This window comes from Arvicanthis niloticus, chromosome 7 (genome assembly GCF_011762505.2).
Source record: "Arvicanthis niloticus isolate mArvNil1 chromosome 7, mArvNil1.pat.X, whole genome shotgun sequence".
NCBI lineage: Eukaryota > Metazoa > Chordata > Mammalia > Rodentia > Muridae > Arvicanthis > Arvicanthis niloticus.
Genome location: NC_047664.1, coordinates 87,854,196 through 87,965,692, shown reverse-complemented (window position 1 = coordinate 87,965,692; position 111,497 = coordinate 87,854,196). Strand labels below are relative to the sequence as shown.

The 111,497-nt window shown below is 43.5% G+C and overlaps 2 protein-coding genes and 1 long non-coding RNA gene across 3 annotated transcripts; 2 read left to right on the top strand and 1 right to left on the bottom strand.

The window, feature by feature from the left end:
• Nucleotides 1-9,085: 9,085 nt before the first annotated feature.
• Grsf1 (G-rich RNA sequence binding factor 1) lies at nt 9,086-26,298 on the top strand. The gene is given in 13 exon segments (XM_034508805.2): nt 9,086-9,310; nt 9,312-9,347; nt 9,349-9,510; nt 9,512-9,553; nt 11,446-11,599; nt 12,608-12,763; nt 13,499-13,642; nt 14,581-14,716; nt 18,620-18,804; nt 20,099-20,220; nt 21,007-21,142; nt 21,674-21,749; nt 23,797-26,298. Coding segments are annotated over 12 exon segments (1,533 nt in total). The 5' UTR covers nt 9,086-9,100; the 3' UTR covers nt 21,724-21,749; nt 23,797-26,298.
• A 5,494-nt stretch (nt 26,299-31,792) lies between these two features.
• On the bottom strand, nt 31,793-105,530 carry Rufy3 (RUN and FYVE domain containing 3). The gene is given in 19 exon segments (XM_076938757.1): nt 31,793-33,140; nt 34,185-34,253; nt 35,232-35,259; nt 37,892-37,956; nt 39,417-39,513; nt 40,585-40,704; nt 44,581-44,678; nt 46,884-47,051; nt 49,001-49,084; nt 51,270-51,362; nt 53,063-53,132; nt 55,615-55,680; nt 56,664-56,725; nt 59,695-59,818; nt 62,478-62,569; nt 62,571-62,580; nt 63,335-63,452; nt 64,985-65,158; nt 105,024-105,530. Coding segments are annotated over 19 exon segments (2,010 nt in total). The 5' UTR covers nt 105,352-105,530; the 3' UTR covers nt 31,793-32,996.
• Nucleotides 40,704-47,522, top strand: LOC143443147 (uncharacterized). The gene is made up of 3 exons (XR_013111916.1): nt 40,704-41,839; nt 43,459-43,602; nt 46,764-47,522. It is a non-coding gene; the product is annotated as an uncharacterized LOC143443147 (long non-coding RNA).
• Nucleotides 105,531-111,497: the final 5,967 nt, after the last annotated feature.

Here is a 111,497-nt window from a genome sequence, read left to right as displayed (position 1 = left end):
AATGCCCTTTCTTTGAAGTCCTATGGCGTCCTAAGGAAACTTTATTACAGCAACTAATCACTAATTGCATTCCGCTGCAGCTGACTTCCTATCTGTTTTCCATACTAGACTGTAAGAACCTTGAAAGAAAAGACTGTTCTCATTTACAAATTTCTCTAGTACAGTGAGTGGTTCTCAGCCTTCCTAATGCAGCAACCCTTGAACACAGTTCCTCATGTTATAGCGACTGTTAGCATGACCCCCACCCATAGTTACGTTTGCTGCTACTTCAGAACTGTAATTTTGCTACTGTTATGAACTGCAGTGTAAATGTCTGTGTTTTCCAATGGTCTTCCAGGACCCCTGTGAAAGGCCTGTTCGACCCCCAAAGGGGTGACCGACATGTTGAGAAGAGTTGCTCTAGCACAAGCAGTGTGTGTGTTATCATTTCTAGAAGGAATTACCTCAGAAGAGATAACCTCTGACTCCAGGTCGCTAAAAGAGACCTCATCTGTAAGAGAATTTCAGTGAGAAACAAAACAACCAAACTCCATGTGGGATTGCTGCAAAGGGCCAGGTCACACCAGAGGAGGGGAGACTACTGAAACACACCCAGCACACACATTTAATGCAGAGAGACCGACAATACCAGTCGAAGTCCACGGAGTCTAAGGAGCACCATGGATGGTGACAGCAGTGTAGAATACAGTTAAGGGTCTCGAAATTTTCTGGGGACGGTCCTTATGATGACTGGGGCTTCCAACTATCTTCGTTCACGAGAACAAAACAAACAAAACCCAACCTAGACGGGTATGCTGGTGCACAACTTGAATCCCAGCACTCAGAAGGCAGAGATGGGTGGATCCCTGTGGATCTGTGTAGATCAAGGCCAGCCTGGTCTACATAGAGAGTTTCAAGACCTGCCTGGTCTGCACAGAGCTACTTTCAGGCCAGCCAGGGTTATATAGTTAGACTCTGTCTCACACTAATCCACTAGGCCCCTCCTCCCCCCGTAAAAACGAATAAACAAACGAAGAAACAAAACCTAGAAATCAGGCCTGTGGATGCAGTGGACCCCATGCTTAAATCGAGGTTCAATTGCTGTCAAGATTCGATTGCGGTTATTGTAGTAGGTAGAGGGGCTGTCCTGTCTTGAGTCTCCACAGTAGCACTAGTGGCAGCAGCTCCCCTCTCCCTAAGGCAGGTGGAATAATGAGCCAACTGACTACAAGGAAGCATAGTGGAGTCATACGCCAGCTGATTAATTCATTGTGAAGGGTATCCTACTAAGTAAAGGTGTGGCCTTTGTTTATATGACGGTATAGACTGCTGTAAACACACTTCCTACTGCGTCTAGTGTTTGTTGTGAAAGGAACCTACAAACAGGGTTTAAACTACACTGTGAGATTATTCTGAAACATAGGTGTTTGGGATGAAGAGATGGCTCAGTGGTTAAGCATGCTTCCGCTCTTGAAGGGGACCCAAGCTCAGTTTCTAGCACTCATGTCAAACAGCTCACAGCTAACTGTAACTGCAGCTTCAGGAGACACCATTCTTTCTTCTGACCTCCGAGAACACTGGCGTATGCTCACATAGACACCCATGTGAATGCATGAAAATTTAAAAATGTGTTCTGTTTCTATATTCGTTGAAAAAATGTCCTACCCAGAACCTAATTTACCATTGGCTGTTGGCATTTTTTTTTGACCAGAGATATTACAAATAAACCATCATTCTGCTAACTGTGGTGGCGCCTATCTGTAATGACAGTACTCAGAACACTGAAATGGTCGAGCAAGAGTGAAATTCTGTCTCAAAAAACCAAAACCAAACCAATTCAAACCAAAAACCTGAATTCCCCTATGTCGTACCATCCATATTCCTGACCCATGTGCCGGATTTGCCAGACAGGCCTCTTAAGGTGTAACTTAGACTTGACTGTTCTTTTTCCGCAGAATTTGTTTCAAAGGAAGTTTGTTGTCCTTTATTGGCAGCTGCCTTATGCCCTTTTGGAGTCAAGATAGATTATCAACAAGTAAATATTGAGATGGAATTTGAGGGAAGAAACATTAAACTATGACCATTACTATTTGACAGTGCTAAGAAGGTAATTACCGCAGGTTAGCACGTGAGGCGCCTGGACACTACACTTGGCATTTAGAATTTAGGAAAACAATGTTGAGAGAAAGAGATGACTTCATCAGAGCCACAAAGTTAGATGTAAATACAGCCATACACAAATGTCTGATTTAGACTCTTGTACTTTATTTTTAGGTCTGCTGTAATATTCGTTTATACTTTAGGGTGGCATAAAAGGATTTATAGCAGCTTCTTCCCCAAGGAAAAGAAATTTTCCTTGGAAGCAAATTACAAGGAAAAAGAAAACACCAACCTTAATGCAGTGTTGCTAAGTTCTAGTCTGTATTGTGAAGAGGGAGGATGTTCTTTCAGATGTTCTCATGGATTTACTAAGGTTTTTTTCTTTTCTTTTCTTTCTTTTTTTTTTTTTTTTTTTTATGGATTTCATCTGTATTTTCTCCTCAGTGTCTTCTGTTCCTTCTAACATAACCCTCCCCCCCCTTCTCCTCAGCTCAGGAGCACAGGAGCTTCAGCATGCCGTTTCATAGTTGGCTGCAAAACTACTCAGAATCCTAGGAACAGAGGATTCTCCAAATCTACGCCTGAAGAAACACAGCATGACCATCCTGAAAGGGACACACAAGAAAGTGGGAATGGCTGCATGACACTAGAGAAGCTGAGGGCAGAAGCCAACGGTGCGCACACACACTTGCATGTGTGTAGATGGACTTTGCAGTTTTACTGGGTCTTAAAAAAAAAAAAAAAAAAAAAAAAAAAAACAACCAACCAACCCGGTTTCCATCTATGTATTAGGGATGACTATTGAGAATGGTGTCCATTGAGCACGAGTTCATAGTTCCTCTACACTTTGTACCTGGGGATAGATGGTTATAAACTACTGCTAGCCATTCTAGGAGAAACAGGAGATGTAACCACTCAGATGCAGAACAGCAGACAGCTCTCCCATCTTGACTTCATGAACTTGGCTAGAAGGTGCTATAACCCCTCATTCTGTTTCCCGGGTATCCCCAGACTGCACTGCTCATATTAGTGCTGACTCAGCAGCATTTGCAGGCAAATCCATTTTTTTTTTTTTTTTTTTTTTGTGATTGTAACACAGTAAATCTTAGTCTCAAGAAAATGAAACCCCGGGCAGGCGACATGCCTCTGTAGGAAAGGTATCGGCTGCCAAGTCAGACAGCCTGATTCCTGAGACCCACATGGTGGGGAAAGAGAACTGACTGGCAAGTAGTCCTCTGACCTCCACACGCTGCTGCCCCCAAACCTGCAAAAATAAAGAGGATACAACTGAAAAAATAAACATGAAATATCCATTTACTTTTTATTGAAATTATTGTCTTGTCAGAACATTTTTTATTCAAGTAAGTATTCAACTGCTGTCTTTCCCAGAGGCCTGGGAATTTTAACAAGCAGAGATGTGGCAGTATTTGGAAATGCACTAATTGGATGCCAAACATGTAAGTGCACATTTTATTCCTTCACAGGAGAAATCTGTGTAAGAGACCATCATATGATATATGCATATGTGTTATCTATATCTATATATATATTATATATTAATAGCAAGTATACGCAAACTGACAAAGCTGATGTTAAGACATACACCAAGCAGCAGAGATTGATCTGAGTTTATAACTCTATATTTCCAGGTTTCGCCTAGAGATATTACAAACAAACAATCATTCTGCTAACAATGGTGGTGCCGATCTGTAATGACATCACTGGGGAAGCTGAAGTAGGCAAGAGTGAAATCCTGTCTCAAAAAAACCCAAAACCCATTCTAGAGCAGTGGTTCTTAACCTTCTTAACGCTGCGACTCTTTAATACAGCTCCTCGTGTTGTGGTGACCCCCAACCATGAAATTATTTTCCTTGCTACTTCATAACTGTAGTTTGGCTACTGTTAGGAACTGTGATGTAACTGTGTTTTCCAATGCTTTTAAGCCACCTCTGTGAAAGTATTGCTTCACCCCTAAAGGGGTCAAGACCCACAGGTGGAGAAATGCTGTTTGAGAGGAGGAGGTTTTCGCTCAGATAAAAGGGGAGAGGGTGGTGTTGGTGACAAAGGCATTTCCTTGTCTTGTCCTGGAGATAACTGGTAGCCTCAATTCTTAAGGCTCTCTTGCATCCATCCAACGTAATAAACTTGCTTTAATCTTGGACGTTGGCTAGCACCTCAACCCAAGGTTGCACAGATGGGAACCATTTCTTTACAGCGCTTGACTTCAAGTCTTTTCCTGTTGCCACCCCAGGCTTGTTGCCCTGTGTGGCTCCGGACTTTTAGTTTCTTTCAAATGCAAACAGGGTTGTGTTTGGAGGTTCCTTTGAGATGAACTCAGCTTCATTACACATCAGAGGAAAAGCATGCTCACCTCTCTGGAATGAAAGGGCACAGACAATAAAATGAACTCTTCCTTTACTAGCAACCAGAACAATTATCCCCTTCCACCTCCCCCGCCCCTTATAACAACGTGTTCTGCAGAGCTAGGGATTTTTCCTTATTCTCCCCCAACTAGCGTCTCCATCAGTTTATTCTGGCTTTACTTGCAAAGCAGTTAAGGAAGCAGGGCGGCAACCTGCCTGTGCTACACTTAAAAAACTGCTACAGTAGAGCAGAGACAGTGTTTTATGAGCAGCTTGTAGATAAGATGGCTGTGCTCTCGGTCTAACGATTATCTCTGTGCCTGAGCTTTGATGTCTGCCTCTTTATCTTGCTTGGGACTCTCTGTTCACCAAGCCAGCCTGGCTGCTCCAGGTTACTCAGTCCTCCTCAACTAAGCCCCTCCCACCTTCACTCTAACAGTATCACGTTTAATCCAATCAGAACTCAACTTTGACCTGTACTTCCTGGATTGCCCCACCTTTGGGGGGGCGGGGCTTCCATTTCTATTTCTTCATCTCAGTTTTGTTCTGATCTCTGACATCATACCACAAACAATTATGAGAAAGATGTCCATAGACTGGAGAGATGTGCCAGGGATTAAGAGTGTTCGCTGCGAGTGCGCCCTCTGGACCCCCACCCCCACGGCTGTTTATAGTGGAGGTTTTAAAAATATGTTTTGTTTGTTTGTTTCTTTTTTTGAGACAGTATTGCTCAGCCCCGGTTGGCCCACAACTTGCTATGCAGTCCAGGCTGGCCTTCAACTAAGAGATCTCCTGCTTCTGCCTCCTGAGTGCTGGAATTAAAAGCATGTGCTACAATCATTTTTTTATTAGATATTTTATTTACACTTCAGATGCCATCCCCTTTTCCCATTCCCCCCCCTTAGAAAACCCCTATCCCATGCCCCCTTTCCCTTTTTGCATTTATACATTTTTTTAAAAAAAGTGTTAATCATAGGCTTTATAAGTTTGGTATTGTTCAATCAGAGGTGTAACCCACTACCCAACCTAGATATATCAACTATCTTTGACTGGTGGAGATACATGAACATCTGCCTCCCTGTCTCCCACCTCTTTCTCTCTTTCATCACCTAGCTTCTCCTCTCCTTCTTCTTCTCCTCTTCTTACTCCTTTTCTTCCTCTCAGTACTCCTCCCACCTTAGCTCCTCCTACACATCACCCTTCCTGTTAAAATGAAACTTTTCTCTCAAAATACAATTAGAGCATAATTATGACAATTTGTACCAGTGAGGTACAAGATAGTCCTAATACCCAGTCCATCCTTTTGTTGACTAATATTGTTACTCTCATAGGCATTGTACCAGTATAACACATTTAGGAATACAAAGCTTAGACCCAGTCCTTCTTTAACTTTTTTAAACTGATTTGAGATGGTCAGCCTGTGAGTTAAGGGACTATAGCAAATTCATGACTTGGAGTTTATTATAAGGGTGTTCTCTATGTTTTATTTAGAAATAGCTGAGTGGAGTTAACAGGCAACAGTCCAGATTACCTTACATGGAGAGTTGGTTTTCAAAACATCAGAAATCCTTAGAATTGACATGACAAACATTTCAGTATTAATGTTCATTTTCATTAGAGACCTGTCTGCTCCTGACAGCTTCCTATATTGAATTCTAAGAAGAAATTGAGCATCCTTGGAGTTACTCCAGTTGTGGTGAGACAGCCACTAGGCAAGAATTGCCACTTTCCTTCTACAGACAAATTACTGTCCAGAAAAGGACACACTTGCAGAATAGTCGACTGATTATATCTGCCTAGACAGAGTAATCAGCCCTTAATAATTCTGCAGCACTAAGGTCTGTCAGATGATCCTGGGCCAGAAGGCAGAAGAACAGATGCTACAATCAAATTTTAAAGTCTAGTATTCTGAAACTCTGTTAGTTTCAACTTACAAAACTTGTTATTTTCTGTGTAAATATACTCATAAGCCCATGTCTCTGTATTTCACCCGTGAAAGCTTTGAATAGACAAGGCACACATGCCACTGTATCTGGATGCTTGTTAGAAAAAGAATTCTCCAGCCTCTTTTCTCCTTTATAACCCTCCCAACTTCCTCTAAGCAAAAAGATTTTCTATTTGGATCCTTGGCTTTATTACTGATTAAACACTAAAAGGTAGGCTGGGTGTAGTGGTCCATGCCATAATCCCAGCAATTAGGAGGCAGAGGCAGGAGATACGTTGAGTTGGATACCAGCCTGGTCTACATAGTGAGTTCCAGAACAGCCAAGGGTTTAAAAAAAAAAAAGGGCGGGGTGGGGGGCTACAAGCTGTTTATGTATTTTAGTAATTTGGGGCTTTAATATTTTGATTTATACATTTTTTAATGGTTGCTGCAATTTTTTTAAAAGAGGAGTTGGTTTGGTGGGTCAGTGGGTATAAAGTACTATGTAAAATTGACAACCTGGGTTCAGATCTTTAGCAGCAGGGTAAAAGCCAGGTGCATCAGTATACACCTCTAACCCCAGTGCTGTGGAGGTAGAGAGACTCTGGGGAGTGTCGCTGGACAGTTGAGTCTGTGGAAAGGCTGTGCTCTGGGTTCAGTGAGAGACCCTGTCCAAAAAATAAGGTAGAGAGTGACGAAGAAGACGTGGCGATCTCTAGCCTCCACAAGCACACACACACACAGGAAAGAAGACATGTGGCGATCTCTAGCCTCCACAAGCACACACACACACACACACACACACACACAGGAAAGAAGAAAATAATAGAAGCAGAATCTGCAGCGACTCTCCAGGTGTGTGCTCTGGATGACAGTCTGCAAGGGATAACCCGTTTTCTCTTCTGAAAAAAAAAACATAGTAGGGTCTATTGAGATGACTGAGTGGGTAAAGCACTTGCTGCTAAGCCCGACTATGAGACCCAGCCTGAGACACACGTGGAAGGAAGGAACCGATTCCTGTTATCTTCTGACCACAGAGCACGTGCCACCTGTGGGTCTACCTGACACAAAATAAATACACAGATGTCATACAAAAAAGAAACATTTAAGAGAATCTGGCTGGGAACATATAACTCAGTGGAAGACTTCTTACCTAGGGTTTGGGAGGCATCTCTGGTCCCCAGCCTGACAAATGATGGGGAGGGGGTGGGGGTGGGGACAAAACAATCCAACAACAACAACAACAATATTCCAGGGAAGTGGTTCTCAACCTGTGGGTCGAGACCCCTCCCACAGATGTCTACTCAAGACCATCGAAAAGACAGATATTTACAGTTCATAACAGTAGCAAAATTGCAGTTGTGAAGTAGCAATGAAAATAATTTTATGGTTGGGGGTCACCACCACACGAGGAACTGCCGTAAAGGCTTGCAGCATTAGGAAGGCTGAGAGGCACTGGTCTAGGGTTTCTGTCTCACAGATGAAAAGAACGAGGAAGAGCCTCTTGTCTTCCACATTTCAGGTATAAAGGGGACAAACCGATCAGGTTTTCCATTCTTTCCTTCTCGGGCAGGAACATGTTTTCATCTGTGAAAGTACTTGGCTTCCTTAAATCTAAAAGTAGTCCAGAATAAACAAGCCAAAGTACAAGCACAACAATCTTAAATATCTCAAAGGTAACTTAAGAGAGCGTTACTTTTACAAAGTCTGTACTGGGGATGGAGAGATGGCTTACGGCTCAAGGGCGCTGTCTGCTCTTTCAGAGGACCCAGGTTCAATTCCCAGCACCCACATGATAGCTTACAGCCGTCTCTAACTCCAGTGCCAGGGGATCCAATGCCCTTGTCTGGTCTCCGTGGCTACACCCATACATTAATACATTAAAAAAAAATAAAGTTTGTATTGTTTTAAGACGAATTCCATAGGATGACTGCCATTATACAGTTAACTTTTTAAAAAAGTTGTAGAGCTGGCACTGGGGCAAAAGTGAAACACTGGACAATTCGGGCGATTTCTTTACTGCTGGAAATTGAACAAGAATCGAATTTCGAATATTTGAAAATGTTAAAATTTTCCATTACAGAGAAACTTTCTTTATCTCCTCATCCCACGAGGAGGTCGGGGTGATTTAGGTGATTACCCTGCCACCAAGCTACACTCCTGTCACAGAGATTCCTCCGTACCCCGCCCTCACCACAATCAATCAGCCTCTCCTTCATATTTTTACTCTAAGAACTCCCATTTGTATTTATCTTTTTTTGCCTTTGACAGGTCCTGGCCACAGGAGAAAACGACACAACTACTCATTTATTTTATTTGCAAATCCCCACACCTCCACTTGTGACTATATTGTCTCATTAAGGAAGGCTTTATTTTATACATGATATTACACATAGAATATACAATCAGTGCTTCGGTTCAAAACAAAGTTGGCCTTCTGCACGTATTTCGAGGTTGGTATCGATGCCCCCTCAGCGTCGTCCCAAACTTTTTAGAGCTAGGTATCACATTCCTTCCAGAAACATCTTCCGGCCTCGGTGGAGGAGGCCCGCAGACCTCAAGCTCTAACCTGAGCAGGAAGCCTGGGAAGGGTCACTTTGGAGGGTCTCAGGTCACCCCGTCCACACCCTTACCGGGCTGGGAAGCCCCGCCCCAAAAGGCGGAGCCCGGGCGGAGCCGCTCGCTCTCCTCCGCCCTCTGAGTCTCGCCTCAACCCCGGGTGCGCGCGGCGGGCATGTGCCCGGTGCCCACTCCCCGCCCTGGATTCCACTTCCCCTCCGCATCGCGCCACAGCGGGCAACCTCCAGGCCCCGCGCCGCCTCCGGAGCCGATGGCCGGGACGCGCCTGGGTGCTAGGGGCGTTGCTCCGGGCTGCGGCTGCAACTGCAGCAGCTGCCGGCGGACGGGCGCCGCCTGCCTGCCCTTCTACTCGGCCGCCGGCACCCTTCCCGTCCGGCGTCTCTGGCCGCCGCCGCCTGCTGCTTGCTCCTCGGGGCCGCCGCGGCCGCCGCTTCGCAGACGCGGGGCCTGCAGCTCGGGCCTGCGGCCGCCGGGAGACTGGCGGGTCCCGTCCCTGCCCGACACTCCGCCGCCGCGGCCGCCGCCGGCTCCTACTCCGCCCTGCGCACCCCGCTGCTTCCGCGGGTCGCTGGCGGCCGCCGCGGGCCCGGCGCGGGGTTACAGCCAGGTACGTGGCGCCGCGCGCGGGACCCTCGGCGGCCGCGCGCCCGCGTCCGTCTGTCCGCGAGCGCCTCGCGTGCGCGCCCGGGGATCCGCGGCACGCACCGCACCCCCGCCCTCCCTCCCGCTCCGTCCTCCTATTTGGGCACGGGAACAAGGGACGCTCTCCCGGCGCCGGCTCTTCTTGTTTTTGTTCCCTCCGAGTCTGGCGGTTGGGCAGTGTAAGTGTGGCTGGGGTGAATGTAGAGTCCTTGTTTCCCGCCGGGCCCCATGGTAGGTTTTGGGGGGGCCGCCGACGCCCCCACCCCGCCTGCCCCCTAGCCTTATGCCCGCTGGAGGTGAAGCTGAGAGGCAGGAGCCCGCGGAGGGTAGGGGCCGGCCGCGCGTGCGGTGGGAGCCGTAGGCCGGGCGGCTCGGGCCTCCTCGGCCGGCCACCGACGCGCAGCCCCGCGCTCACGGGCGCGTGGGCTAGCCTGGGGACGGCCCCCGCGCGCCCCTCTCTCGCGTCCGCGGTGGAGGAGCGGGCATCCACCTGACTGAAGGTCACCTCTGCAAGTCCACTCGCCTTGACAGAAGGACCTTTGGTGCAGCGGGGCTCAGCGGACGCGGAGAGCTGTAGGGGAGAGCGTGGGAAAGTGGGAGAGAACGCGTGTGGGGCGGGGGGCTTCCGTGGGTGAGGATTTGGGGACCTCAGTTGTGACTTAAGGATCTTTTTCTTCATCCTTCCCCGTCTTTCCAGAAAGACATGATAAGAATTCATATTGCAAATATTTTGTCTTCTGTGTATGTGAAACATTTCTCTTGCCGCTTGTGTGGCATCCGGGAAGTGTCTGCCCGCTTTGGGCTACCTAACCCCATGTTTATCTTAATTCAGGTTTGCGTCTGCTTGAATTAGTGATATCTGGGTGGTTCATCTGCATGGCTGATGTCTGCCAGTAGCTGAGCTAATTGATTTGAATCCCAGCCCAATACTTTCTGCTGCACTTTTTTTGACGTTTATGGGATTCTGGGGAAACAGAGAAAGTAGCAGTGTCTGAGGCCCTTGCCACTGGTCTCTGCTGTTGCCTTCTCTGTTCCTTCCCTTATTCTCTTGCCCTTACATTAGTCTGTTCAAGACGTTTACCCATGTCCCATTGTCTTCTTAACTTGCGTTGCCCACCAAGTGAAGTGTCCCTTCATAGAGCCCAGCACACACAATAGCCAGCTGCCGTGTGTGCCTTTTGCTGTCGGCTTTTATTTTTACCGTCCGGTTTTGACAAACGTGTATGCTATTTTTCAGATGCTGCTACTTACCCGGGCCTCTTAAATTGGAATGTCCTGTCTTTTCTATCTCCCATCTTTATTCCTTTTTTCCTGTAGTTTTCTTTTTAAATTTCAGGATTTTGTACTTACACTTACGGCATCTTGTTCTTTATCTTGCCTTGTTCCACATGGTCATTGCTTTGAGACAGTGGTCTGATGCTGTGTATGTGTGTATTGTGTGTATGGGGCAGTTTTCGATTAACTGGTGTGATTTGTCTCATTGTATGTCTTTCAACGAAAGCATTCTTACTCTCAGTGCTTGGAAGTCAGTCCTGCCTTTAGTGGGAGTACGGTCACCAGAATATACTTGCATATTGCCCTAGGATCTAAAACAGAAAAGGTAAACCAAAGCCATGTTGGCATAGCCAGCCAGTCGCCAGCATTCAAGAGACTATGGCGGGATGCTAGTGTTTTTGGGGTAGCCTGGGCCACATGGAGAGACACTCTTATAAAGAAACATAACCAGATGGTGGAGAAGTGAGCTTCTCACCTCTGAAATAATCTCGTCTGCATCTGTTTGTAGAGATAAGCGTTTTTCTAAATAGGTTGTCTAAGAAATGTCTTTACAGTTCTTTTTTTTTTTTTTTTTTTTGAAAGGAGTCCAAAACTACCTATCTGGAAGACCTCCCGCCACTACCTGAGTACGACCTGAGCCCATCCAAGCTAGGAGAGGTGGATGATGTCTACCTCATCCGAGCTCAGGGACTGCCTTGGTCCTGCACTGTGGAGGACGTTCTCAACTTTTTCTCAGGTATATCTTAACATGTGTTTTAAATACACAGTTTGGTTGGAGGCAGCCCTGAGGGTAAGGAGTGGTCAGGCCGAGACCTTTTCATACTGTGTGCTGATGTGGGTGCCATATGTAGTACATTACAGATTTTAGACTGAATATAACAAGTAAATAATGCGGAAATTCCAGAGTGTGACATCACTTATCAGCCATGTTTTACTATGTGCGTAACTAAAGGCTGATGTTCATGGGAATTTGTAGAAGAGTAGCCATTCATGTTGTACATTCATACATTGAACTGAGTTCTCTTAATATGTCTGAGAGATTTCCCACTATGTGGTCATTTTTTATTGCTCCTATCTGACTGTGATTTTAAGTCTTCCTCTTAAAACTGAGTGTATCACCTAATTTAAACATGGTGTCATGTGAATCAGACATTCTGAAGCCACTCACTGATTTTGTGTTGGGTTTGCATAGGAAATGGGCAGTTTAAAGTTGTTTTTGTTTTAAGGAAAGGGGGGGAAAGTTAGATTATTTGTAATGGTTACTTTGCAGAAAGTACTTTATGAATATGTTCTAAAGGAAGACAATTAAGAATAAGTATCAGTTGCTGTTGGAAAACTATGAGCTTCTGTGCTTGGCTTGCTTTTCTTTTTTTTATGTGCCCCTTTCCCCCAACACTGTCTTTGGGTAGCGCTGCGTGTCTTGAAGCTCACTATGTAGACCAGGCTGGCCTCAAACTCTGCCTGCCTCTGCTTCCTGAGGGCTGGGATTAAAGGTGTGTGGCACCTATCTTTTCTCCTTGGAACATTTTTAGACTGCCACCTTCATTAGCATTGGCTGGTCTCAGTGCCCGAGTTTATATACAGAAATGGGAGAAGTTGGGGGAGGGGAAATAATATGATAAAATTATATTTGAAGACTGAAGGATGTGGTAAGCGATCTTTGGTTCCTGTGTTGTTGTGATGTGTAAAATTGAGACAAAACTTTGACTTCTATGTTTAATGACTTTAATCGTATATTTTTTAGACTGCAGAATCAGAAACAGTGAGAATGGAATACATTTCCTCCTAAATAGAGATGGGAAACGGAGGGGCGATGCCTTAATTGAGATGGAGTCCGAGCAGGATGTGCAGAAGGCCTTAGAAAAGCACCGGATGTACATGGGGCAGCGCTATGTGGAAGGTGGGTGACCTCGGGTCTGACTTGGGGGTCTTTAGACTTGAAACTTTTCAAGGCAGTGGTGGTATAATCTTTAACAGTGATACAGTAGTTAAATGTTACATTTCTTAAAGATCTTAGCTTACCTTTAGAATTAGGTTTCATTATAGCATTTTTCTAACAAGATTTTAGGTATTATTTTACAGCTTGTGAAAGTGATATGTGTGTGTGTCTAATATGGATACGAGTGCTGGGGCCCTAACAGTGACAGGTGTCAGCTAGAGCGAGCAGGTTGTGAGCTACCTGATCTGATTGCTGGAAACCAAACTTGAATCCTCCTGGAAAAGCCACCTTTTCAGCTCTGCTCTGTTTCTTTTTTTAAAAAACGGTTTTGAGTGTGTGTGTGTGTGTGTGTGTGTGTATTTACGTATGATATGTAGGGTAGGGTCCATATGGGGATACCAGAAGACAACTCTAGGATGTTAACTCTTCCTTCTGGTGTGGGTTCTATCACATTTGGAACGGCTGAGCCATCTCCCTGGCTCAATCTCAGTTTTTAAGTCTATAGAATAAAAGTATTGTGTAAATCTATCTTAAAGTTTTGAGGATTAAATCGTTTATGCCCGGAGCACAGTATATATTCAGTGGGCATTACTTGTTAAATTCTTGACAGAAATGTACAAAGATTAAAACTATAATGTTGAATTCAATAGCAGTGTATTTATCTTTGTGTGTGTGTGTGTGTGTGCTTTTTTGTAGTGTATGAAATAAACAACGAAGATGTGGATGCCTTAATGAAGAGCCTGCAGGTCAAGCCTTCGCCTGCGCTCAGTGATGGTGTGGTCCGTCTGAGAGGACTTCCGTACAGCTGCAATGAAAAGGACATTGTGGACTTCTTTGCAGGTGGGTGGCAGTGATGTCATGTTTGGACTTACAGTTTCTTCCTGTCATTACCTTCCTTTTGTACCTTTGAAGTGTTTTGGTCTTTCAGGCAGATCTTTTGGGATGTCAACTTTCAGAATAGTTTCATAACATTTGTTTTTTTTTTTTTTTTTTTTTTTTTTTTTTAGATTTATTTATGTATTTGAGTACACTGTTGCTGTCTTCTGACATGCCAGAAGATTCAATGCTTGAATCCCATTACAGATGGTTGTGAGCCACCATGTGGTTGCTGGGAATTGAACTCAGGACCTTTGGAAGAGCAGTCAATGCTCTTAACCACTGAGCCATCTCTCCAGCCCCATAACATTTGTTTAACTATGAAGAAACTGTTTTCATAAAATAGTGGTCACATTTCTCCAAGACAGTAATCATTTACATGACTAAAACCATCTGGGCTGGGGCCATAGCTCAGTGGTGGAATGCTTGCTTAGCAGTCACAAAGCCCTGCGTTGGGTCCCAGTACCACATGACTGTCTGGCGGTACACACCTGTAACCTCAGCACCAGGGGGCGATGACGTTAAAGACCTGTCACCACGTAAGGCTTTCATGTGGACACTTCAAAGAAGAGGCATTATCTAACTTCTGGCTATAAAATATGCCTGTCAGTAACATTGCTTGTTTAAAAACTGTCTCCTAAAATATAACCAGTCATCCCCTTGCTCCCCCAAAAAAAACTAAGGAAGATTTTGAGAGAGATAAACTGTATATTTGTAACATTCTCCAGGCTCCTGACAAGCACTGATTTTTTTAGTTACATAATGATTGATTGTCCTTGAACATGTACAGCTTTGAAGTTGGCGAATAATGCCTAGATGTTCAGTGCACGAGTAAACTTGTTAGGTCCAGTGAAGACAGCGCTGGTTGGCAGCACTAATGTGTAGGTTTTTTTGTATCCTAGGACTGAACATAGTGGACATTACTTTTGTGATGGACTATAGAGGGAGAAGAAAAACAGGGGAGGCCTATGTACAGTTTGAAGAACCAGAAATGGCCAACCAAGCGCTCCTGAAGCACAGGGAAGAGATTGGTAACCGGTGAGAGAAGCAGCTGCGGGCAGAGGCGCCAGGTCATTGTGATGAGTGCATTGTACCATCGCTGTCATGTTACCCAGACGTGTCAAACCAGGGATACCACAGTGAGCCACCAAATGCTCAACATTCAAAATAATTGCTCTGATATGTTGAGTTCTAAGTGAAAGGTAGTCCTGTAAAATCCAAGTCTCACTGTGGTTTTTTTTAGTATGTTTTTTAAAGAAATTTTCTTTCATAACCACAGTATTTTCACGTCTAATAAAATTAGCACTATCTTACTGTCTGTTAGCTGCTCATAATCACATCTTTCCATTTGTAACAAAAAATATCTTTATAATTGACCTGTGTGAACAAGAAGAAGTTCCTATAGTACTTTTGATATGTTACTGATTTTAAGTCCCTCTCTGTTTCATATGTGTTTGTGTGTCATGTATTCGTGTGTGTACATGTTGTAGGTGTGCTTGTTCACCCATGTATGCATATGTGGAGGCCGGAGGCCAGATGTTAACATTGCATCTTCCTCAGTCTCTCTCCACCTATTTATTTGAGATGAGCCTCTCTGAACCCAGAGCTTGCAGAGTACCTAGACTGATGGCCATCGAGCCCTGGGGATCTGCTTCCCTCCTCCCTCCTCCCTCCTCCCTCCTCCCTCCTCTCTCCTCCCTCCTCCCTCCTCCCTGCTCCCTGTCACCACATCTGGCTTTTATATGGATCTGGAGATCCAGACTCAGAGCCTGGTCTGAACTTTCTCCCTAGCTCCATCCCTCTCTTTTTTAAATTGTGATTGGCTTTTGAAGAAGTTAGGTCAGTTGTCTTGTACACTGACATGATCATATCATGTTAGAGAGTATGTAATGAGGTAGGAGGCCATGTTTGTATCTGAGCGTATGTAATGAGGTAGATGTGTGTTTTAGTTTCAGTTTTGCAGATCTAGTAAAAATGCGTACTTTTAAATTACTGTTCTGTTCCTTAGGATTCCTTTTAGATGTACTTAAGTTTTGCTCACATGCATCATGTGTGCCTAATATCCAGGACGGTCAAAAGAGGACATCAGATGCCCTGGAACTGGAGTTGGGGTGGTTGAGAGCCACCTGGGTGCTGGGTGCTGGGTGATGAACTAGGGCCTCTGTAGGAACAAGTGCTTCTACCAGCTCAGCCTCCTCCAGTCTAACTGCTGAGTACATCCAGGCTGGTTTGCTGCCTTTTTTTTTTTTTTTTAGCTCCTTTTAAAACTAAATGCAAAAGAAGCCTTTTCAAAGCTAGGGTATTTCAGGATCCTCTTTTTTTTTTTTAGGTTGATTTATTGATGTATTTGATGTGTGTGGGTGCTGTGTCTTCAAGCACATCAGAAGAGAGCACCAGAGCTCATTACTGCGTAGTTGTTGGGTCTTGAACTCAGGACCTCCAGAAGAGCAATCAAGTGTCCTTAACCCCTGAGTCATCTCTCCAGCCCTCAGGATTCTCTTAAAGAATTGATTCAAAGTTCCTTGGATTCTTTTGGGCACAAGTTTTTTTTTTTTTTTTTTTTTTTTTTTTTTTTTTTTAGATTGATTTATTTTAATTTTATGTGTATGAATGGTTTGCTTGCATACATATGCATGTACACCACATGTGTGCTTTTTGTTAGATCTGGAGGAACTGGGGTTATAAATGGTTGTCAGCCATATGCTGAAAATTGAGCTGGGAATTGAACCTGGCTTCTCTGCAAAAGCAAGTGTCCTAAACACTGGCACAAGGGTTTTCTGTATAGACTGGCCTGGACCTTGCTAAATGGGCCAGGCTAGCCTCAAACATGCCATCCTCCTGCCTTTAAATATTATGTGTGTATCACCATTGCTGTCACTCAAAGCAGTGGTGTTCTTAGTTGTCTGTCTTCCCGGGGTTATACAGATGGAATCGAGGGCTTTGAGCATGCTAGGGGAGCTGCTCCCTCAGTGAGATGAACTCAAGCTTATTCACTTACTGTGTAACCCAGGCTGGCCATGAATTTTATTATTTGTGTCTGTGTGTTCATTTGCATACACACGTGCCAGAGCTTGTCTATAGACTCAGGACAGCTAGGACAACATGGAAGAGCTGGTTCTCTTGTTCCATCCCGTGTGTTCTGGAGATCAGAATCACATCAGCAGCCTTGGCAACAAGTGCCATTACCCACTGGGCCATCTCACTGGCCCCTGAACTTGATCTGGAGCCCAGGCTGGCCTGAACCTGTGATCTTTTTGTTTCTACCCCCAACTCCTGGGATTATAGTTATGTGCCAGTGTGCCTGATAGTATTTATGATAATTCTTAGATTTCTCATTATCCACTTAGTTAAGTTCTGGAGAAGTTCTTCATAGCTTTCAGTGTTTCTATAGATTTGACTATATATGCAAAACTGAACTGTAAGCCCTGAGGTTGTTAGTTATGGAAATACAAAACCTGTACTAGTCCACCTGTATTACTATAAGACATAGGGTATGCTAACTTTGTAAAAGAATAGGCTTATTTAGTTCCAAGTTTTAGATGCTTAAAAGTCCAGTGTGGTGAGGTTTTGGAGTCCAGCCCCTCACAACCTTCCCTGGGAATGCTGGCCAAGAGCAAAAAGTTACGCTTTACGTCGTGAGAGACAGCTTGGCAGTTTAAAGTGTTGACTCACTAGCCTGACTACCGGACCGGAGTTTAATCCCCTAAACCCTGTCAAGGAGGAAGGAGAAAACAGATTCCACCAAGTTATTCTCTGACCTCTACACATACAATAATACTTGACACATTCACACAATAATAATAAAGTTAAAAAAATACATCTTGGGAAAGGAAGCTATATAATGACTCAGAGGTCTGGTCAGACTTAGAGCTTTCTGGTGTCCTGATTCTGGAAGACCCTTGTGTTTTCTTCCATGGTCAAGGCCCCAAATGACCAAAAGCTCCCACTGGCCTCTTCTGTTCATGGCTCCACAGTGTCCCTCATTACTCTTGCCATGGTTATCAGTTTCTCAACTAAGAATCTTCTTAGGACAAATAGCAAACAGAGCTTGGGAGATTTTCTTTATTTCTGTTTTGAGACAGGCTATCACTGTAGCTCAAGCTGGCATAGTATTCACTGTGCAGCCTATTCTGGCCTTCAACTTTGGAGTGAGCACCCTTCCAGTGCTGGGGTTACAGTGTGTGCCGCCATGCCTGGCAGTGCCAACTTCCAGATTGCTCTGTGTGTGTGTGTGTGTACACTTTAGTTGTTCTCATGAAGCAAAAGAATACTATTACAAAACATTTATGTCTCTTCACACACATTTTCTTTTATAAGTAGCTGGGATATGATGTTAGTTTATGAGTCATTCCCTTGAAACAGTTTACAGTCATGTAAGTACTGTGAAGATTAAACGTTAATAAGCTCTTTCAAAAAACTCATTTAAAAACTGCATAAATGAAAATACCATATATATAAAACATACATAAGTGATATTTTGGGGGCAAAAGTCTTAACTAAAATTAGCATGTTGTCCTATTCTGCTGAAAGAGCATTCTCATAAAGTAATATGTAGATGGACTTTTTATTCTTACCCTTGTCTTTGAATATCATGTTTTATAAGCTGTGGAAATATACCTGATTACTTTAAAAAATTAGAGCGCGCGCGCGTGTGTGTGTGTGTGTGTGTGTGCGCGCGCGTGCGCATAAATGTATATATGTGTACAGGTGCCCTAAGACTCTAGAAAAGGATGCTGGATTCCCTTGTTCTGGAGCTGTAGGTGATTGTGAGCTGCCCGTGTGGGTGCTGGGAACTGAACAGTGGGTCCTCTGGAGGGGCAGCAAGTGCTCTTAACTGCTGAGCCATCTCTCTACTCACACAGACCTAATTATTTTAAGTTTGCTGTACACATCTTTAAGTTACTTTATATTGTCTATGCCTTTTCATTTTGTTTGTTTTAGATACATAGAGATATTTCCAAGTAGAAGGAATGAAGTTCGAACACACGTTGGATCTCATAAAGGAAAAAAAATGTCGTCTTCTCCTACTGCTAAATATATAACTGAGCCAGAAGTGGTCTTTGAGGAACATGAAGTAAATGAGGGTACTCGGCCTATGACAGCTTTTGAAAGTGATAAAGAGATAGGTAATGTCTCGTCTCTTCTGAAGATTGCCTTGTACCTTTAGGTTTTGTTGAAACTGTTTTCATGGCTAGCTTGTTTGAAACTGTGAGGTTCAGAACAGGGATTGAGCTAAACATTGGATATGAGTGGAGAATGGACTTTATATACACAAAGGTGCAATTATTATGTTTCTAAATACAAAAGTTGTATGTGTTTTGTGTGTGTTAGGTGTGTGAATCCACTGGCCATATGCATGTGTGGGTGTCAGAGGACAACTTGCAGTTGGTTCTCTACAACTGACCCAGGAATAGAACTGAGGTCATCAGTGTTGACAGCGGCTGCCATTACTAACTGAACAATCCTGACTGAAATTATTGTGTTTACATTTTTAATAGATATATGTATGTCTATACAATGTGCTAGTTCTGTGGAGGCCAAATGGCTTCCCTAGAGCTGGAGATACAAGCAATTGGGAACTGGTCCTCTGAGAAGTGCATGCTAGAGCTAGTAGCTCATGCTGAGCTAGAGTAGTACATGCTAACCACCAAGCCATCCCCCCACTTCTCTAATTTATTAGTTTTTATCACTGTTATTTGTGGTGTGTGTGTGTGTATCTGTATTATCTGTATCTGTGTATCATATGGTACCTTCAGAGGCCGGAAGAGTCCATCAGACAGGGAGGTATAAATGGTTGTAAGCCACCATGTAGGTGGGAATGGAACAGCACTCACCTACAAGTGTGCAGTTCCTCCAGCAGGCACCTCTTGCTTCTCTTTGTGGTCATTTTGTAGACTGTCTCAAAGGCTGGGTCGTACAGACGCAACAAACCACAGGAAACTCAGTGCTGAGGCTAAAGTGAGAAACGATTCAGACAGAGAGCAGGTGTATGAACTAAGGAGTTTTGTTTGCTTCTGGACTTTAATTCTTCTTTCAGAATCTTTGGAATTTGAAAGTGCTTACAAATCCAGTGCTCTGGGCTTTCCTGACACTGAATTTGCTACTTTTTTGTTTGTTTGTTTTTTAGAACCTACATCCAAGACAGTTCCTCTTATTTTGCAATTTAATTAATGGCTATTTTATTGTCTAGTCACATGAGATAAATTCTTCATTTGGGAGTGGTTTGAGGTCCTAAGTGCTTCAATGGTTGTTCAGGTGACAGCTGTTACGTAGCAGAAATGTCAGGTTTTGGCCTTTAAAGCCCATGTACTCTGGTTCACCATGAACTGAGGACATTGAATTAAAGGTCATATCTAATTATAATCTGCTAATAGCTCTGGAAGCTTTGTGTCCTTGACAGTGTTTTCTGTTCTTCCTCAGAATTGCCTAAGGAGATGTCAGAAAAACTTCCAGAGGCTGTTGATTTTGGAACTATGCCTTCCCTGCATTTTGTCCACATGAGAGGATTGCCTTTCCAAGCCAATGCCCAAGACATTATAAATGTGTGTGGCACTAAGCTTCATTTCCATAGGTTTGAGCAATCTAAAATGGGACGTGGAGTCATTTGAGGGATGTTGGGAAACTTTCTGCAGTGTCCTTTAGCCAGCATCTCGCTCCTTGCTGACGCTCGCTCCATCCTCTGCAGCTGTGCCGTATGATCTGCGCAGGACCGCTGCGGGAGCCCAGGAGTTTGGGGGCAGCTCGGGCAGCATAGTTAGACCGGCTCACTTCAAAAGTGTGCCTTTGTATTACTATAACTGAAAGAAAAGAAAAAACAAAAATCATCAGGCCAAGCATAAGGTGGAGGTTTAATGATCAGGGCAGGGCAGTTTGACACATGTACTTTTAGCTCAGGCACTGAGACTCGGGCTGCCAGTACAGAGCGACTGTGCCTGTTCCGTGACGTCAGTGTCCTGGTGCTCCTGTCACAAGTTGAAAGTGCACTGCACACAGCTGACCTACTGAACCTGGCTCAGCAGCAGACTCTGGAGCAGTTGTTCTCAAGGTGGCCTGGGAAGTTTGTTATGCTGCCACTTGGCAATATCTTTTAAAAACTATTGTGTGGAAATTTGGAGGAGAGGCGGTAGGAAGAGGGGGTGTACATGGCGTGTGTATGGAGGTTAAATCCAGGTATTGGGGTTTGAGGTGGGTATGTGCCTTTACTTGCTGAGTCATCTCACAGGCCATTTCCCAGCATCGCGACTCAGTAGGCTGTATTACTTACTAGCCAGGGAAAAGAGGGACAAAGCTACAGTCCATAATTGGGCTGTTTGTTTGCCCTCGTTTAGTTCTTTGCTCCACTGAAGCCTGTGAGGATCACCATGGAGTACAGCTCCAGTGGGAAGGCCACTGGAGAAGCTGACGTGCACTTTGATACCCACGAGGATGCTGTTGCAGCCATGCTCAAGGATCGGTCCCATGTTCGTAAGTCTGGCCACTGTTTTCCTGTCATGATGCTTTGTTTATGCATTGGGAATTGGCCTAGAATTTTTTTCCTTTGGAAAAACTGCATTCATTTTAGTACTATTAACTTGAAGACAAATTTGTCTTCTAATTATTTTGCATATTTATATTTCTGTCTAGTTTTTTTGTTTTCTTAATTTTATGTATTTGGTTAGCCTGAGGCTGTCTTACTTTGTAGCCTAGACCAGTGTTAAATCTCTTTCCTCGGGCTCCTGTGCACCAGGAGTATAGGTTAGGCCAGCACACCTAGGTATTGCTATCATTTTTAGATAGATACTGTTGTCTGGGCTGAGCTCAAACTGAAGGAGCACAAGTGATCTCCCACTTCAGCTCCACCTAGCTGGGGATACAGCTGTGTGCCGCCACGCTTAGCTTTGTTTTTATTCAGTTAGAGGAAGGCTAAAGGATCTGTGCTGCTGTTTGAAGTATGATTAAAAAGGGCTTTAATGTTTTCAGACTTTGCAACACTAACTTTTTTTTTTAAATATTCAGAACATAGGTATATTGAGCTGTTCCTAAATTCATGTCCTAAAGGAAAATAAGACTTCAACAGACCCCAGAAAATAAGGTAATTAAGCTACATCTGTGAAAAAAAAACTGCAGTAATTAATAATCAACTCACTGATTGGTAATATGGTAGAAACCATTCTGTGTAACTGGACTTTGGCTACTTTGTGTGTTCTTCCAGTGTCCTCCACCCTTTCAGCCCTCTAACACCAGGTAGGAGAGAAAGACCCCTGAATCTTTTTTGTTTCTTCTTCAACCACAACTAATATCAAACAGCAACCAACTCTCCCAAACAACCAGTGACCAACCACAGTCAACCAGCAGCCCATCTGTGTGGCTCTCGAATTTATACACCCTCTGAAAAGTTCCCAGAGTTCCAAATGTCACACAATTGCAGAAACTATCTGCAGCTGGCAAAATCACGCCCTTGCTAGCAGGAGGCAAAAATCATAGTCGGCTGCTGAGGACAAACTGAAGCAGCCTCATGTCCCACACCTGAGAGTAAAACAAAAGCATGTTCTTATAATAAACCAAGATGCCAAATTTGTCACTACAGTTCTCTTTCCAGTAAAGAACAATATAAACTATTTCTTAGAAGTGTGATTATGTGGTGGCTGTAAGCATCATCCTCACTTCATGCTACATGGCTAAACTAACTGAATACTTGCACTAGCTTTTTACTTTGAATAGCTGTAATCATAACACAGAGAAAACGTATTTTATATTAGCTTTTCATTTCTTTAAAACTTTACATTTCCTCAGTTTTTAAAAAATTTCATTCTTGAGTGCTGTATATTTACATCTTTTCTATCCTTCCTTCTCCTTACAATTCCTCCCATATCCCACCTTCCTCTCACATTAATGGCTACTTCATTGATAATTGTTTTACACGTGCATAAGCACACTTACACACACACACACACACACACACACACACACACACACACTCTCTCTCTCCCTCTCTCCCTTTCCTCCCACTCCCTCTGTCTACTCTGAGTCCTTCTAGTGTTGCCTGTGTGTTTGTTACTGTTGAGCATCTGGGATTGGATATCCTGTCTAAGGTCTCATCCCAAGATAAAACTGATTCTCCTTTTGAGCAGCGATTGATTGCCTGTAGCTCTTGATCTAGGGTGGAGCCTTGTGAAATTTCTCCGTCTACGTTGACATGTCATCTGCTATTGTTATTATATAGGCCTTGCGAAGGCAGCCATTGTGCTGAGACTCATGCAGCCATCCCTCTTGTGTCTGGAAGACACTTGAGCAGGGTGCTGAGCCTCTTGCTCTTGTCCTTTTCTCACCCCTTTCTAAGAGATGCTCCCGAGCTGGAGGTGGGGCTTGTGTTGTGTGGTGCCTGTATCAGTTGGGCCGGTCACCCACACTTGTAGATTGTGGTCGTTGTAATAGCTTGTCTCCGGCAGGAAGTGTCTCTGGTGAGTGGTGAACATTATGCTAACATGTGCTGTCACTGAGACAGAGTTAATTGAGCACTGTTTGATTTTTCTCATGGCCATTTTTTTTTTGGGGGGGGGGTGTGTTTGTTTTGGCTTTTTGAAAAAGAGTTTGTTATCTCACCTGAGCTTTCCTTGAACTTTTAATCCTCTCAACTCAATGTCTTTAGTGCTGGGGTTCTACAGGCATGTACACTGTACCTGGCTGTAAAAAAGCTTCCGTCTTAAGAACATGGTGCAATATTTAGACTAACTTACCTGAAACATTTTGCTAAATTTCTTGATATTTGTTCTCTTATATATAAAAGTGCCTTTTTTCTTTTATGCTGTATTTCAATTTATTGTATCTCAGTCATTTTTCTGAAAGTAGTGATGGATTCTTGAAGGAGCTTAGCTGTTTTGAAAACACAGATAATATAATTTCGGACCTAAGCTCCAATATATTATAGCTGTTAAACACGTAATATTAGCTCAGTTCTCTGCAAAATATATTTTTGTGTTCATTTCTGGACTTATCCCAGGCTGTGTACATACACGCCTAACTAATTTTCTTTACCTAATCTAATTGATTTGTGGGTTAATTTGCCCTAAGTAGGGGAGGAGCTGAATGTTTATTTAAGTGATGTGACTAAACACAACACTTTTGTTTCTTACTTTCAGGATGAAGCAGGAAGCATCTCATTTGCACATCTCTCTGGGACGTGGGATAAAAAGATCCAGTTGATTGGCAACAACTGCTGGAGAAAGGATCTGTGGATCTTAGTGCTTTGTTTATACCGAGAAAGATTCCGTTTGGGATTATGAGATAAGCTACAAACTTAAAACTCTGTTTAAACAGTCCAGCCCAGGGTGTGATTGGGAAAGTCTGGTCTATGTGATTTAGTTTTCTGTCCTGGAGGACATCTTACAGGTGTAAGATGATGTCGCCCTCCATCCAGTGCTGCCCCTCGGATCCTTACTCCCGCCCGCTTGTTGTTGCCTATGATTGAGAGCTCTGATATAAAACTCATGGAATAAATTAATGGTGTATTTTTACCCAACACTCACCAAAGCAACAGAAGGTTTCAGAACTTTAATAAGCCAGTCTGATTTGGTCAAATAGTGTTTCATTTTATCTTTATTTGATTACTTAGGTATAGAAGTTTTAAATACTAGCAAACCACAGGTTAGTGAGTGTAAGTGGTCACTCGGCAGTTACGTCTGGTCTGTAGAAACACTTTGCCTCCCTAAGCCTTGACCTGAAGGCATTTGATGGGGCCTGTCTGTCTGTGGTCTTCACTTTTTTTTTTTTTTTTGACAAATCTTAAGGCTATTAGGTTTGAAATCGTTACATGACATATCAAAGCAGTCCAGACTGGTAAGGACATTAATAGCTTCACTTGGATTGAACCAGCTCTAGATAGGGGAAAAACCTACTCTAAGTCTCCTCATGTGCTTTTCCAGTGGGGTAGCCATCCATCTTTTAGAACAAGTAGGGGTGCCTTGCTTACATAAATAAACTAGCTTTTAATGTAAAATTGTGTGAAGGGTCTATGGATAGAGCTCTATTTCTGTCACATTGTGGCAGTACCTTCTGCTTTAATACTAAATAGCTTGTTATTTAAATACTGGACAAAATGGCTGGCTTCAAAAATAGTCATTAATAAACTTAACTTTATGTATTCCTGTGTAGAAGAATCAAAGTCCTGTATATTTTCTTTATCTTGTTCCTATTCTCAGGGTGACAGCTGCCACCAAGAGATAATAAATCTCACTCTTCAGATTGAATTTTCTGAGCTTCCAGAGGTGGTAACCTGGAAGAGACATGTATTGCTCAGTACACAGCCACCTGTGATTACCAGCTAAGGGGCAAAATTACTGTCCTGTGGACAATAAATGAGGGTTTGTTTCAAGCTGGAGATGACCTGAGAGTGTTTGTTACTAGAATGTACGAGTCAATTATCAAGTCCTGGTGTATTAATATGAGAAGAGATGGTTTCCAGGTATGTTTTTTAAAAAATGAGTAAAAGAGTGGCTTAGGGTTGGGTGTGGAAGCATGTCAGCTTTTAATCCCCACACAGTGGAGGCAGAGGTGGGCAAATCTCTGTGTAAGTTTGAGGCCAGAATGATCCACGTGTTGAGTTTGGGCTAACTAGGGCTATGTAGTGAGACTGTATCTCAAAAACAAAACAAGCCGTGGCTTAACAACACACCACTTAGAGACGTTTTCACAAGGAGTTGACATGAGAGGTGGTGTCTAGAGTTCTGGCTGTATCAGGGTGTGAGCTCTATCGTCCACAGCTGGTCTCTGTTGGCTGTGGGAAAGATCTGTAAGAGTGTTGGCATTAAGTGCTCTGCTCTGGGTAAGCTTGAAGGGATGTATAATGCCTCTCTGGAGGCTGAGTTCTCTGTTCAAAGCAAAGTTGTAACACTGGGAAATTATGAACTGACATTCTGTTTTCAGGATTTCTCATAACTTAGGCCACTGAGTTAGTAATTGCTGATAGGTGTAGTTACTGGAAAAGAAACACATAATTGAATAAAAGTTCATTTATAATTGTAGCACTCAAAAAGGTGAGGCAGGAGGATTACAAATTAGAGTTCAGTGTGAGCTATGTAAGAGAAATCTTGTACCCTAAACTCCTAACTTGAAAAAGAAAAAACACGAAACAGGATTAGGGTGTATGGCAGGTGCCTGTGGTCTTCGGCTCTGCCTGACAGAGGAGCTGCAAGGGAGGAAACCGGAAGCAAGTGATGGAAGAGACTGAAGCCCAGTGCTTGTCCCGCTGTGGCAGAAATGCTGAGGCTTCTGCCACGTGGAAAGGGACATAGTCCTGACAGCTGCACTGTGGGGAGAGGGGAAGGCGTGTAAGCCACCATGTGGGTGACAGGGCCATGACCCTCCCTACTGGTCAGCACAGTGGTCATTCCTGTTAGCATCCTCTGCCCTCAGCAGCGTCGGCAGGGTTCATCTGCAGTCTTTTATTCTACTTGGTATTCTATCCTATAATTTAATACACTATTTAAATTTGTGAGTCTATCATCACACTCACTATTCATCATAGTATGAAGTTCAGGTTCCACAGGCTTTGGCAATAGGACTTCTCTGATGTATAAATACCGATTTTAGATGAGAAAGTATTTTTATAAGCTAGGTAGGGAATAAAGTGACTATAAACTACACTAATCTGTGTGGGCTTGTTTTCAATTTGGTGTGAGTGCTGTGGGGTGTGCTAGCTGGGTTGAAAGCTGTAGATTCTTTTTAAAGAAACCTGGCTGCACTGTTGTGTTCCCAGCTTAATGGATGAGTGTCCAGTTGCTCTGTGTTCTTGGTGGTTGGCAGTTGTTTGGGGTTTTAACTCTTCTAATAGGATGTTTAGTGTGTTTGTTGGAATTCTAGTTTAGTAATGGCATTACATGTCTTTATACTTACTGCCTCTGTATATCATCGTGATGGAAGTTTGTCTAGTTTTTTGCCTAAGTTCAAAATTGATTTTTACTGGGGGTTCGGTGATGGGAAGATATCAATCTAAAGTCTTGATATGAAAATAATGGAGGGTATTTGCTTGTTTTGTTTCAGAAAAGCAGTAAAGGGTATGCACTCATCAGTCTACTACACTAGCTACTTAGTTCTCAGGTTTTCCCATCATCAGCTTCTTTGGCAAACTGATTTTTATTTTATGTATAAGCAAATACTAGACATTATTTCATTTAAAATTTAAATTATAGTTACACAGCACTGACTTAATTTGCATGTATGTGTGTAATGTAGGTATGTGTACTCCATGTACACTGGTGTGTAAAGGTCAGAAGGCAACGTTGAGATGTTGGCTCATCCTGTGGTGGGATAGATAGTGAACTCCAGTTGTGAGTTTTGTGCAGCAAGCACTCAAACCTGTTGCAGGGGCTTTTGTGTGTGTGTGTGTGGGGGGGTGCTGCTTGGGGTTTAATGATGAAGACAGGGAGACATCTGTGTAGTATAAACCTGTTAGCCTTTCTGCTGGGGACAGACTCCTCAGGGAGCCATTTAGACTCCCCAAGAGTGACCTGCGCTCACTGTGTCTTCCTAGCCCCAGCCTCAAGATCCTTCCAGGATAGTAAAACTTCTTAGCTGATCTAGGGGTTGTCTTGAAAGACTCATTGCCTAAGTTTTCTCAACCATACAAAACTTGGTTTGCTAGGCCTGAGGCTCTGAGAATCCTTCAAAAGAATAATCCCATAAAATCTCTGCTAACGATCGATCACTGACAGCGTACTACTTCAGAGATTAGGTGCCATCACTACAATTCATTTCAGACACAACAGTTCCCCCTAAAATCCTGCTACAGAGTCACCTTACCAGCCTGATTATTTTATAGCTGTATTAGAAAATCTCATATTCTCCAAGTTGTATAGTGTAGATGTGTGTAATGTGTCGTGTACTGATGGTCGTGTTTAAATTTCTTCTTGTGTTTTACTGTTAAATTGCTCAAGTGAATTACCTTCTACAAATGTGTCATTTTTATAGACCTAAGTTTCTCTGGGGTAAGTGACTAGGTAGCATGCACCTGTAGTTCACATCTCAAAGTTCTCATGGACCACAGTGGACCTCAAGGCTTTCCCCACAGCCTTGTCCACAGGCTGCAGTCTCTGCAAGCCTGGTGTCCAGAAAATACCGTTTGATTACAGTGTCCCTCCATAGTTAAAAACTTGTATTTTCCTGTGAAGTGTCTTAGTAGCTTTCTCCTATTTTTCTTTCTTTTAAAATAAACTTTCACTATGGAAATCACTCCAGTAGCCATAAGTTACCAGTTTATGGTCAACACTGTCATATACAGTCTTGTCCACTAATTCTTTTTATTTAATTTTTTAAGAGCTAGTGTCTGCCAGGCTTGGTGGCATACGCCTCTAATCACAGCACTCAGGAGGTAGAGGCAGGACCATGAGCTACACAGTGAGACCCTGTCGTCTTGGTACAAACAAAACAAGAAATAGAATCTCTGTTACCCAGGTTGCCTCCAAATCCCCAAGCTAAAGTGATTCTCCTGTGTCAGACTCCTGAGGAGCTGGAACTATTGGTCTATACCGCCTGTTGGCATCTTTTTTCTTTTTCCTCCCCTAGATAACAATTCATTTATGTGTGTTTCAGTAAGCATTTCTTTTAAAGGAAACTTTAAAAGATTACTTCCAAAAAAATGCAATTATCTCAAATGTAAAATTAAAGCTTGGAGCCATGACTAAACAGTCCTCACTATGGTGGGCATTGTGCCTGCTTTGCCCTGAAATGTTTTTGTTTTTCTTCCAAATGAAAATTTAAAGCAGTCTTGGCATCTGAACTGCCAGGATGCTCTGAACTCACACTGGGCTGCTGTAAGTAACACTTTGCTGTATCCTATTATGTTGGCCCAAGCGCCAGTCGTTCTCCAAGTGCGCTGTACCTAATCGATTCTTTAACTTACCAGCATTCATGCTAACTACTTCTCTTGAAGGAGAATTTTCAGGTGGGTGGGGCATGTTAGTGATGCCTTTGGAGAGTTTGGTTATGGTGCTGTCAGTGTTAGGAGAGCTGCACACATCCTTTTTCCTCGTCAGCTGTGGCATGTGCGTGCCAAGTCAAGCACTGAGGTGCATCTGGACGCCTGGCTCATACATTGCTTTTGCTTATTCTAGAACTTAATGCAGCCCACTCTGTGGATCCTGCTGCAGTGTCCCACAGTGTGACGTGCCAGGCTTTCTTTTCACTTGTTCTGTGGGCAGTTGGTGGAATAAAGTTGCTACAAATAAACTGAGGAAGCCACTTGGTGCGACGTCACTTTAATTCCCATTGTGATTACATAGACTGTCTCCAGGTGAAGACTTTCTTGAACTTCAGTAGATGCTGGCATACATTTTTCCAAAGTGTCATCCTGTTTTTCTTGTCTTGTGTGTTTGAGAGCCTGTAGGCCAAAGATCTTTTTCGATACCAACCTTACTTTTTTTGTTTTTTTTAAGACAGGGTTTCTCTATGTAGCTCTGGATGTCCTGGGACTCTCTGTAGACTAGGCTGGCCTCAGACTTGAGATCCACCTTCCTCTGCCTGCTATGTGCTAAAAGCTGAGACGAAAGGCATTTGCCACCACTGCCTGGCTTCCAACCTTTTTGAAAGTTCCTCCCACTGAACCTAGAGGTCCCTGGTTGCTAGACTGGCTGACAAGCTCCCAGGGATGTTCCTGCTGTTTTCCTACTGCTAGAATTAGAGGTGTATACTGGCACTCTTGGTCCAACCTGATTTTTTAAATGGCTGCTGGGGTTCCCCTTGTTTTTTTTGGGGGGGGGGCATGCACTTCATTGGGCTATTTCCCAAACATGTTTACTTACTAATTTTGTTTATTGAAAATGTTTTTCATATAGTACATCCTGACAGTTTGCCCTCTCTCAACTCTCAGATTCTCTCTACTTCACCAGAACAGAAAACACAAAAGACCTAAAGAAAATGCACAAGAAACATACTGAGAACCATATTCACAAACGTAGAAAACCTATCAAAGCAAAATTGGAAACTACTTTATAAGCAAAAGTAAGGGGAAAAAAGGTGAGATTAAAAAGCAAAATGCCAAAACAAAACTTCAAAAACACCACTGAGTTTGTTCAGTGTTGGCCATCTACTGCTGAGTGTGGGTGTGTGGGGGTGGGGCGGGGCTCTTAACTGTGGCAACAGAGTGAGACTATTGGAGAATATTAATGTTTCTCTTACAAGTAGCTGTCAGTTGCAGTTTCTGGGTTAGGGATGAGGCCTTGTATCTATTCCCCATATCAACATTAGGACCCCATCTGGCTTAGACTTGTGTAGGCCGTATGCATGCTGCTACCGTCTCCTTGAATTCATATACCAACAGGTATTTTTGTTGATTTTTCTTTGAAGACAAGTCTAATAGCATCTGTGTACTGTACTGAGTTTTCTGGTTACCCAATTATTTTTTATGTTCACTGGAGTTTGATCTCCACCCACCCCCCCTTTTTTTTTTTTTTTTTTTTTTTTTTTTTTTAAGACAGGGTTTTTCTGGCTGAACAGGCTAGCTGTGAACTCACGAGATCCACCTGCTTTTGCCTCGAGTGCTGGGATTAAAGGCATGCACTACTACTGCCCAGCTGAGTTTGGTCTTTAATAACACCTTATGCTCTATTTGTTCTGTGATAGTCAGCAGAATACGTCTTTGTGGTGATAATACTGTTTTTGAGAAGGATCTTACTGAGCTGGTTTCAGATTTGTTATCCTGCCTTTAGCTTCTGTGTGCTAGAATTTCAGGTGTGTGCCATCGCTACCATGGACAATAACTGAAATCTTCTATTGCTCTCTTTTGTTTCTGTATTTTGTATCATCTTCATTAGGGCATTTTAAAAAAATATTTATTTTATGTGAGTACACTGTTGCTGTCTTCAGAACAGGGCAGAAGAGGGCATCAGATCCCATTACAGATGGTTGTGAGCCACCATGTGGTTGCTGGGAATTGAACTCAGGACCTCTGGAAGACCAGCCAGTGCTCTTAACCCTGAGCCACCTCTCCAGCCCATCATCAGGGCATCTTAATGAAATGATTCCAAAGACACTTGGTGGCAAGGCATGAAGTATGAGCATCGTAACTCTGGGATATGGTTAGAATCAGGGTCTCCAGAGAGACCCTTACAACTGTTACTAGAGAGCAATTCTGCCAAGGACTAATTAGGTCATCTCCACCACAGCAAATAGGGACAGCAATCATAATTTGAAGCCTTCATGCAAGCTTCAAAAAGCTCGTGATCGCAGGGTGTGGTGGTGGTACATCCCTTTAGACAGCCAGGCAGGGCTACATGAAGAAACCCTGGGAGAGGGGTGGAGGAGAGAGGAGGAAGAAGGAAGAGGAAAGAGAAGAGGTGGAGGAGAAGCTGCAGCACCAGCAAGATCTTGGCTACATGGCCATGGAGAGCTTGTTCAACCTTTCTTAGAGCACTCAGGACCACAAGCCCAGGGGTGAGACCATGCACAGTGGGTGGGGCCTCCTGCAGTGTTTTGATGGTGATGTGTTCTACTTATAAATACATGATGTCTTTTAATTTCATGTGACAGATCTGTAGCTTGTACTGGTTAAGTTCTTGCCTCTAGTTAATCTCACTTTCACTTGGTTGATGCTGTTGTTAAATGTTAGGAAGCAGTTTTTAAGGAAGATTCCCTAGGGATAATTACATATTTGCTTTTGAGATAGGGGTATAAGATTACACCCACAAACCTTTGGGGCTGCATACAAAGCAAAGTGACCACACTAGGTATTTAATCTTCCTTGTACTTTGTGCTATGTAGCAGCCACCTAACTTGAAACTTACTAGAACTTTTGTTAATTTTGCTCATATATTGTACCTAAAACTGCTAGCTCCTATAGGTGACCAAAACCAGTATGAACACAGATTAAAACCAGTATGAACATGATTTAAAACGTTTTGCAAAAAGAAAAGGATGGAGGCTCAGAGGTTTAAAGCACTGGCTGCTCCCGCAGGGACTGCGATTTGGTCCCCAGCATCCAGGGGCAGCTCCCAGCTGTCTCTAACTCTGGTTCCAGGGCAGCTCCCGCCCCCCTCTGGTCTGCATGGGCACTGCGTGGACATGGTGCACAACACACTGAGGCAGAACTCATTCATGTAAAAACATTTTTACATTTTTTTCAAAGAGAAAAGACAACCAACATAATAGGTTAGAATTACTAATTTTATTTTCCCTAACTTTACCTCTTCAGCTTCACCAGCAGGTCAGACTTAGGAAATAATAATACTTTTCCAGGTTTTATCCCTTTTCAGGAGCTAGGATTTGTCGCCATTTTTACCCCAGAATTCCAAACCTGCATAGAATCATGTTTTCCCAAGTCTGAATTGGAATCAGACAATCCAGATATACAACTATACAACATAATCATTGTAATTAAACCATTTCTTTCCATCTTTTATTCATGGTACCCCCACTTTTCTGCAAGGGTTTGTTACAAAGAGATGTTTGAATATTGTCCTTTCTAAGAACCCTCCCTGTGGCTTCTGATGTCATCAGATAATGAGTTTAATGAGTGTTGTGCTGTCCTCGGCCACTAACAAACAGAGCTGGTGTGACGTGCACCCGGCTCAGCTTTACTTTGATCTTCACTTGCAAGACCAACCCTGTCTTTGAAATGTCTTACTGTCCCTTATCACTCGGCTTACTCTGTGGGAGGGATTCTGGAACGTGCACATACTTCTGGAGCCATTTGGTGGGAAGCAACCGGTGTTCTTCTTCACGTAAAGAAAACTCTTATAGGTACTACCAAAAAAATCTGGTTCTGAAGTTATAATACATTACAATATTGTTATCAATACATTCAGAATTTATATTACTCTTGATTCCTTTCCCTGAGATTGGGTTCACAGTTTGGTAAAGAGGTAGGTCCTGGGAGCTGAGAGGAAACTATCTAGCAGTACTGGAGCAGCACCTGATATTTTATCTCCCTTACCATTCGGGTTGCCCCTCAGAATGCCTATGTAATGCTGCTTTTTATTTTGGCAGTCCTGCTGTGGTAGAAAGAGGCCTCAGCTGGCTCAGGAGTGCTTCCCCACTCAGCTACAGCCCAGCTTTATCATTTAATGAAAATCAAAGTGCCCAAAGATACACTTCTAAGTTCTCCCAATGGGCTTGTGTAGGTGTTAAAGGGAAAGGCTCAGAACGTTTATTTACACACTCACTGGAGAGGATGAGAGCGAAGGTCAGAGCAGCTCCAAGCCCTGCCTTCCCTGCAGATACCGGCCTGCTTTACAAAGGTCAATCTCCTACCAACTACCATTGGCTCTAAGGACTGGGTTCCATGGTGCCTTGCGTCTGACACGTGCTGCGGCCCAGCATAAACACTCTGGCCTGGTCTTGGCTTCCAGTCTTAGGATGGGCTGGTGGAATACTGCTTTATCAGCTGCTTGTGACAAGGGTTGCACACTCGCTCAGGCTTGATGCTGGAAGGGAGAGGCAATTCATTTGTCGTGCAGGCATCACAGAAGGTTCCTCTGCAGTTTTCACACGTGTGCTGCAGGAGGGCAAGATTAGGAGAGGATCACAAGAACAAGCTTAGGACAGAAAAGGGCAAATAAGGAATTGCTTGGTGCATAATCAAGTATGGAATGGCTGCTGTGTGCTAAGTGGCCCTGACCAGACAGGTCACACGGGAGCATCAGGCCAGCTATCAGGTCGAAATGAAGTAGCATGGGTGTCCCAGAATCAAAACACAACACAGTTCAGTCTCTGGAGTACACTTCATATTTTTGATTCCTACTTTTGGGTAGGGTAATTCTAAATTTTAGCAAGTATCTGAGCGTACTGAGACTCTAAATAAGGCAGAGAGCTAGCAATGCTTAGCCGAGTCTGAAGTATGTTCAATGTCAGCCCGGTTCCCACAGCACCAAGAAGCTTAATGCTTCTCGTTGGTGCACCACAAGCACTTGCGTGTTGCTTTCTGCCTCTGTTTCTAGGGAAGCTAGTCTCCATAAACACTCTGAACCTTTAGCAGCCAAGCAATGTGTTGCTACAGTAGTGCCATCAGGGCACTTGCAACAGGAACCCACAGCAGCTCTGCATAAAAGGCTTCAGAGAATGACTCCCACCAAGTCTCTTCTGTTTTGGAACATTTATGAATTTTCAACCATGTTCACTTGCTACATGATTCTGCTAATCTTCTAGAGCGTACTGTAATTCTGTTAAGATTCAGCATGATGTAATCCAGAATCTGGGAACAGTTTTGTAATTCTTCAAGTCCTTATTTGTAATATTGAACATAACACCTCTGGAGCGTCTCTGGGCATCATATTTAATGCTGAGGGATACTGCTGTTAACAAGTGCCAGTCTCAGCCATCAAGGACATTTGTTCTTTCTGATCTAGTCTGCCACTTTACCTACTCTGACATGAACGGGGTCCTAGTGGGAGATCCCCTCCCCTCCCCTCCCCTCCCTGTGTCTGACAAATGCTCACCCCTGTGGTCTCCCGGCCCCTTCCTTGCACTATGATAAACCAGTCCTGTTGACTCTTGGCATGGAGCTGGAGGTGCAGGCCATCTCTGTGAAGGGACCACTCACCTCTGTAAGGTTGTTATCTTCGTGGCACAGTTGACACACCTGTGGCTTTTCAGAGAGTGAAGGCTGACCCTAAGACACAGTAAGCCAGTTACCTCCTGAGCCAATGGCACAGAAACACTTTGTGACACTTCTGGCTTCTAAAATGAGACTACACACTGACTGGGAAGCAACAATGACCTATCCTGTTACCTTAACTCTGAACTTTATAACAAGAAAACACAAGCATTCCTGGCTTCCTCCATTACCTCAGTAAGCATGAAAACACTGGCTTCCTTTTAAATCTTACAAGGTGAAGAAGTGACCCAGACATGTCTTTCTCATGGGGTTGCCATATTGTATTTTCAAGGTGTTTTACAATTGTTTCTCTAGGTTAAAAGTTTTTAAAAAGTTCAAAAGTGATCAAAAGGGGCTGGAGAGAATGCTCAGCTGTTAGGTGCACTGACCAAGGTTTGATTCCCAGCACCCACATGGCAGTTTACAACTGTCCATAATTCCAGTTCCAGAGATTCTGATACCTTTTGGTCTCTGTGGGCACCAAGCATGCATATGGTTCACAGACACACAGGCAGAACACCCATAACTTTTAAAGTGACCAAAAAAAAAAAAAGAAAAGAAAAAAAACCCCAAACCTTTTCCTCTGTTTTAGTTAAGGGAAAATGAGAGGGGCAGTGAACTGTTTTAGTGCCAGTTCATTAGAGGTGACCTCTCATGAGACATGAGACTCAGTGTGGGCTCGGTCAGTTTCCTAGGCCGAGGGCTCTGAACTCCACCACGAGCCCCCAATCATGTGAAGATTTCCATTTACAAATCTGTTACAGTTTGAATCTCTCTCTTTTATTTTTAACACCCAGAAAATAGTATTTTTGTTTTTCAACATATCAAACAAATGTTTCTCAACACTCAAGAGTGTACGTTAGATTGTTAAGAAGACGCTACACAGAGGGCTGTGCCCTGCCTTCCTCCGACGATGCCTTGCTCTCTGGCTAGCCATGGCTCACTTACTTTGTAGTTGGGTACAAGACATTTTAAAACAGGAGTCTTTCTTACCTGTTCCTCTGCAGAGGGAGTCAGCAGCCTAGAACAGAGAAATAAAAAGGAGAGCATGTATTACATTACTGTATGTCCTTGATACATTTAAACAAGCAATGCCTCTGTCCTTGTACACAGCTAGGAATGGGGTTAGTATTAACTGGCCTCTGAGATTCTAGACATTTTAGTTAAATCTTTTACTAGATAGACTCTATCTGATCCTTGATAGACATTACAGTTCTGATTCACAAATATATATGGAGTTATATTTTATCTTTCCTTTTTACAACCTAGAAAATGCCACTTGTCTTATAATATGTAAAACATTGATGGGTCATTAACCATATTTTTAAAGCTTTATTATGTCTGACGTTATGGGAATCTATTCATTATCATATGCTATGTATGTCTTCTTTCCTCAAATACTCTTAAAATGGAAGCTTTAGGAACCTATTCCAGGAAATAAATGGATCAGATTGTTCTGAGACGCATATAAAACATCCTCTTCAAACAGGTGGCACTCTTTCTTCAGGGGAGCAAAGAGCAAAGTCCTGTCTGTGCAGTAAACACGAAGCCCAGTAGCAACGGGTCATGTAGTCGTCAGCAGAGAGGACTAGACTATGGTGACCAAGGCCCTAAAATTCCATTAACATGCCTGTATTCTGTGCTTACAGTTCTGGCTGAGACAGGTCCCAGAGGCTACCACAATGTCACAGGGATAAAGGAATTGAAAAAATAGAAACCAGGAGCTGGGGGTGGTGCTGTACACCTTTGATTCCACACACAAGAGGCAGAAGCAGGTTATCTCTGTGAGTCCTAAGCTGCAGAGCCCAGGTCAGAACCTGACATTTAATGGGACATCCAGATTCTTTTAGTAAATGGCTGATTTAGCCTCAAAGGCCCCGGAAAGTTAATTTTACAGCCTTTCCTTTCCTGGTGCATCTGCAGATCTGCTGTATTAGATGGACTAGCATTTAGTCCGAGATGAAGCCGTGTTCGCTGGGAGTAAAATTAAAGAGTTTTGGGATGATTCTGACCTTGGAGACAAGGAAGGGGTACTTAAGACTAAGTGCAGTCTGACTTACAATCATCGCTGGGCTGTGTGGCTTACTTTTCTGGAAAGACCAACCATACACTACCAGATCCCTGAAGGATAGATGCCCCAAGCAGACAGCCTGCTGTTCTCTCAAACCATTTCATGGTGCTCTTCCTTAAAAATACTCTTAGGTATTTTTTTAAGGGCAATTTGAAATTCACCGCAAAACTGATGAAAAGCCCAGACTTCCCATACATTCTTGTACCCTGCATACACTCCATGGTGGGATCTATACTACTGATATGCTTGCTGACTCTCCACCACCCACGGTCAGTAAGTTAGAGTCAAGCTGGGTAGTGGTGGAGGTGGCAGCAGCAGCAGAACACGCCTTTAATTCCAGGCAGACAAATCTCTGAGTTTGAGGCCAGCCTGGTCTACACAGTGAGTTGTAGGATAGCCAGGGTGACATAGAGAAACCCTGTCTCAAAAAAACAACCCAACCCAACCGAAGCCCCCAAAAGTCTACTCCAGTTACATGTACTAGCAGTGTTGTAGCACATGTGACAGCGGCATACAGAGTAGTTTCACTGCCCTAAACACTCGCTATGATCCACTTCCTCACCCTCTTCCAACTCCCAGCAAACAGTGATTTTCCTGGTTTTATATTATTTTCTAGAATGCTGTGTAGTTGGAGCTCTGTTTGTTATGTAGTAGCATTATATAATGCTTTTCTCTAACAAGGTGAAGTTACTGTTCACAAGTCCGACCCTATGCTTCTCTCACTATTTTCCCCAAGACAGGGTTTCTTTGTGTATCCCTGGCTGTCCTCTGTAGACCAGGCTGGCTCTACCACCCAACAAACCTATGCTTTTTTTTTTTTTTTTCTACCCACAAGACAGGGTTTTTCTGTGTAGCCCTGGCTGTACTGGAACACTCTCTATAGACCAGGCTGGTCTCAAGCTCACAGAGCTCCACCTGCCTCTGCCTCCCAAGTGCTGTGATTAGAGGCGTGTGCCACCTCGTCCAGCGCCTATGCTTTTCACAGTGAGCAGATCAGATGGAAGTTAGGAAACAGGAACGAAGGCAAGGTAAGACCCTTAAGGGGAAGACATAAGACATAGGGGATGAGGTCATTACTTCAAACTTGGCAGGTGAGTAGAAACAATCACACTAATGTCCATTTACCAACATAAGAATTACAGAGCTGCATGTTCTTTAGATCTCAATTCAATAAAAAATGTATGTGTGTGAGTGCATGTGCGCGCACACACACACACACACACACACACACAATTTGACAGGGTATCAGTATAGCTCATGTTGGCGCTGGAATCATTCCCATTTCCTTCTGCTGGGACTATAGGTGTGAGGTATTACAGTCAACTGATAGAATGCTTTAAGTGCTCATTTAAGTTAAGGGGTTAATCATGGAAGAATCCAAGGACAGGCTGACTGCCCCCTCCCCCGTGATCCAGCTGGCGTGTGTGTGTGTGTGTGTGTGTGTGTGTGTGTGTGTGTGTGTGGTTTCCCTTTAACTGCCTTGTACTTCACAACTCAGTGCCCCTCCATCCCGAGCTCCTTCCCACCACTCTATTAAGTGACGTAATAGCTGAAGAGCCTTCCATGGGCGCATTCCAAACACCTGTGGCCGTCTCCCAGCGGCTGCCCGGGTTTGACGTACTCCTCTTGCAGTCTGTGCTTCCCATCCTGCCAAAAGAAGACAGCTCCTCATTAACTATTCATGAGTAAACTGTGACGGCATCACAAGCTTCCTCCATGTCTCTGGCTTGAGGAGAAAGAGGAGCTTTCCTTGCCTCCTCCTTCTCCCTCCCTCCCTCCCTCCCTCCCTCCCTTCCTCCCTCCCTTTCTGTTTCCTTATACTCTACACCAAGTAGTTACTAAATCACTTTGATACAGTCTAGAAGTAGATATTTCCTGAACATTTTTTTATTTTCTGAAATTCAAATAAAATCCAAAGAAATGGCCTCTTTAGTGGGCTCAAGGTAGGCTGGTTCTTTGGAGAAGTATCTCTGTCCTGGCTTCGCAAGCCCAGCACAGCTTATCCAATGAGTTGCATGATCCTCAGAACACTCAGGTAGCTGCCCCACTGCCAAGGACTCCAGCCTGCACTCAAGTGAGTTTCCTGGTGGAAGAGCAATGGCCCTGGGGTGGTGAGGCAGCTTGGCTAGGTTTAGGTCAACTTCTGTGATATATGTGCCACTGCCTGCTCTGAACTACCACTCACCTACTTTCAGAAGTCCACCAAGTTCTTTCTTAGAGCAGTGAAGTATCAGGGAAGAGAAGTCAGAGCAACATCAAGACTGAGAACCTTACAGCCTGCTTGGGAAAGTCAAGCCAGACAGGCAGACTTCCTTACGCCCTTCAGATTTCCATGCATGCAACTAGGTAGTGAGGAGCACATGGCATGGCGGGGCTGCACGTTTCAACAGTAACGTGGCCTGTGTACTGCTTTGTTCATCATTCCTTTGTACTGCAGCAGACAGCAGCTTGCCCTCTAGAAATCACAAAAGGTCCCCACGTCGCTTTATGTATTAATGCACACAAAGGCACTTGCTCCTCTCACTACAAGTGTCTCATGCTTTTTACCCTGCACCATTTCCAGAGGCTAGTCCTATAGACGATCTTGTAGGATTCTGGCTGCTCACCCCTTCAAGACTGCTGTGTATAAAGTCCCACTCTGTTCTTTAACCATTCTGCACGACAGTCCCTTCTGTAATTCTAGTTTCTTCTCTTTCTCAAATGACCTCCTTGCATATATTCAATTCATACTGCAATCCACATGACATAGAAAGGCCCCAAGAACCAAGTCCAGACCCGAGGAGATCCTGTTGAAAGGACTTGGGCCTAGGAGGGATTGTTATACCATATTATACATGTACTGGGACTCCAAGAAATACATGCTTATTATGATAACAGAATAGTTTTGCTAAACATCGAAGGAAAAGAGTCACTTTTCCAAACTGAGCAAGATCACTTTAGAGGACAACTCAGGATCGTGTCCTCCACTTCAGGCAGCCTGCTCTGCTGTCTGCAGAGTGTAGACCACAGCAGCTAAGCATGTGGGCTGTGAGAGACCTGCTGGACCCATCACACTCGCTCAGAAGATGTGGGTGGAGTAAAGCAAGTGGGCAGAGAACACACATTACCATGCGCAGCTCCGGCTTCTGGGCCCCCTTCCCTGGGCTACCCTTGTTTTGTGACTTCCTCTCCTTTTCTTGTTTCAGTTCTAACTCCAGCTGAGTCCTGGTTTGGTGGGAGAGGAAAAGGATGAAAATTTTGATTTCTGTATTCATACATTCTAAAGAATGCCAAACCTTAGTTCAGCATTTGAGTTTTAATGCCTGAGAAAGTTCCCAGAAACATATGGACAACTGAGCTGTAAGACAGCAGAGCACAGTAAGACTAATGACACCATGAAATGTGAAACTAGCTACCTCCTCCTCTGGCAATTCAGAATGCACGGTAGGAGCTCCCAGGCCCAGTAGGTCAACTCTTCTACATTAACTTCTAATGAAGAGCTGACTACAAGCCAAGAAGAGCATTTCTGAGTTTTTAGTCAGGCATCACAAGAAAGGGGAGACATTACACCTCTTTCATATTACTTGGCCGGTCTCCATAGTAACGTACTCAGTTCCACACAGCCCGTGCACAGGCCCACTTGGAGTCCTTGGCAGCTTCGAGATGCACAGCCATGCGTCTTTACTCGCAGTCAGCCATGACTTGTGAGACGGCCCAAGAGAGCACGTAGGGTTTAGTAAGAGAGACAGGTCTTTAAGGGAGAGTGCAGCCATCTGCTAGCTTAACAGTGTGAGCGGAGACTCACTGAACGCTGCTAAGCTGCCATTCTATCTGAGAGCAGGGGCAGGAACACAACCTACTAACAGCACTGACGTTAGGATGTTAGGAACATCACTGTGTGAAGTGCTCTAAGAAGCACACAACCCACTGTAGGAATGTACAAGACATTAGCCATTATCATTCACATCGGATTAGACATTAGTTATGAATTTGGGAAGTTGGTCTCTAATTCTCTTTTTAATTCAGTTTTTAAAGATGAGAGGCTTCGGGCTCCTCCTTGTCTCAGCTGACATTTTAAGCCTGTATCACCAGGTCCAGTGGTCAGTTCCTAATGAATCGTGGGATGCTGAGTGGATTTTGGAACTGTTCAGATCTGTGACGCTTTCTGAGTTCCTACTGTTCATAAAGGACACTGGCAAGGCCAAGCCAAGATGGCTCAAGACCTGAGTCCTTCCTTGGCATTTAGGTCTGCAGTACCCACCACAGCACACGGCTGGCCAGGCTGCCCCTGCTCACCGCTGCCTGGTGAGCGCCTCCACCTCCAGCTGCAGACTGTTGATCTTGTCTCCGAAGTCCTGTTTGAAGAGCCGGTTGTCCAGCTCAGCAGACTGGCGGCCTCGCTCAGCCTGGCGCAATCTGGATGTGAGCCACATGAACTTGTGATAAAAAACAAAAGCCATGGTGGGGAGGAAGACTAAGTTCACAAACACAAAGTAAAACAACCCGAGGAGGAAGTTATGGTGAGACGGAGGGGAAAAAAATGCAAGACACGGGAAGAAATTATGAAGGGGAAAAGATGGAGAAGAAACAAATTCTAAAGGAAAACAAGATGAAGGTGAAGCAGGCAGAAGAGAAGCTGATTTTCTATTTTTTTTTTTTTTTATTCTAGTACTACAGTTTACAGCCATTAGATGAGCAACAACAAGACATCACTTTTGGAAATCCACATCCAGAACCGCCCTCAAGTACAGAGTAAGTGACGTCCAAGCTACTGTCTTTCTTTCCTAGTACCCTGTCTTCTACATACAGCTGGAGCACGCAGGAGCAGCTCCCTCTCACATGAGATTATTGCAATTTCCTGATCCTACCCTGGGCTGCAGGAAGCTGGAGGACATTCTGTAGCAACCTTCCCCAGGCTTCGCCTTCCACAATGACACACTCTGTGAACCTCTGGCTGACTCTTTCCTTTCTGTTCCTATCAGGTGGTATGTGACCCAAGCAGACAGCTCTGCACTGGGGTTCCTAAGACTCCTGACCAAGTTCTCTGGAAGATTCTCATGGATGTTTTCTTCTAAATGTCTTATAACTTCGCACCTATAAAGAATCATGTTTTAGAAGGTGAAATATTTGAGGCTTTCTAGAATAGAATTTAGAGGCATGCTATGTGTAGTCTAACTTTTATTGGTTTGATTATTCTTTTTAGATGCTCAAGTAAAAGGCGACTGACTCATCACCGTTAAAGGCTGATGAACGGCAGAATGCAGTAGGCGCAGTATTTATACAGGTGCAACATTGTAAGAATTAGAGTTCAGGGCCACGGGAGCCTCCAGGAAGTTGGCTTCAACACAGGCTTTTTGAGGACCTATAGAAACACATGAACTCTGTTTACTCTTAATTCTAGTTTGCCAAGGTAAGGATTTTGAAGAGCTGGAAGCAAAGAGATTATCTTTGTCTCTCTCTCAGCACAGACTATGCTACATAGCATGCCGGGAGGAGGGACAGAAAACATGGAACAAGCCCGGGCATTGTGCTGCATGGAGTAAAGGCTCAGGTATATGAAAGCCTGTCTCCCCAAATCAAAAATAGTTTTGTTTTGTTTTTTTAAATCAAAGTATTTATAGAATTATTTACAATGTAGAGCCTAGAAAGGGTTAGATCTGTGGTCACTTAGAAAAGGCCCTGCGAGTATTGCTTGTGACTATTGAGGATATTTATTGTGATATTAAACTATAATGCTAGTATATTAATTATTTCTCATTTGGATTTTTTTTTTAAGTAACTAGATTAGTTTCCCAGAACCTTTAGAAAATTCTCATTACAGAGAAAGTGATCGAAGCTCTTGGGCAAGCACTCCAGGTGAGGACAGCAGGTAGGACGCCATTCAAGACTACACTGTGGCCTCACGAATTCCAGCAGGAAATGCAGGGCAGATGTGAATATCGTATTTGTATCAACGTTCTCTCTGAGCTTCCTAAGTAGTAAGTAGGATGACAGAGAAAGGCAGAGGTGGAAGATGCCGGTGTGAAGAGGGGTCTCTCAAGCTTCCACGCTGTGATGTTAAGAGCTACCTGATTACTACTTTGTTTCTAAGTACTTTAAAGAAATGTAAGGATGCTGTTTTTTTCTTGTTTTTTTCTTGTCCAACATCACTAAGGCAAAAATAAATTGCAAGCAATCTTGGTTACTGAGAACAGAACTGCAATGAAATACTAAATACTTATCTTGGGCTGGGGATTGATTAAACCTACAGAAGGCAAGAGAAGAGGGGTGGTGGCCTAAGGGACAGAGCTACTTTAGAAGAGTCCCAGGTTACCAGGTGACACCTGTACGCCATTACACTACAGAGAGCAGGGCCACTGGTGCCGACGGAGGCACACCGAGGGAGTACGATCCCTAGCAAGCACACAAATACAGTGCTTCCATTCCCCAGGCTTCCTAAAAGTGGTCTTCTGATTTATTGTTCAACTCAGAAATGTTTCTCAAAGTTTATTTGGTATTTAATGAGGAATCCATACCAAAATTTCTAACTCTGGGGGCAGGAGGGAAACAACAGCAGCAACCACAAAAACACAACCCAACCTATATCCACCTAGTTTTGTTTTTTTAAGTCCAACAAATTCAAGGTCAACTTTTGGTGATATTTTATATAGAATCAGAGCTTAAATGTAGGAATTTCAGATTTCTTCCTTTTATAGTTAATCTGTAACATCAGACTCGTGAGGTGACCAACTGCAAAATATTTAATGATGTTTTGGGATCAGTTTATTTGCTGCACTATTTAAGGTCTTTGCCTGTTTCACCAAATCTTTTTCACTTAATAAAATAAAATAAAAATAAAAATGAGTTGGAAGGTAATGACAAAATGGATAAACAGGAAACAAAGATAGGAAGAAAAGAAGTCAGACAGGTCGTTATTTTAGTTCTGTTGGCCTTAATGCCAAGATCAAACTCACTGAGGAACAGTTTCAAACATTTCAAGAGCACAATTTATGAACATGGACATCAGTTTATAAACATTAGTGCTTATGAAAAACCAACGGAATAATCTGCTATACAAATAGATTCTGTTTTTATCTATCAGTCAGAGCAGTATTGATCACTCCAAAGGTCCCAACTGCGTTTATAGGTTTGTAATTAACTTTAGTAGTAACATTAATATGTTCTGTTCAGGATACTCCTTTCCTGGTGAAGAATCATCTGAAGCAAGCCACCCATCTTATTCATTCATTCAATTTATGTCACGAACATTCTGTCAGAACTGTGACAGAATGGAAGGGCTTAGGACACTGACTAGAAGGAGCTTACTCTCAGAAGGTAAGACATTTCTATAGACTTTAAGGTGAGGTGCACAGTGAGAAATGCCAGGGCAGGGTGGGCGGGGTGGATATGTAGCATTATTTCTAGCTGGAAAGAGGCACTAGAGAAGCCAATGCCAGGTGCTGACATCTGCGTCATCATGTAAAAACGTGTTCCAGGAAGGGAGTGGAGAGGGAATGTTCACAACTGGTGAAACAATCAGAAGATCAAGCGAAGGAACGAGTGGAGGGTGTCAAGCTGTATGAAGGGTGATGAGCAGCTGTTAGAGGTGGAAGTGTCATGTGACTATCATGTGACTACATCGCACTGTGACCTGGGAAGTCTCAAGAAGAAGACATACTTTGGGGAGAATTACAAGTACAGTTGAGTAGGATCTAGCAGAAGATGGAACCTCCAGACTCTGTAAAGGGAAGTCAGAGGAGAGACAAACTGGAGGTATTAGTGGAAGTCATACAAGAGAGAGACAGAAGGGAGATGAGAGAGGAGAGAAACAGTTACAGATGAGAGACAAAGCCATGATCAGTGCCTTTCAGAATCCCTACCTCACCTAGTATAAAAATATTTAGAGGACTTAGTGACAGACTATACAACCACAAACAGTATTTAGAGAGGGTCTCACTCTTTAACCAAGTCTATTCTGAAACTCATTATAAAAAGACCATTTTTTAACTAAAAAAAAAATCAAAATATAACTATATAGTTTCTTGCCTTCTTTCTCTTCCCTCCACCCTTTCTGTGTCCCCCTTACTCAGGGCCTCTCAAACTCAGGGCCTCTTTTTCTATTGTTACACACATATACACATCCTCTCCCTCTTCCTCTTCCTTCCTCTCCCTCCCCATCCCGCTCCTTCTCTCACAGATAATACTTAACCTACATATCCGACTTAGGTTGGGTGAATTTCCTGTGTTCATCTGCTGAACACATTCTCAGCACTTCCAGTACTGAAAGAGCCGTCACAGAAACAGCACTTTTACCTCTGCTCCAGCTGTTTAATGGTGGCCGCCATCTGATTGGTCTTTTCTTCCAAGCGACTGTTTAACTCACTTTTCTGTTTTACTCCTAGGTCTGAACTCTGTTATAAAAGAATGATGAAGATTTTATACTATTTTTTTTTATCATAATGGCAAACAAGAAATACATGGGAATGCTCTCTACATTTCTGTATCAGTTAATTTCCAAGTGAAAAAGAAAGCCAAGAAATACTTTTTCTAAAATAATTATTGTTATATGAAGCTTATGACAGTATCAGAAGGCTCATGAATTTATCATGATCTAATGCAATTTACAATTCAGTTGACACACTAAACTTCAGCATATAAGTTATAGGATACAAACAATTAATTGCATTACACAAATTAAAAATACATTTAAAATGAAACTTTTCTCTCAAAATACAATTAGAGCATAATTATGCCAATTTGTACCAGTGAGGTACAAGATAGTCCTAATACCCAGTCCATCCTTTTGTTGACTAACCAGCTCCTCTGTCATCTATTCTAACTAAAACATTTAGTTCTGAACCTAGCTTTAGGATGAATGTCAGCTGACGACCATCCACTCAAATCTTTTCTCTTAAGGTCAATAGCTCTAAGTTTTCAACCCCGTCAGAAATCCAGAATGACTGAGTTAACTATAATTGTGGGAAGCACAAATCATAGTTTCTAAAACTTAGCCAATTTATAGAGACCTCTGAACACCTGGACACTCGCTCTACTTCAAAACGTTGGAGCATCTGTTCTTCTGCCTTCTGGCCCAGGATCATCTGACAGACCTTAGTGCTGCAGAATTATTAAGGGCTGATTACTCTGTCTAGGCAGATATAATCAGTCGACTATTCTGTGTGTGTGTCCTTTTCTGGACAGTAATTTGTCTGTAGAAGGAAAGTGGCAGGAAGGGTGATGTGTAGGAGGAGCTAAGGTAGGAGGAGTACTGAGAGGAAGAAAAGGAGTAAGAAGAGGAGAAGAAGAAGGAGAGGAGAAGCTAGGTGATGAAAGAGAGAAAGAGGGGGGAGACAGGGAGGCAGATATTCATGTATCTCCACCAGTCAAAGATAGTTGTTATATCTAGGTTGGTCAGTGGGTTACACCTCTGATTGAACAATTCCAAACTTATAAAGCCTATGATTAACATTATTTTAAAAAAATGTATAAATGCAAAAAGGAAAAGGGGGCATGGGATAGGGGTTTCCTAAGGGGCGTGGGGGGAAATGGGGATAGGGGATGCCATCTGAAGTGTAAATAAAATATCTAATAAAAAATACATTTAAATATTATATGAAAGAAAAATACAATATAAAAGTAGAAAGAGAACTAGATCAGGAGAGGAAGGTGGGGGTGTGGTGACAAGATGAAAGAGGGTAATGGGAAGAAATTAAAAACCAAGTATCATATGTCATCTTATGTAGAACCTAGATTTAAATACATATCATTTATCTACAAAATAATACATCCTATTTGTATACAGAAAATAAAAATAAATATTTTTTAAAAAGAAAACCCCTTATTTTGAGCTGGAGATGGGACTCAGAGGGTAAGGGCACATACTACTCATACGACTCTGGCAGAGGACCTGAATTCGATTCCCAGCACACAGTTAGCAGCTCATAAACCCCCACACTTCCAGGTCTGGGGGATCTAATGCCTCTGACCCTCTGTGGACACCTGGTCTCAGACCGGCACACAGACATAAAAATAAAATAAATCTTAAAAAAAAAAAAAGAGAGAAACCCGCAGCTTGAGGCCGTCTTAGTTAGAGCCTCAATTGCTATGATAAGACATCATGGCCCAGAGCAACTTGGGGAGAAAGGGGTTTATTTCACCTTCTCAGTCCATCACTGAGAGAAGTCAGAGCAGGAACCTGGAGGCAGGGATTGAAGCAGAGGGCATGGAGGAAGGCTGTTCCTCCTGGCTTGCTCACACTGCTTTCTTACAGCCCAGATGGTACCACTCACAGCCGGGCCCTCGTCAGTCATTCATCAAGAAAATGCACCACAGGTTTGCCCACGGGTCAATCTAGTGGGGCGTTTTCTCAGTTGAGGTTCCCTTTTCCAGAATGATGATGCTAGCTTTTGTCAAGCAGACATAAAAGCAGGGGATGCTTAAAGAAAAAGAAAAAAAAAAAAGAAAAACTTTCTAATTCCCCTTGTATTATGTGAAAGGTGCCTATGGTTTCCAAGAATAGCAGCAGAGAACTGTATGAGAGTCTGAGTATTAGTTCCTGGGAAGCTGCTTCCTAAGGAGCCATGACTCTCTCCTGGCCTCCTCCTCGTCTTCCCTACCTGCAGCTTAAAGGCCAGCTCATGCTTGAGAGCCCGGAGGTCATCCAACTGCTGCCGCAGAGACACCAGAGCGTCCTGCTTCTCGCACACGTCCTTCTCCAGCATCTTCATGGCCAGTTCCATCTCCTGCCTCAGGCTGATCTGCAGCTCCAGCTCCTTCTCAACATCCTGCCGGGAAGACAGACACCGCTCGACTCCTTTCTCAATTAAGCAAATGCCATACATTTGACAAGAAAGGGCGGACGAGAGCCCTTTGTGCTGACTATTTGGGCAGAAGAAACAAAGGGTATTTAAGAGACATTAATATTAACAACTAGGATTAAGAAGAGCATTTGCTTGGTGTTTTTGATAGAGTAGAGACACTCTGGTCCCTGGAGTAACAGTTCAGTTCCCAGGAATGGTCGATACGGCAGAGTGGAGTTGTGTCACCGAATCTGAGCTCTTGGCTTCTACCATAATCACAGCAGCATCACTGAGCAGACACACAGTCCAGAGTTCTTCTGCATCCAGACTGTGCCCAAGGCAAACTTCGTTCCCTATCTCTTAAAGTGTGATACTCCAATGACAAATTTCAAGTTTCATATCCTGTGTTCCCTCTAAGTAGTTACGATAAATAACAATCATGCTACCTCATGTTGACATTATTCCTATGATACTTATGAAAAACATTTTAATACCTAATTTTCAAACATACAGACAGTAAATATTTATTATTTTAAGCACATTAAGAAGGCTGAATTTTCAAGAAACCTAAGAGTACTCTTAACTTGAAGTAACTTCTTAGTACAAATTAAGTCACCTCTCATTTTCAGCTTCCACATTCTTGGGGATAAGGAAGAGCTTTGAGCGGGGTTCTGGGGTTTCACATATTACCTGACTTTCAGAAGCTAATATATAAACACTAAAATTACTAATATACAAATATTAATAATCTATTATAGAAATAGTATTCCTTCTTAGAAATAATTATAAATATATTTATGAGTTACATGCACATATCTACAGATGCATATTTTAATTTCTTAAACAATCTTAAGTCCAGTACTGGATACTTTTTCCATTTATGTCTAAGATGAAGAATAAATTCAGATATAAAAGCTAAAATTAAAAGTAGAATTCTCAGGGCTGGAGAGATGGCTCAGGGTTAAGAGCACTGGCTGCTCTTCCAGAGGTCCTGAGTTCAATTCCCAGCAACCACATGGTGGCTCACAACCATCTGTAATGAGATCTGATGTCCTCTTCTGGTGTGTCTGAAGACAGACTATTCATATATATAAAGGAAGTAAGTAAATCTTTAAATCTTTAAAAAAGTATAATTCTCTAGGCAGTGGTAGGGCAAGCCTTTAGTCTCAGCACTCGGGAGGCAGCAGATCTGTGAGTCTGAAGTTGCACTGAGAAACCCCTTCTAGAAAAAATTCCCCAAAAGTGCTATTCTCTGACCTATGATTAGCAAGGGGAAAGGACAGGTTGTGTGCAGGGGTGAACTGTGAAGTAGGAGTAAGGAGTTAAGAGCACTGGCTGCTCTTCTAGGGGTCCTGAGTTCAATTCCCAGTACCCACATGGCAGCTCATAACCATCTGCAACTCTGGTTCCAGGGGCTCTGACACCCTAAAACACCAATGCACATAAAATAAAAACAAATAAATAAAAAAGTCTGAGCATAATACCTCGGCACATTCCTGTGATCCCCGAGATTATAGACGGGAGGATCACAAGTCTGAGGCCATCTCGGGCTTCACAGCAAGACCCTGTCACACATAAACAAACTACATTCTATATACCAGTGTTCCTACATTCCACACTGAAAGTGAAAGGATACGGACTGGCAGAATTGCTGTTCAGAGTATCCGGAACACAAATTCAGAAAGCTTCATAGGGAATAGGGTTAAAAGAGCAGGGCATGGTGGTGAAGCTCAACCCTAGCACTGGAGGAAGAGGAAGGCCAGTCAGAGCCACACATCAACGAGAGCCTATCTAAAAAAAAATTCTGTGTGGGCAGGAGCAAGAGATAGCTTTATGGGATTTGTAAAGCGTGACTGAGAGTCTGAGCCTTGCTCTCTCACAGGAAGGCTCCCGGGAGCCCAACCTTCTCCTGTGGCCTAGCTACTAGAACTTACCAATCGTAACTGTGTCTCCTCCTTTAGATGCTTTCTGGCTTCGCTCAGTGCTTGCCCTTCTGCAGTTCTGTCTTGCTTAGGACCCTTGAAAAGATAAATAAGAGTACATATTTAAGGATTTACAACTCTATATCAAATTAGCAGTTATAACTAAGAAACTAAAGTTGAGTATATTTAAAGATTATGTTGAATTAGGGGGTTCCTAAATCCTTAGTTAAAACCCTAAAATGAGCCAGGCAGTGGTGGCGCACACCTTTGATCCCACCAGCACTTGGGAGGCAGAGGCAGGCAGATTTCTGAGTTTGAGGCCAGCCTGGTCTACAGAGTGAGTTCCAGAACAGCCAGGACTACACAGAGAAACCCTGTCTCGAAAAACAAACAAACAAACAAACAAACGACCCTAAATTGAGTTAACAAAATAAGTGGTGGAGTTCCCCTGTCAGTCTGGGAGAATACTATCCTGGCTGTGTGTGGTGGCTCATGCCTGTAGTCTTGGCACCTGAGACTGAGACAAAAGACTGCTGTGAGTCTGAAGCCAGCCTGGGTTACAGACTAAGTTATTGCTTAAACACATATACACCCGCACCCGCACACGTACACGCACACAGAGAAACAAAGGAAACAAGGGAATGAGTTCAGTGCTGGTGGTCGAGTGCAGCTCAGCCTGCATGAAACTCTACATTCAATCTCTAGCATCTCATAAACCAGGAAACAGTGGCTCATATCTTTAATCCTGGTATTTGGGAAGTAGAAGCAGGAGGATTCGGAATTCAAAGCCATCCTTGGTTATACACCAAGTTCAAGACCAGCCTGGCTTACATGAGACCATGGCTCAAACAAACAAAACAAAATGATATCAAAACAAAACATAAACTCTGATACAGTAGTCACTGAAAATATGAGTTGGATGAGAGGTTTGACTGGTACTACATTCTTTGTCCAGAAAGCTAAAATGCACTAAGTGGGCTGTCCAGAGATCATAGTTAAAGAAAATACACCAAAGAAAATTTTGTGAGTATTTAGCTGTTTGGTGATGTTGATAATTAAAGTCAAATACTAGTATTACTCATAGGAAACTGCTTTTATCCCCTTATACCTCTTTAAGAACATTAGCAGTAGCAAGGAAAGATGCTAGTGAAATCACAGAACAAGCAAGCGGTCCTACACCTATGGCTCATAGAAGACCTATCACTAGAATATCCCCCCACAGTAGTGTTGTCATAATTTAGAACAATTATAGAACCAATCCATCGAAAGACCGAAGGGCATTCATTACTTTGTGCTTCCCAAGGTTGAACATGAATATGCTCACATATAAACCCAGTGCTTGGGAGGCAGGGGTAAGAGTCTGAGGTCAATCTGGGTCACACAGTGAGCCTCTATCTCCAAGAATAACATCAAAAACAAAGTAAGATGGAACTGAGCAATATAAGATAGATTTGTAAAACTACACTGCAGAAAAGCTTGGTGCTTGGCTTGGCAGTGGTGGTGGCACCTTTAATCCCAGCCCTGGGGAGGCAGAGTTCAAGGCCAGCCTGGTCTACTTTGGGAGTTCCAGGACAGGAAGGGCTACACAGAGAAACCCTTGGAAAAAAAAATGAAACAAAACCAAACTAACCAACCAATCAACGAACAAGCTTGGTCGTTGAGGGTGTTTAGAAAGTTCATTCGCATGCTCGCTCTTCCCATTCATAACGGATGGTGAGGTTACTCACGTTTAAGGAGGAGCAGTATAAAAATAATGGTGTGTTTATTATCACAGCTAAAATATGCATATATTTTGCCTGCATGTCTGTGCACACTTGTGTGTTTCATGCCCCCAAAGGGCAGGAAAGGAAACTGGGTCCCCTAGAATGGAACTGTAGTTTCGGACAGCTGTGAGCTGCCATGTGGGAGCTGAGAATTAAACTTAGGTCCTCTGGAAGAGCAACAACTTTCTTAATCACACAGCCCTCTCCAGTTCCATTACTAAGATTTTAACCACTGACCACAGCACAAACCATTATTAGCACGCACAAACAAGAACCTGAATTCATCTTTTCTGGTCTCTACACAAACAAGCTGCAGTGACGCCTAAGAACTGTCACAGGGCAAAGAAGAGTGAAAGGGCAAAGGGCAAAACCCTCTGTGAGCTGTACCCTGTTCTCAGCTACACACAGTAAAGAGCAAGCTTGCTACTCCACAGTGCCCAGGACCGCCCCCCAGACTCCTCCCTGAGGCTTACAGTCCTTCCTCTCCACAAACGTCAGGGAACCCGCTAAGGATTTACCTTCCGACTGGATTCCAGTAGATAGGAGCTTTCTTCTTTAACTCGTTCCATTTCTTCTTGTAAGGTAATAATTCTGTTGTTGGCAACGGCAAGCTGTTGACCAAAATAAAAAAAAAAAACTTTTACTCTTTTATTAAATAGAATAATTTATGATCTGTTAAGACATAATCTTCTTAGGAATCTATACCAACAGAAGCTATCTATCACCCACTATTATCCAGATACGTGGTGCACACCTATAACCCCAGTGTTCTGACAGCTGGGGCTACTCAGTTCGCTTTAGCTTCAGCTACAAAATGGGATTCTGTCTCAAAAAAAAAAAAAAAAGAAAAACACAGGAGAAATATCTTTCAAGCAGGTAAAATGAAAACAAAACCCACCTGATATTGCTTCTTTAAATGTCAACACATTCTTTTACGTGTGTACATGGCTGCACTTATCTCAGTGTGTGCCAGTGTTGTGTGTGTGTCTTGTGTGCATATGCGCACAGGCCAAAGGTTCACACTGGGGGTCTTCCTTTATGTCTCTCTCCCTTACTTTTTTAGACAAGGTCTCTCATTGAACCTGAAGGTCACATTTTGGCTTAGAATGTTGACCAGTGAGGCCCCAGGATTTGCCTGTGTCCAACCCTGAGGGCTAGGCCACAAGCACAGGCCACCATGCCCACCTTTACCAGGTTCTGAGCATCCAGACTCAGGTCTTCACTCTCACACAGCAAGCACATCACTCACTCAGTCACCTTCTTCCTACGCCTCAATGCTAAGGATGTCATGTCAAAGGCATCTCCAAGGCTACCTTAAATACACTGAGGAAGAGCGATTCTAAAATGTCGAAGTGAGGTCCTGTCTCAAACCAATGAAGAGCTGACAGGGACACACTGACTAAACAATGGTTTATAAGGTATGACTTCCTGTCATGAGAAGCATGTTATGAACCATCCACAAGAGCTTCTATAGGTAATTCCAGCACTCTGGAACTAAGGCAGGAGGAGTTTAAGTTTAAGGACAGAGCGGGCTAAACAAGACCCTGTTTCAAAAACGATGCAAACTAATATATTGTCTGTCTGTCTGTCTTCTCAAGAAAACTAATTAGCATGTTCCCGATTAGTGCACTGAATTTATTTAAAGCAAGTTTATCTCACTGTACATAACAGGGCAATTAGAAACAGCAAATGGGCTTTGCATCATAAGATCTTGATGAAAACACCTGCTTCTATCAAACACAGGGTAAGCTATAGATCTGGCCTACTAACCAGATGCCAAACACGAGTCTCTCTTACTCTGTGGACTTCCCTGAGAGCTTTCACATTTATAGTCTTTCCTAATCTCCGGAGTAATTGTGGAGCTGAAAGAGGAAGTCTGAGCACCCTCATGTGCCAGTGGGGGAACTGGGCTCTCTCAGAGGTCAAGTGACCGAGTGAGTCAGGAGCACATGGCAGTAAGGAGCATATCTCAGAAGCAGGGCCACTGGGGTCCTGGCCAGTGCTGCTTACGTCAAGGCTATTCAAGAGCAAACAGGGGTCATGTAGGGGTCAGGACCTGGCCAGCTTGGAACACCGAGTAGTGTTTCAGAGAAACCTTGGTCTATTGATCACATAATTGCCTGGGTAGCAGAGCGATATAATCCCACTGGGAAAATCAGGTCCTGACCACACAGCAAGGACAAGCAGTTCTTTCCTATAGCAGTTCTTATCTGAAAAGTCAAACCCTTCATGTCCAAGGTAACAGGAGTGATTGGCCTCATTAATGTAAACTATTACACTTTATAGATCAAATAATTTCCAAAACACTTACTTCCTCTGTCAATTTAGTGTTGGATTTTTCTAACGCATCTACTTTTCCCTGAAGGTTGTTTACGGTAGCACTATTAAGAGAAAAAAAAACGTTAAGTCTCTTTTGAAAAACAGGACAATAGCCTGTACTTGCCTTCCTAACCCCACCACACTTACCAGTCTATATCAACTTTCTAAAAGTTTAAGTAGTACATGTTAATTACAGAGTGAATTTGCGATTATTCATACACACACGTTTTGATCATATCTGTATTCTAATACTCTCTTTAAGGCAGACAATGTCTGGCAGACTTGTTTGCTCGCAGACAGCATATAAGGAACTGTGCCCTTCGACGCTATGTCCTTGGTATGGGAGGCTGTACTCAGTACTTGAGTGAATTCCGAGTGCGTGTGATACTTGATCCGCGCTCAGCTCTCCCTAGCTGCCTGAGACACCGCAGCCCACGTGTACAGTGTACAGCAGCTACTCCTGCAGTGCCTCACTGCGCCGGCCGCGTTGCTAAGCTGCTTTAGTCAGGTATCTGTAACTCACATCAAGAATGCAATACAAAAGGGGTAAGGGAGACCAGTGCTTATACTGGAGTGTCAAACATAACCACAGCTTTGCTCAGCTGATGTCGTCACAGGGCATTATGGTATTGTTATTTCTTGATCCGCAGAGAAAATGTACTTAAATTGTTCTTGAGTTTGCTAGCTGGAACTAAGACTACTCATCGTTGATATTGCTACTGTAAGAGGATGCTAGGAATGCAGAGAGGAAGTAAAAGCATCCTTTGTCACCATCCATTCTGTTGGTACCATCTGAAACATGAATGTCAATATGCCAGCTTCCTCTGAGATAAAAGACATCAGTCATTACAGTATGGCAGAAAATCAAAAATAAATACACAAATAAACAATACAAAGGACGCCAGCGTCCAGCACTGTTGTGGAAAATCCCCTGCTGCGCAGAGATCGCTCTCACGTGCTGGCCTCCCAGCCAGACTAAAAATAAACCAGCGCTGGCCCACCAAGCAGTTGAGACAGATCTAGAAGTTGTATGTAACAAATACAAAGGTTACAAAGAAACCAAGGGCATGGGTTTGGCTTTAAACTAGCCCCAAGTCAGAAGTCAAAGGTAAACGGACCATAGCAGCTGCTGCTGGCCATGCCTTCATTACTGCCCTTCCGTTGGACACATCCTCACAGACAGGCTACCCAGAGCAGCAATCAGTAGACCACGAGGCTAAACACCACAACTGCAGTACGTCTTCCCTGGCTCCCTGCTCTACAGGGCAGAGTACTGACTGCTTTTACAGCCAGGCTCATATTACTCGGAGGAGGGAAATACTGCAGCCTTCAATAAAATGACCAGGAACTGTCTTGGGACCCAGATCTTTTCCTTTCCCATTGGGATGTATCTTTTTGCTTGTGTAGTGGTACAGACGGAACGTTCCCCTCCTCAGCTCCTTAGCAGCTGTCATCAGCTGTGGCTTGCTTGCCTGGTATTTTCCCTTGAGTTCCAATAAACTGTGCTTGAGTTCCCTTCTGAGTTTTGTTATTTTTCCGTAATGTGTATGGGTATTCTGTTGTATGTATGTCTGTGTGCCATGTGTGTGCCTGTGCCCACAGAAGCAAGAAGACAGCACCAGCTCTAGGACTCATGCTACAGACGGTTGAGCATCCTCATTTGTGTATGGGGAATTGAACCTGGGTCCTCTGGAAGGGGAGTCAGAGCTCAAAGCTGCTGAGCCATCTCTCCAGTCCCCAGTCCATTTTAATGTTATGTTATCAATGTGACCAAAGAACTGCAAAGCCTATTGTACTTTGCCTCTGTGCATATAGAAACTTGTAGCTGCATTATAAGTCAATTAAGAATAGCTTTTATGCTGATCGTGGTGGCACACACCCTTAATCCCAGCACTTAGAGGTGGAGGCAAGTGGATCCTTGTGAGTTCAAAGCCAGCTGCCTGTCTTACACAGCAAGTTCCAGGCCAGGCAAGGCCACACAGTAAAACCCTGTCTCAAGAGAGAGGGGGGGTGGTAGTGGTGGGGAATGGCTTTTATAACAGAACTCACAAAAGTTCTATAAGCTACAAACAAGATAATTATCAATCGCTATGTTAATGTTAATTATTCCTCTAAAATTATTAACCCAATTCTAACACAAGAGTATCAAAGTAATTCTGGCAAGTTTGAAATACCTGGTGAGTACTTGGTAAATCAGTGGTAAGTGTGTAAGTGAGAGACACAAGGGAACAAAACTCAGTTAAAGTATTAAAATAGTGGATGCTTTACCCAACACCAGTAATGCAGAAGGTGGCTTGATCCATGGCTGATATGAAGCATACATATCGCATGGTCTACAATTCTTAACTGAATATCTTACTTAATCTCTAGTTACAATCTCATGATCACCTTTCATTGCCTTTCACTGCTTAGCTCTATGATTGGTAAACAGGAATTTTCTATGTATTTGGTGAATACCGGCTGAACCCGTCCTTAATGCTCATTGTTTTATGTGTCTTTTCTCTGTCAATAAACCCCCATAAGAGAACTGTACTCATTCTTTACTTCAGGTGTCTGTTGAGTTCTTCTACATAGTTCTTCTGGTCTAGAATCGCAGTAATCTGTCCATCCCTGGAGGGAACAAGGATGGAGGAAACAGGTAAGATGAGAGACAGGAATGGCAACACAGCACCCCTCACCCAGCCTTCCACAAAGCACGAGACGATGGGGCACTGAAGTCACACTCAATACATCATGATTCTGACATCAGGAAAAATTTTGTGGCTCAAAGTGGGAAAAAAACCCTACACTAAACAAGGCTTCTATATGGGTTAAGATATTTTAAGCACCATGTACATGCAGTGCCCTCAGGTCTCCTGGACCTGGAGTTACAGGTGGTTGTGAGCCCCCATGTGGATGCTAGGAATGGAAGCAAGGACCTCTGGAAGAGCAGCCAGTTCTTTTACACACTGAGCCATCTCTCTAGCCCCAGTTAGTTTGAGTTTTTATGACAGAGTCTCAGTAAGTAGCCCTGGCTGGTCAGGAATTCAAGAGATCTGCCTGTCTCTGCCTCTTGAGTGGTGCCATTAAAGGCATGCACAAGCATGCCTGGCTTGTTTCTTTTGGGGAGTTTCTGATCTTCCAGGTTCAGCCTGCCAGGGTGGGTATGGCACAGCAATGGTAAGTTTGTCTACATTTTCAAGACCGACTTCCAACTATAGAGGATTGGCTGGACACGGTGATTTCACACCTTTGGATCCCATCACTGAGGAAGAGAGGCAGCAGGACAGCCTCGGGTTCAAGACCAGCTTCATTTATATAGTGAGCCGTAGAATGATCTGGACTATGATATGAGACTATGTTTCAGAAAAACAAAAGCAAAGCAATATGGAGAGCTGGATGGATTTTATACATCTTTATCCTCTCTGCCCCCAAAGTAGCAGGAAATCATTTCACTGAGAAATCCTTCTAATCATGGGCCCAAATCAGATATTTTTGTCACAACTTTATTAAAACTGTATAATCAAACATTCTTCTGCCAAATCTGTTAAGGCAATGTTGTTGTTGGAAACCCATGTTACATCAGAGACAAAGAAACCTGTGTTCATACATACCCCTCACTTCCTTTACTGCTGTTTCCGTCTTTGAGATACATGGAAAAATCTATAACTCCAACCTAAAGAGAGAATTTCAGAAGTCAATAGAAAATTTGGTCCTGCTGCTTTCTAGGCACTCAAAGAATAACCACGACAATCACCAGAAGTTTATGTAAACATTTAACACTCTATTATGAATATAACGGTAAGGGAGAAATGAGCAGAGTGGAGGTAAGCGCCTGAGGGTGTGGTGCACAGCAGAACAGTAGAGCAGTCACTAGCGGGCACAAGCCATTACTTCCATGCTCGGCCACACACATGCACACACGCTGCCACCACCAAAAGTAACAAAAAGAAAAGACAATTCACAACAGTCAACAGAATCCTTTGCATAAAGAATAAAGTTTAATAAAGTTTAAAATGTAGAAATTCTGCTACAAACTTTTTATTTTCTTCTAGGAATAACTTTTGAAAATTTAGTTATAGAAGTTATTTTTTAAAAAAAAGAAAAAAAATTTCTCCCTCCTTGCAAAGCACTGGGTATCACTACGTAGTCTTCAGTGCCTTGTTCTTCCTGGTCCCCTCGCTCTCGCTTTTCACCCCCAGAGCTTCTCTGCACTTTCCTGTCACATGTCATTTCTGCCCCTCCCCCACCTCTGTCAGCATGTCTTGTCCCCATTGTGGTCTCTTATTTAACTTTATAGTTTAAAAATGTTTAGTCTGAGCTGGGCAGTGGTGGCACACGCCTTTAATCCCAGCACTTGGGAGGCAGAGGCAGGTGGATTTCTGAGTTCGAGGCCAGCCTGGTCTACAGAGTGAGTTCCAGGACAGCCAGGGCTACACAGAGAAACCCTGTCTCAAAAAACCAAAAAAAAAAAAAAAAAAAAAAAAAAAAAAAAAGTTTAGTCTGAAGATACACCCATAAAGTCTCAGCTACACGACTGCCTAAACCTGAGCTGAATAAGGACAGCCACAAAAGACAGGTCAAAGTGGACAGGAGAAAGCCCGACAGGCCCCTGCTACACACAAAGAACTACGGGCATCTAAAGGGATTCTGAGAGAGAGAAATAAATCTCCAGAGAAGAGCACACTGACCATCATCCAAACCTAAAGCTCGGCCCTGAAAACATACAAACAACATGGAGCAGACTGAGCAGGTCATATTTCGGGGCATATATACATATATACATATATAAATGTAGCAACAATTTTAAAAGGGGAGGTATGGAATTTGAAAGCGATCAAAGAGGGGATTTAATAGAGGGTCTGGGGGAGGAAAGGGAAAAAGAAATGATGTAATTATACTCTAAACTCAAAACATAATAGAAGTTATATTATAATCCAAAACAACACCAATTCCCTTGTGTGTTTAACAGAATCAGAAAAACAGAAGCAATTTTAAAACACCCCACATTCTTAGCATCACCCACAAATGGCCGCTGCTGACAGTCTGGTGTCACTCTTACTGAAGGACATCTCCAGTTCTCAAACAGGCCACTTTATTACACGCCCTTATTTCCTAAGACAGAAGTCCAAACTGAGCAGCGCTCCTCTAGTCCCGAGTGAAGGGAGAGAGCCACCATGTGATGTTTACACAGCAGTGAGAAGCAGCTTCAGGGAAATCATCTTTATATTACTGGGCAATTAACTCCACTGTGGCTCTGAGCAAAGTAAATGGAGTTTACAAACTCCGTTACTGCTCACAATAACCCTGTTAACTACTCTTTTTATCTGTACATAGCAAGAAATGGAAAGCACCAAAAAAAACCAACCAACCAACCAACCAACCAAAAAAACCCAAACACCCCCCCCAAAAAAAAAACAAAAAATATACAAACAAACAAAAAACCCCTACATAACTGCAAGATATATGTAGGTAGAAAATAAGAAAGACGGACTTTGAAACTAAGTAGCTGGGTTTCAGGGCCTTCACTGTGCCCCGGCTGTTAATATACAGCCTGTATACATTAAAGGAAGTACAGCTAAGACAAGAATTTGGAAAAATAAAAATATAACTTTTTTATATTCACACTGAGCTGCAGGAGGAACTTGAAAAAGTAAAACCAATCCTATGAAGGATTTATTAATAAACTTGCTTAGGAAATATTAAATAATAGAAATAACTTATCTATCTAAAGAGGCCCTGTGCTGCCTCCAATACAACTGGAAGAGAGTAATAGTCAGGCTTGTTAGACACTGAGAGAAAGACAACTTTGTTCTATAATTGAAATTATGTGAAGTCATGTGTAGGACTCGGGGGAAAGGCTGAGGAATCTGGAAGGAACAGGGACTGTGCAAGAAGACCAGCAAAGTCAACTAGCTCTTGGAGGTTCCCAGAGACTGAACCATCAACCAGAGAGAATACACATCTGTAGCAGATGTGCAGCTTGGTCTTCATGTGCGTCCCCCAACAACTGAAGATGGGGCTCACCCCAACTGCTGCTGCCCATTCCCTATCAAAGCACAGCCTCTCAGAGGCTCCAGGGAACGTCAGAAGGTCAAGTCCCCTGTGTACTTATCAGGTAAAGCTTAATTCTGACAGGTGAGCAAGATGTTATTTTGAAAATAGCATAATTCAGGCAATGGCTATGCTATGTAAACCTCACATCTGCCCAAGTGGCTGGACTTACAGCCTCTGAGCTTTGTTTAAATTGTTCAAAGTGTAACCTGGGACCAAAGTCTGAAGGAGAATTAAGGATGACAGCACATGTAAACTGTACAAGCCTCGGGCACACACACGCGCGCACACACACACACACACACACACACACACACACACACATACATTGATAACATTTTCTCTTCAAGGCTGTTCCCCTTTGTGCTTAGCCAGAACCAGCCATACAGTATTAGCCTTCTCCTTTATTAATTTTAGGTGTGTAAAGCAGGAAGGCATGAATATTAATTCTATAACATCAAAATGAATGGAAATCCTGTCTATGATGCTCACACAGTCTTCTAACTTGGTTAGTGTGAGCTAAACATTCCAGGCAAAGGACCCAGGACCCAGAGTGACTGACTCCCTTGGTTCTGTGAGAGTTTTCCATACCTGTGAGTCCAGGTCTTCTCCTTTCATGCAGAAATTAGCATCAATGACATTCAGCCCCACCAGGAGACCAGCGATGATAGCTCCTTCCTCTTCCATCATGAGGGCATTGGCTTCATAGAACTCACTGTGATAGAAACCCACAGGGCACTGTTATACTGAGACCTCCACACTCAAATGGGACATGAGGCAAAGGGAAAACCTCCCACCACATCGTCAAGCATGGGCATGTCTGAGAATACTTTTATATAAGTAGACATTTTCTCTAACAGGCACATGAGTGAATCCTGTAGGTACTGGGAGCTGTCGTTGAGGGGAGTATACAGACTCTGCTGACTTGTCTATGTTCATGATGCGCCATGGGACAACGCTGTGTCTTTTTAAAATTCTTTTCTGTAAAAATTTTTCTTTTCTTTCCTTTAAAGTATTATTCATTTTATTTATATATACCAGTATACACTTTTGCTCTCTTCAGACACCAGAAGAGGGCATCAGATCCCATTACAGATGGTTGTGAGCTACCATGTTGTTGCTGGGAAATGAACTCAGGACTTCTGGAAGAGCAGTCAGTGCTCTTAACCCTGAGCCATCTCTCCAGCCCCCAACAGGCCCCCCCCTTTTTCTTTGAATATATTTTTAAGCACATTTCTTTAATAAATACGTTAAATACAAATTATTATATATGTCTTTATATATACAAACACACCCACAGAGAGAGAGAGAGAGAGAGAGAGACAGACAGACAGACAGACAGACAGACAGACAGAGTGCGAGAAAATGAGGCTCGTTCTTACATAACGTAACGTACGTATGTGAGCTAACTAGGGTCCCTGCACTGTAAGATATGCTGTGATTAACTGTGTAATAGACACGGTTGCAGCTATCACAAACACATCCATCAACATTTTGTTTGTCCACTGGACAGAATGCATTTCTATTGAACATGGTAACTAGGTCACTGCATCAAGACGCATGAGAAGGGTTTACACTTACCTTTTACCAATAATACTGAATAGTTCATTAAGTTTTCTGTGCCAACTAACGTTCCCATTAGCAAAGTCACTTCACATCCTTACCAACACTGATATCACTTGTTGTTTGAAGCAGAGCCCCACTATGCCAGCACGATTGTCCTGGGACCTGCAGCAATCCTGCATCTACTCCCCTGGTGTTAGAACTAGAGGTGGGTGCCATCTTGGTACCATCGGCCCTTTCATTTTGGCTAGTAAACGGCAGCATCACCTTGTTTTATTACATCCATTTATCTATCTATCTATCTATCTATCTATCTATCTATCTATCTATCTATCTATCTATCCAATCTATCCATCCATCCATCCATCCATCCATCCATCCATCCATCCATCCATCTATGTGTTTGTGTATGGATGTGTGTGCCACTGCAGGTGTATGAATGCCAGAAGACATTTTGAAGGAGCTGATCACTCTTTTGGTAGATGTGGGTTCTGGGTATCAGGCTTATGTAAGGTTGCCCACTGTGTCACCGTGCTGATCCTCGCAACTTGCTTTAATATGTACTTTTACAGCAGCTGGCGAAGTCACACAGCATCTTCTATGTTTACTAGGTAGTTAAATCTTTTCTTTTGCATCTTAATATTTTTGTCTATTTTCATAGGTTTGTATTTGTTTACTTTAGTATAATTACCACCACCACCACCACCACCACCACCACCACCACCACCACCACCATCACCACCACTACTACTACTTTGAGACAGAGTCTTTCTTCCTAGTCCTGGCTGTCTTGGAGCATGCTGTGTGGATCAGGCAGGCCTTGAACTCACAGACATCCTCTTTTCTCTACCTATGAAGTACTAGGATTAAAGGCATGTGTCACTGCCTGGCAAAAGAGATGTTTGTAATAATCATTACTATACAAATAGCTTATATACCTGCTCATCAGAGAATACACATAAGACTCCTGCTGGCAGGCATAGTGGGGCATGCCTTTAATTCCAGCACCCGGGAGGTAGAGGCAGATGGCTCTTCAAGTTTGAGGCCAGCCTGGTCTTCAGAGTAGGTTCTAGGATAGCCACAGAAAAATTCTGTTTCACAAAACCAAAAACCAAAACCAAACATCTTCACTTTATGGGTTGTGTTTAATTCTTTTTTTTTTTTTTTAAAGATTTATTTATTTATATGAGTACACTGTATCTGTTTTCAGAAATGCCAGAAGAGGGCATGGGATCCCATTATAGATGGTTGTGAGCCACCATGTGTTTGTTGAGAATTGAACTCAGGACTGCTGGAAGTGCAGTTAGTATTCTTAACTGCTGAGCCACCCCTCAAACCCCTGAGTTTAATTCTTAATTTTATAGTTGTATGTATGTTACATACATATGCATGTATGCATGTTACGTTAACGCATGGTTGTAATGTAATGTATGGACAAGGCTTTGCTATGTACCCTAGAGAACTCATCATCCACATGACTTTTTTAATGCTACCTAATCAATGTCAACTTCTTGTCCTGTTGGGTCTGTGCACAGGCCATGGTGCTGGAAGCCTTCCTGGTTTTCCTGGAGGTGCTATGTTTTGGCCTGACCTACACAGGACTGTATGTAGTCATAGCCACAGATAACATAATTGTATAAAACACCCACCCTCTTGGGCCTAGGAGTGAGTGTGTGAGGTATGGTCCAGAGAACTGATGAACTGTCATGCATCAAGTGTTTCTGACCTACATGAATGGATAGAATCTGTGGTTTGAGTTTGTATGATATCAGCAGAACATATCAAGAAGAAAGTTCAACTAGTGTTTATACCTGAGAAGTTCCTTCTTATTGATCAAGGCTTTCATATATTCAGAAAGCTTCTTTTGCATTAATGCCAAACGAAGCCAGGCTCTTCCTCTGCCCAACCGGTGTCCTGCAAGAACAAAGAAATCAAATGGCTCAGTGCACAAGTAAAGGAGGCAGGGTTGGAGGCAGCATGAGACAAACTCATGCTCCTGCCAATGGGCTTACAGTATAAGCAAAGGACCTACTTGAGATCCCCACCTACTCTTGCACACGTAACTGGGTGGGACAGTCAGACTAGGATATCTGGGACAAATACTCTAACATTTACATTAGTAAGTAAGTGTGCCACAGTATGAAGAGCAGACACTAAACTTTAGCCCACCTGGAAATGTCCCACCAGTTTAGTATTTGATGAAGCCAAAGTTCAGAGTGGATTATATAAGATATTCTTAAGCACACCGGCAGTGCAAGCTTCCATTCAGTTAACATTACACCAGCTTCCTGTGAAAGCTAATCTCTACTTTATTTTTTTTCCCCTCAAGTTTGAAGGCAGGACTTATGTTTCTGGGGATCACTTAATCTTGGCTCTAAAATCCCATAGAATGCAGCTGTTTTCCCCAAATCAAGCCAGGCATAACATCTCCCTAGGTCAAATTTCTTAAGGCTTGTTGATAAATAAAAAGGAGATGTCTGATATTTTTAATACGAAGACAAACTTTCTGTAAGTCTCCTTCAAGAGCACACAATTCTTAAGAGAATACAGGCTGGTCCCTTGGTGTCTACACGTAACAGCATTACAAATCTGGAGTGCTACAAAAACAAGCACAGTATCGTGAGCACCATTCTCCAAGGAGACAACGAGAATTTAACCCGAGACTTACTTGAGTCCTGGAAGATCTTTTACACTTGCTGTTATCTCTGCAGCTTCTGGAACAAGCTTTTCAACCAGCTCTAGAGGCCCCCAGAAGGACTTATTTTGTCCAAGAAAAGTTTTCTTGGCTAAAGCAACAAAACAAAATAGTATTTTAATTTTCTTCACAACATAAATACCCTGCTATACATAAAAGTGCATGTATATTTGTATATCTGTGCTTATACATAAATTCAGTCAGTCAGTCTCTCTCTCTGTCTCTTGTCTCTCTCTCTCTCTCTCTCTCTCTCTCTCTCTCTCTCTCTCTCTCTCTCTCTCTCTCCCCCACCCCCTTCAATATCTTTTCTAGGTATCCAATCCTAGGCTATTAGTTTAAACATTGTTCATGCATGCTGGAGATGGCTCAGTAAAATAGTGTTTGCCACAAAAGTGGGGCCAGAGTTTGGAACCCTTAAACCACATAAAAGCCAGGAGGGTGTGGTGGCTGCCCCACGATCCCAGTACAAGGAGAACTAAGACAGGGAATCCTTGGGCAAGCTGTCTGAGTCTGTGAGCTCCAGGGTCAGCCAAAGACCCTTTGCTAATAACTTTAACAGAGAAAGAAACTATTCAATATCAATCTTTGGCTTTCACACTCCTCCATACATGTATGTACCCAACTATACACATATACAAATACCACATCACATAAACACATGTAAAAATTATGGTTTCTTAATACATAGAATATTTTTTAAAAAATCTGTACTTCTAAGACTCAGTTATTTCTTTTTAAAGAGGAATTTGTGATCAGGGTTGGAGATGGCCCAGCAGTTAAAAGTATTGGCTGCTCTTCCCGAAGACCCAGGTTCAATTCCCAGCACTACATGGCAGCCTGTAACTATAGTCTGAAGGAACCTGGTGTCCTTTCCTGGCCTCCACGGGCACTAGGCACAAACATGGTGCATGGGCACATATGCAGGCAGAACATCCACATACATAAAAATAAAATTAAATTTAAAAAGAATTTTTGATCTAGCCCTATATAATATTTAATGAGTTAGTACTTAAAATCATGTAGTATTAGTGGAGAAAATAACCCAATGACAAGCTGAGTACTGCAAAGGGAGGAAGGAAAGAAACAGGCACCTGAGTCCGAGGCCTGCCCTGGAGCTGGTTACGTGGGAAGAGCCAGGACTCGGAGACAGCACCTGCCCTGCCCCAGCCTGTGTCCTGGGTAGGTAGGTAACAACTTCATTTTAGGCAGGCCCATTTCCCTGTCCAACAGATGATTTGCTTAATGATGAAGGTCCTTCCAATTCTAACATCAAATGACAGCTGTACTTTTATGTACTTTAAGTCCTTTAAGTCAGTTAAAATTCTGTGCTTATACAGGTTACATTCTGCTAAATGGTTTTTTTGTTTTTTTTTTTAAAGACAGGGTCTCTTACTGTGTAGCCCTGGCTGGCATGAAACTTGCTCTTTATACGTGCTAGTCCTGAACCCACAGAAACCTGCCTGCCCCTGCTCCCTGAGTGCTGGGATTAAAGGTGTGGGCCACCATGCCAAGACCACTAACATATTCATTCATGATTTTTACTCTGCCTCCATGGAAATGACTTTCTTTCCTGCTGGGCACTGCTAAGGCCGGCTGCACATTTGCAGTGAGGCCACAGCCCACCTTTCAAGCCGTGTTTCAGGCAGTGTTCCATCACCACGAAGAACTGCTGGAGAGGTGCGTAGTCAGAGTCCAGGGTCCGCCCCAGGTTCAGAGCTGACTCGATCAAGCCCTTGATGCTCAGCTTTGCCATGTTCATCAGGTTCATGCGCTCGTTAGCCATGAGGTAATTAGGGTCTGTGGGGGAAGAGAATGAGCTTCCTTAGTGGGAGAGCACACAGTAAAACAGACTATGTTCACCATACTGCCTGCACTGATGGCATGAAGCAAGGTAAGCAGACTGCTGGGACTTGCCACGAGCCAAGGAGGTTGCCAAGTATTTTTGGTGTATTATTCCTGGCCATGTACTTGCTGTAGAAAAAGCTGTTAGTTTCCATGATTAATCTTTTTAAGAGCAAAACTGAATTATTTTATCAACCCATTGTAAGCCTTCAATGTGCCTCTGATGCTCTACCTATCCCAATCCCTGGCCCAGCCTCCTGCTGTGCTGCACTGGGTCAGGCGGCTTAGCAGCCATTCTCACTCCTTTGTGTGATAGCATATGAAGTGCTTGAGAGAGAGCCACCTTGGGGGGAGGATGCTGTGCGTCTACAAGCTACTGCAAGTGTTCTATATACTTACTGGTATCAATACCAGCCAGCTCTGTCCTTGTTGTTTTTTATATCTATTTGATAAATCTGGACTCAGAAGAAGGAATCTCTACTGAGAAACTGTCTCCATTAGACTGGGCTGTAAGCAACCCAGGAGAGTATTTTCTTAGTGACTCACTGGAGAGGGCCCAGCCCGCTGTGGGTGATACCACATGAACTGGTGATACTGGGAGCTGTAAGAAAGCAGGCTGAGCAACTCGTGAGGAGCAAACAAGAAACAAACATTTCTCTAAGGCCTCTGCATCTGCTCCTGCCTGGCTGGTTTGAATTCCTGCCTTGGCTTCCCTCAATGGACTCTGATTCAAGATATGTAAGTCAAATAATCCCTTTCTTCCCCAAGCTGCTTTTGGTCAGTGTGTTTGATGACAGCAATATAACCCTAACGAAGGCAATCGTTATTAGTTCATAATAAGTTATTGGTATAATGTGGTACAAGAAATTTAACTCCTAAGTTTTCAACTCTCAGCACACAGTATCTGTCTCTCAGTGCTATTTGGGAATAGGGGCCCAGGACCGTACTCTATTTGACAGAACACAGAAGATCCAGGTACTATGTACCTCTTACGTGGAATTTTTTTTTTTTCTCTCCCTGGGACAAGGTTTCACTAGAAGTAATAGCAATCCCTAGCTTCAGCCTCCAGAGTACTGGGATTATAGTCATGTACCACCAACTATATCCAACTGTAGTCTTAATAGCATCTTGTAATGAGCTATGTATTTGGTCTATAGCATAGTGGCCAGTGATGGAACCAGAGTCCAGAATGCCTTTGTTCAATTCCAACCCATGTTCTTGCTGCACCACAATCTACTTATGAGTGAGCGGATGGACACAGATGATGCTGGTCCTCCAGGCATGACAGATCGTCCCTGCACGCACATCTCCTTACTGCTGCATGCAATGCTCCACATGCATGCCATGCCTGTGGAGGCCAGGAGAGGGTCAGATCACCTAGAACTGTAGGTACTGTGAGCCACCATGTGTCTGCTGGCAACAGAGTACAGGGCTTCTGAGAGCAGCAAGTGCTCTTAACTGGTGCCAGCCGGTTTCCTCTTCTCTTTTGGTAATAGAGCAAGGACCTAACAGTGTTATGGTCCAAGGTTCCATAATCCATAAAAGAAGAATTTGGACTTGTATTTGCCATGAAAGCTCTGTGTCTGCACTGGGTATCTGCATATACTCACAAGTATCAGCACATATCAATAATTCATGAAAATAGAGCAAAAGCTGCCCAGAGATCCATGAAACATGTTAGCGCTGCTCAGGAAGACCACAGTCCTGCTAAAACTGCACTTATAATTAAAATAAACAACACAAAACAGGGTATTTAGCCATACAATGTTTTCATTTATATTTGCCTTTATATTTAAGTCAATGAAGCAAAAATGACCGAACCTTAAACTAATTTACATTAACTTTAGAGATTAACAGACTTACGGCCCTAACTCTGAAAATCCTGATTTACTCTAGTGTTCTCTTAGCTAATATTGTAATTACCTGGTTAAGTAATTTTTAGAGCTAGCATCTCATTACATAGCCCAGGCTAGTCTTGAATTCAAAGTCCTTATGCCTCTGCTTCCTGAGTAGCCAAGACAACAGATGCACACCTGTGCACCCCTTGGCTCAGGTAATATTTTAGAGAAAAACTACGTGACAGTTGAAACTGGCCCATTACTTGCAGGCTGACAAATGTTTTAAGGCTATCTTCTCTCTCTTTTTTATGTATAGAGATGTTCTGCATGCATATGTGTCTGTGTACCATATGGGTCTATATGTGTGCTTGGTGCCCACAGAGGCCAGAAAAGGGCATGAGATCTCCTGGAATTGGAGTTCTAGATGGTTGTGAGCTGCCATGTAGGCTCTGGGAATTGAACCTGAGTCCCCTGGCAGAGCAGTCAGTGCTCTTGACTGCTCAGCCATCATCTCTCCAGCCCCAGATGAATCTCTTTATTCACTGTAGATCAACTTGTCAAGGGCAGAGACCCCAGCACATCTATGTTCATTGATGCTCTATTCACAATGGCATGAAAATGGAACAGTTTAGACGTTCATCAACTCATAAATGGATAATCAAAATGTTCTACACATACACAATGGAATTTCATTCAGCCATAAAGAAAAATGAGGTTATTAAACATTAAAAAATGGGTGAAACCAGAAAATATTATATTAAGAGAAGTAACTGGGCTCTGAAAGACAAACATGTTCTCCCTTAAACGTAGACCAGAGCTATTAATTTCCATGTATGTGGAGTGAGTACACGCAGAGTTCAGGAAGCTAGAATGAGGTCCATTAAAGGGGGAGCAGTCTTTACGCTGGGCAGGGCAGCAGGATGCTTGTGATATGAAGGGGAGGGGAAAGACTGGAGGGGGAAAGGTGTAAGTGGGGAAGGACAGGGAGCTGAGAGACAGGAAGGAGTGGGGGAGGGTAAACCAAAGCCACAAGGAAATCTGACACTTGATATAAAAATAAATGCACAGTGTCCAAGGCTCCGTGGACACCTGGGGAGAGGAGGTGTCGAGGGCAGGAGGACCCTGTGAGTGCCGTCTTCTGAACATGACCCAGCGGCCCCACATGGCCTCACGACAACTCAGATCACCTGTAAGACCTGACAAGATCGAAGCAGGCGGACTTCTGGTGTAGACGGTGACCCCTCCCCTCACTGAGGTGCTAATGGCAGCTGATACTGTGTTCTTTTTTGAAGATGTGGCCTCTAGTAGCATCCCTATGTTCCGGCATCCGCACATATGGGTGCCATAAATACAGACTAGGTGTGGTGTGGTACACACCTTTAATTTTAGTACTAAGGAGGCACAAGCAGACAAATCTCTGTGAGTCTGAGGCCATATATAATAAATTTTAGGCTAGTCAAGACTATATAGTGAGACCCTGTCTGGAAAAAAAAAGTTGAACTGGGCATGGTGATGTATACCTTTAATCCCAGCACTCGGGAGGCAGCAGCAGGCAGATCTCTGAGGTCAAGGCCAGCCTGGTCTACAGAGCTAGTTCCATGACAGCCAGGGCTACACAGAGAAACTCTCTGCTACTCCTTCTGATTCAAGGGCATGTCTATAAGCTCTTGGAAGACTAGATTTGAGAGTTCAACCCTTTCTGAAAGATAAAACTCTTGACCTGGAACTTACGTGACCCTTAGAGAGTAGCAATTTACATCTATACAACAAAACCTTGAAACGGTTATGAATAACTATGGGAACACAAGAGATATTTAATGTTATATTACTACGTAGTATGTTAGCGTAAACCTAACTCCCAGGAAGTTAAACTAGGATGTGTTTGACAACAGTAACTCCTCAAGATTTCCTAATTATTTGGATGACTGAAGCTGTATTTTGGTGAGCAGGCAGTGCAGGCCTGGAAGCCCAGATTCTCGAGGAGGCTAAAATGGTAGGTCATAAATTCAAGGTCTCTCTGGGTAGACAGTGGATTCAAGGCCAGCCAGGGTAACCTATCAAGACCTTGTGTCAAAATAAAAACAAATAGTTTTAAAAATTAAAAAAGGGTAAGGGTGTAGCTCAGTCCCAGAGCACTTGCCTAGCATATGTGAGGATCCAGGCTTAATTTCTGGTACTGAGAAAAAAATAAAAGCATTATCAAAAATTTTACCCCCCAGACAGAGTCTTACTATGTAGCTCTGGCTGTCCTGCAACTAGCAATGTAGACCAGGCTGGCCTCAAACTCACACAGATCCACCTGCCTCTGCCTCCCAAGTGCTGGGATAAAGGTGTGTACCACCACACCTATTGTGTATCTGTCCATCACTTAAAATCACAGTTGTATGCCCCATAGATAACCTGATTGTTTACAGTCCTACCTGTATGCTCTCCACATGCTGTGTCCAATAGCACATATATTTCTACTTGGCAGGACTGGGGAGGAACTTACTTCAGTACCACTCCTTCTGAGGTGCACTGTTAGAGTAGCTGGTTGAAAACATCTACTCATAAATCCATTTATCTTTATTGCTGTCTTTTCTTGTTAACAGTATAATCCAAAGATGGACTTTGCTGAAATTTAGCTCTTTTAGAAAGTTTATACCCACTCTTATTGGTATCAACTATTTACCTGTATACATTAACATCTGATTGTATGCAAGAAATCTTACCTCTTTGCAGCTTAAATTACCCTGCAGGGTAATAACAGTGAGAGGGCTGGACTAGCTCTATAACTCTTTTATCCTGTGCAAACAACACACATTCATATCAAGCAACCTCATGTCACACTGTGACACTGGTTCTTTAGGGACTGTCCCAGAAAGATTCACAGAATATAGAGAAAGAGCCATGTTCCCCCTTCAGAAAACCCTGCAAATTACTCTGACATCAAATACCATGAACACTGGTCCTGAAGCACCACAGTTAGATCACAGAAAGGCTGTTAGGAGCTTAGAGCTTAGGCTCATGGCACTGGTAAATCAGGTTCTGTACTTTCACCTAAAGTGAACCGGCTAGCAACTCGCACATGCATCAAAGCTTCAGACACACTGACTTAGAAGATTCTTCCGTCTCTAGTATGCTAAAACTTCATGATTCCAGTAAGGCAAGTAACAGGAATATAATATAATATGTTATAATAAATATCCAATAAATTAAGATATAATAGACATAACAGAATATATATTATGCATATCACCAAAAAAAGCAGAACAAATGAGATTAAGTAGAGAAGAAATAACTAGATAGTGGGGGAAAAACAAACTCAGAACTTAAAAAACAAAATCAGTGAAACTCAAAGCTGAATCTTTGGTAAAGATCAACAATATAAACTCCAGAAATACTGACCCATACCTGTAATCCTAGTACCCAGGCCACCCAAGCAAGAAGATTGTGAATCTGAAGTCAGCCTGGGCTATCTGGTAATACCCTAACTGAAATGTAGTGTGACCAACTGCCTTACACTCCAGGTGCCATACTCTCCCTGCCCTGACGAGCTCTGTCCCTTATTACACTGTAAGCTTACCTTCTTCCCTAAAACAGCAATAAGAAGAAACATTGACAAACATTTATCCAGTGACCAGCACAAGAGTCAAACGACTAAAACAAACATACAAAAAAAAGGAGAAAGGAAAGAGTAGACACTGGACTCACTGACTTTATAGAAACAAACAAAAGCATAAAGGAAAAACATGTATGTTGATTACAGGTAAGGCAGGCACTTTGCTAGAAAACTATCAAAACTGTCAAAGAGAAAACCTGCGTAGACTTGTAACAAGCAAAGGCACTGAATCAGTAATACAGTGAAACAAAATCCCACAGAAAACAAATGGCCTCATTGTTGAAGTTTAATCAGTCATTTAAAGAACTAACATCCACCTCTCAAACTATTCCACAGATGGAAGATGGAACTGTCCAGCTTTCCATACCAACATTGTCTGAGACAACGAAAGAAAAGGCAGACCTGCACTATAATATTCTGTATGGACGCAGGTGCAAAAAGCCTTAACACCACACTGGCAGCACAGAGACGATCATAACAACCACGCAGGACTTATGCCAGAATGTGAGGCTTGTTAACATACACAAGTCAGCCAATGTAATACACCAAATTAATAAAAACTGTGATTCCAACAGATGCAGACAGAGCAGCCAATAGCCAACAACCTTTACTTTTATTATGTAACAAACTGGGAAGAGAAGGGGATCCTTAGCCTGGTAAAAGGCAGTGAGGAAAACTCCTATCTACTATCCACCAAGGGGAAGGCTGATGATTTCTCTAGAGACCAGGAACAAGACACACATGGCCATTCTAAAGAACGCTATAGGAGAATTTAGCCAGGGCAATTACCAAAACCAAACCAAAGCAAAGCGAACAAAAAAGCATCTAGACTAGAAGGAAGAGGTAAAAATATTTCCAGAAAATACGGTATTAAAGGGTTAAAGTATCCCAAAAATAACAAAGAAAAAGTATTAGCTAGAAAGTATACTTGGCAAGACTATGGGGGGTTACAAGATCAATACAGGACTTAATTGTATAGCAGTCTCTCTCTCTCTCTCTCTCTCTCTCTCTCTCTCTCTCTCTCTCTCTCTCTCTCTCTCTCAAATATTGCTTTCTGCAAGTCACAGTGATCTAAAAATGGAAAACTCCAGAAATAAACGAGCAATGGGATTTACGTAGCATGCCTTTCTATGCAGTACAACAGAAGCAGCCTACTCCCTTTGTTGCCCACAATGGACACTGAAATCACCCCTTTGTGGGGCATCTCGATGCCACATAAGCTATATGTCTGTCAGTCACTCAGAAGCTGTCTTAGATGCAGTCCCGGTGTGTTTATTACTTACTAATGGCCATTAGCAACAGTGCTGACGCTGATAATCCAGACTGGAGAGACATTCTACTGTAAAGTGCTTTTGTCAAGTGAAAACGGGAACATTCTCAGCTTTATAAGGACAGAAAAACAAGCTGCGGTGCCTTCAGTATCATAAAGTATGAGGTCATATGGTATAATCTCTACTAAACTATATTGTTATAATTGTTGTTTGTTATTAGTTACTGTTAATCTCTCATTATACCTAATAAGTGAATATTTTCCTTCAGAAGTATATAAAAAGAATCATACTGCATATAGCTTTTAGTATTGCTGCAGTTTCAATGATCAACGGTGGATCTGGAATATATTCTTAGTAGGTGAGAAGGGACCAAACTCAATCAACAGCTTAAAATGGCATTCAAAGATGACTTCATTCACATGGTACCAAAAAGAAAATAAAAATATATTGACAAATAAGGTGCAAGCTTTGTGCACGGAAAACAAAATGTGGAATTGAGAACTTAAAGCATCAAAATACACAGTCATCCCATGTCAATGGCTCTAAGATGGCCGTGTTCCTCACCTAACACAGACGCCAAGCAAGCCCTATCAAGACCCCAGCTCTCTGGTTTACAGAAATTGGCAAGCTTATCCAAAACACCTATAGGAATACAAGGGACCCAGGGGAGTCAAAAATAATCTAGAAAAAGAAAAACAGTATTGGAGAACACACACTGTTAGTTCAAAACTAATAACAGAGCCATGGTATCAAGACTGAGAGGAACTGTTCTTTAACATGGATGTGTAGACTCGTGAAATGAATCCCAGAGTCCAGAAATGATGAGATGTTTGTGATCAAACAGTGCCAGGACATGTCAACTTGAGAAGAATTAAAACAAAAACAAAACCAAAAAACAAACCTCTGGGCTGGAGATTTGTCCCAGGGGTTAAGAGTGCATGGTGCTCTTGCAGAGGACCTGAGTTTGATTCCCAGAACCCACAAGTACCTCACAACCACCACCAACTTCAGCTCTAGGAAACCTGATGCCTCTAGCCTCTGTAGGGGTGTACGTGCGCGCGCGCACACACACACACACACACACACACACACACACACACACACACACACACACACACACTTAAAAGCTGCTGAATTACCATTCTATCTAGAGTTCTACTTCAAGGTATTTACCCAATATGAAACAGTGTGGACACATTTTGTGTTTTCACAGAAACATTCCTTACAATTAGCCCCCAAATGGTAACAATGTCAAATACCCATCCACATCATATGGACAAAGCATGGTGTCCATACAATAGAGAGTTTTCTGGCCGTGCCACTGATGGATCTTGAAAATGTGCAGAGAGAAGCCATGAACAGACAGACACACAGCTCATGACAGGTTTACACAGAATGTCTAGCATAGGCAGATCTACAAAGACAGAAAGGAGTCTGCGGCCTGGCAGGGACAGGGAGGTGGACGAGACAGGGAGTGGCTGGTGATGGGTGAAGGCGTTCCTTCTGAGGGAGATGAAAACACAGGATTAGACGGTGGTGACGGAAGCACGCGGCTTTGTGAACGCACTAACAGTCACACTGTACACTGTAAAATGTACTCTTTACCTGGTGTCAGAATTACATCTCAATAAAACTGTAATTAGAAAAGACTAGAGGATTCAAAAGGCAGTGATGTGCAATTTGTATCATCTTGATGCAGACCACTGATATAGACCCTACAGATCCAACACTCTGAAAAAACAGGCTGGACTCTTTATACTTTTCAGAAATTGCTATTAATTTTGGCTGCTGTGAAACTCACAAATATATAAGTAAGTTTTTAAAAAGTCATAGAAAAGCTTGATGTAATCTTACAACATTGCCCCTTTTATCTTTTAAATAAATAATGTCCCGTTTAAATGTCTTGACAACTATCCTAAGGAGCACTGCACACACAGGAACACTGCACTACTCACGGCCAAGCACAGGGACTGCTTAGTGATCGCCATGGTACATAAAACCCAAATCTGACACTCCTTCTTATGAAAAACAATGGAAAGGTGGTTAGAAAATTAAAAAGAAAAGGAGGAAACGAAAAGGAAACAGAAACGAACGAGCTGAAAGTTGCTGGTGTGGCACGCACCTTCTGTGTCAGCACGCACTTGCTCCACCAAATCTGTCAAATCCTCCCAAGAGTCTTTGCAAACGGCAAAAAGAAAGGAAAAGAAAGATAAAATGTCATGCAAGCCAAGAAAGGAAAGCGCTGTTAAAAATAAGGCTGAGATTCTTTCATTTAACACAGACATTAACAGTGAAAAGGGACTGGGGACACCAGCAAGGAGGCAGGGGCATTACAGTTATTACTGAATATCTTAGTTCAAGGTTTCCAATGGGAAGAAACAAGCGACACAGATTTTCTTCTATTGGAAGCCAAACCTGACTCTGTAGTCTAAACATATGCCACGTTAACACCATTCAGAACTTATACTGATCACTTCACTACAGCTGAAGGCAGGGTTAGTTGGTTTGTTTGTTTGTTAGAGTTAGAACAAATCTCATGATGAAAATGATTGACTTTTTAAAAAATAATAATAAAAACTCTCAACACAATTTCTAACTCTTGCCCATAGGACAAAGACAAATGATGCTATTCTATATACACATAAAATCAGCCACCTAAAAGTCAATAGTCAGGTGACCTTATGAAGCACTAGCCAGGGAAGTATTGGGCAGAACCCACAACCACACATGCTAATGTTTCTGCCAGACATGAGTGGGCATTCAGATTAAATAATGAAGTCTAAAGAGAATGCAAAGCATAACTTATCACCAAATGAGGCCAGGTAAATTTGTGAAAACTGCTTTCCAGGAGTTTGTCCCACCCACCCCACCCCCAGCCTTTCTTTCTTCTTTTTAAAGGATTTCACTTTTATTCATGTGTATGTGTGGTCTGTGTGTTTCTGCCACCTGAGCTGGTGTCCACAGAAGCCTGAGGAGGCTGTCAGAGTCAGAGCTGGAATTACAGGTGGCTGTACCTCAAGTGGCTAGAGCCAAGACTCTGGAAGAGTAGCAAGTGTTCTTAACCCCTGATCTATCTCTCTAGTCCCCAGAGACTTTTAAAAACTATAGCCTTGTATATGCAAAGATCCCTTAGAAAGTGTGTCATCCAGAAAAAAAAATGGACACTTCCAATGCTGCCCCTTTAATTTCATGGTAAATGGGACTAAGACACTGCGTGTCGTGTTTGATATGCTGTTCTGGTTACAACCCATTGAGAACGTTATGTGCTGCCATTCATGCAAGCGTGCCTTCAACCACCCATTCACACCACTGTTGTACAGATTCACTATGGTATCCTGCCAGTCAACAGGATGAACATCCAGTCTTACCTTTTATTCACCAAAACTATACCTGTCACTTAGTACAATGAAATCTTTCCTTAGTAAGGCAAAACCATAAAGCTCCTCCAAGACTTGTGCAGAAGATCTGGAAAGCAAATTTCTAGGTGGGAATGTGCAGTGCCCACCAAGCGTCTGTCTGACATGTCTTTCAGTGTTCCATGTAGAGCAGTTTCTGCCAGCCCTGCCTCCACCTCTACAGGACTCACTCCACAGCCCATCCCAGGCTGGCCTGGAACACCCTCTGTAGCTCAGGCTGGCTTTGAAGTCAGGGTAGTCCTTCTGCCTCAGTTTTTTGAGTGTTGGGATTATAGGGTGGGATTTCAGAAAACCATCATAGTCAGTTCTGGTTTTTTCTTTAAAGATGCCCAGCAGGAGGTCAGCAGCTGTCCCCTGACTCACTTTAACTTCTCCTTAATCAGCCTCAGAAATCTATTCTACTGCAGAATAGACAGTGGCCTGGGATGTGGTTAGCATGCATTCTACATCACCAAGAGAACAGGTATGCTATTCTTTTATAACCCCAATTCTAAACGTTTTATTAAAATAGTTTTGTTTTGGGGACAGGGTCTCACTATGTACAATATATAGAGCCACCTGCTTCCGCCTCCCCAGTTATGAAATTAAAGGTGTGTGCCACCATGTCCAGCCTTATTAAATATTTAAGTTGTACCTTCTACAACATGTTCAAATTATTAAAACAATAACAGTATTTAATACATTCATTCAAGTATAACACCTGTACCTGATTTTTCTAAAGATACTGTATTTGTGCCTCAAGCATGTTTTACCTGCTGCAAACAGTTGTATGATTAACAAGATGTAGCAAGAAGATGCACATTGACACACTAGAGAGGACAACAATTAACAATCTCAATGCCTGTGCTGCTTAGTTTTTGTCAACTTGACACAAACTAGAGTAACCTGGGAAGAGGGAGCCTCAGTTGAGGAATTGTCTCCCTAAGATTGGCCTTAAGGCACTGCCTGAGGGCATTATCTTGACTAAAGATTGATGTGGGAGGATCCAGACCATTGTGGGAGGTGGCACCTTGAGTTATGTATGAAAGCAGGTTGAGCAGGTGAAGGGGAACAAGCCTGTGTGTGAGCAGCGTTCCTCCAGGGCCTGTGCCAGCTCCTTTCTCTAGGTTCTTACCAAAGACACTGCCTGAACCCCGCCCCCTATGATGTTATAGACATTTTCCTACTTGAACTGATCCTGGTTAGTGCTTTTTATAGCAATAGGAAGCAAACTGGTATGACCTTCTAATATTGTAAACAGGTCGGGTTTAAAAATTTGCTGTAGGGCTGGAGAGATGGCTCAGCGGTTAAGAGCACTGACTGCTTTTCCAGAGGTCCTGAGTTCAATTCCCAGCAACCACATGGTGGCTCACAACCATCTGTAATGGGATCTGATGCCTCTTCTGGTGTGTCTGAAAATAGCTACAGTGTACTCATATATACATAAAATAAATTTTAAAAAAATTGCTGTAGGCTGGGTATGATGGTGCATGTCTTTTAATTCCAGCACAGAGCTCCCTGGATCTCTATGAGTTCAAGGCTGGCCTGGTCTACACAGTAAATTCGAGGATAGCCAGAACTACACAGAGAGACCCAGTTTCAAAAAAACAAAAAAGAATGTACTATAGATGCATAACTGTGCCAGAGGGATAAGTGAAAATGGTGACGCCTGCCAGGGCAGCTCCTGACACTCACTGGCTAAACAGCATCAGTTCCCATTTCTAAGGCTGACCCAGAAGGAAACCCAGCACTCTCATGGCCTGCACAGTGTCATGTGACTGAGAGCAAACACTCAGAGTGCATGGTTAGCACTTAATAGAACTTAGTAATCTCATTTAAAAAATTATTTCAAAATTATTTATTACTGTGTGTATATGTATGATGTATGTGTAAGGATGGATCCTGAAGTCAGCGACCACTCTGTGGAGTGAGTTCTCACCTTCTGAGAATTGAACTAGGGTTTCCAGACCTACCTGGCTGTTGCTTTTGCCTACTGAGCCATCTTGGTAACCCCATAATATTCTTATTAATTTATTTGTGTGTGTGTGCATGCATGTAAGTGCATATGTCATGGCATACATGGAGAAGTCGGAGGACAGCTTGCTGGACTCAGTTCTCTTTTTCTGCTATGTAGGTCTCCGGCTCAGGCTGTCAGGCTTGGAGACGAGGGTGGGTCTTTATTTGTGGAACCATCTTAATGGCCTGTAATACATTTTAAGGGGCGTATGAATACAGACTGTTTTATATCGAGCAGTTAACGACAGACCTGTGTATAAGGACCCTGAATTAGGAAGCACAGCAGACTAAACTCTTTTCTTGCCTACTTCTCTAAGTAAGGAATACAGCAGGCAATTATGTAGGGTTGTGGATATTTAATCACAGCACAGGAAGCTGCTTGTCCCTAAGCTACGCAGTAACGCAGCAATAACAGTGCATGGGTGGATACAGCAGCTTGGCTTTGACATTAAAACCATGCCCCAGAAGACAAAAACCAATCCCAAAAGCTATGCTGAATTTCATGTGTAAGCTTTGTTGTGTGGTATGCATACATGCACATACGTGTAAATAAAATATGTTTTAATGTGCAACTTTTCCTAGTATTGGTAATGACACTCCTGTCAAACAGAGACGAGATGTACCTGGTGCAGAGTACAGAGTGGACACCCCCACTGCTCTCCCCAGCCAGCACTCAGGACTCTGGCAATTTCATTTAAGTGTCATCACTGCTACAAAAATCTGGAAATGGTTCATATTTCACAATGGATGACTTTAGTTTTCTGTGATACTGAAGCTGATAATCCAAGGCAGGGCTCATGTGAGCTCTCCCACCCCATTACACAGGGGTGAGGGTTGAGATGGATACGTGGTCAAGAGCGATCATGAAGACTAGAGTTCATGTCACAATATCCATGTAATAACAAGCCTGTTCCCTCCCCACCCCCACCTCAATGTCTCTAACTCCTGCTCTGACAGAGCTAATATTCTCTCTTCTGTCTTTTGTAAATACCCACAACACATTTCATACACTCACACAGACATACAAAAAGTTAGAAAGACATGCACACACACATGCACACATATGAAATTAATAATTGTTTCAAACACACAAGGAAGCAGGCATCATGGCACACAAACACACCTATAATCCCGAGCACTTGGTAGGTGGGGGCAGGAGAACATGGCCAGACACTGTTACAACACAGAACAGCGAACTAAAGAAAAACAGTCTATTTTTAAGGCCCAGATTAAAGATTAACACAGAAGGTCTGTCAGTGGAGATTAAAATGGTGAGACTTTGCAGGGAGCCACAGGAGGAGACAGTGTTGCAGGAGCACCTGGCGGAAGGACGAGAAGCCACTCAGAACCAGTCTACCCACAGACTCAGAACCAGTCTACACACAGCAGCGCTGCTAGAGGGGCCCAGCCCTCCTCGAGCAATCCTGGACTTCGCTTTGAGGCTGGGATACAAGTAAAAACTACTAACATTTCTCATCCAGACTTAGAATTTTACAGAACCCCAGAGGCTAGGACAGAACTTACCTAGGAGGGTGACCGGCCACAGTGCTCTCCCGCAGAACAACACCAACAACAAAAAAAGATGAACTTTGTCCAGAACACTTTGCCCCTGGCCTTCTTGCATGGAGTTCACAAAGACTGCCTTGTGCACACATAATCACTACTCTGAGAACCTGGCAATATAAATCTAAGACTAACTGCCACTGGGGCAGATTGCAAAAGATGTGTACGTGTGCCCGTGTGTGTGTGTGTGTGTGCCCATGTGTGTGTGTGTGTGTGTGTACGTGTGCCCGTGTGTGTGTGTGTGCCCGTGTGTGTGTGTGTGTGTGTGTGCCCGTGTGTGTGTGTGTGTGTGTGTGTGTACGTGTGCCCGTGTGTGTGTGTGTGTGCCCGTGTGTGTGTGTGTGCATGTGTGTGTGTGTGTGTGTGCGTGTGTGCCCGTGTGTGTGTGTGTGTGTGCATGTGTGTGTGCCCGTGTGCCCGTGTGTGTGTGCACGTGTATGTGTGCACGTGTGTGTGTGCACGTGCGTGTGTGTGCCTGTGCGTGTGTGTGTGTGCACGTGTGTGTGCCCATGTGTGTGTGTGTGTGTGTGTGTGCGCGTGTGTGTGCCCATGTGTGTGTGTGCGTGTGTGCCCGTGCGTGTGTGTGCCCGTGTGTGTGCGCGTGTGTGTGTGTGTGTGCACGTGTATGTGTGCACGTGTGTGTGTGTGTGCCCATGTGTGTGTGTGTGTGTGTGCACGTGTATGTGTGCACGTGTGTGTGTGCCCGTGTGTGTGTGTGCCCGTGTGTGTGTGTGTGTGTGTGTGTGTGTGTGTGTGCGCGCGCACACACAGGACACCAAGACACTGATTCTTCTGAACCTCCATCCATGCATCCTCCCACCCCAGCTCTGCAGTGTTGGCATTAGATGCCTACCACCACACCCAGACTGGACACAAAATCTGGAGACACAAACTGGTCCCAAGATCATAATCCAAGGACCCCATGCACTGAGCCATCTTCCAGCCCCCAGGTGTTATTGTCTGATCACCCAGTCAGGCAAGAGGCGCAGGACGGAGGCTCCTTCTATAATCCCACGACTTGGCATGGAGAGACAGGAGGAGTGACTTTGAGATGCCACCGCCCTGCCCCTGCCCCTCCTCCCAAAGTTAACGCTGTGCTGAATCCATCTTGGTGTGTACACCCTGATCACTGTGTGCTTCCTATACAGAGTGGCAGTGACATGCTCGCAGGCACAGCGGCCAACAAGCATGTCATTGTGACTTTTAACAGAAACGTGGAAACAAATACTGGAAATGTGAGGATGGAGAGATGACTTTGTTGTTTACCCCAGCACCCACATGAGGGCCGGCCATTGTCTATGATCCTAGTTCTAGAGGATCTGATGTCCTCTTCTGGCCTCTTTGTGCACTATACCCATGAGTTAGGAAGGTGCACAGACATACATGCAGCCAAGACACAAAACAAGAATTAAAAAGATATCTGAAAATGGATCAAGAGCGAAGCATGTGCTTTGGGGGTACAGTTCCTGTTTGTGTTCACATGGTTCTCCTTCCACAGGAGGTACTGGGGTACAAGTAAGATGAACAGATGAACGAGTACCCAAGTTTTCAAATATTTTCTGGGGGGGAAGAGTCATTTTTCTTATGAAGGAGGTTAGAGAAACGGCTTGAGGTGAAGAGCAGGTATTGCTCTCGCAGAGGAACTGAGTTCTGTCCCCAAGCCCCATGTAAGGAGGCTTGAAGCTGCCTCTATCTCCAGCTATAGATCTGACACCCTCTTCTGAACTTTATGAGCAACTGCACTCCCCTGCACACACCCCCATGGATATGTTTATTTAAAATATATTTAAAAATAATAAAAAAGACCTTTTAAAAAAGTGATTTGTGAGCCAAAGGAATCAAAGATGCCATAAGAAAACCCACAGCATCAACTAACTGGGGCCTCTAGGGGCTCAGAGACCAAACCACCAAACAGAGAGCATGCCTGGAACTGACCTAGACTCTCAGCACGTATGTAACAGGTGTGTGCAGTTGGGTCTACACGTGGGACTCCTAAAGACAGGGGCTGTCTCTCACTACAGTGCCTGCACTGGATCCCTTTTCCAAAGATGTGCCTAGTCTTACTATAACTTGGTATGCCAAGGGTGGTATCTAATATCCTTCCTTTTTCTGTGGAGGAGTGGGTGGGGGAAGGGAGGGAAGGGGAGGGGAGAGGTGAGAAGGAGGGCCTGAGAGGAGAGGAGGGAGGGGAAGCTGTTTGTAATCAGGATGTGAAATAATTTAAATAATAAAAAGTATGCTATGAGAAGGTGGAAAAGGGATTTCTGACTTGGAAGCCAACCCTTTGCTGACTAAGTGAAGCATAAAGAGTAGGAAAGTATGGAATCACTTGCAATTTCCCTACCCAGAGGCAATCAATTTCACAACTTTCTTTTGCATGTTCATGTGCATCTTTGTATTAAACTCTGTGGTGATGGCATGGAACTGGTGATGGCACACAGGCGTCTGCGGCACAAGCTGCTATGGCACAGTCCTTGGAGCAGGAAGAGCTAGGTCACATGCACAAGCTCTTTCAAAGTTAGCATGGAAGTCACAGGTGAGCAACTACACCCAATTTTCTTGCTACTTTTTGAGAATGCTTAAGGGAAAACATTGTTTAGGACTTTCTTCTTTACAAAAATAAGAATTTAAACTACCAAATTTTTAAATCTGAAATGTGCCTTCATGCTCATTCAGCTTGAGATATTTTTGCTTGTGACTTCTTTGATGAATGAATCCTTAGAAAGCTATAATTTCAGTTTCCAAATGTATAATTTTTCATATTTATCTAGTGATTATAAGTTTAATCATTGTATCAAAAAATAGAACATATTAGTATTATTTTAAGATTTTACTGTTCACTGATACTTTGTGATAAGTTAAAACAAAAGGCTCCCAAAAGACATTCATATCGTATTCCCTTGAACTTATAAATGCTATTTTATCTGGAAGTAGTTTAAATGAAGGACTCTGATTTCCTTGGAAAATACTATCATTTATGTTCTTGTAACAGAAGGTTCAAGTAGGGAAAAGAAGCAATGTGAAATGCCTACAAAGGTAGATACTCAGGTGATGAGCCTGTAACTGGAGGGATGCTGCCAGCCACAGGTACTTGTACATCAAGGAATGGACTCTCCCAAGTCTCTTGGAAAGAGCAGTGTTAAGTGTTAGCTTACAGAATAAACTTCTGTTGCTTTAGGGTACCCTCTGTGGCAGTTTCTTAGAATACTCACAGGAAACGAATGCACCTTCTTTTAGTGGGGTCTACTCTCCAGAATGCTCCTTAAAGCCTTCAGAAGAGTATGCGCTCTGCTGTTTGGTAGGGAAAGTGCTTGACATTCAGTGGTCCCTCTTTTCCACAGCAGAGCTGCTCTGATACCCCAGTGGATGCTCAAATGTGTAATCAACACACCTGGAACATTATGTTTTTCTCTCTAAATACTCTGCACTTTCCTATATAGACACAACTACAGTAAAGGTTAATTTATAAACTAAGCATAGTAAAAGGTGAATTATAATGTACTAGAAATAATATATATTATACTATAATAGGATAATTGTGATATATTATAAAAAAGTATGAAGCTATAAATTATATTCTAATCATTATGCTAAAAATATTCTAGTATTTATTGTTTATTTATTTATTTGTAGATGTTCTACATATTTCTACTATTTTTCTCTCTACACTATATTAAGTGTCTTTTGAGGTTCTGCTAACACAAGGCAGAATATTATAATATCTATCTATCTATCTATCTACCTACCTACCTACCTACCTACCTAGATAGATGTAAATTTTCTGCCTGGGGGCTCAAAAGCTAGCTAAGTAGTTCAGAACACTTGCTGCTCCTGCAGAGGACCCAGGTCTGGTTCCCAGGAGCCATATAGTCACCTAAAACTCTAGCTCCCAGAGATGTGACACTCTCTTTTGCCCTCCATGGGATCCTGCACACACACAGTGCACATAAAGTTACCCAGGTTCACATACAAAGACATAAATACATAAATAAATCTTTAAAATAGTCTTTGCCTATATTGATGATTGTTTTTGTAAAGTACATATATCTTGATATGGTTGCTGGAACTATCTTCTTAGATCTTTGATTTACATTGATAAAGTAATTTTTAAAAGGACTGCTCCTGGGCTGGAAAGATGGCTCAACAAGTAAAGGCACTTGCTTAGCCTAGAAAACTGAGACTTGAGTACAGAACACTGACTCCTCTGACCTTGACATGTGTGCTGTCACATGCACACCATCCCTACAGCATGAACACATGTGTATGTGTGCATGTGCACACACACATTATCCACAAGTAATAACAAGTTTATACTAAACTATATTCTAATAGGGTAGGTAAAGTAGACATGAGCTAAATAGTTTCTAAACCAGAAACAATCAGAAGAAAGGAATTCTAGTAATCTTTTCTCATAAGAGTAGTGGGGCTGAAGGGATGGCTCTGTGGTTAGGGCACCGGCTAGTCTTGCAGAGGACCCAAGTTCAGTTCCCAGAACCCATATGGTGGCTCACAATGACTTATAACTACAGTTCTAGAGAATCTGATACCTTCTTCTGACTTCCTGGTGCTCCTCCTGTAAAACACACACTGAGATATGTACTGTTTTCATTAGAAACATACATGAGCCCCCAGTTAGATGGGGTAACGCTCACATACAGGGGGTATTAGGAGCAGAAGTACCTAATGTCACCATGTAGTAGCACATGCCTTTAACCACAGCACTGGGAGTTGGGGGAAAAAGGAGGGGAGAGAAGCAGGCAGATCTTTCTGAGTTTGAGGCCAGCCTGGTCTACAGAATGAGTTTAAGGATAGCCAAGGCTACACAGAGAAACCCCGTCTTGAAAACAAAGCAAACAGACAAACCAAAAATAAAAATAAGAACAAAAACCAAGAAGTACTTAATGTCAAAGGGGAGATCTTGGCACCTGTCTAACAGTCCCTGGATGACAAACCCTTCTCTGTCACTTTGAGAAATGAGCCCAGTAGTATATTCCCACTGGCAGAAATACCTATTCCAAGCCAGCATCTATCCTATTTTCTGGGAAATGTCATCAGTGGTGCGTGCTGTCTGGTTTTGAATCCCACATATCAGTTTCTAGGGAAACGGGACTGTCCTTTGACAACCCAGCGGCTCACACTTGCTTCCCAGGAGCCTCTGATATCTTCAACGACTCTTCGCCTTCATGGTAAACAAGAGGTCTGGGAGAGCAAGGTGACATTTAGCCCCAAGGACTAAGCTTTGCCTCCAGGAATGCCTGTACTAATGACAAACAGACAAAAACTCACACTCTTGGTCTGAAGTCCTATGACCACTGGTTATTTCCTATAGCCTCTCTCCACTAGCCAGTACAGATGTTACACATCTGGCCAGCAAGGCCAAGGTACCTGCTGTAGGGGTGCCTGCGGGAGGGACCCCTGGTTCCGCAGGGTCAGCCTCTGCATGTACCACCATCACACACCGCTCTGAACATCAACCCTAAGTCATAGGAGCAGAGGCTTATTTCTCAACGTGTCCTGAAGATGTAATTCTGCCCGAGTCATCCAGGCTCAAAACATGTAAGTAAGAAAATAAGTGAACAAATAATCCTGTCATGGTATGCTTCCTCTATCTGTGTTTGAGAAGGGTGTTTTAATTAATAACCCTGCAATCCCAGCAGTCAGGAGGCTGAACCTTCTCTGCTGTCGGCCTCTCTGCTGGGACTTTGTGTTTACACCCTTCCTATATGGGTGCTGGCACCTAAGCCAGGTCCCCATGCTTGTGCAGCAAGCATTAACCCACTGAGCCATCTCTGCAGCTCTAAACAGAGACATCTAAAAAATTCCTCCAACCATACAAATATCCTCCAAATGACAAAAGAGGGCATGAATGCTGAAGAAAAGGAACATGAGCTTTAAAAGCTGGCTATTTAGTTTAAGGACAATTTAGAGATTTCATTTAGATCACATATCTATCTAAAAATCAACATTTTTACAGAGTAAAGGCAATAAACCTAAATATATTGTTTTCTCTCTTAAAATAGAACAACGCTACTTCAGACTTTTAACTTAAAATGAACTTAATCCCATAACAGATAAACACAAAGGCTCAGGATTTCACTCTTTAAAAATTTTCCTTCAGACACCAAAGATTTTTAAACATATGTTTCCAGCTAGGTAACCAATAATAATCGGGGGTAACCTGAAAATCAATGAGGTCTCAAGCACAGCCAAGTTGTTGTTAACACTTGGAAATATGACAGCAATGACCTACCCTGTCCTCCATGTGTGCCACTTACTGGAATTTCTGAAAGCAGTTTTGTTTCTTGTTTTCCTGACTCTGAAGCAAGTACATGAACTTGTTTCAAGAATGCTGCTCCAAGACACTTAGATGAAAAGGAACACAAATAACTATAAAGCACATCACTTCATCTCACAATTTCTAAATTACTACAGGCATGCATGAAAGTGTTTTGCTTCCACTCCTGAGAAGACCAAGGGCACAGTCTGAATACTCAGAGACCCATGCCGGGCTGAGGAAGCCCTGAGTCAGCGTGCTGACATGGTCACAGCGCAGGCCCGGGAAGGCCTTTGTCTGTGAGTGCAGTGTTTATAATGATTGACCAGTGTGTGCAAAGACTAGCAACTGCAGCTTCTTTCTCCTGGCTGCTCACCTGCAGACACCTCCCATGGAGACTGCAACCTCTTGTATATTGTACACAATATACAAACTGAGGTTCCGGGCTGCTGCAGTAGTTACTGCCACTCTGTCGAGCGCCCACCCTCTGTGTACGTGTGTCTGTGTCTGTCATTTCATCCCCTCACTGGCCAGGACAAGTTTCCAGACCCAAGGCATGTAGGGTGTGATAGTTTTAAAAGTCCTTTACTTCCAAATTTTTAAAATGTAGCTTGTTTTTATGTTCGCCAGTGTTTGGCCTGCATGTATGTCTGTGTGAGGGTATCAGAAGCACTGGAACTAGTCACAGACAGGCGTGACCTGTTATGTGGGTGCTAGGAATTGAACTGGGGTCTTCTGGGAAAGCACCCAGCACTCGTAACTGCTGAGCCATCTCTCCAGTCCTAATTTTTAAGCTTTACTATGCTTTTAGAAATGTAAAGAAGTAAAAATAAATAAATAAATAACTAAATCAAAGCCCATTCTTGACAGTTAGCTCAATGGCAGCGTTGGCAGCGTGGTATGTTTCTAAATCAGCACACATCTATAATCAAGACCCTTGGGAGACGGAGGCAGGAGGATTATTTTACGACAGGCTAATAACTGGCAGAGTTACCCTGCGCCCTGGCTCTGTGGGGCTGGCTGGAAGGTTAAGCAGATGACATGATAATGCTTCCTTTGTTAGCCACAGTCCCTGAGCACCAGAGAGCAAGCCTAGTCTTACTTTGTATTCTTTACTGGTGAAAGGAACTCAGCCCTGAAGAGAAACACTCGAGTCACCCAAGGCACTGTGTCCTTGTCCTCCCCCAGCTCCAGAAGCTGCTCTGTCACCAGGGACGCTCTACTTCAGGTGGCTCTTCCTTCCCTGTGCTCATCCTTCCACACTTTAGACTGGAATTGTTATCTTTCACCTGGACCGCTTCAGTAGTCATGGCTAGGGTCCCTGGGGAGCTTTTATCTTCCTGATCCACCCACAATGTTGCTACTCTATTAAGTTCATCTTCTCTCTAGGTTTAGAGGCCCAGTGGCTTTCCCTGAGTGAAGCCCAGGTGCCCCACACGAGTGTGTAGTCTTTCCAACTCCCCACCCTGCTGGGCCACACACAGTCCTGCGGGCTCCTTACCACCTGCTCTTCCCTGGCAAGAGACAGCTCAGAATGTACCATTTACGAAGCTCTGCTCCACATGCATGTGGTGATCATCTAGCTGTGTCTCAAGGTCTAGCTCAAGCTTGTATTATGCAGATGCATTCCCTGGTCTTTCCCTCTCCTCTCCAGTAGACTCAGTCCTCTGCTCTGACCACTACATTAGTTGCTATTAGTTTTTAAGGAGAGCACACGTAAGAATGGGGGTCATACTGAATGCCAACAAGCACGGAGATAGGGAATCCAAGCATTTATGCTCTGAGCACCATAGTGGGTAGAAAGGCCTGCTACACGGCAGCCTCATGGTAAGTACAGAACTATTTCAGAAAATAAGTCTCAGAGACCACTTCATCTCAAGAGAACAATTTTGATCATTTTTCTTTGTGAAGCTGAAGGGTCTCTAGGATTTGAATAGTCAGACCTTCTCTGTATAAGTCAAGTAGAACACAGTCCAGGCACCAGGAGTTTCAGTTCCTTAGTTATTCACATAATCACTGGCTGCACAGTTAAATCTGATAGGTGCCAAGGGCTTTAGAATTAAAACAGACATTTCTTAGGTCTAAATGGCTGTTTAGAGACAGTCTGTGGAACAAGGAAAAAAACCTCTCATGGAGTACCTCTTGCTTTTCTAGAACATTATACTCCATGTTTCCCTGGCCTTGTACTTTAAAAAAATGTCATGTGAACTGTTTCTCTCGCCTATTTTAAGGCAACATGCTCACCATGCTGTTAGGACTCCCTAGATCTGACTTCCCAGATCAAGGAGTGTGCTCTGAACAGTCTCTCACGCTGTCCTTCCTCACCGCCGTGCTCATGTCTGCAGCAGCACACTTCTCAATGAAGAATTCAAATGGTATTATTACAAATGTTTACATGCACTGACAGCAAACCTGTGCTCAGCACAGAACTGCTATGCAGGAGGCAAGCATACATGCAAAGCACTAAAAGTACTAAAGGTTATCTTTAGGAAACTGAGAAACTAGGTTTTATAACTAATGTCGTATTTCACAGTGTACCTCTCAAATGAATGGAGATTCTCTTTCAAACAAAAGGGCACTAGCTCAAAGGCTTCTTGGTAGCCTCTTCAAACTGTAATTTTCTTCCCCAAAGTCTGCTAAAGCTTTGGAGACTGTGTAAACAGTACTGGCATTATACAGACTTTCAGCTGATGACCTGTGTACATTCGGAACCACAACTAAAGGAAGCTGTTCAATGGACAGAATCAGTGACAGACGCCAAGCATCCTTAAAACTAGCAAAGCACTGCTCGTAAGGAACATACAAAATGCCTGCTTTTGTCTGTGACTGGAACAGCTCTAAAACCTTCTCAGGGCTGAATCTGACTGGGAAGAATGTCGATTAAATCTAAGTCATAACAGGACTGCAGCCAAGGTCACAGCACAGAATCACTTCTAACTCCAGCCTGCTATGTACAATCCACTTGTCTGTCCTGCAGATATTCAGAAAGGATTTCTCCTTGCATGCTCGTGTTCTCATCTTTGTTTGCTGAAGGAGAATAAACATGCTGAGAAGCCATCGTATCTGCAGCCTGGCAATAGGAAATGTACTGAGTCTAAGCTAAAGACACCTTACAACTGGGAAGTGTTCTTACAAAAGTCAGAGATTACTTGCAACTGTAAACACAAGTATCTAAGTATATATACATATGTAGTATACATTTACAAAAACAATGGCTCATAGATTCCATGCACAGGAATAACGGTGCACATGCTTAACCTCTGTAAGACATGCGTTCTTAAGCATCCATATTCCTGAAGCACTGAACTGAAAATTGCTTTTCCACTTAACACTATTCAAAATGAGTGACTTTTTCAAATATTTTCTGGGTGCCGTAGCCTGTTTAATAATGTCCAGTTGACAGGACACTCCTCTATCTTTTCCACTGTGTTTGTGATATCCCATAACGACAGTTGTGTTTTCTTAATTTACTATTAGGAATCACTGTGGTTTCTATGGCATTTTAAAGGAGGAACTCGATTGATAGCTCTTTCCATATCTGTTAGGAACTGATGTTTAAATGACCTCAGATGTTCCCTTTGAAGGGCTTTGAGACAAAGAACTGTAACAGAACATAAGCATCTTGAGAAAGGAGACCTCAGGGGTAGGGAAGAATCTTTTCCCCAGTAAGCAGAGACAAGGGGTTGGGGTGCTGGGAAGCTGAGCAAGACACAACAATAAAAACCTAGAGGGTCTTCCCACCTCTGACCCTCCCAGTCCCTGTAACAATGAGGACGCTGCTGAGACTAGGCACCAGCCGCTGAGATCTGACCGTACCTTCATGGGTAGGCTCTGGGTCAGGTGTAAGGGAGATGTCATCCAGCTCTCGAAGGCAGAGCCATTCTCCGTCCATAGACACTCGAAATTTGCAAAGGTAGATGGTCTCCATGGCAGCCTGTGTGATCTTGTCAGTGGTGGGGGTTGGCATATCAGTCGGAGGCGTCAGGGCAGACATGATGAGTCAGCTGCGACCACAACACACACACACACACACACACACACACACACACACACACACACACAAATAAATAAGACCTCTGCACCGAAAAAAATCCCAAATCCCAAGCTTTTAAATAAAGCTTTTAGAAAATGGGATGGGAGAGATTTAAAAAGGTGAAAAGAAAAACAAAAAACCAACAAAAAAATACCTTATAGAACAAAGTGCTCAAAACAAACAATTCTGTACTCTTTTCTTAACAGCAATTCTTAACAGCAAGATTAGACGGTGCCGTCCTCCGCCAGCATGCTCTCCTTTTATCTTCCTTCTCCTTTATTCCAGCCGGGCTATCTATAGGCTTAAGTCCTACCCACCCAATGCCGCCTCAGCTGGCTTTCAAAAACTGGTCTCAGAATGAATAAATGAAAAAAAAATCCTCCTCCTTTGTGCAGAAAAAAATACAAAAGAAAAAATATAATTAAAAAAAAATCAAACTATATTTTCAATTTATCTTAAAAATTTTGAGCAGCAGAAATCACTAGAGGACCTGCTCAGATGAGCCGGGATGCTGAGTCCGAACAGGATTGGTTGTGCGCAGTAAGCAGGGTGTTGACCAAAATGGCTGACTAATGAACTGAACTGAAAATCCAGGCTCATGTGACCAGCTGCTCTGAGCTCCGGGCAAGCAATTCCCAGGATGCTTTATAGATGCTGCTGATGCAGGAGGAGCAATTAGGCTGCTCCCTCTCATCCTGCACAACCCACTTTCAGACTATGCTAGTCAAACTATGAGCAGACCTAACACAATGCACAGATCCTCACCAATTCTCTACACTCTGGGAAAGCAGGGCGGAACATTAGACAATACTGCGGCACAAAAAGCAGAATCATTTACTAAGCACACAGTTCAATTCTATGGTTGTACATTCAGCTATTGAAATTTACTATGCAGAGATGACATTTTAAGAAAAGCTGGGAAAAAAAAGCTGAAGCCATCTTTTAAACATTTATAATTTGGGTTATCAAAATACAAAGGAGTAACCTTTTAAGACAGGACAGGAAAAAACAAACACACGAAACACACAAACACCACCTTAAACTAAAGAAGTGAACTCCTTGATCAATGGCAATGTCTTCTCTCTGATATTGATATTAACCAAGTCTCTGCCACACACAAAATGTAGTTCTAAAGAGACTTTAAAAACATGTTGTAGTTTAAAAAACTCTTTCTATCCTGGAATGTCCTGAAGACATATCACTAAATTCTCTTAACCAATATGTGTGCACAAGTGTGCAATCAATCCATTGTATGATAATATTTATGCCCTCACCACACAATGCCAGGAAGTAGCTCTCTCCCGTGGCAAGAAGAACACTAATTTTAAAATGTTTTAGTGACCAAAAGAAATTGGTTTTTGTTTTGTTTTGTTCCTATTTAAGGGTTTCATTTAAAGGAGAAATACACCTCTTCATGAAATCTAACCCAGACAGCTGTCAGGGCTATGGAGAGAGGGGCAAGGGGGATGGGGGGAGAGAAGACCCTGCCCGAAAAGAAATCTATTCCAGTCAGGTCTGGTGAGTGGCATCTGCCTATAATTCAGAGACTCAGCTACACAGCAGTTTGAGACCACCAGCCCATCCTAGGCTACATGAGACCCTACCTCAAAAAGAGTGACAGGTGGGGCAGGGGCGGAGAAAAGGCCAATGACGTAGTTGAATCACACGGCACACACGTAAATAAACTGAATGTTCTGGATCCAGAGTCCAATGCAGACGCTGCCACTCTGCTTTCCATGCTTTCCAGTAGCGCTCGACAGCCAGGCTAGTCGCTTCACACTGTGCAGAGTTTAATGTATACATTACACACAGTAGGAGACCAACTGCCCAGCACGCCTTTCCAGGCAGACAGGTGGTTCTGAGGCTGATCTACAGAGCAAGTTCCAGCGCTAAACAGAGAAACCCAGTCTTGAGAAACAAACAACGTGAATAAGCAATTATAAAATAGAATCATTATATCTAAGAGTTAAATAAATAAATAAATAAATAAATATGGCCTGTTGCAAAAGAACCTTTTTTTTTTTCCTTTTTCTTTGAGACAGTGCCTTATGTATTATGTAGCACAGGCTGGCCTTGAACTTCCCACATAGCTGAGGATGACCTTAAACTTCAGACCCTCTTGCCCACACCTCCCAAATGCTAAAGTGACAGGTTTTGCCACTACACCTGGTTTAACCGTGCTGGCGATCCAGACCAGACTTTGTGCAATCCTAGGAAAGCATTCTATAAACTGAACTACATTCCCAGCCTCTCAAACATCTTGTGCTGGAGAGATGAGTCAGTAAAGTGCTTGTCTTGGGAGCACAAGGACCTGGATTTAGTCCCCAGAGCCCAAGTACAACAGCTGGGCCTGGGCGTAGCAGTAGGGAGGCAGAGACAGCCAACCCCTGGGGCTCACTGGCCAGTCAGTTTAGCTTCACTGGTGGACTCCAAGCCAGTGAGAAACTGTCTCAAAAACCAAGGTGGGCTACTCCGTGGAACAACATCTCTTGTGGCTTCCATGTACTCAAGTGTGTGTGCGTGTGCACACTTACACACCTTATGTCCCTGAGCTCACAGCTCTCCTCTGCAATGACAGATGATGACAGTGCCTGCTGAGGTGGATTATGGAGGCATTGTGACCTAGTGTTAGATGACAGCATAATGAATGAGAGCTTCACAATGACTTGATAATGGGGGTCAGCACCTGCAGTGTGGACCCATCCCCTAGTCAGAGAGCTAGACCCTGAGCTCAGGAGCAGAAAGTTTCACATTGTTTAGGATGGTGTGCTGTTTAAAAGTAATGAATTGCTTATTTCTGAAATTTCCAACTTAATGTTTTCAGACTATATTTGACCTTAGATAAGTGAACCCCAAAAGACAAATCATAGCTAAGGGACAAATGCTGAACCTCAGCTCAGACTGGCCACAAACCGTGGCATGCTATCTCCTCACCAAGCAGCCCTTACTAAGCCAAGGGGACATCCAGACTGGTGGCAACACGCCTGTACTAAAACACGCTTAGACGACGGAGCAAGAGGCTTGGCTAAGACCCCTTCTGCTCCCTCCGAAGCCCGTTCTGTTCAGCTAGAAGACACAGAGAGCGATCCCACTGCAGCCACAACTTTTGGAGGGTCAGAAAACCCCACTCCCTGCCTCATCTATCAGTCTGTGGCAGGGCAGCTGGGTAAGAGCACCTTCACCTTCAGCAAGAGTGGCACCGCCCATCAGATCACACACAGATCAGATTATCAGATAAACAGTACCGAGTCACAACAATTGTTCATTGTTCAGAAGCAATGCAATTAAGCTAATAAAATACCTCTAAATATTTCAAAGTACTACTTTATATTTGCAAATATATTAGCTTAACATAAAAAAGCATTAAGCCACCCATAAAACATACAAATCTTGACTTTCGAAAGGATTTAGAACATAGTGATTGTCTCTAGTGTGTACAAGGTACTAAGTTCAGTCCCCATCATCCTAAAAAATAAAGAAAAAAATTTCCTTATTCTCATGTATACACTAATTAGAAACTATATTGAATTATTTTTTTCTCATTTGAACCCATTTGTCAACGAGTGCATGAGAAGGGAGAAACACTACCGTCTGTGTTCTTCCTGCTTACACAACGTGGATTTTCTACAGAGCGGCTCTGAGCAAACATGACGCACATCTCAGTTGGAAGTTACATTTCTCTTGAAGTAGACTGTGGCTCACACTCAGATGTGACTATTACAAGACAGATACTGACTTGTTAGGTCTAATGCCCCTGTTGTGTAGTATGGAAAAATTACTCAACGGAATGATGTCACTCACTGAATTTCTGTTTTCTGTTAGGGACATAACAAATGCCACAGGGAGCTGTCCTGAGCATCCTGCAGAGCAGACTCTGGTATCTCAGACACACAAGGAATGGGCCCAGGACCATGTGAAGGCCAGGGGAAGGGAGGCACTGCTCCTCTGCACTGCTCTGTCTACGTGGCCTCACCCCAAAGCTGTGTTTTCTTTGACACTCTTCAACATCAGGTACTCAGGTAAGACCCTTGGAAACACCCTCAACAAGAGCTTCAATTCCCTTACTGAAGAGACTTTTTAAAAATCAGCTTTTTCAACTCACACCCTAAAACCTCCCAAACCATTTCTTCACCTGGTCACTTCAGTCCTTCAAGTTAGTACACTTAGCCTAGGTTTCTCATAAACCCAATTTTTCTGAGAGAGAGAAGCCAGGGCACATTTTTTCCTGTTTTGTGGTGGCAAGGGCTAATGCAAATCCCCCAGGCACCATGACAGAGGCTTCACTCGGTCCCTCTGCTATCACCTTGGGGAGAGAGCTGGAACTCATCTCACTTTGTCCCTTTAGTCAGGGAGATGTCGAAGTCAGAACATATGATACAAGTGGAAGCAGGAAACAGGGAAATGAAGGGAGAACCATCTTGTAAGATGGCACACTACATTATTTTAAATAAGCACTTCATGAGCCAGGAGGTGGTGGCCATGGCATGTGTTCCTTTAATCCCACCCAGCACTGGGGAGGCAGAGGTAGGTAGGTGGCTCTCTGTGAGTTTGAGGCCAGTCTGGTCTACAGGTCCTTCCATTTAAGACAGCTCTTCTGAATTTTGTGTATTATTATCTTAGAGCCTGGTGTGGTGGCACATACATATAATCTCAAGCAGAAAGACCAAAATTTACATGGAGAATTTGAGGACACCCTGAGTCCCATAGACCTTTTTTAAAAAGAAAGTAAGAAATTATTACCTCACTTTAAAAATTGGATCACAAATATATAAATGACTAAACAGTATATTTAGTTTTGGTTCTGATGAACCTTATAAAAGGATATGGAGATATATATATAATATATATATATATATATATATATATATATATATATATATATTATATATGTAATATATATGTAATACATATATATATATATATCTCCCCCAAGCTTTTCACTCAATATTGCATTTTTACTCTGTATGTGTGTGTGTGTGTGTGTGTGTGTGAGCGCATGTGCATGTTACACACTCCTTCATGTGGAGGTTCTCTCACTGAACTGGAGTTTACCAATTAAGCGAGGCTGGCTAGCCAACAACCAGGAACACACCTGTCTCAGTCTCCCTGTTTTACATAGGCCTGAGGATTGACTGCAGGTCCTTATATTTGTGAGGCAAGTTCTTTACTGACTCATCTCCTCAGCCCAACAACATGATGTCTGGTACTGAGGCCCAAGGTCAATCTCAGGTGTTGTTCCCAAGGTGCCATTCACCTTGTTTGAAACAGGGTCTCTCCTTTGGCCTGAAGCTCACCAAACAGGCTAGGCTGGCTAGACAGAAGCCCCAGGGATCCGCCTCTCTCTCTCTCTCTCTCTCTCTCTCTCTCTCTCTCTCTCTCTCTCTCTCTCTCTCTCTCTCTCTCTCTCTCTCTCTCTCTCCAGTGCATACAGCATGTATTACAACACCCAGCTTTTTTTAGATGGACTCTGGGGATAAAGTTGACTCCTTGTGCTTGAGTAGCAAGCACCTCACCACTCATTACATCCCTAGGCTCCCCTCTCACCGTGCTCTGGAGACAGGGTTTCCTGTAGTTCAAGGTGGCCTTGAACTCACGATGTAACTGAGAATATCCAGAACTTATGCTCTGGAGGCCACCTGACCAGTTCTGAGATTCCAGGTCTGCAATACTCACAGCTGCTTTATGCTCTGCTGGGGATGAACACAGGCCTCTGTGCCTGAGTCGTGCACACACCCAAATGAGCTTCATCTCATCCCCCCTTCACTTAACATAGCTGTCTCCTGTTTTTAATTAGTTCCTAACTTGCACATAACAGCGTCTTAAAAATCATCAATTTGTAAAACTAAATCAATTTGCAGATGCTCATAAAATTCTGTTTCCTAGCGCTTCTTTCTGGGCTTACAGTTTCACAACTCAAGAAAAGTAATTTCCTATTTCACTATCAACTATTGGCATGGAAGAGTATCGTAAACTAGTTATCATCATGTGACTACTGTAGAAGGGCAAAACTACGGTTATTTCAGTCCCCTCCCTCCCAATACCTTTCTTCCCATAACCAAAATCTACTAGGTTTCTCTACAGATGTCAGATTTCTTCAATCTGAAGTTTATAATACGCTTGGTAGGCTTGTTGTCAGTTTGCAGATATTAACCAAAGATGACAGTAAGCAATTACAAAATGATTATGCCCAGGAAGCTGAGTTATCATTATTTTGTCAGAAGTAAATACCACCAGAGGACTGCAATGTCTCATCTTTACTTATTAAAATTAACCAGCTTAAGACCAGAAATAACTTCTACCTTGGGACGTAGAACTGACTTCACGGCTCATAGGCAGCAAGCAAGGGCTTACAGTAACAGAATAATCAGCAGCTCCTACTAATGTCTGCGGGAAATTTATCCTCCCTGCACCTCAATTTGCTCAGCTGTAAAACGAAACTAAATTACCAGCTTTGTGGAGAACACAGCCCCATGAGAAGAAATTCACCTATTTGCATATTATTTATAGATGTTGCTCAAAACAGTCCCTACCCAATACCAGTCTCCATAGATGTTGGTTGGTAGAGAAAGTAACGCTAAGGCACTCTCCATACATGAAATGGTATTTTCCACTGTTTTAAAATGTCAACCTTTAAATTTTTTCAGTTCTACAAATCAAACTAAATGTGTGTCTTAAGAAACAAGATTCTAGCCAGGCAGTAGTGGCACACACCTTTAATCCCAGCACTCAGGGGCAGAGGAAGGTGGATCTCTGAGTTTGAGTTTGAGGTCGGTCTACATAGTTCCAGGGAAGCAAGGATACGCAGAGAAACCCTGCCTTGATTCTAGCAGGCTTTCCCCTCCCCTCCTTCCTTTTTGAAGAGGTCTTGCTATGTGGCCTAGGCTGGCCTCCTCTCTTGATCCCTGCATCAGAGCTTCCTAAAGTACTTTTTCCAGTATATATGAATCTGGCATTAACACGTCCAGGGAAAGTACAGTGTGTTAACTACTGGAAATGCTGAAGAAGAAACAAGGACAACACAAGAAACAACCACAGCTGTTCAAGAAGTTCCAAAGACTGTCACATGTGGACTAGTCACTATTGTGTGCATGTGTGTATGTACAGATATATGCATATGTATTTAATAGGCTATATATACTATTCTATCAAATTTATGACTTACCAATTCATTCATTCATTCACTCATTCATTCATTCTTAGCAGATATAACTTTAATGAGTAGAGAAGAAACTCCAGAGGGCTGTTGCCTGAGAAGACAGACCCAGTCTAGGCTGAGAGTCCAGAAGCAGAGCGGAAGGAGAGGTTCTAGGTAGAGCGTGCCATTTCTGCTTTGAAAGCATACCGTTCCCAAGGAGTCCTATGGCTACCACACAGAAGCTGAGCAGCCCTGCCCCATTAACTAATGTTGTTCATCCCTCCCCTTCCCGCTTTCCAGTCTTGGCTGGCTTGGAACTGTAAGACCAGGGTGGCCTTGATCTCATAGAGATCCACTAGCCTCTGCCTTTGTCCATTCTTCACTAACAAATGGGAAACACGGTTAGCTACTTCAGCATTAAATAAAATTATATATAAAGTGCTGGCATGGCCCGTGGCATGGAGCAAGCCGAGAGCAGGGTCAGCCATCACCGGTACAGTAATTGATTCTGCTTCTGAGAATGCTCAGAACACAAACAGGACTCTCTTCTCATGATGTTAGATTTGTAAGGATGGGTGTTTACAAGAGTGACTCAGAAGAAGGCTAAACGGGGATATGCAGAGAGTAGAGGGGCTGTTGTGAGGAAGGAAGAGTGAAAGGTTGGAATTTACCAAGCATTACTTTGTAAATGACAGCAGAAGCAGAGGTGCCATGGGGAGTCCCTAAACAGATTTTACAGTTACAGGAATCACATTCTGAACGACTTCTGCTTTCCCAAGCCTCTCACCCCACCAGTCTCTTTTCTTGTACATGTGAAAGGATCCCCACTCTTCCTTCAAACCATTCCACCTCTGCCCCATCCCCAATCCTTCCAACTTATGCCGAGTGCCCAGTCCACTTTGAACCAAGCAAGATCTGAGCCAGGGAGTTGCTAAATAGGCTTTTCCAAGAGGAATCCACCCTGGCCAGGGCCTGGGAAGTTTAGAAAGACTCTGGACCTTTTCACAACTATTCAAAAATAGTGTGATGCACACCTGTAACCCCGGCTAAGTAGGATGAGAGGCAAGGGGACCGTGAAGCATGGCAAGCTGCTGTCTTACCAACACGGGCCACAACAACCATATTGATACCCTCTCTGGACCACTGCTCTGTAACTCTGAAAGCATTTCCTCTCATACAGTTGCTTTTGTTTCTTTCTGTGCAGTGATTGAATCCAGGCCGGGCGGGCTCATGCTCAGTATACGCTCTACCCCAGGCCCATTACAATTCAAACCAATTCTTGAATGTTTACAGTTACAGTGTACTGACTTCCCAAAACAAATTTGAAAGCCTGTATATGACCTACTTAGCATTACTGGGAGAAGTTAATAATGTTTCAGTAGCAGTATACTATTTGTAACATAGTATTATTACAATGAATGTAAAATTCATTAAAATTAGATTCTAAGCCTGGTTGTGGTGACTTAAGCCTTTAATCCACGCAGAGGCAGGAGGAGCTCTGTAAGTTCCAGAGCTCAGAGCTATATTGTGAGACACAACCAACCCATGCATACACACACACACACACACACACACACACACACCAAATATACAAACAAATAAATGCAATGAATAAAAAAAATGCACCCAAGTTCTCCTGTCTTGTAATCGCTCCTACTCTTGGGAGTTTTTTCTTACTTTTTCCTATTTTTAGCCAGGCTGTGGTGGTGCACACTTAAAATTCCAGCACTCTGGGAGGCAGAGGCAGTCAGATTTCTGAGTTCTAGGCCAATCTGGTCTACAGCGTGGGACAGCCAGGACCACACAGAGAAACTCTTATCTTGAAAAAAACAAAACAAAACAAACAACAGCAACAAAACCCTGAAACTGTTGCTGTCAATTACAAGTCTCATTTAACTGTCCCACACTGGTAGGCACGAAGGAAAAAGTAGGGGGAAGGAAGGGGAGGGAGGCAGGAGAGAGGGGGAGGGGGGAAGGAGAGAGGGGGAGGGGGGAAGGAGAGAGGGGGAGGGGGGAAGGAGAGAGGGGGAGGGACTGTCTGGGAAGACAGAGTGCTACATCTCAGACAACTATGGGGACTTTGCAGTATCCAGAGGGCCAACAGGAAGTGGAAAGTGAAAATAAAGGAAATGGTGGAAGGAAAGAAACAGGGGCTTGATTTAGCTGCCTGCACCTCCAATGCTCAGGATACCCTGAGTCACTTCAGCTGTGTGTGGAAAGGGGCTGGCCACCTGCACTTCTCCTAGGGGTGGACCCCAGCTCTCTGGTGGACACACTTTCCCTCTTTGGTATGGGTGCATTTATATGCCATGTGACCAGATGGCATTTAATGGGCCAGAAAATGGTTTTGCTTTGTTAACACAGTTGAACAATGATCCCAGTACTGCTACCAGGACATTAATCTACAAGGGACTATGAAGAAGCCATTCTTTGTTTGTTTGTTTGTTTGTTTGTTACAGGGTTTCTCTGTGTAGTCCTGGCTGTCCTGGAACCCACTCTGTAGACCAGGCTGGCCTTGAACTCAGAAATCCGCCTGCCTCTGCCTCTCTGCCCCTCTGCCCCTCTGCCCCTCTGCCCCTCTGCCCCTCTGCCCCTCTGCCTCTGTCTCTCTGCCTCTACCTCTGCCTCTGCCTCCCAAGTGCTGCGATTAAAGGTGTGTGCCATCACTGCCCTTTAAAAAGTCTCAGCCAGGCATGGTGGCACATGCCTGTAGCTAACCTCAGCGTTCAAGAGGTACAGGCAGGAATGGGTCAAGTTCAAGGCAGTCTGGGCTACAGGAGACCCTTACTAAAAAAATTCAACAAAACCAAGTAAGTCACAAATCAACCTGTTTCAAAAAAAAAAAAAAAAGAACATAGAGGCCCATGTTCTGCTGATCCGACTGTTCCTCTAAAACCCCTAGTTTAGGCCGACAGTTCTGAATCTACAAAACACAGTACTTCCTTACCTTTTCAATATGTAGACAAGTATATAGCAGATTTGAATTATAGACAATACATACTCAACTCCTAGTTAGGTATTTTTAAATGACTATGAGCAATTAAAAAACAAGAAATGGGGCTAGAGAGATGGCGCTGGCTGCTCCTGCAGAGGACAGCTTGACTCTCAGCTCACAGCTGTCTCAACTCCAGCTGCAGAGGAGCCCATGTCCTTTTCTGGACTCTTCGGGCACCACACAGGCACATGGTTTAGGCATACATGCAGGGAGGATACCCATACGTAATAAAAAACTGAATAAATCTTTAAAAAAAAAAAAGAGGGAACAATAATAACATATATTCATGGAAGACAAACTTCTACATATATAAAATCTACATACACACATGAAACTGTAAACATAAAATTGGTTTGCTGTGCTCAAACACCCATTCTGGAACATAGTTACAAATCTAAAGGTTCCTTGCACACATTCTGGATTTGCAAGTACATGCAAGAGAATCAAGTCCATCTCCATGTCTATCATCAGCACCGTCCAGGAATCCAGGAACCAACTATGGTTGTAGGGGGAGATATTTAAAAAAGGGCACCTGGTCTGGCTTGTTCCCAGGCCATTGCCATGTTCCTGCTGTGGCTAGCTAGATGTGCTGGTCCTGGCACCAAGACGCCAGCGTGGGGGATTGGCAGAGCCATCCCCCATGCTGCATCCACAAAGCTCGGCTGAACCCCAGACAATATCTGCCATCCTCACAGTACCTGGTAGAAATGAGACTCTTAAAGCTTAATGATCATCTATTTAGAAATGTTCAATTAACAAGATGCCCACACAATTAGAGTAGTTACCCAATATCTTTTGATAGAAGTTGCTACATAGGACAGCTTTCAACCCATCCACGGTTCTCCATGATCCATAGCCTCCTTCCTCCCCTCCCCCTTTCCTCTTTTTCTCCCCTTCTCTTCCTGTCTTCTCCCAGCTCCACCTCTTCTTCTACTGCCTAATCACTGAGCTCCACTGTGAATATAATGTAGCAGAATAAGTACCCTGCTACTCCTGGTCCTCATTGTTGGTGTTCTTTGAAAAGGGTACTCATAGTGTCTCTTCTGAGATTTTTTCCCCCACACCTTTCATCCCTCTTCTAGTTCCTTCTCAGTGTCATAACAGGTATACACACACACAGGATGAGAGTGCTTTCTGTGAGTGAGATGCATCTTGTATACTTCTGTAACTGAAAAAAAAATGACAAGAGATATTGTTCTTTGGCATCATCTTAAACATAACTTTTGTTGTTGCTATCATTTGTTTTTTAAGACAGGGTTTCTCTGTGTATCCCTGGCTGTTCTGTATTCACTAATTAGAATAGGTTGGTCTCAAATTAGAGATCCTCCTGCCTCTGCCACCTATTGCTGCTGGGAGTGCAACTAAACATAAATTATTTGCTGTAGCTTTGGGAGTTGGATAAAGATAAGAATTACTGGCCAGGCAGTGAGGCACTCACCACTCACCTTTAGTCCCAGTACTCTGGAGGCAGAGGAAGGCAGATCCCTGAGTTCAAGGCCAGCCTGGTCTACGGGGAAAAAAAATTACAAACAGAGGCTTCGGGAACAATGTCCAGCCTTCTGACTTTGCTACACAACCTTGTCATTTACAAAGTTCTTGCTGAAGAACTGTGTAATCAAGTTTATAGAACAACCAGTCAACTAACCAAACAACAACAACGAGGCCATCAAGATGGCCCAGGAAGTAAAAACAAGCCTGATGACAATCAATCCTTGCAACCCACAGTGGAAGGAAAGAACCAGTATCTGGCCTCTAAATGCACATCCACTTACACAGCTATACACACTGTTCCCTTTGCTAAGGTAAAATACCATGAACAAAGTGATGTCTGGGAAGAAAGGGTTTCTTTGGTTTACAATTCCAGGTGAGAGTCCATCACTGTGGGAGTGCAAGGAAGGGATCTAACAATGAGTCTCACCCACAGTGAACAGAGACAATGAGTCACACCCACAGTGAACAGAGACCTCCTGTGCTCTGCATGTTCTCCATACTTACAAAGTGCAAGATCCCAGCAGGGAAGGCATCCCCACAAAGAAAAGGTCCTTCTGCCTCTATCATGTAACAAAGGTAATACCTCACAGGCACGCCCATATGCCCACCTGATCCCCATAGTCCTTCCCTGAGTCTCTTTCCCCAGGTGACTCTAGATTGTGAGAAGTTGATAATTAAAACTCATCATGCCCCCTCCAAAGTTAGCTTACAACTTTGTGCTGTCTACTCACAAGATCTGTAATGTTTTAACAGAAAAAGGAAGGCACTTAAGGTTAATTGCAAAACAGCTGATCAGAAATCACAAAAGCTCATAGAAAAGAGAAAAGATACCATGAAATATGAACGCAGATGCATGACTGTATGAAAAAGTCCTGAAAGTTCACCCAATTCAAAAGTGTGGTATCATGTGACATTGACCATGGTGGGGCCCACAGAATGGAAAGGCACTTCACATGTTGAACACTTGCATCATAAAACATTTGAGCAAAGGCAGCAGATCTATGTGCTATTTCAAATTTTAAACTTAAGAGCGAGAGTATAAGCAGACACGGTGGCGAACGCCTTTAGTCCCAGCCCTCAGGAGGCAGAGGCAGGTGGAGCTCTGTGAGTTCTAGGCTGGCCAGAGCTGCACAGTGTGATCCCGTCTTAAGGGGAAACAAAGAATTAGGGTATAAAAACCAAACAGACTAGCAGGAAATATTCAGAAAGGAGCTGAGAATGCATCATGTCCTATCAGAAGCCTTCTCTCAACTCTTTATAGACATTGTACCCTATGCAATTTAATGCTACATGTCACCACAAACTCTAAAATCTTTAGGGTAGGTTACCACTTCTGTTTGGATTTTTTTTTTTTTTTTTTTTTTTTTTTGTACTTACACTGTCATTTAACAAAGCTTCCCAATTCAAGTCATGTTTAAAAAAAATCAGCACAAGCAAAGGTAGTGTGGGAATGCCTGCAATCCCACTGAGGAGGTAAAAACAGGAGACCAAGAGATCCACATCATTCTGGGTCACAAGGCAAAGCTGAAGCCACACCTTAGCTAAATGACAGCCTGCCTCAAGAAAACAGGCATGGAAGTGCAGTCATAACTGTGAAAACAAAGCCACACTATCCCAACACAGTGTTCAGGCTAGTACAATTTACACATAAGTTTGGTACATGCATCAGGAAGTTACAAGGGTGCACACACAAATCCCAGCATCCTAGAGGCTAAGGCCAGAAGACAACTTCAAGGCTAATCTGGACTGTCTGGCAAAACCGTGTCTAAACAAAAGAAGAAAGGGTTCTAGGCTGAGCTCAGCTACCACATAGTCACTCAGGGATGAGTCTGACTTCATGTGCTGTCCTGGTAATAGAAATTAAAACAAAAAGCTGGGGCTGGAGAGATGGCTCAGCAGTTAATAATGGTTGTTCTTCCAAAGGACCTGGGTTCAATTCCAGCACCCACATGGCAGCTCAAAACTGAGACTGGAGTTCTAGATGATTTGACACCCTCACACAGATAGACATCCAGACAGAACACCAATGCACATAAAATAGAAATAAATAAATAATAAATATTAAAAAAAAAAAAAAGAACAAGAAGCCTTTTAAAGCCCAGCAGTCAGGAGTGTTTTAGAACATTACAGAAAGCAGAGTTGACTCTGACTGACTCTGCAGGGCAGCAAGGGAGTATTTTTATGCACTTATTTTTTGACATTTGCATGGGTTCTTTTTTTTTTAAAGAATATAAGAATACACTGTTGCTGTCTTCAGACACACTAGAGGAGGGCATCGAATCCCATTACAGATGGTCATGAGCCTCCCCCACCCCAAAAGATGTGGTCAGTATGTTTTTGCTAGAATGCACTGTCAATACCTAGTCTGTAAAAGCCATGGAGGAAGGAGTCATAAGTTTTATACCTTGAACTAGTACAGGATAAGTTAATTCTAAGATGTTGATGTGTTAACAAGTCATTCCATAGACTTGCCAGTACTGTATGGCCATAGTATAACATATTCATGATCATGGTGACTGAGTGTTTGGCTGGCATGTGCAAAGTTCAAGCCTAGGGACTTAAACCTTCTCTTCCTATAGTGACCACGCTTAGCTCCAAACTTCTAATTATACTTAAAAAGTAAATAAATCCAATCTTTACCGGGCAGGAAAAAAAAAAAAAAAAACAAAAAAAAAAAACCAAACAAACTAACCGGGATTCAAACAGTCCTTACAATTGATACTAGCCAACAGATGAAAAAAACCTATGTCAAATTATGTGCAGCTGTCGCATGGAGAACTGTTGTTAAAAGAGCACCTCCTTCATTCTGTAGTGATGTGGCTATAACAAGAAGAATACACAGAGACAGAAAAGGAACAAAAAAGAGGCTGTACAAAGAAAGCCTATTCCTTTGAAACTATCAGAACTCTCCTATCTGGAGATTAGAGCACAGGACTCAAAGAAAGTCATTATGATAAGACTCAAGCAGGTCAATCTAGGACCACTTTTTAGGTAAGAAGAGAGATAACACTGGACTTTGGCTAGCTGAATCCGGCAGTTCCTTCCTGCTAACCCCTACACATACCATCTCAGTTTTGGACCTCTCATGTTCGATTAAAGAGCTCAGTCATGGAAGACAAGGAATCTGGGTCACGCTCGCTTCATAAAACTGTTACTGAAAACAAAGAATGTAATTAGTCCAATCTTCAGCTTCCTTAGCTGAAAAGGGGGTAGGTAGTCTATTACACTCACAGAGACTTGATAGCCGTGATAATTGTGGTGCATGAACACAGGAGACATTCAACAAATGTTTATCCCTTCGACTGGGTTGGATGGGGAGGCAGAAAAAGCCAAGTCAGTTTCTTGGCAGCAGAGAGCTGTCAAATCAAGATCTGCACCGGCAAGCTTTAAAAATAAGGAGGGAGGGGAGCCTCACTTACCCCCGGGCAACTTTCCTTCCCTTTTCAGAATTCCTACCTATAGCAAGGTATTTGGCATTTACAGCATCCTTTGAGTTGTCAAAGGTATTTTCATATCTTAAGGTCTTATCTTTTTAAATCATCCCTCTCATTATATACACTCATAGACCCGCTCCAGGCCAACAGCCACAAACATTTGTTGCCTAAAACAGCGCCGATGGGGGTTCGCTGCTTTTGGGGGGCTAGAGTGTGGCCATGGCTTTAAGGCGTGGAAGCGCCTCTCTGACAAAAGACACAACACTGGGAGGTGCCCTTCCCAAGCTACACTTTCCCTTCCCTTCCTCTCGCGTACCTCGGGACCATTTCTTGTCTCACTTGGGTGGGGTGGGGGTGGGGGTCACCACTTTCACTCATGGTTTTGGGGAACGCTCTTAGAAATCTCCCTTCCCGGGCCGAGGCCGCAGGGCGGCGGCGCGACAGCCACACCTACTTGGCCACCGCGGCTGGGAACCGGTGGGGGCGCGTCAGCCGGTCCCGGACGCCAGCTCCGCGGTTCCTCCGGGAAGGGCGCCAGTGCGCGGCGCCGCCGGCCGGCGCCAGGGGACGCCGCGGCCCCAGCACGTGGAGGCCCGAGGGGGAGCGAGCCGGCGGGGCCGCGGCCTGGAGCGACCGAGGGGTGGACACCGCCGAGGGGGCACGCCGCCGCCCCCCCGGCCCGCGCGGCTCGGAAACCCGGCGAGAGGCGGAGCTCTACTGAGCCCGTCCCGCTCGGCCGGCCACCGCGTCCCCGACCCGGTGCCCAACACTCACGGTGCTTGCCTCCGCCGCCGCTGCCGCCGCTCGGGTAGCTCAGCAGTAGGAAGGGCAACGGGGAGCCGGGCGACGGCGGGGTCCTCCAGGAGCGCTGCGGTGGCGGGCGCGCGGCGAAGCCCGCGCCTCCATCGCCCGGGTACAGCAGGAAGAAGGGGGCGGTCACCGGCGAGTCCGGCTCCGAGGGCCCCGCCTCGTCCTCCCGGTCCGCTCCGCCGGCTGCAGCACCGCGCGGCTCCGGCGGCTCCTCAGGGCGCCGCTCCCCGCCCCTCTCCGGGTCCTCGCCGCAACTTTCAGCAGCCGCGCCGGGCGGCGGGGACTCTGCCATCTCGCTCGTGGCTTCGCGGTGCAGCCGCCTCTCCAGGCCCGAGCCCGAGGCTCACGGCGAGGATCGGATGCCCCGCCGTGCCCGCGCCGCCGCCAACGCAGCCGTCCGCCGTTCGCTGCCGCCTGGGCTCCGCGTTCCGCCCGCCCCGCCGGGGCCCGGCCAGCTGAGGACCGCCCCGCCCCGACGGCGCGGCCTGCCCAGCACCGCCTCTGGCCCCCGCCCCGCCCCGCCCCGCTCGCCGTCCCCCGCCGCGGCTCGGCGCCCCTAGGGGGCAGCGTCCTCTTTGTCCGCCCCGCACCTTCCGCTGGGCTCCGGTGCGCCGATCCCTCCTGATCCCGGGGCCCAGAGTGAGCCGGGCCTGGTCCTCCGCCGCCCGGCTGGCCCCTGCCGGTCAGGTGCTTGAACCGAGCGGCGTTGTCGGTGTGTAACCGCCAACTTCGCGGGTCACGGGAGAGAGAGGCGCAAAGATTTGGGCCAATGCTCGTTTTAAAAAAGGATCCCCTTACTCCCTAAGTATTAAACTACGGTTTGCTATTCTCACACTAGACCTCCAATGGGTTGGCTCACGGTTTTGATTCAGGAACTTTAGGATAAATTTGAGGAGACAATAGTCTTCCCTCCGGTTTTCCACGTTCGTGAGGGCGATTTAGAAACCGTTGTGTTTGCTCTTACTTTGTTTCCCAGTTTTCCAGAACTGCAGGTGCCTGTGGTTGGGCTAAACCAGCTAATCCAAACTTTATAAGACTTGTCTGTTACAGGTTGATAGTTTTCCCTTTCGTAGTGTTTGTCTTTTGTTAGGAAATTAGCCACCGTTATTTTATTTCAAATATTTAAGTCGGAAAATAAACATTTCCCCCCAAAGAAAAATCTCAGTTTTGTTTGTTTGTTTGTTTGTTTGTTTTTGTTTTAATCGAGGAGGTAGGTAGATGGGCTCACTAGAAGCCCAAGCTAGGCTGGCTTTGAAATTCGTGCCCCAGCTTCCAAAGGGTGGGATTTACAGGCTAGCTGCGCTGCATGATTCCTCTCAGTGGATTGCTCACTGGTTAGCTTTGAATCACAGACTCTTATGGACTCAAATAGAAATCGTTGTCTCGACGTTTCAAACACTTGCTTCTATCTCCTGTAAGTTTTTCCTCCGGTAGAAAAAGTGAAACTTTTCAGAAAGAAAATCTTTTTTCTTATTCTCTGCAAATCGCTGACTTGCTACTAGAAATGATCATGGGACTTCTTTCATGCCAGCCTTCAAGTTTTTAAAACAAGGAATATTTGAAAAGGAAGTGTTGCTGGGCATTGGTGGCACACGCCTTTAATCCCAGCACTTGGGAGGCAGAGGCAGGTGGATTTCTGAGTTCGAGGCCAGCCTGGTCTACAGAGTGAGTTCCAGGACAGCCAGGGTTACACAGAGAAACCCTGTCTCAAGAAAAAAAATAAATTTTACTCCATGTGCCCAGGAGGCCAGAAGGCAGTGTCAGATCTGGAGCTGGAGTTACAGGCTGGGAACTTGGGTCCTCTGCAAGAGCAGCAAGCAACGCTTTTAAGTGATGATCCATCTCTCCAGCCCCTTGTTGTTGTTATTGTTTTTTTTTTTTTTTAATTAAGAAGGTTGGGGGTGGGAGGCAAGCAGTGTATTGGTCACAAACTCATAATCTTCTTGATCCAGAACCTTGAATGCTGGAATTACAAGCATGCACCAGTATAACTCAGCTCATTTGAATCTTTTGAGAAGGGTGAGAATCTTGATAGAGAAGTTTGCCTCTTAGGAATTGCAAATTCTATTAAATAGGAAAACACAATGCTACACTTTAGTTGGGCTTCTTATTTTGTTTTTTTTTTTTTTTCATTTAGAAACTCTTTAAGAATTTATTCTTGTCAGATTACATCTCAGAGGTGCTTTGCAGTATTTCAGCAGTGTGTTAGGGTCGGAGATGACAGCATACCCCTGGGATATCAGCACTTGGATAGACTTCGATAGATATAGCACTTGGAAGAGTGAACCAGGTGGGAGGATGATAATGGCTTAAACCACCTTTAACTATACAAGGAGCTGTTGTCAGAAGGAAACAAGCAGACAAATATGCCAGTCTCAAGGTAGAAAAACAGAATTCCCACAAGTCATAGTTAAGAAGGCAGGTAATCAATAAGGGAAGTCCCGAAACTCAAGTCTGAAAGGACATCTAGCTTCATCTCCTGAGCAAGTGAATGGCAGGTGACAGCACTGTGAGAAATGTGTTGTTTATAACCCCCTCCAGAAAGAAAGAAAAGAAGCGCTGTCTGGCTTCAGCCCAGGTCTCTCTTTGCTGTGCAGAGATACCACAGCCACAGAAACAGTGGCATGCTGTGGGATCCCGCACTGAATTGTTCTTTGTGCTTCTCTGCTTTTAATAGTGACTCTGTGCTTTGCTACCGCTAATTAAATGACAGCGTAAGGAATACAAAGGGTCTGCTGAAATATGAGCCTTTAAAAATGTATAGGCAAGGCTATTTATGGACTTTCTGCCTAAAAGTGGCTGGTACTCTGAGTCCCTGGTTTTCATATGCTTTTAGGATTTTGATCAATAATATAATCACAGCTATGCATTAGCATTAGTGATCTACGTAATGGGCTGATTCAGCTGCTACACACAATTACAGAGGCCAAGACAATGAAAACAAACTTGAACATGTCCCTTCTGGAAAGGGTACAGGACATCTTCCTGCACTTATAGAAAGTGACAAGGTCCAGTCGCTGTAATCGAGACTCTAGCTTTGTGTTCTTGTGACATAAAGCAGAGGGTGCCTATCGGTTTTAGTCATCCCTGTTTGAGTCTCAAAGACGCTGGGGATCTTAAGGATAGATATGTATAGAACAGCATATAAACACTTCTAGAGATTAATGCCATGGGTGATAATGTATTTTTAGTATAAACTTCTTAGTCTGTGAGTCAGAAGAGCGAACACTTGAGGAGAGTTGATAATCTTTCAGTATAATACATAAATTATTCTATTTTTATGTTAAAAATCAAAGAGAAGTATTTTAGATTTTTTTATTCACTTTACATCCCACTCACTGCCTACCTCCTGGTCACCCCCTCCCATTCCCATTCCCCTTCCCCTTCTCCTCTGAGATGCTGGGGGGGGGTATCATCTCACCTAGGCTCATCCTCTTGGGTACCATTTGGGTCCCACATGAAGACCAAGCTGCACAGCTGCTACATATGTGCAGGAGACCTAAGTCCAGCCAGTGTATGCTCTTTGGTTAGTGGTTCAGTCTCTGAGAGCCCCAAGGGTCCAGGTTAGTTGACTCTGTAGGTCTTCCTGTGGAGTTCCTATCCCCTTTGGGGGCCTGCAATCCTTCCCCCTACTCTTCCCTAAGAGTCCCCAAGCTCCACACACACTGGCTTTGGATGTCTGCATCTGACTGAGTCAGCTGCTGGGTGTAACCTCTTAGAGGACAGTCATGCTAGACTCGTGTCTACAAACATAACAGAGTATCCTATCATTAATAGTGTTAGGTATTGATGCTTGCCCATGGAATGGGTCTGAAGTTGGGCTGGTTATTGGTTGTTCATTCCCTCAGTCTCTGCTCCATCCCCTGTGCCTGCCTTTCTTGTAGACAGGACAAATTTTTGGTCAAAAGTTTTGTGGGGAAATTGGTGTCCCTATCCCTTCACTGGGGATTCTACGGGAGGTGGCCTCTTCAGGTTCCATATCCCCACTGCTGTGAGGCATAGCTAAGGTCACCCCGTTGATTCTTAGGTGCCTCCTCTATCCCAGTTCTCTTGTCTCTTCCTGGTGATGCCCCCACCTCCCCACTCCTGTCAGTTGCAGATTTCCATTTATTCTCATGGCCATCTGGTCATCTCCTGTCCATCCTCACTCCCCCCACCATCCCCTTCCCCCTCTCACCCAGCTCCCTCCCTCCATCTGCCTCTTGACTATTTCCCCCCCTTCTGAGTGAGATTCAAGCTTCCTGGCTTATACCTTACTTCTTGTTTAGTTTCTTTGGGTCTGTGGAGCATAGCATGGGTATCCTGTATTTCACAGCTAATATCCACTAATAAGTGAGCACATACCATGCATGTCCTTTTGGGATGATATTCTCAAGCTCCATCCATTTGCCTGAAAATTTCATGATGTCTTGGGTTTAATAGCTGAGTAGTATTCTACTGTGTAAATGAATCACATCTTCTGTATCCATTTTTCTGTTGAGCGACGAGTGACTAGAGCTGTATGAACTGAGTTGAGCAAGTGTCTGTGGGATGTTCTGGGCATGTGCCCAGGAGTGGTATAGCTGGGTCTTGAAGTAGAACTATTCCCAGTCTTCTGAGAAACTACCAAATTGATTTCAAAGGAGACTGTACAAGTTTGCACTCCCACCAGCAGTGGAGGAGTGTTCCCCTTGCTCCACATCAAGAGGAGATAGTTTAAAAAGCAAATTCAAGCTCTCAAGTCAGTTGACACTTTTGGGTTACTGTACAAATCATTATTTTACATATCTCTGTGCTACACACTGTTGCACATTATTATTATTATTAATTATTTGGAGACAGCGTCTCTCTATTATGTAGCCCCCAGCTGTCCTGGAAGTTGCTCTGTAGACCAGGCTGGCCTTGAACTTAAGCTCCTATCTTCCTTTTATGAAGATTATATTAGCAGTAAAATTGTCTTCCTTGGATATTTTGTGAAGAACAGAATTGTGTAGAGTTCAGAGCTCTGCTCTGTATGAGCTTTTCCATTTTGTGTTTAGTATCTTTTCTGGGGTGTGGTGCTAGTAGCATCTTACTTTATACAGCCCCGGCTGGCTTTGAACTATGTACCCTGGCCAGGCTGAAATTCGCAGCAACCTCCCATCTTATGTTGCTGAGGTGGTATAGTTGACTGGTAACTTCACCTTGTTTTAAATCTCGTTCTCCACTTTTTATTTTTCTGAATCTCAGTTGCATTTGCTTTAATCTTTTTTTTTTTTTTTTTTTTTTTACGAGACAGGGTTTCTCTGTGTAGCCCTGGCTGTCCTGGAATTCACTCTGTAGACCAGGCTGGCCTCAAACTCAGAAATCCACCTGCCTCTGCCTCCCAAGTGCTGGGATTAAAGGCGTGTGCCACCACAGCCTGGCCCTTTAGTTTTATCTTTACATGCCAGTCTCGTTGTGAAAGACTCAGGCTGATTTCCCTGCCTCTGCCTTTAATCCCTTCTAGTTCCTGTTTCATAGGGCCAGTTTCCAGAGACTGGTTGCCTTCTCCCATCAGGAATACCACCTGAGTTCACTAAGCAGCTAGCGAAGGTGTGTCTGTGTGACTTAACTCCTCCTTTCCAGGATTGCCTACCTTGCTTCCCATGCTTGCTTTTGGCCTGTCATACTTGGCATTCCTTTGGTTGCTATCCCTATTACTCCCAACTTCCTGCCAGCATTTTGCTCCAGTAGATACACACATTTTCTGCTCTTCCAGCCTAGAGAGCTTTATGCTCCCTGAGTTCTTGAGGCCCAACAAAATCTTTTCTTAGTAGTTAATTACTTTTATTATAGTCATGTTTGCTCCCAAAGTTGACATCTTTATTTTTTTCCATTTTGCAGTGCACAAGGTTGCATTAAATTCTCTGACACCTTTCCTTCTAAAAGCTTATCAAAACTCTTGAGGTTTAAAAAAATAAGTTGGCTTTTATTCCTATTAAGGAATACTCAGCACAGTAGAAATAAAAGTCTACAATTGGGCTGGTGAGATGGCTCAGTGGTTAAGAGCACTGACTGCTCTTCTGGAGGTCATGAGTTCAAATCCCAGCAACCACATGGTGGCTTACAACCATCTGTAATGGGATCCAATGCACTCTTTTGGGTGTCTGAAGACAGCTACAGTGTACTTACAAGTAAAAACCTTTGGGGCTGGAGTGAGCAGGGCTGGAGGGAGAGAAAGAAGTGAAAGGGGAAAGGGGGAAAAAAGTAACTTGCAAAACAAAAATGTCTACAACTGACCACTTTATTAAAAAAAATTCAAGGTATTAATACACTTGTTAACTTAATTTCACTAATCCCCTCATTTACCTAAAGCACAAAGTGACCCTGTATCCATTAACCCCCAACAAAAGAAACATTCCATAGTATATCTAATTTCCCTTTATTTCTGGAGTCAGGGTTTGGGTGTAGCCCTGGCTGTTCTGGAACTTGCTCTGT